Below are 144,179 nucleotides of genomic sequence, written 5' to 3'. Positions count from 1 at the left end.
AGAAATCGCAGGTATGCGTCTCATACAACAACGCCCCCTATAGTTCGTTGCGATCGCGAATACTAAATCCGTGATGCGACCAATAATTTCGAAATCTATTCTCTTTGATTTTACGTGCTTGTGCTCACCTGACATAAAGAAACTTGCGCGAATTGTAATTAAATATTAAAGTATATGTAATTTACTTTTCTAAATGAATAGAGCTATAAGATAGAAAATATCACTCTTGTTATCCTCAAGATATTTGAAAACTGAATCGTTTGTAGCAAAATTTAAGACAATGGCTAACTTTTAACCAATCAGAAAATTCCATTTCGATTTTCGCTCATACCGCTAGAACGGTTTGTCGCAGAATGTTCTAATGTCGACAGAAACCTTCCTCGTGCTTTGAACTATCTGTATGTTAAGTTTCATAGCTTTCTGTCGGATGGTTTAGGAGACTATAGAGGACAAACAAACAAACACACATTCACTTTTATATATATATAGATTGTATTACCGTAAACCGGGGCGAGTCTACCCATTTTTTCAGTTTGTCAACTTTCAAGTGGTCAAACTTTTGTAAATATTAAAGAAAAAAGGCTTTTAATAGGTGTTTCGGAATTGCCATTTATCCTTCTTTAAAGCTGTGAAATCGATTTTAAAGAATATTAACAGTTACGCTATTACTGCATATTTTTATAGAACTGCTGACAAATCTCTCGTATGGGGCGAGTCTACCCATTCTACTAAAATGAATGTTAACATTGTAAATAATCAAATTTTACTATTAAATTGTTATTTTAGCTACTATATAGGATATTTATGAAGTAAAATTCATAACTTTATTATATATTCCATTTTTTATTCATAAAATAACACAAATTGAGTATTTGATTGATTATCACATTTTGATCACAGTTTTGTTTTTATAATCATTAACATTATAAAATAACATTTTTTTCTGATTATTGTTGATAAAAATAAATTAAAATTAATATAAATTTGCAATTAAATAATTAATAAATAATAATAATTAAAGATTATTAACAAAATCGAAATTCAAACATTGGGAATCTTGAAAAATCCTTTTCCCATTCTTTTGGGAGGTGTGATTTTTCTTACAATGTTTTCTCGTTGAATGAGCTCTCGATCTGCATTAAACAAAAAAAGTTAATTTTGTAATATAAAAATTGAAAAAAATAGGTAAAATAAACATATTTTATATTTACATTTATATTTAACCAATAAATTTTCTTACTAATGATAAATTTATCAATGCAGAATTAAAATAATATACTCAAATTCATTTAAAATGACTTAATTTTAATATAAACAAAGATCTAAATTATATTATTATGCTTTATTAAAACTAAATACGAATGGGTAGACTCGCAACGCGAATTCTGGCTTTTTGCTTACAACAGCAAAACTTACATTCTTTTTGTTTTTTTTCATATAAAATTAATGTAATCTTAGTCTTAGATAAGTTTATCACTTAACCAAAGTGAAAATAGTAATAATAATAATATACTTACGGAGCACCAACTAAAAGTTTGCTGATTTTCAATACAAATCTCTCAAAAGACGTTTGAACAGGTCGGTTAAAAAGACACCAAATAAATAAAAACGGATCAAACTACTACAGCGCCATCTTCCTTAGAGTCTGAACTAAGTCCTCCGTCGGTAAAATTTTTTTATTTGCAATTTAAAATAGTGAAAATTAAATAAAACTAAAATGGGTAGACTCGTTCCGGTTTACGGTACGTTAGCCAGTATGATATAAATGAATAAAGTTTTCATCCCAATCATAAACATTACATATTATATTGGTCAATTTGTTAGAATTTCCCGAGTTTTACAATAAAAGACTAATGTATCCTATTTAGTGTAAATATATGAAGAGTAATTAAAACTATATAAAGACAATGATTTAATTCCCAACTGACGTCATGTTGTCTTTAATTTAGCATTTTTATTTGTGATTTATACACATAATTAAAAGTATAACAATTTACTGTATTAGGTTAATGTGATACTTTATTAAAAAAGAGAAAAGTTACTGTTTCATTTATTAAACTTACTGTGATGCCACAATTGGCATTACATATTTATTTTCTATCCTTTTAAAATATCTTTCATTACTTAAGCTTTTTTTTTATTAATAGCATTACATTTAAAATAAATCAAGGACTTAATCTTTTAAAACGAACATAAAATATTTATTTCTTCTCCTCTAGATCATTGTAACGGATATTTTTTATTTCATTATTATGCAGACTTATTAATTCACTGTCGCCTATAATCGAAAACAAAAATCTACTAATAACTTTTCAATTCTAAATTTTCTAACCGAAAATATGTTTCAGTTGCATGGTTGTAATAATTCTCATAAATTTGTTGGCGACTCGTCATCGCCAAGGTATTCTTTGTTTTGGCTATGATATATTATGATAAATTGCCAAATAATGGATCTCCTACCCATACTTTCTACGTCCGTTGGGAATAATTATATTCACTTGAAATTCAAAATTTGTGGTGACTAGGAGTCCCCTTTGGTCCTGTCCCAGTCATCCTAACGGTTCAAAAAGATATGCAATCGTAAAAAAATGCTAACAAAAACTTCTTGATGTGGAAGTTATATTTCCTTGATCCCTTCAAGGGATTTATTTTTGATAATTGGTAATTATCATGATGATTTGTATTGATGGCCATTCTCTATAATCTTCAAGAAATATTGCTTAATAAATTGGATTTTCATATTCACGATTCATATTAATTTCCTGGAGACTTTCATTTTGTTTCATCCTTTTACTTTTATTTATGGCCTAAATGAACAATCATGAATTCCACTATACGAATATTGGCGGCTAAGGACGGAGGACCAAACTTCCCCCACACTTACCTCAACTCCCACAAAAAATCGTCACCACCCTTTTTGAAAAATTCGAAATTCCACATTTTTTAAAATATTTTACAGACAGATTTAATTTCATTTTACCTCGTGTCTAGTATCATTCGAAACATGACGTCAACAGGAGCAGCGCGGATATTTTCTATTTATGTAAGAGTTTTTACTCCTTCCATCAAGCAATAGTTCTAATATGATTAGTTTAGAATTTTTTATAATTGTTTTTTTTTAGCGATCAAATTATGCACCCGACATGCTAGAAACTTGTTACCTTGCAGTAGGGAGTTGACTTATATACAGGGTGAGATACTTTAAAAAAAAGACTTATTAGTAGGGCAGTGTTAAATAGGAATTTAACATTTATTGTGACAACACTTTCGAAGAATAATATCGCACCTCTGCACAAGAACTCACAAATTATTTCTCACACATTTTAAAGACATTCTAGTTTCAGTTTCTAAACAGAACAACATCGAATGCAGTGTCTGAGGAGAGCTTATCATTCGGCCTACAATCATCTCTTATTGGACAATGAAACGGTGAAGGAGCCAATCAGATGAAGGAATGAGAGGCTTGGAATTCCGCTAAAGATGAGGCGAAATAGTGTCGGGCTGATAAGCCGAAGAAGTAATAAAAAGACTTTTCTTTTATAGTGGCATCAGGCTGATTTTACCGCGAGGATTGAAACTTTTTTTTGTGAGTTGATTGCTGGATTTGGTGAGGCTAGGGGGCTTCGGCCCCTAAGCTAATTTCTCTTTGGAGTGTACTCTTGAGAGTATTTTTTTGTGAGCATGGAAATTTTGCTAATGCATGTATATTTATGCATCTGAGTTTATAAATCTTAATGTTTTGCATTAATTGCAATTTTTATATATGGCGGCCAGGAGGTATACACTCTGGCAATTCTTTTTGTATTTTAGTTAATTAATAAGTATTTGTATCTTAAAGTAATTATAATTCCAAAGATAGTCAAGAAAATAAAATTTTTGTAAGTATACTTTTGTTCAATTGTCCTTGATATTTTCTGTTCTATTGATTTGTTTCATTTTAAGTTATTCTAAATTTCTTTTTTGACTCTAGAGAATTGAGCTTTACACACGTTTTGCACTACCTTACGATCTTAATGTAATTTCCAGCACGTGTTACCATTTTGAATGATTATATTAGCATAATGTTTAAGAGTATACTTTATTTACAGCTTTATTCGTGTAATATATGGATTCCACATGAGATCTAAATTTATTCTCAATTTTTACACGTGCTGATTTTGGATTAATTTGTTCGGCCAGTTAGTTTTGATCTGATATTCTTAATATTTAAATTTAATCATCCAGTTTACTGAGATGAATATTTGATACACCAAACAATGTTAATAGGCAGTTAGATTTTTAAATGTGAGCAACGTAACTTAATTTTTGCAAAGCCTTTTTAACTTTAATTATTACATTATTGCGGCTTTGTAAAATCTTCCTTGACGACCATAAAAACAAGCAATTATGCATTTGATAAATTTCTCCTTTTTGTAAAACCAACTTTATTGAAGAATGATTCGGCATTATTAAATATTTCGATCTTAGTTTTATTCATTGGAGTAATTGGGAAAACAACCACAGAGGCTAAAGCAAAGCGATAATGTTCCGGATCTTATAGCGTTTTTGAAATAAAGTTGCTAAAGGAAAATAAAAAGCTGAACAAAATTTCTTCAACTTAAGATATCAAGTCCTTTTACTCCATATCTTTTGTAAGAAATGCTTGGAACTAACAAAGTTTAATTACTACGAGCCTTATTATTTTGTGGTATTAATGTATTGGTCCATTTTATATCAAGATTCTGTTTATTAATTCCCCTGATTTGTGTATTCCTTTATTATAAAAAAAATTATTACAATGCAATTTATTTAAAACAAAACTGTTCCTCATTGGGTAAAGGCTATTAGGCCCTGCTACTTTAGTTTTTCCAAGCGAGGCTATAGAAAAAGTATTTTGAATCATTTTGACTAATAAACAAGTTTTAAAAAACATCGCTTTAATAATAACTGAGCTTGACATTAGCTTTGCAAAACTTTCTGTTTCGTGGTCATCTTTCATGATTTTGTGATCTAGGACCAAAAAATGCTAGTTTTTCTGGTTTTTTCATGAAGGAACCAATTTAAAAAATTCATTTCATGATCTGGAACCAGAGCCCGTTCATGTAACTCAACGTTCCTATTCATCTTTCAAATTAAATCTAAGACTTGAAAGAGCCTAAAAGAACTTTTATCACTAAACTTCAAAATGATTATCAAAAGAGCTTTAAAAAACTTTCCATTTTTTTAAACTTATAAATTCTCAAATCTACTGCTAATGTTTTTATGCTGCCAGAGCCAGAATCTGTATATGAAAATTCCCTTTCATCTCTCTATTGAAAATGAACACCAAAAAAAGCTTAAAGCAACTTTCCCTTTTATCTTTTACTTTAAAAATAAATTTCAGAATCATCTCCTAATGTTTATAGAGACAGAATTTGTATAAGAACTCAACTTTCCATTTCTTCTCTCAGTTTAAGAATCTTAAAGCAACTTTTCCTTTCATTTCTCAGCTAAAAAATAATGCTCTGTCAATTCGTGAGCAAAGATGATGAAATTGATGAGTTCAGCTCTTCATTTATCAAACTGTGAATCAAATGAATTAAATTAGTATTTCACCAAGTTAGAAGCATCAAGAGCAGTTTTTATTCCGAAGGAAAATCATGACTGATTAAAAGGAAAATTAATCTGCCTCCTGTAATGAACTGATAAATCGCACGACGAACAACAAACAAGGTGAAAGTAAGGTTTCTTATTCTTGCTGATGTCTAAATTAGGGTATTATATTAATAACATTCCTTCTACAATGTATAATTGCATAAGACAACCGCCTGTAGAGGATTATTGTTAGATGAACCGGAAATTTGATGATGTGGATAGCTCGCCCTAATTAGACTAATTAGGCAACTGCTGCATACCTTACGAGTGCATTATTTCATTAAAATCGGGTTAATAAATATCGGCGTAAAGAGTATTCGTACTACTACCCCTATGGACTCAGTGGAGTGAAAATGGTAGCTCAGAACTTAATCTTTTAATGCATTCTAACAAAAGAGAGTAAATTTGAAATCTGAAATATGCCATTCAGTCTAATGTTCTTTGTGTTGAATAAGAAACAAACGATGTTGTTATTTTAAGGGGTTACAGTACCTTTGCAACAATTTTTTTAAATAAAGGTATAATCATTCATATTGAGGATGCTTTACATGCTTATAATCAATAATTTGTCTTTAAAAAACAATTAAACTGTTTAAATTTTTTAAAATTTTAAAAAAAGTTGAAAAAATTCAAAATTTTTAAATCCCTTAGGATTTTTTATTTTAACTTATTTTTCAAAATTTTTTTTTCTTAGTGCTTACAATATTCTTCTTAACAATTTTGTATATTCATTTATCGATATATCAGTTAGAGTATTTTTTATAAAATATTTTGTAAAAAGTAGAAAAAAAGGGTAAAAATTCCTGTTAAGTATATTTAACATGCTGTAAAAATTGTAATACCTTATAAAATGCTTATTCCATGCACAGCTTAAATAAGTGTATTATACTTAAGATAAAAAAGTTTACTTCAAAGCTTTATCTTAAATAGAAAAATTCCTTAGGGATTTAATCAAGATCAAAACACAAAATTATCATTTATGAGAAAAAGCCCTTTAAAGTTTGTCTGCAGAGCAAGATTTTGTATTAGGACAATCTAAAATCATTCATAACTTTTTCAAAAATGTAGATAGAGACATGATTTTTTTTCAGTGCATTTGAAATAGTTTGAAGTTTTATTATAAGCAATAAAAAAAAATTAGTATTTTTGTCATTTTTTTGGGTACTGTGTCCCCTTAATAATGGTTTCTCAATTTATATTTTACCGTTCATGTCAGGTTTGATAATTAACTGTCATCAATATATCAATTTTAAGGTCATATCCTACTTTTTAATAATGATTTAATTTTCATGGTTCTTGGTAAAACAACAGAACCCTAATAATTTCCTTACTGAATATTAAAGTTAACTATTAAGACAAGCTCTGTGACTCAGCACTTTGCTGATTTATTCATTCTTTTAGTTGATTCAAACTTTCAAAAAATGCAAAATCAGCAATTTTTTATTTAGCTTTTCTCAAAACGGCATCGCCCTCCAAAAAACTAACTGTTCCATCTTGTAAGCATCTGCTTACACGTGGAAAAGAAAAATCAATCTTTAAAATGGGCTGAGGTCCCCTTGAGTTTTCTTTTCTACGTGTTAGTAGATATATTTACCTACAGGATGGTATACTAAGTTCTTCGAGCGATGATGACGTTTTGAAAAAAAGTTAAATATGTAAAAAGTCGCAGATTATGCATTTTTTGAAAGCTTGAATGGCTTTATCGGCTAAAAGTATTGATAAATCAGCGAAGTACTGAATCTCAGAACTTGTCTTAATAGTTAACTTTAATATTCAGTAAAAAAATGATTGGAGTGCTATTGTTTGACCAAGATTTTTATGGCAGAAAATCACCAGAAACCTGATTTTCCACAAACTTTGAGGAGCGTAACTCTGGAAAGCAACAATGCCCCATGGAAACAACCATGCGTGCCCATAACTAGGCAGCAATATACTTATAATATAACAAAACAAAAATTTAGAGTGTTGTTGCTTTCTTCAGATAAACCCCTCAAAGCATATTTATATTTCACTTGTAACGAAATGAACTTGAAATTTGAAATTTTCTACAGGCAAGGGAAAAAAAATTATTGCCTCAAACTTGCATTATTCATTCATTTTAAATAATCTACCTTAATATATATATATAAAAACCAATAAAAAATACTACTGTTACTCATTGTCTGAAGTTCAAAATGATTTTTCTTAACGAAAAAGTGAAAAATTTTATTAAGCTTAAAAAATAATTAAGTCCAAAGTAAATTATTTTAAAATTGTCTGGAATATTTTAGTTTTGCTCCTTTAACTGAAAGTTGTGTTTTTTCTATTTTTTATTTTGAAAAATTAATGTTTTTTCGTATTATTAAGGTAGATTTTAGATTATCTCAGTATATTTTTTTCCCATTAAAACAATATGATTCCTTTTTGGTCACTTAAATTCTAGTACTACGCAAAATAACTTTTATATTTTGTTTCAAAGCAGCAAGCCATGAATATTGCCTCTTAGTGCATCAAACTCCTACTATTAACTAAAAAATGATACGTCGATTAAAGAGTGTATTGCTTTTATTTCGCCCACCGAATAATGAATTTGGTGATTATGTTCATCTCACAGATTTAGCCTGAAATGAAGGCTTTTGTTACTACTAAAATAAACACATATTTCTTTCGTAATTACTTCTGAAAAAGAGAGCCATAAATCCTTATAGTTCCTTAATTGTTCATAAGTTTTCTTGTAGAAATAGATCCTGAATTTTATGAAGTAATATGTTCATATTGATGTGCCACTCACATCAAATAATGCATATACTTTCAACATATCTGACTGCGGAACGCCATCCTCATGAACTTGATACAAATCTTTACTTAATGGAATATTACTCTTGTTCATTAACTTCAAAGCTTCGGAATTGGCAGGAGGAATTACTACTGCAACACCTTTTCCCTGAGGAAATCCTTCCAGCAACGATTTCAACAACGCTTCTGCTATCTTTGAATCATCTGCGTAAAGTGGTCCGACTCGTTTGGCTCCCCAAACAGTTAACTTAACGGAACCAAATCCTACACAACGTTCATTTTTCAAAGCAATCAAAGTTTTGCAATGGGGTTCATTGAAACTTAAATCCAAAAATGCCCGCCGTTCACATCCAACTACTTGCAAATCGTAATCATAGATGAGTTCCAAGTGATTTGTTTCCAATGGATGGATAGTAGTATCTCCAGGAAGATTGTCAGAGAGAAGATTGGTGTGCATGCTTTCAGTGGAAACGTATTCTTGAACATTAAAACCTATTTCCGTTTTAGCACCTATTAGATGTGATGTCATATTTGTCCATTGTTTGAAGGTGAAACCTACTCCTCTGTTCTTGTGTCTGTGTCGTTCCATTCCCTTGCGAATAAGCTATAGATATGAAAATATTTCTTATCAGCAAAGCACTTTGTATATCTGAATTAAAAAAATCTGCAGTACCAAGAAAGAATCAGTTGTAAGTGTAGTGAGAATGACTTACTGATTTCAAAATTGAAAATCTCGGAAACAAAAGGAGTTAGAGAAATAAAACTAGCGGTATATTTATTATCAAAGCTGTGAAAAGTTTATTCAGAAATTTCGGAATTTATCAAAAAATACTAACAGGTGGCGCTGCAAACCATCGATGATTATTGCTATTAGTTCCAGCGTGAAAATGCAAAAGATGGTTGTTGTACCGAATTAGAAGGTTTAAACCAGGAATTCTACTCAACAACATACGCTTCTGGTGCAGGAATATCACAGATTATAATTCTACGGTAATTGCATTCTTTTCACGAAGTTCGTACATAATACTGCGCAATTTGTTGGCAACTTTCGTAACTAAATTGCTAAATTATGACAAGAAATTTTTGAAGCTTTCGCAATAGAATTCATTCCTCTGTTACCCTTTGTTTCATAGATTTGTAATTTAGAAATTAATAAATCTTTCTCAATAAATCATTCAGTAAGAATACAGGGCACGTTAAGGAATGTAAATGGTAAAAAAATCTAAGACCTATATTGCTCATGTGTGAGTCGAGCAGGTTCGTCTACATTAAGATGTTAACCCTGACCAAAAAGATTTATGAAGGTAATACTATATACCGATCTGGGCAGAGCATTGTACCGGTCGGTAGAGCAAAAATCCATGTATACACCAAATAGCATGCCCGTTTATATTTATGCCGGTTCTGAAGCAGATATGTTTAAAGGAAAGCTGGTAATTGTCTTTAAAGTAGCCCCTTTCCAAGAGATAATGCTTCAGCCATTATCTTGAATTACTTTCAAAGATATTAATTCAGCATAATAAGTCAAAGTTTTTATAAACTTTAGGGGTTTAAAAATAGGTAAACTTGAACTTTACTATAGTGACAAGTTATTTTTTTTGAAGTATTTATGCTGAACTGAATTGCATTAAAACCAAGTCGATAGAGTTAATAATTTAGAACATAAGAGATATAGTAAACATGAAGTATAAAAAAGTATAGTTTTTGATTGCACTGATGACTTTTGCTTTTTTGATACATATTGTCGGGTCTGAAATACCTATTGAAAGGAAAGAATTAATTTTCCAATTTTTCTTTTATGCTGAATAAAGTGAGACTAAAATGAAGTAAAAAGGCTAATAGATCAAAATTTAAGTAAGTTTTAGCTGTTAAAAACACCGTTTTGTATTTGATCCTACCAATCAACGAATTTGATATTACTATATTTAAAAAAAAATATTTTGAATCATATACATTGTGTTAACAGATCCTAGTGATATCAAAATCAAGTCGTTGGGACTAATAGTTTAGCCGAAATTCCAGTACTAAAAACACATTTTTCACTTACGCATTTTTACGTTAAGTTCCAATGTCATCGGACTAACGACGAGAGGTTTTCATGTACTGCAAATGAAAGTTTTACACAAATTGGTCACGAAGGATATTGGTTTTTAAAAATGCACCCTCTTCTTTTAATGATTTGTATTATAATTTGTATAATAATTTATATATTTACATGATTAAAAATGCGTCCACTTTTAATTTTTTTAATAAAAGATGAAGTCTAAGAAAAAGTGCATCCAGACCACTAAATGGCTCTATCTCTAACTTTTTCTCTAAATGCCTCATAATGCATCCAGTTCACTTTCAAAAAATACATCTTCTCATGACGTCAGAATGCTCTAAATTCGATACTCTGATTTTTTTTGTCATATGCCTGTTTAGGCAGTGGGGGTGCGACTGTTCCTGTTTTTCAGAGGCGCCATCTATAGCCAGGAATTCGATTTCTGCCACGCCATTCACACAACCACAACCCGTTTATAGGGCGGGTCACATTCACACACAAAGGAGAAAGGACATAGAACACACACAGAGAGAAAGAAACATCCATGTCTTGCCCGGGATTCGAACCCAGGACCTTTCTGATGCAAGGACAGTTCCCTGCCCCCTACCCCCTACACTACTCCGATGAGTTACTTTATAAAATATATTCTGTTTTATCCTCTTTTATACGGATGAAGATATTTGTTTTGTTATTTGCTGGGGGGAAAATTGTCGGTGTGAGCTTTTATTTCAAACATAATTCAAAATGCGTATTTTAAGAAAATTGGTATAATAAAAAATACTCATTTAAGGATTTTGAGGTATGTACCTAATCTACAACAGACATTTTGAGCTATATCTACTTTTTAAAATCAGCAATATTAGCAAAGTCCGTGTCGGCTTTCTTTAATCTCTAACAAGAGCTACTTCCACTTTCTTAAACACGCTTTTCGAGATATGTTCTTTTTTTAAACACACTTTTAGAGCTATGTCCAAAATAAAAAGCTCCTCAGGAACTTACATTTGGAGTTATGAAGATAGAAGAGAAATTGATGTAACAAAAAGGTTACAGCTATGTTCTCTCCTATGTCATAGAGTAGAACTACATTTCTAAGAATTTTCTATAACTCTGGATTTCAAAATGATAAGTTGCATTTTTATAATTTTTTTGCAAATTTAAGTAGTATTGTTTCAATATTTCACAATTATCTTCCAATGTAATGGCCACTGTCTAAGTATTCATATCGAACTGTTATAAGCAGACAACAGGAGTGACGAAATTTTCTTTTAATTAAAATACGTCAATTTTGCATAGAAAATATAATTATGTTATTTGCTGATAATATTAAAGGTAATAAACATAAAAATAACCTCAATTTTGAACATTGCATGAGTTTGAAAGGAGAATCTATTAATACTAGAATACGTAAATTACGCTGTTTCTTGATTTTTTAGAAAACCTGCATGCCGGGTGTTCCTTAATGACAACCCTTAATGTACATTTTCGAATTTTTGTCAAAAGGAATTCAAAAAAGTATGAACATTAAAGGCTACAAATTAATTTTAATATCAAGGGGAAAAATAAACCAATACAAGAACTTAACAAATAACATTTGATAAAGTTTGGGACTAGGATCATCAAAACCATGATTACAGTAAAAAAAGAAAGGGAATGTAATAAGATGATTATTGCATTTTCTAGGACGAAATTTCTATGTTGGATACGTCTGCTTTAACAGTTTATAATTTGATATTTATTAGATTTTATAATGAGGGTATTACGATACATAATGATATTGATCTATATTGATACACATAAATATATTATAATACAGTGTGTTTATAAAGTTCCGGACCCATTTTGATGTTTAATAACTCATAAAATAATAAAGATAGATTAAAATTAATAGCATAAATGGTTAGATAGACTCAAAAAGCTTCATGACCATTGTCAATGAACTTCCACGTGTGCCCCCTTCGTCGCACGGTAGCGGCAAGCATGTCGGCATTCACAGAGGCTATTGAGGTTGTAATTCTGGCTTTTAGGTCATCAATGTTCGACACGATCCTCCTGTAAACATTGTCCTTTATAAATCCCCAAAGAAAAAAGTCCAGCGGCGTTATATCAGGTGATCTGGGTGACCAAGGAATAGCCTCTGTGGATGCCGACATGCTTGCCGCTACCTGGCGTGAAACTGACTATCGACTTGATATTCTCCGTGAGACGAAGGGGGCACACGTGGAAGCTCATTGACAAGGGTCATGAAAGTTTGTGAGTCTATCTAACCATTTATGTTATTAATTTTTATCTATCTTTCTTATTTTATGAGTTATTAAACATCAAAATGGATCCGGGATTTTATAAACACCCTGTATAATGATGGCTTAATATTTTACTGCTTTTCTTTCTCTTCTAACAAAGAGCTACTGTCTAACCTGCCTAAAATCATAAACTCCAAAAAGAAAGCTTTGAACAGTTTTAAAAACAGTTTTTTAAAATAATTTTTATTGGAGAGGAAACTGTTGATAATTCGCATTAATATGAAATATGAGTTGTTATGCGGAACCTGACATTGCAGATCATGCGAGTGTATTTAGCTCCAGCGTTATTTGGTTGTAGAGTTGTTTGAACAAAGAGTAACCACTAGAACACTCTCCAAAGCGTAATATGTACCGAAAATGCTGATGATGAGTATTTGGAGGTTTAACGACAGATGTGATTCATTAAGATTTTATGAAAGCTGGCTCATCATTCACAATGGAAATATAATGCAACTAACTCGACATAATGATTCATAACTTTAAAGAAAAATAGTTTAGATTATTCAGAAAATCATTTCTGGTGTTACTGCATGACATTGTCAATGGCATTGACAACACGCTACGGAATTAACTTTGGCAAAACTACACGAGTTAGAATTTTTACTTTTTCATCATCTGGATGATGATGAAGAATTTCAGAAATTCATAAAGCCTAGCCAATTCGAGCAATATCTTTCTAAATTTTGCAGCATTTTAATAGAAAACAGTTTTATTTCGAAAATGCTGTAAAACTGATCTTTCAGAAATTTATTGACTCTCGCAGTCAGGATTAAACTTGCCAGAACAACCTGCTACATACATGGCAAAAGTGTAAGAAAAATATGGATTGATAATTACTTTGATGAATGAAGTAGTTCCTTATATCTACAACCGCTTTGTCTTTTATCCCCTACAAATTTCAGACTTGACAACCTACCTCGATCCAGTTTTGATGTTTCTCATCCCACCTTCCTTTTTTGCGATTTAACAGACTTCAACGTCATTTTCTTCACTCTTACTAAAATATTTATTTTCTGCTTATAATTTGCAAAGATTTTATTCCTTCATTCCTAACAAGGATTCTGAAAAACCAAATATTACCCTCATTTTTTTTTTTTGTCGTATGCCTGTTTAGGCAGTGGGGATGCGATTGTTCCTGTTTTTCAGTGGCGCCATCTATGGCCAGGAATTCGACTTCACCCACGCCATTCACGCAACCACAACCCGTTTTTAGGGCGGGTCACATTCACACACAAAGGAGAAAGGACATAGAACACAGAGAGAGAGAGCAAGAAACATCCATGCCTTGCCCGGGATTCGAACCCAGGACCTTTCTGATGCAAGGGCAGTATATTACCCTCATGAAACCCGTAATTTAAATAACGGCATGAAATGCAAGTTTTACTTAAATATGTAACTTAGAGAAAGAAAAAGCATTTAAAATTAGTTAACTTCATTAGTTATTTATTAAAGCAAAAAGACCAGGACTCTCTCTATCTCTCCCTGGTGACAGGCAAACCAACACCTGCCTATCCCGACTGGCCAGTGGACACCTGAAAAGTCTGACATTTTCTGCAAATCAAAAGATCTTTCCTCTTTGCCTTAAATGCCAATAAAACCAGGCATCACCTGAGCACATCTTGATCTGTTTAGGGCTGGACTGGAACGATATTCATTCCTCTCCCATTCTGGTTTCGGATTTTCTCAATATCAACGGATTCATTGATCTGGTCTGACCCCGTTAGACCAGATGGGAATTAGCAACAACAGCAACAGTTATTTATTTCTCAAAGAAATGATGAGTTTTAATTTTTAGGATATCTTGCATATTTTAGGATATGTCATTTCAGAATTTTTGGTCTTAAAACAAAATCCATTGGACTTAAAAAAAAGGTATTTATATATTAATGCGCCATAAAACTATAAAAAAAATTTCTTATAAATTTTTCATTGTAATTAAGAACGCTGAACAACGAAAATAAATCCAATTATATTTTTTCTTATTAGACACGTGCATTGTCGAGCACGCAAAGAGAAAAACAAATCTTAAATAAATATTTTTTTTAAATGATAGAATTTTATAACAAGCGACTAGGGGAAGGATGATTCCATAATGTTAAATACTTAGAGTTTCGTCGGAAGAGTGAAAATAGGGAAAGAGGGAAATTACACTGAGAATATTGGGGATTTTTTTGTTCGCTTCCTTGGCGTATTGGTTAAATTTCAAAGGTTTACCGTCACCGTTCGCATTTGTTTTTATGTTTATTTTCTGCGACGTTTGCTGTCATTTTCGAACACGTATAAAATATGTTATTTGTTGAATTTTTTCCTTATGTCTTTGCTTTTATTATTGTTATCTGTTTTGCTTTTGTTTTTAATTTTTTTTTTAACTTTAAAGTTAGTTAGATCTTTATATATGTATGTTGCCGGCATTGTATAGAATACTGGATGTTTTCAGGCAAAGTATGAAATGTAAGAATTATACCGGGCAATGGTACTTGACCTTAAAAAGCATCAGTGTAGGGTATATCGGGCAAATACATACCGGACAATGGCACTGAACTTTAAAAAAACATCAGTGTAGGGTATACCGGGCAGTGGCACTTGACCTTAAAAAAACATCAGTGTAGCGTATACCGGGCAAATGTATACCGGGCAATGGCACATGACCTTAAAAAAACATCAGTGTAGGGTATACCGGGCAGTGGCACATATACTAGGTCTAGTTGACTAGACTTTTGATAAATGTCTGAAATATATACAAGGTCTAGTTAAGTGCCACTGTCCGGTATACATTTGCCCGGTATACCCTACACTGATGTTTTTTTAAGGTCAAGTGCCACTGCCCGGTTTATACACGGAACTCTTTTCATGATCCCCCCCTCCACGCTCCTCCAACATGTACAGAATTGCTGGAACAGCGACCGATAATTGTCAACAGTACTGAGGTACGTACCTCTCTGCATAAAAAACGTTCTTTGAAGATAAAAAAAAATCAAATCTGACTGTCTTCTTTGTAAAGCCTAATAATCAATTCTTTCTTTTTTGATGACCCTATAGGGTCATCATAATTATAATTAACTATAACTATAGTTAAGTTTTTTTTGTTTTTGTTTCAGAAAATCCGGCCAAAACTTGACTTCCAATGTTGGCGCAAAATAAGGCGATATTTTGCTAAGCTAAAGCTCTCACCACAAACGCCCGCTATCGTTTTCCCGCTATCGAGCTCATTTTCCCCTTTCTAAATTTTCTAAGTCCGTTTGTATTATGGAATCGTCCTGTCCCTAGTCGCTTGTAATTTTATATCAATCCACCATAATAGACGCTGCATTCGTCCAACATATATTAGATGCTCTCAAGAGGTTAACGGGAATTCGCTGCAGAACATCTTATATATTAATCTTACCTGAAATGCAAGATTGCTTCCTCTGTAGTTGGGATGAACATACGTTAATCCGGATGTATAGAAGCCTTTTGCGAAAGTTAGCATGGAATGTGTTCCAATAATATTACCTGCAAAAGTATTTAATTAAAATGTCAGTCTAAAATCATCAACATTGCGTTTAAACAATTTTATGTAATTCGTACGTTTAGAAAAGATACAGAGACTGAGGAATAGTTGCACCAACCTTCCAGCGTCAAGCGCGCAATAAACGCAGCATATTTGTTACCTAGTTCTCCTTTCTTCTCAAGTATTATTAAAAAAGATTTTCATTGGGAAGAAAAAGTGATCAGTGTAAAAAGATGGCGACAATACATAATAAAATATACTATAGTTTATTAGACTTCTTCCGCATGGAAACACAGAAAGAAAAAGAGAAATATGACGAATCTCTGAGATTAATTCTGTATTCCCCTCTTTTGTTCTGTGTTTTCATACTGAAAAAGGTTCATAATGATAAAATCAAAACTACAGTATATCTATTTATGTGGCATATCTTAAAGACATTTCTTGTTGTTTAGCTTTATTCATATACTAGATGAATACCCGATTTTCGTACGGGTTCAAAAAAGTAAATCATATAAAACTCTGGATTGATCAACACTACGAAATTATGCCCAAAACTGAAACGCATATACAGAAGCAATTAATAAAGATTAGTTCCCATATTTTTTTATTATTTTATGTTGCTCTTTCGGTGGCTTTACTTCATTAGATTAATGAAAACATGTTTTTCTTTTAAAAATTTCATTCTGTCGAAATAACGATTAACTGTTCAGTCCTTTCATTTTAATTAATGCTTATTTATAAAATTAAGTAAGCATCAATAATGGTACATGGCGTACATACATACACTAGCGTAAAAAGTCTTTGGCCAAACTCGACATTAATGTTGATTCAAAATGGAGTAAAAAAATATATAATTCTTTTTCAAATTTTCTTAGTATGCTTATCGACAAGAAAGCAAGGTCCGCTTTAAATCAAATACAATTTTAATCTCAGTCAGGTATTAAATAGTGTTTTTCATTTTTAACTGTTTTCGTACATCAAAGTAAGTACTAAATCTATAACAATTTAGTCAAAATACAATTATTTAATTGTTTAGTTAAATACTTATAAGTATAGGCTTTGCTTCATTATTTACTGCGTTCCACTCGCTATTTTATGAGCATACTATTTTTTATATTGACATTTGTTCGTGCAGAATTTGCACTAAATTGTGCAAAATTGGTTCTTAGGCTCGAAATATACAGGGTGTTTACAAAGTCCCGGACCCATTTTGATGTTTAATAACTCATAAAATAATAAAGATTGATTAAAATTAATAACATAAATGGTTAGATAGACTCAAAAAGTTTCAATACCGTGAAACACAAAGGGATTCCCCAAAGGTTAATGTGTGGTGTGGACTAATGCACGACCGAGTCATTGGACCTTTCTTTTTTACAGAAAAGACGGTCTCATCAGTCGTATACTTAGACACGTTAGAAAACTTCGTATTTCCACAACTAGAAGAGCTTCAGCCACATGTCTTTTTGCAACAAGATGGTGCACCACCTCATTGGGGTATCATCGTTCGTAGTTCTTTGAATGACCATTTTCCAGGAAGATGGATTGGGCGAGGAGGTCCAATTCCTTGACCACCCAGATCACCTGATATAACGCCGCTGGAAATTTTTCTTTGGGGACTTATAAAGGACAATGTTTACAGGAGGATCGTGTCGAACATTGATGACCTAAAAGCCAGAATTACAACCGCAATAGCCTCTGTGGATGCCGCTACCTGGCGTGAAATTGACTATTAACTTAATATTCTCCGTGCGACGATGGGGGCACACGTGGAAGTTCATAAACGTCATGAAACTTTTTGAGTCTATCTAGCCATTTATGTAATAATTTTTATCTATCTTTATTATGAGTTATTAAACATCAAAATGGGTCCGGGACTTTATAAACACCCTGTATAAGAAAAGGAATAAACGTGCAAAGATTCAAATTTTAACGAAGGGCAATTTATGATTAAATAGCAAGAATGTTAAAACTTCCTTAATCAAGGGTGATATATATGTTGATTACAATGTTGATATGTCGATTATGAGCAATGATAGCACACTCGACCAAAAAAAAAAAAAAATTGCACAGGAAGGCCAAAATGTTTTTCACAGAGTAATCGAAAACTTTTACACGATAGTATATATACTTTTGTACTTTCAAAGTAAGTAAACCAATACCGTTTAGGGTACAAAACTTATTTTTGAATTTCATTTTACATTCATACAAATTTAATCGAGTATCATGGATGACAATAGTAGCATTACGATTTTTTACGATTCTCATAAGCACATTTTCTTTACTAATGCTCCTATTTAGTACGTATTTTACTTTCAATTATTACCTATTACTTAAATGATTTAATTAAGCATCATATGCGCCAATGATAGCATAACGATTTCTCACTCTTCGCCTAAATAATTAAGTTACGTTTCTCAGAAACTCCAAGCTTCAACTCCGAGTCTTGTAATTTTGAACCCTATCCAGAATACAAAGGAACTCCTGGATCAAGTATTGGGAGAAATTTGTCTACTTGGACGACTTTTTGATGGAGCTAACCCGCATTTGCGTCACATGGAGAGGAAGGCCACGAGAACCTCCCATGGGTAGCCTGACTGCAAGGGGACTCTAGCCCATGATCCTTCTACCACTGAGGATATTTTACGTCAGCTCTGTGGTTTATTCAAGCCGGATGCGGAATTCGTATAGACCAGCCATAGCAGGGATTCCAACCCGGTTCACCTCAAACAAATTTAAGGTTAGTCACCTGAACCATTAAGTTCTAGTACATGAAACTCCTATCATTAAATCACGATTTATGACTTGTTTGCTCACTGTACATTGGAGGTCATAAATAAATAACTATTTGAGAAAAAACGCAAAAAAATTATAAAAAACATTATAATGTGTTTAGAGTGCTCATTGGCTCTTGGCATTTCCGGCAAAATTAAATTCTTAGTGCACTTTAGCGTCCAAATAGAGTCTCGGTGCTGCCATCTAGTGTGGCAGAAACTAGACGTCCAAATTAGCATGACCAACGGTATCTCACCCATTGTGGTGGTCCTGAAAGAGTGGATACCACCTCTGGAGAACGCACTAGGTTTGCTCATCGGCAAGTCCGACTGTGCAGCTCATTGGAAATAAATAAATAAATTATTCTCTGTCATTGAAACTGGTTTTAATGTTTCTAATTCCACTTTCACCAACAGTGATTTAGATCTTTTCCTTTTTTTTTCGTCTTTAAAATACAAATTTATCACTCCTAAGGAGTATACAGTTTTGACCTCATTGTTTGACAAGGTTTTTGAAACCATAAGGTGTAAAAAATATATAAAGATGGGGATAATGAAGCCCTCTGTTCAATAGAGAATATTTTACCATATTCTCGATTGAAAATATACTGACTCTTTTCAAAGCTTTATTTAAAAAGGGATAATATTGCTTGCATTTTATTCCAAAACTTCTCAAGTATTTTTTTAAATCATTTTTTCTGGAATTCTCAACATAATCGGAATAGATTTCCTTCAGCAATTCATGTACTGTTTTGAAAAACAAATGTTTTAAAATTTTCAAATCAGCATTTAAGAAAATTGCTTTGAAAAAAATTTAGAATTGGTGAATAAACAACTAGAATCCTGACACTGGAAAAATTTTTTTACGAAGAAAGCAAAAATTCTTGAAACCATATTTTTCGCAAGAAAAATAGCTAATGTAATTAACTGTGTTATTTCATTTTTATTTAGAATCAGGTAAACCTTTACCATTATCATTTTCAGCTACAATAATCGCTTCTGGATCCAACTTATGAAAGGAATACAGGCTATATAAGCAATCGTGACAAGTTGGCGATTTTCGGATTTCAGCTATTTTCGGAATGTCGACCTCGGTGATGTTCCTTATTGTCCAATTACTACTTACTTCAGAATAATTTCGTCCTGCTTCATAAGTTTTACTTTCAACTGGAAAGAAAATTGAGAATTTTATTTCATTGTTTACTTAAAATTTACTATGTATTTTACAGATAATTTACCTGCTTTATCTTTTGAAAAAAAGTTTCATTCTTAAATAGAGCAAGAAATTTGAAAAAGAACGTCTTTTAAAATTTACTTTCTACGCGCGCTTCTCTTTTTCAAAACGCAATAGAAATGAAAAATAAAAGGTTTTGCACATTATTAAAGGAATGCTTAAGAAACATTTTGAAACAATGCTTTTAAAGCCATCAATTGTGCAATATTTATCTTTAACTCCTTAACGATCGGTTAATTTTCAAGAAAACAGTCATAAAAGTGCATATTTTTTTTTCTGACATCCAAACATCTTGTGCTGACACCTAGTTTAAAATAAACTAACTATGCATAATTACCTAAAAAATATCCTGTGTACTGCCATCTGGTGTGTAAAATGAGAAATGAAATGTTTTCCAATCAAAAGAAATGAATTAGTTTCATTCTTATTGGCGCGTTACTGTTGAACACTCCAGCCTGGAAATTTCACGGGAGCGAGAAATAGAGGGTGAAACCTCACCCCATCATTTTCACGGGAGCGAGAAGGAAGGAGTTAAAAGGGATTCTAGATTCATCTAAATAAGTGCTGGTAAAGATATGCAAGTGCACGGTGAACTCGTACATCTTCACCTATACTTGTTTAGAGCAATCTACTTTATTACGAGTGAATTTTATGGTATGATTCATGACTTAGCAATAGAATATCCTCCCAACCCCTTATTTATAGATCTATATGTGCACTACTTTTAAATGAAATTTCTTTAACTTTGCATTTTTGTTGGATATATGTTCGCTTATAAAAACAAAAATATTGGAGTCTCCGTTCTGGCGGTAGTTTTTGGAATGAAAATTTAGAACATGATTTCAGAACATTTCCATAAAAATATATTAATCACTTCACAAATTTAATAACCTAAAAATTTGAATTTTTTTAAAAATTTTGTTAAAAATTAATTAAATTTGAAATTATTGAAAAATTTTATTAGGTACAATTTGTTATGATGTCACTGCTAAAAAGTTTGTAAATTGATCTAATAATAATCTGAAAAACTCTGAGTAAAACTGTGAAGACTTTATCAGTTAATAATGTCGCTTTTAATATTTTTTTAGTAAAAGTTCTGAAGAGATTAATTTATATTAAGATGGTAATTAAAAAACAAGCGGTATGCAAAATTGAGAAAAATACAAATTTCAAAATAAAAGTCATTTTACTTGATCGAAAAAAAAAATCCTTTTTGTGTATGATAAATTTTTAAATATTTTTATTTCGTCCGTGCTAACAATGGGCCATTAAAATGAATAACGTATTCTAATGATAAATACGGACTAGACTTCATGACAAACAGGAAATAATTTATTTAAAATGCAACAAATAAAAAGTAATTCATTTTCCTTTACAACTCTATGGAAGAGGATCTGCCCAAATTTACTATCTTCCAAACTAAAACATCACTAACTGAGATAGTTAACTGCTCATGCGTTGTCAGTTTTCATTCCAGTTGTGATAAGGGGGGTATCACAGCACGAAGCATACTCGGAAACGAAACACTAGGGCTTCCGTGCTCGGCTGACCACTTAATCAGAAAACCCTAGAGCGTAAAGTCACGAAAACTAGCATGGGCACATTAGGCTTCGGATATCGATAAGCTTTCGCCCAACTGAGTATAGTTTAACTATCTGTTAATATCATAATTTTTTTTCCATACATTTAAAAGAAAACTATTAAAACATTTCTCCAATAAGAATGCAGAATACAAACGAAAGTATACCAATCCGAACGATCAACAGCACCATCACTTTCAATGATAACACTTGGGATCACAATGATAACACACTTCAATGATAACAATGATAACATCCTGTGCACTGTCACTCGTCCTCCTCGTTTGGCATTTTCAGGTGTTTCTTCTACGTCTAAGATATTAATATCGAACAATTATTTCTAGTACGATCGTCAGTGCTGCTTGTCTTAGAAAATCCCGTTATTGTTCGATTAATTAACTTTTGATATATAAATGTTAAATCGCCCTAAATATCTCAGATGGGTTCTTCTCTATTCTGATGCAAGGAAATAAATGTTCTACTGAGTCTAAAAAGTTTTGAAAAGTGTTGCTAATTATCTCCAACGATGTTATTTGAAATCGTCTGTCTCTGCCACGTTTACTTCACAACAGTCGATTTCAATTTTTTGCATTAGAGCTTGAGGCACGGACATAAAATAAATAGGGTAGTTAATATCTCTTTTAAATGAATTTTGTTGCTTTGTAAATAAATTCCGAACACCAAGCACAAAAAACAAAATTCAGTACATTTCCTTCACTCACATTAAACTTATCATAAAAAAAAAATATTGTTTGCAATGACATAGAAAACACTATGCTCAGTCGTTATGAAATCATAAGTGAGAGTTAACAGTAATTCCACAATTCAAGTTACTCAATGTTAAATCATTGTGGTCGTATTTGAACAAAGCGGGACTGTATTTGAAAGTTTGCATATTTTACAGATGAAAAGTATTTAATACAAAATGTTACGTTCGAAAATTTATTTTCTGAAAATCTGCAGTTTGGGGGAGGGAATGTGTTTTTGTAATCAAATTTTTATCGTGTCATTAATGGAATATCTTTGTTATCATATTAAGCACGCAATATTTTGTCTAAGCGAGATTTTGCCCATTCGAGATTTCGCCCACTCAAAGTTTTGACCGCACAAGATTTTGTCTTGCTATATTCTGCTCGATATATTTTGTCCTTATACCTGAAAGCACTTTTCGTTCAAAATGTTTGAAAATTATGAAATAATTCTGTGTAAATGTAAAAGTAATTGTGAAAAGCCCGATAAATTAATCAACAATGAAAAAGCGAATTACGAGATGCAATACTGGGAATTTAGTTCTTAGAATGAAAATATCAAAAAATGCTTTTAAAAAGTATACCATCTGGGAAATTCAAGTTTCACACATTTAAACCTTAGTCATTTTTTAAAATGCTATTTTTTAGGAAATAAACTAATGATTTGCTAGAGTTTAAAAACTTTATTCTCTTTCTCTATTAATAAATCTTTAAAATTTATTGAGGTTACCGATTTTTGAAACATATGTATCTAATTGCTAACATAAATAAACTGATGTATAATTACTCTTTTTTAAGCCTCCCACGGTTAGTCTGAGGGCAAGAGAACTCTAGCACATGATCCGTCTACAACTGATAATATTTTACGTCAGCAGGTCGGTGCGAGCCGGACGAGATATTCGTGTCGACAACACATTAACATTATATCTTCATGTTAACATTACAGCGTATCGACTCTCACATTAGAGGATTGTAGAAATTTTTGTACATTAAAGAAGAAAAAAGAGAAGATTTCAAATTATGAGTATATTTACCTATATTTCTAAAGAAGAAAATCCGCCTAACAAAGTTTGAATTCAACCTAGACATTTCTATAACAAGCTAAGCGTGAACTATGCGTTGTTTCAAACTATTAATCCTAGTTAATATAGAAAAGTAATTTTTTTTTAACTTTCTATATTAACCTAGTTAAAATAGAATTGTTAGTACACCTTGCTTTTTAAGTAAAATTTTATTAATGTCTCATAAAATGTCACCTTTATAGTTCAATTTAGCTATTGTGTAACGTTAAAATTTATTACTTTGCAATTTTTAAAGTGATAGAAGCAGTTGAATCAACATTTATAGGTATTAAAATGTAAACACATCAGAAAACCTCAAACGGGACATCAAAATGTATACTGACGGCAGCAATATTGGTTTTTTTTAGCAGAATTTTAATTGAAAACTGCAGAAGATACAATTTCTCTACGTCAACCCAGATTTCTATTTTGTTTTCAGAAGTGAACTTTTTGCAATAGATAGATATGGCTCGTTCACCAGGAGTTGGCACTTGACTCCGCCTTCATCACGTGGTATGCGACGATACTATTTCGTTATTTTGGAAACAAGGTGCTATTTGACGATCGAATGGCAAAAATATTAATTTTTCAAACTTTATCTGCTTATTTTTAAACATTGAATATTTCATAAATTTGTTGATATTTCACGCCATTTTTCATGGTACTTCTCTCTTTTGAATGAATAATTTGTCCTTTTTGAGACATTTTGCTGGGAAAACAGCAGTTTTTAAATTTAAAATATATTTAATTAGTTAGTGAAACGAAATACTGATGGTAATAGCAGATGATAAAGCGAAGTAAGTGACTGAAAAAGAAGTCATTATTTGTTTTTGGCGCGCATTAGGGTTGTCTCAATTTCAAGCGTGGAGATGCTTCTCTTCTCCCGCGCCGAAATGAAGTCTGCGTCCGAGGAGGTGGAGCCAAGTGCCAACTCCTGGTGAACGAACTATAAGTGTTTGGTGACTATTCTGAGAAAGCACAATTACGATAGCCTTTGGTCTGGATACAGACTGATAGCCACAGCTCAATGCATCTGGAACCTTTTAGGGGATAAGATGCATGAATTAAAATACATTTCCCTTCAGTACAATAAAAAAATCCAATGTATTCCTCCCCGCGTAAATTTACATGGAAATGACTGGTCAAGTCTTGGAGCAGGCTGTGGTCTCTTACAAGCTTCTTCTTCAAAGCTAACATATCTTAAACTTTTCTCTAAGAAGCAATCGAGTAATTAAGAAGGATTGGGTGATACCTGGTAACAGTAGTAGTAGACAAGGCCTAGACTTGACCCTGTCTTTCAATAGGAAAATATGTACCACCTTCTTTCGCCTTAGCAGCTGCCACTTAAAGAGTTTACGTTTTTATGAGGATATAGAAACATACCTAACTTGCCCCTAGTGCCACCAACACCAGGCTTTACCTGAACATATTTTGGACTGTTTGGAAATCATATGGGAAGAAATTCATTCATCTCCTCTTCTTGTACATATATGACTTTTTGAATTCCAGCGGATTCTTAGATCTGATCTGACTACGTCAGACAAAGTGGGAGATAAGAAACAACAATAACAAAATGTATCAATTAAAATTTCTTCACATTTTGCATGGGTTTGAGATTTAAAAATTCTAGATGTAGAATTTAATGTGAAGTGGAGAGGGACTAGTGTAGACTATTTTTACAAATTTCTCTCGCAACGATTTTTAATATTTTTTTCTCATGAAATACTTTTTTAACGATAATTTGGATATTTACCTGCATTTTGGTTTAGATCTAAAATTGAAAAGTTGTTTCATTTTTCCACTATACTTTTTAAAAGGTTGTTTTTGTCCACATTTACCCCATATCGCGGAGATAGTGTTTTCAAACTATAGAAACTATATATTATATCTCAGAAATGTATATCTATTGCGAAAATTTAATTAAATTCAATCTAAGCCTGGGTCAGGTTGAAGCTTGAAGCTCTTTCTAAGAATCGTACTTCAACTCCTCTCTATTTCCTATCATTAAAATTTCTTTTTATTATTATTTTAAATTTCCTTTTATCCTTTTTCAAAAATGATGTGTTATCATGATTAGCCTCTATATAAAGTAACTGATAAACAACAATGAATGATCACATTTTGTCAATGTTAAATTGAAAAGTAAATTAGAGATTAAATATACTCTCGAAACGATTTTTCAGATGATTATTTATTTATATGTTGGGCTTGATGTCGGTTTTTTTTTTCACTCATGGTCATGAAACACAAATCGTGCAAATACCATGGCTTAAAAGAACAAGATCAAAAGTCTGGATAAATTATCAATTCAGTTATTCAAATGCATGTTCCAAGATTATTATTAATATTTTAAGAACCTACTCGCCGCAATCGACGTTCGGCAGTTAACCAAAAGGTCGGTAGTTGGAGCCCACCTACTACATCACAGCCACTTAACAAAAGCACTTTTTACGCTACAAAGAGCATTAAAGTTTAAAAAAATTAAGAGAGATGACTTGTGTTTTGAGATTTAAAATTTTTTTTTGTTACCCGAAATCCTTGATCCAGAAGATCAATAACAATACGATATCCTAGTTGCATATTTAAAGCGATAGAGAAAAATCAGAACAGTAAAAAAATATGAAATCAAACACTGTAAAAATCTGAAAACTGCATATTAAAATCCTTTCTCTTATAACTCTGCGATAGGTCAGCAAAAGTATTATGTATCCAACATGTCGTGTGGCATTTTTAAATCTTTCATTTGGCCGATATAATCATAAATTTAATATTTTCTATGTTTTGTAGACTAATATGTTTTACATTAATTAAACATGTTGTTGTTGTTACATACGCTACTTGTCAATATCAGTAAGCCTGCTTGAAATCAACTGAATTTTTAAGGCAGAGGGAGCACTTCTTGTTTTCCAGTGCGCCATCTATGGCCAAGAATACGTTTTTGCCACACACACACATGCGCGCATCACGACACGTTTCACAGGAAGGATTCATTCACACAACTTTCATCCATCAGTAATTTTAACCTGAATCAGAGAATGTTGAAAATTGACATAGTAGCAGACGATTATTTTCAAAGACATAGTAGCAGACGATTATTTTCAAAGAGCATAATTTAAATTGCATTTGAAGTCAAATTTAACCAGGTTGGCAAAAAGCATGAAATTAAAAAAGGACATATTGTGTTGGCGATTCACGTTTTCTCTTTGTTTTTTAAGAGAATCAATAGAACATTCTTTTTTCTTCTTTTTAGTTGAACTTTCTTGTGTTTTTCTCACAAGGTGATATTTTTTCGTTAAATTAAGCATTAAAATTTTATTTGTTTTTGGTTCGCAATTTTTTTTGTGTGCTACATTTATGTTTTTAATTTAGTAGTTAAGAATGAAAGGTTTTTTTGGTAACTACAACAAAGAACGACCAATCTCCAATTTAGTTCCCAAAGAGTTATTGATTTGTTATGGGAACTTGGAGGAATTTGTGACCCCGACAAATTTAATGAGAACCAGTCACCTTTTAATACACGCGGATTCTTCAACCGGCTGGATTCGAACTCCCATTCTCACGTACTAGAGTCCAATGTCCTACCAAACAAGCTATCCCCCCCCGGAAACATATATTGTACGAAGGACTTTTTCTTTCAAATTTGTATTTAATTTCAGTGGAATTCGGGATTGATATTTATCGAATTTAAATTAAACTTCTTTTTTCATTTCTCATGACTTTTACAGAATTCATTACTGTTACGTGAACAAAGCTACCTTTTATATATTTTAAATAAACCTTATAATGCAATTAAAATCTCTCTATAATCAGGTTGAATAAATAATTGAATTCAAGCATTGTTCACCTCACCTTCACAAAGGGAAAGGTCGTTCGAAAATAAAAGGTGATCACACTCCAGTGCACTTTGTTTAAATATGTATATTTGATTAAGAATTTTTCTTTTAAAAGTATTTGGCAACAATTCAGAATCTAAAATTCAATTGAATTTATTTTTCTGTTCCGAAAATACTTTTCTCAACATCAGTACCAAAAACAAATTCAATTGTTTTATGGTAACACAGAAATAAATCCAAAAATGCATTGAATTCTATTTTTACAAGCATGAAAATAACGCAAAAAAAAAACTATTTCCATTTCAAATATTATTTTGACTTTTCCACTTGTACTTATTAATTTATGATTCACTTCGTTTGTTTTGATTTATTATTAATATTACCTACTATTAATTTAATTGCTTTTTATATCTATGGTGTCACAAATGAATATGTGAAAATGAGATTTAAGTATGTTTGTAGCTATATAACTCTTAGTTGGGTGTTGAAAAAGCGAACTTTGTCTGACATATAAATGAAAACAATCACAAATGCGCCTTCATATGCAAACATTCTATAGTTTTGGACTTGTAATGAAGATTTTTCAGCAGTGCTGCAACGAAAAATGAAGGAGGGAAACATATAAATGCAGAAGCAAATTACAAGCAAGTTTCAGCAAGGAGACCAATAGGGTAGTAAGAACAAACTTGAACAGGGAAATTAAATAAAAAAATAAGATCAGAAACTTGTGTGACAGGGATGGTTAAAAATTTAAGGTCTAAAAACATTTAGAAATTAAAATAAAATAGATTTTCAACCATTGTGAAAAATGTGAGATTTGAATGATAATTAACAGAATTATTAGAATATTTAAAAGCATGAAATGAAACCCAAAAATTTATAAAGTTCTTATACAAATTCATATAAAAAGTCGCAGCTAAATAAATTTCGCATACGCAAAAGAAACAACATTGTGTACAAAATCAATACAGGTCGGTATCATTAGAGCTTTCAGTTCAGGCTTTAGATGTATGAGCTTTTAAAATTGGACATAGGTCGAAATGCGCTCTTTTGAAAATGGGCATAGCTCGAAATGCGCATTTGCAAAAATGGACATGACTCAAAATGCGCGTTTGCGAAAATGGACATGACTCAAAGTGGGCTTTTACAATGTTAAGCAATGAGTTTTGACGCTTTACAAAATCCGTAACATAGCTAAAAAAAAGCTGTGAGTGAAGTTTTAATATACATAAATTGTCCTCCACAAGTTAAATACGAAATCTTTTGAATTTTAAGCATAATTATTGTACAATTCATGCGTCTTATAATTCAAATTTTTTTCTACTATTACTATATAAAATAATAAATATTAACTAAAATTATTTCTTGCAAGGAATAATTTTTGAATAAGCGAATTTGTATAAAAGGCATGCAAAGAAGTTAGTGAGTGTGTTAACTCATATGAGGAAACTTTTGGATTTTAAATACTTTTTATTACACCATCTCGATACAGCAAACAACTGAAAATAATTACTTATAATGCTCCTTCAAAAAAGTAGTACATCATCTTCGGACACAACAGCATAGTGAAATGACATCTGCTTTCAACAATGTATGTCTTATACAGATTCCGTAATGATATGCACGAATTGCGTTACTTACGTTATCTGGAAAAAAAAATCTGTTTCCAACACACGAATTATATCTTTAACTTGGTACAAGTGGTTTTAGATAAGGTTAAAAACCGAAAAAAAGAAAATCTCAAGCACTACTTCAACAAAAGAAAATATCATTAGCATAGACTACTTACCTCGTTTCAGAAAAACTGTTTTTGTCTTGCGTTAAAAATATTGATTGTGTTGAGACCAAAATGATTTTTTCGAATAGATCTAGTAGAGAATCTATAAAACTGAAACTGTTAGAAAACAATTTTTGTCTTCACAGTTTTGTTTCAGTTAATTCGTGCGTCGTTTCAAATGAATCAGCTGAAATATCAACTTAATTTTAATAATGCCTTTATTTGTTCTAAACTGTAATCCTTTAAGTTGATCTTGGAGTTGTAAATTAGTTTTATTTCGGGAAAACCGATGAAGTACAGGATTTACCTAAATAAATGACTGATTATCTAATAGATTTATCTAATTAACTGACTAAATAAATACTGATATGTTCACTATAAGTTCACTATATATTCAAGTAATATTTTCACTATAAATTGTTATTAAGAGACCCTCATCATCTTGTATTTTGGGTTAAATTTTCTAACTGTTGATGAGAGATTCATCAGCCTTACACATTTCAAAAAAGGTAGAATTGTTAGATTTGAAGAAATTGTGATTCATAACTTCTTTTAAAACTTCAAAGTAGTAACGCGATTTGAGACCGATTGAGATTGTCGAGTTTGAGATTGCCATTTTGAGACAATTTAAAACTACAAATTTTTCAATTTATGCATTTTTTAAAATCAAATTTTATTGCAGTTAAAAATGCAGAAACACGATTTGGAAGATGCTAACAGAGACTCGCGGCTGTTTCCGAAATATTGCCACATTAATCTTATAGCGTAAACAAGGATTAAAACAAAGATATTTTTCAAAAATCTAAAAACAGGTCCTAAAAATCTAAAATATCTAGGCATTCTCGAAAATGAACTATAGGGTTCTTTCTTTTTTTTGGATAGAAAATAGTCGCAAGCTTTAAAAGTTAATTTTTCAAGCGAAATTGGTAAAAAAAATTGAATCTAGTAAGAAATTAGACAAATAAATCATGAAAGGAGAGCCAGTGTTATATTTTAGGGAAATACGATTATCCATAATATCTTGTAACAATATAAAAATAATATGAATAACTTATGAGGTTTGGACGGAAAAAGACTGCAATGTTTGGTTCGAGCTCAAGGGTTCGTAATCTGCTAGAAATTTTTCAGAAAAATGTTTAATTAGCTTAATTGTTATTTTACCATATTCAAACAAAACAGTCTAATAACCATAAATAAGGTAGTATTTAAACTGTTAATTTTGATTCGAAAGAACGTTATTTAACTGCTTTTACTTAACACGGTTAAACAACCAGAATTTTATCGAGCCAACTAAGCTCAAGGGTACGCATTATATAAGAAAGGGCTAATCTGTCAATCTCATGACGGGGGCTCAAGTCTCAGCGTAGACACCATAATATTTCCTGCATTCCTCTCAACTCTTCTTGATTGTTTAAAAATTCGAATGTCAAGGGGAAAAAACAACGTTATTTAACACGCAATAAGCTTTTAGAATATATATATATATAAAAAAAGAAGTTTATTTGGCTTGGATTGATCTGAGGTGTGGAATGAGTTTGTTTGGAAAAATAAGTTCTTAATTCGGAGTTCTTTTGTTGGGTGTTTTCCATTAATAATAATATTTGAAATTTCTGTGAAAATATTATCCACTTTTAGGGATCTGGAGGACACTGTTCATACAACAATCACCATTAAATAACCATCATCTAGAGCAGTGTTTCTCAAACGTATGACTTTTATGTATCCTTTCTAAATTTTTCGTAACGCTGTGTACCACTAATAAAAAAATGAATGTATTTTTAAAGAAAATATGTTTACTTTTCTTTTTTAATACAAAGTTTTCGGTAAAAAATTCTTAAATTTTGGTAAAAACTTCCATGCTAAGGATAAAAATTATATTTTATTAAAATAATCAAAATAAGTAGAATTTATTACAAACCTTTACTACGAAAAAAAATTGCACAAAAGTTAAAAATCACCGCGTACCCTCGCTAAACTGTTCCTGTACCCCTCGGGGTACGCGTACCACACTTTGGGAAACACTGATCTAGAGCATTTGTAAAAAAAAAGAAATTCATTTAGACGCTGATTGGCAGATGAAAGTATTAAGTTTTTTTCTGCACTTTCATTTGGAACGTTCAAAAATATACACAATCTGGCCAAAAATGTCCAAACTCAGATCGACTTGAGGATTATATTAAGAAAGTTAATCCCTTCTTTGTATCGAGGACAGCCTGCACACGTCTGGAGAAACTTTCCACCAGTTATTGATAGGTGGAAGCAGGAATTAATTTCCAGGTGCCCATCATAGTAACATAAAATGCTGGCAGAGAGGGTCATTGATTTGGCCTGACTGCGTAATATATGTTCTAATTCATCCTCAAGGTATCCACTGGGATTTAGAACGATTTCAAGTCTTTGAGCACCCATTTCATCAAACCATGGTTGTGCAAGACTCGATGTTAAAGCGGAGTAGTCATTCCGTTGGCAAAGAACTATAGGCCTTCGCCGAAAAATTTTATAACCGTCGTTGAACAGCTGACTACTAATCTTCAACTCCTTATCCTTGTTATTTTGAACTCAATCCAGAATACAAGGAAACTCCTGGATCAAGTATTGAGAGAAATTGAACTAACCCGCAATTGCTCTACACGGAGAGGAAAACCACGAATACCTCCCACGGTCAGCCTGGTGGCAAGGGTCCGTTTACCACTGAGGATATTTTATGACCGCACTGTTGTCCGTCTGAGCCGGGGATTGAATTCGCATTGACCAGCCATCGGTGGGATTCGAACCCTGTTCGCCTCATTGGAAGGCGCACGCTCTATCCCCTGAGCCACCACGGCTGTCTCCGAAATATTGCCACAATATTGGTTTACCAGCTTTCTCAAGAAGTTCTACATCACAGAAGTCATACTTACAATCGCAGAAACTAAAAGATCAAGGCGAAATCATGAAAACAACCAGTTCCACTCTCTTAGGTGGGTTTCCAGATATTTTTGCTCAAACAGTTTATTTTCATAATTGCAAACAGGATATACGATATACATGATACACAGGACAATATGCAGGATAAATCCTCAGATGAGTCCGTGTAAGACAAAATTAACGATCGCCATTTTTCACAAGACGATTACATAACATATGGCGATTGTAAAATGATCAACCGATCACCAATTTTCTTCGCAAGAAACGTCCTCTTGTGCGTTTTGTTATTATTTTTTAATAAACGTGGAATCTCAACGAATAGCTTATAAAAAATTAATAAATAAATAGCTTAAAAATTATCTTTAAAATTATTTTATATCACCCTTGTTTCTTAAAATTTTACGTTATTTAAGAAATGAACCTTGCAATGTTTACCATATTTCGAGAAATATGGTAATTTTATGGTATTTTTAATCATTTAATCATTTTGATTTTTAATCATTTGAATTTTGAAATTTTGAAAAAGTGGTGACATGTTTTAAGAAGTGGTCATTTTTAAAAAGGCTATTACAGGCCACTAGCGATATTTTTTAACTTTGCCCTAAATGAGTCAAAAATTTAAGCATCGATTTCTAACCTACGAATTATATCAAATAAATAGTAATAAAAAAAAGTTATAAATAAAAACAAAGCTTGAAACCGATGCACAGCAACTCGGAATAATGTATTTCACTTTGGATTAAAAACTACAAAGTTCGTTTTTTATGGTGAAATGCAGTAAAAGCTACCTCATTTTTTAATAATTTGTATTGTTTTAAAGCATTTAAAAATTTTATGTTTTGAAAATATTTTATAATATGAAACATTTTAAACCTTTTGAAGCATAAAATGACAAATATATGGAATATTTTGTTATGAAAAATGAAATTGTTTTTAAATAATGGTTATAAAACATATGAATGCTTATAAATTGTTAAATTTGTTAAAAAATAACATATTCTGATTTTTGAACAAGCAAAAGTTTATGTATTCTATAAACGTTTTTCTGATAATATATAACTCTAAAGTTCAATTATTTTTTTTAAAAAAGTGAGAATTTACTTTCACATGAAACTGGTAATTAAATTTTATGTTTAACTTTACCAAAAAAATAAAATCGTTTTGAAGCATGGTACCAGGCACTTAGAAACTTATAAGAAAAAAAAAGTACTTCCCTTCATTAAAAAATAAATAAATAAAGTAATATTTTTACAGGTCTATCTTGCGAATTGTTGTAAAGTCCAGCAACACGGCTATAACTGATTGCTTTAATTAAATAAACGTTTTAAAACTTTTTTTAAGGACGCGTACATTTATCTTTCGTTCGGGAAAACTTTTTAACGCTTTCTTCATTATTTTTTAATTATTTTTTCAAGAACTTGTTCAAATACGCAACATTCCTTCAACCTATAAAACAGCGGCAAAGATGAAGGAGAAAAAAATTTTTTTTTTCCAAAAATTCCTCGAATATTTTCTTTAGTCAAAATAATTGAATTTTCTCATTTTAGCGCACATACAAGGAAAAAAAAACATATTTATTGAAAGAGGAAGAAGATACTATATCGTAGCCATGGTAACGGCAAAAATTCCGACTAGTTCTAGAAATATCTAAAAGTAGTCTTTTCGAAAGAAAAAAAAATAGATGAAGTAAATGATCTGAATTTCGCTAAAATATTATTTTTAATGGACAATAACATCAGAGGCTTAACTCCAAGACGACGGCAAAACTTTTTCCATTTTCATCTTCCTAACCTCAAAGAAAAAAAAGAAAAGAAAAAAAAATTAGTTTCTCCTATAAAAGTTGAAAAAAAACGAAAAAAAATGTATTTAAATAAAAAAGGGAGTTTTAAAGAGCTCAAAAATAAGGAAAAAGCAAAAAGAAAAGTGTATTATTGAAGAAAAAAAAAATTCTTAATGACAGCTCAGCAATTTACTCTCCATTAGCGAAATTGGAATAAGAAACTTCACGACTTAGTAATTACTACTTCCACTACCTCGAATTTTTTTAACGTCTCATTTATGGTGCTTTTTTCTTTCGTTAGTTTTCAAGCTATTAAAAAATCAACTAACCCAGGATATAAAAAAAAGTAAGCAAGGAAATAACATTCGGGCGCAGTAATACATATTTTCACAGAAAAAAACAACTATCCTCAGACTAGTTAAAATTTAGATACTAAATAGGATAACAAATGCTTTCTGTTTTGTCTAAATAACTCCAACATTTACCTAGTTAGTAAATTGTTATGAATAACCTATTTTTAACATGTGAGAAATTATCTTCAGAAGAACACAAAAAAAAAATTTAATTTCGAATATTTAACAAACAAGCTCACAATAGCTACTTTCACTTTTTAAGTTTTAAATTAGTAATCAGCAACAGATTGCACAGACAAAAATGGAAAACCTTTTTAACTTTTGATCTAGTGATTGGATTTTCAAAAACAAGTACTTTTCCGATTTTACATTATTCAAGTACAACAGTTTATAGAGAACACAAATAAAAGAGACAAGAAACGGAAATATATTTTATAACTCAAGCTATTTGATCTAGTTAGTCATCGGGTGTCCACGTACAGAGTTTATTTTTTAAAAAGCCAATTAATTAGCGAAAAATATTCAGACACAAAAGCATAGGTGTCGGAATACTGTTTTTTTTCAGAAAAAATTGGATTCTACAAATCTTCACTCTCAAAATAAAGGAAAATAAGATCAATGGTTTGATTTGGAGAGCAATCAAAAGTTTAGTTTTTGTAATATTAATTGCACTTTTTGAGTATTTCTGCATACTTTTAAACTGAAGCGAATCAAACCCTTTTTGGACAAAATTCATTTATCTTAATATAATTCCACACAAAACAAAAAAAAATATTTAATTTTCACTATTTAAATTAATATTGTTCGAACAATGTTTGAACTATAAAATGTACAAAATTTTGCATCATTTAAACAGTGTAACTTAATTAATAGTTAACGACAATTAAAGAGCGCATTTGACATTTTCGCAATTATGAAGACTAATTTTATAATACCAGAACCTCTTAAGATAAACCATATTTCTTTTTCAAATTCAGAAAGAAACCTTTTCGGTTAAAAGCACCACAATTTTCCCTCAGGTTATAAGACTGTTCTGAGAACTATGTTTCCACCTAGTAAAAATTCCAGATAATTTGTTAAGTCCACATCTAGAAGCAAAACTAAGGTGCAGTTAGACGCAAGAATGTCTCTTACAGGAAACGTTTGACTCTTCATTATATTGCAACAAGAACTTCAATATTATATATGATTTCAAGCACTGCATCACAACTTGTATTTTTGTGATTTAAAAATTCCACACTTTCACGATAATTATAAATTACTCATCGCTATTCATATTCACAATGTTAAAGAATGAAGCAACGCTATTCGCATTCAAACGATTTTAGAAAATACACGCCACCCTAGCCCCATTTTTCAGTACTTGAACATTTATGATCTTGGCTAACACGTGCTGTCAGTACGGCTATCAAACGATTTGAACACGAAGAAAAAAAAAGTTATTAAAAACCTTCTCAAGTTCATAGGGGGTGAGCGAATTATACGGAGAATGTCAAATACTCAAAAAATGCACATCAAAGTATATAAAAGTATAATTGTGAAATTTTTTCAAAGGAGACATTCAATGCAAGCGAATTTCCAAATTCGACTTTAACCTCATTCCCTATGATGGGCAACTTCGAAACTTTAAATATAAAACACAATTTTTCATTTTCCAGAAAGAAGTACACCTATTTTACTAATAGGATTTTGATTGCATTTGGTTGGGCGTTGTAATCATAAATTGCAATATTATTAGAAAAGAAGAGTTTTATTTTTATTAACAAAATTTTAAAAACGAAAATATTTCGTGTCCGCTTTATCTGTCTTGTGAAAAATGCGGACATACTTTTCTAACCAGCAAAAGATGTGGCATTATCCATTCCTATCCCTTAGGGAGTTAGTTTAGAATTGAAGGACTAACTGATAAAGGAAATATGCCTTTTAAGCAAAACTTTCGTCATCTTTCGTAAAAATTTTATTTAATAACTCAACTTGCAACGGAATACTAAAAAATAAATAATAACCTTTTATGTTCTGAACAAAATGCTCAACTGAAATATCGAGTAAAATTAAGCAAAAAAGTGAGCATTTTATTAAAAAGAAGAAACATTTTATGGTGTAAAAGCAATAAAACCAATAATGAGAGCTAAATAAATTTTCTCCAACTCAATAATTTTAATTCTTAGAATATCAAATCTTTTATTACATGCTGTATTAAAAATAGTGTTTCAAAGAAAATTAAAAACTGTACCGTGTGAAGTGCGCCATAAAATAGTAATAATAACCTTCAAACGTTAAGAAAAAACTAATAAGTACTTAAAGAAAGGTTACAGTTGTTTGAGCTCTAAATTCCTCACGTTAAGCTGATGATTTGAGACGAAAAGTAATCAACTTCAGCACAGAAAGTGTCCCTTCTTAATCATAAAAATAGATTGTTTAAGAATATTTTACGAGTTTCTTCGAAACATAAGAATTAATTGCAATTTCCCACTCTAGTTAAATTGCTGAAATAGAAAATGACTTTATAATAAATAACTCAAGGGTTGTTTTATTGTTAAAACAAGAAAATATTCATACAAAAAATATTTATTTCTACAAGTGTTATTATATATTTTCAATGTATTTATAGCATTTATTTTCAAAAGAAATCATTATATCTTGAAGATGAATTTGCTACAATACCATTTAAAAGTAATGTGTGTAAGAAATAGCCACAAACATTAATTAAAATTTAATCAAAAGGTAAATGTAAGGCTTTACTTTGAAAACATAATTCATTTTTCAGCGATCGTCGATTTTTAGTGTGCTGCCATTAAAAGGATAATCTTGTTGTTTTTAAAACATCATAATATTTTTTTGAACAAAAAAAATTTCATTTCATTACCTATTGAAAAAGGGATTTAGTTCATTTATTCAGAAAAAACATGAATTTCTCTCGATCTTCCAACAAGAGTACCAGTGCGCATGACCAAAGTTGTGTTGCCAAGAAAGCAGCGCATGCGCAACATTTGTTTCAGGTAATTTGAAAAACGTCTTAAATTGTTAACGTGTGTGATACAAGCTTCGTCTACTTGATTAATAGAAGAATTCTATGCTTATATATGAATAGAAGCAGAATAACAAATTATAAAGCTTATAGTGGCGCTGGTATTATATATTATCTATGACTCAACACAAAACCGAAAACAACAAGTAAAAAGCAATGGAGCTCAATCGTACATACAATTAAAAGTTAATTTAATAAATTAAATAGTTTGGTTTCGTAATTTATTTTTATTTCAGGTACCTAATGGATGAATACTCTTCAATCGTGACCATTTTAACCTTCTTTTGAGAGGGATTAAGAATAAAAAGTGAAATAGCGTCTAAATTACAATAGCTATAGCAGCTTCACCATTTAGGATTATAAAGGAAAGTTAAACTAGTGATCCACAAACTGCGTTTAACTGATTAATTAATTCAATTAAGAGCATTTAAAGTGAATGCAAATTTGATGCTAAAAAGGATGCACCCATAAGAGAAAACCCTGAATACTGCAAAAAAAATAATTTCAAGACAATGCCATACAGGAAAAGGCATACCGGTCATCTGTGTTGAACTTCTGAATTTTTTCCGTTAATTATTTATTTTATATAATTCATGAATAAATTTGATTGATTAGATATTTCTGACTCAGGGTTTAGGATAGTGACAAGTTTTTGTAGCATTTGCCAACATTAATGCTAATTCTACTGGAAAACTATTAATTATACAGTGATCGCCATTTGATTGAGAAAGGTAATATTATTTTTTAACAATGTTGAAGGAAAACTTAAAAGTCCGTGGGAAATGTGCTCTTTGAGTGATTAATTTAAGCTCAATAATTTATGCTCAATAATGAAATTCATCTTAAAATTCATGTAAAACAATTGAAAAGTAAAAATCTCTTTGCGAATGCGTTTAACTGCAATGAACAAAATTTACCTTTTGTGGTCGTATTTTGTTGTTTCTCAATAGGAATTGATGACTAAGTGTTGAAATACTGAAAATTTTCCTCAAAAGTCTGAAACATAAATAATATTTTTTTCCCAGTATTTTACGGTAAAAAATATGATGCTATGGAGATTATTCACCAAGATTGTTTACAGTCGTAAAAGTAAATTCCATTTCAAAAATTTTTAGTAAAAACTTAGATTAATAGTTCAACATTTTATTTAAAATATAAATAAATGTGTTTTAAGGAGAAAATTTTATGCGTGTAACTTTTTTCGTCATGATTTTTGTTTTAGCCAAAATCTTAAAGAGATTTCCAGACAATGAATGTATACCTTATAATGTAATTTATTCACTCCTTCAAAAGTAACTACCACAAACAAGCATTAATGAATAATAGAAAACTTCATGCATATCTAACTCCCTATTCAGAGTGAACTGTATATGCGCAACCAAAACAAGAAACGAAACAACATTAAGATATCTAATAAAACCACGCTGTTTGTGAAAAAGGGAAAAAATTTTTGAAAGAGAATCTAAATAATGAATAGTAGATTATAAAGGCAAAATATAGAGAAAGAACAACCAATATTGTAAGAAAATTAGAGAACAAAACTGACTTCTCAACTTAGTAATTACGTTACTAATACGAACAACAAAAATCTGGAAAAAATATCAATTTCCTTTAGCGTAAGTTTATTGTAAAGAAAAAGATTACGCTAAAAGATAATTGTGGAATACAACACGGTAAACAAGTATATGATAATCTTCTTTCAGAAGAGATTCAAAACATCTTCTTTTTTCGTTTTTTTTCTCTACCTTATCCATGGCACCCTCGAGTTTAAAATCGAAGTTAAAATCTTAAAAAAGTTAGAAGACGAAGGTTAATATTTAATACATTTTTAGCCACTTTGTTTTTTAAATCAAATATATCTGTATGAAACTCAGTCCCACCTAAGAATCTAAATCCTAAAGCAGTATCTAAAAAGGAAGAGAAATTCCAATTAACTTCAACGTCAATTTACTAACACTATTAAAGTTTTAAGGCTAGTGAGAATCCTTTAATTGAGCGTTAAGTGTTCCTTTGTTATCACACAACAATTGTTAAATGCTTTTCTCATTCTTTTTATAACATTTATCGGAAATCGCATCTGTTACTATGTTGTTGATATACGGATAATTCCCATCAAAAACTACAATTTCTTGTAACAACCACAGAAATTTAAAATCATACAATAAAATGATGACATTCTGCAAAAATTTAATTAATGCCATTATTGTTAGCCTTTCAGAATGATTTTACACAGGTTTTAAAAGTTATATACATTTAAAAACATGTTTAAACACATTTAAAAACATGTATATTTAAAAACACATTTAAAAACATGACATGTTGAGTTCCTAAATGTCATTTTCCTGATGTGTCACATTTGATATTTTCAATAATTGCTTGCTTTAAGACTAAATATAAATTTCTCCCTGTCTAATTTGTACTTATAAGCAGTTAAAAGCATTTCTGTAGTATGTACAAAAGGAATTATTTTCAAAATATTTTTCTAACATCAAAATGTTTTAGTCAATACTTTGAAAGTCAATCGAAAGTGATTTTATTGGCCACTTAGTTTCCTATCTTTATAGCCTATATAAATGGGGAAAGAGTTAATTATTTTAGTTTAAATGTATTATTATTAATCAATTTCGTTAAAATAAATCATACTTTGAGAACAGAGAATGCAGTTTCTGAAAAAAATCCGTTTAAAGTTATTTTAACTGTCATTTTCCTGCCTTTTCTAAATAATTAGTAGCATTAACTTTAATATTCAGACTGTGCTTAACTGCATTATCCTTGTAATTTTCCTGGTATTGGAATAGGAGATAATGGCAAACTACATAATGTTTGTTAACAGCATTGCTGTTTATTTGGTATAAATAAGAGTTATTTAATTATAAATAAATATTTTTTCATGAAAAATATTCTAAAGATTTTGAAGAAAGAAATCTGATCTCTGAGGATTTAAAAGAAAGAAATTTTCTTGAGAATTACCCACATTTCTTTTGTATGACAATAAATGCTCTATATACTTTTTCTTTCTTGTTCAACAATAAATTCTCAATATGCTTTTTTATGTTGATCCACAACATTTGTCTGTTTTATATGCTTCTCTCTGTTCTCTTATAATATTCATCTGATATGTTCTTCACCTTTTTCCAACAGTTATTTTCCGATATGCTTTATCTTTGATGCCTTACAATATTTGACCAATATGCTGCTATTACAAATGTTATCTATATTGCATACATGCCTTTATTGTTCCTCACTTTATCCCGCAATATATTTCTCCATTGCCTTACAATAATTGTCTGACATGCTTATCTGTCATCCCATGTAATTACCTGTAGCAAATAATCATACAAAATTGTTAAAAAAAAATTAAAATAAAACTGAACTGAACTTAAGAATTCAAAATCAAGTAAAATTTCCAGCCTATATTTTTCAATTCCAAGATATACCATCCGTTCAATACAAATCGATAGTCTCGCCCAAAAGTCGAGGATGGAAAAAAGAAAGTAGCAAAGTGTAAGCATTCTTCTTCTGCATCTATGCTAGACTTTTTATTGCCAATGGCTCTTTGCCAACGCCATTTTTTAACAGTTCCATGGTTTCAGTATCTACTTCAGACCAGGGAGTTCTGCGTCATATGCATGAGACACTAACTTTTGTGTAAAAAATTTCACAATTTTTCCGGATATTCTCTTATCACCTGTATTAAATAGATATCTTCAGTTTGCGTTTCCAAATAAAGTTCCCTACCGTAAGTTGTTTGTAGATTTTTATTTTATGTGTTGTAGCATTATGGAACAAAATCCCGAAGATCATATGTTGTTATCATTCAATAGAATAATTTTATCTGGGGAAGTTTGCGGAAAACTTAGGCTAGGTAAAAGAACAAAAACTATAATCTCTTGATAAAGAGTTTTGCAATTTTCAATAAATTAAAAAGTTTTTCTTAGTTAATGATTTAGGGCATTGTTTTCAGTTTCCATTAATGATAAAATAAAATATTCTTTTTTAAAACAAAACTTTGTTTTGATATTTTATATGCGAATTTTTCTTTATTTTTCAAAATTAATAAAATAATTCATTCCTTTACAATAAATCATTCATTCCTACAATTTATTCCTCATAGCCTCTTTAAATATTTAAATATTTTCTTAAGAAAAGTGGTGAATAAAAATTCTATACAAACTGCAAGAAATGGATGAAGCATTGAATTTTTAATTTTAACCGTTTTCATCTATATTTTTTTCCCACGGATTCGTATAAATTGTGCATTGGTAAGAAAAGTAGTCCAAGTCTTAGAGCGAATTGAAAAATTTGTGCACTGAAATATAAAATTTGTTTATCTTTAGATAATCATATACAAAAATTAGTTTTTAAAAATTATTTATGATTTTTTATTATTTCATTTCATTATAGACAAAAAAAATTTGAATTGCAAGGTATGAAACTTTTTACATCATTTTAAAGAACGTAACTTCATACGGCAAATTACAAAATTTGAATGTAATCGGTCTAATAGTTGCTGAGAATTCGATTTTTAAAATTCTGACTCTTTTATAATACGATTTCACAGAAACTATTCGACCGATTTGGTTACAATTTTGTATTTTGCCATATAAAATTACATTCTTTAAAATGATGCAAAAAATTTTTACTTTGCAATTAACATTTTTACCATGACTATTACTAAAAATAATAAAAAAATATAAAACTTTTCACAAATTAATTTTCGCAATGGATTTTATTTGGAAAATGAATCTTATAATTGTATTCAGAAATTTTTAAATTCACTTAAAAAATTCATCAGAAATAGAGAAATACGCAAAAAATAAAATTAGCATTTAGTAGTCTAAACTTTAGATCGCTCTCCTGATCCAAATTATTGGGACCATATTTCCTAACTGCTAACCGGTATAAAATATGGTTTTAATCGGCTTCCTCCTATATTTTGGGAGTCAAGAATCATAATCCATCGGAAAAAAGTTGTGTTCATTCAGAGAAAGTACTGAGTCTGATTTCATAACTTAAAAGATCATCTGCCTTAACTAACTAGTACGTATGCAGTTAAACCTTCATACCAGAAAATCTGATCATACGACTGAAAGTTATTCAAAGTGTTTAGTTTTTTTTCTATTTTTTTATTTATTTATCCGTTTATTTGTTATTTTTTGCACATTGTACAGCGCTTACTTTATTATAAGATTCAATTTCAAAATAATGTAAACTCACAAATATTGGGGCTTTCAAATTAAAATTTAAGTATGGCGAAACCAGATTTTTATCGAAATCTGACAAATCATTATAAAAGAAGAAACGTGTAAAAATCATTGGAACTTGTTCTTTCATCATTTGAAGCGTGAAGGTGTTTCTAGTAATCGTTTCTCTTAACTCCTCAGGGTTTTCAGCATAATAAAACCAAAAAACTTGGTAAAAAATGAATGTATCATCTGTATTCAAACCGTTAGATTCTTAAAAAAGTAATTAATTAAATAAATAAATAAGCGAAGAAATGTTGTTAGACTCTTGACGGCACTGTCAATGGACCCTAGGTTCGAATTTCAGAGATGGCTGGTTGACAGTAATTTTGCTCCCGGCTCGCACCGACCATCGCACTGATGCAACATGTTCTTAGCGTATCATGACAATCTCTCTTCCGTTCTTACCGCGGGAGACCATGGTTTACCTCTCCAAGTAACGCAAATGAGGATTAGATTCATCAAAAAAGTCTCCATGAGGACTAGTTTGTCTTAATGATTAATACATTAGTTCCCTTGTTTTCTGCGTTGAGTTAACAATTACAAGGCAACAGTTCTAATTAAAAAATGAGTCGGCTGCTTAATTCCGGTAAAATAAAGCCATGTTCGAAAAAATTACTAAACTTTGAATAATTTTTTTGCGTTTGTGAGTTTAACAAAATGCTATTTATGTCCGAGTGAAAGTAACAAAAAATAGCAGCGTATCTTCCAATAAAAATATTGACTTATGAAGATTAATTGATTGTCATTTTGAAAGGAATTCCCGCGGGGATTTAATTGATGGTGATCGGGAAAATCCCGACCAAAAAACTGTCATCAATTGGAAGTGGGTGACAACTTTTGGGATGCTTCATTTCCCTCATGAAACTCACTTGGAACTTGGTACTTTTTTCTCACCAGCAACTAACAGAACTTTCTCATTTCCGAAATTGATAAGCTCACTCTAAAACTTTTTTAGGAAGTATTTACAATCATTTATTGGGATACCAGCTGTCGCAAATGTTTATCGCGAACAATTTAAATTTTGGCAGATATCCATTCGGCTATTTATCCGAGAGGAAAAGAAATATATATATATATATATATATATATATATATATATATATATATATATATATATATATATATATATATATATATATATATATATATATATATATATATATATATATATATATATATATATATATATATATATATATATATATATATATATATATATGTCACGGCGAAAGACCGAAATCGGTGGTTGTTGACTTTCACCGGTGAATGTCGACAAACACCAAATACGTCGGTGAAAGATCGAATATTTCATTACATTCTTGTACATTCGGTCCCTCACCAGTGCATGTCGACAATCACAGATATGCTTTGGTGAATGTCCGAAATATTTATTACATTCGATTTGATATGAATTTATTCGTGGATATAATTACATTTATTCGATATTTTAACCCTACACTGATGTTTTTTTAAGGTTAAGTGCCACTGCCCGGTATACATTTGCCCGGTATACCCTTCACTGATGTTTTTTTAAGGTTAAGTGCCACTGCCCGGTATACCCTACACTGATGTTTTTTTTAGGTTAAGTGCCACTGCCCGGTATACATTTGCCGGTATACCCTACACTGATGTTTTTTTTAACGTTAAGTGCCAATGCCCGATATACATTTGCCCTGTATACAATACACTGATGTTTTTTTAAGGTCAAGTTCCATTGCTCGGTATATATTTGCACGATACTCCAAACACTGATGTTTCTTCTAATCTATCGTCAGTAAGTATTAAAATATAGAGTAAATATAAATATATAAAATAAATATAATAATATTAGCGAATAAATTAATATAAAATTGGATATAACAAATATTTCGAACATTCACCAAAGCGACTATGTGATTGTTGACATTCACCGGTGAGAGTCAGAAATAAAGGTATTTAGCAAATATTTCGGACATACACCAAGCGACTACGTGAATGTTGACATTCACCGGTGAATGTCGACATTCTCCAGATTTCGGTGTTTCACCGTAACACATATATGCGTGTGTGTGAGTTTATATTGGAATAAAGGGCTTAAAAAAGCGCTGTCTCTAAATAATGAAATCGAAATTGTGCATATAGGTATATTCTAAGAATAATTTGATCTAAATTTATTTTGCAAGTAGTATTGCAATGTCTATAAAACTAATCCAAATGCAATGGATACATATTGGACGTACTGTATAGAAATCAAACTATTAAGTATAAAATGGATGTAAATTAAAAGTTCCCTTTATATTTTCAAAAAATGTGTTTCTATTCATATAAAGCAAAATATATTTCATGTAAATATACTTTTATATCCAGTGAGCGAGAACTGTTACCGGAACAGAACAAGAGTTGGAACTTTCTAGTTGAAATTTGAGTTGCTTAATGAAATTCTATTCAGGAAAACTGGATTGGGAAATCAAGGATAATATTTTTATGCTTTTAATGTGGCATCCTTTGGTGTGCTATGGAATTCTTAAAATAAATGCATATTTAGAAGCATGCGGTTTATTTTAATCGTAATTTACAGAATATCTACTTTAGTTTGAGTATTGCTAGATAAATAGAAGAACGCAAATACCTATTTACGTCGTCATTAAATTATTCCCTCTATGTGAGGATTAGACAAAAATATATTCTTTTAATATGCATCAAGGACTAATTTTATTTAATTAAACTATTTTTACTTTTATCGCCTTGAACTTGATACAAAATTATAGCGAAATATTTTCATGAATGTTGAAGATCGAAAAAAAGCTTATTTCACATAACAGAAAATTTTGAGTTTATCGCCAATTAAATTTACAAATGTCTCACAAGTAATGGATAGATGTTAGAATTTTAAGTTTCCAGCTGGGATTTAATTTGGTTTCGCACGACATGTTTTGATTAGTATGCATAAAGAGTGTCTATTTTAAGATCAGATATTTCTCAACTGCAACTTTAGCGGAAGGAGCTGAAATATTTCCAGCCAAATTAAGAATTCCGAATTTGCTGCATCAAAAAGTAGGTTGCCCAGCTGAGAGATGGAAACATTACCATCTCACTTGTTCCAATTACCATATCTAAAGACTAAAAGTATTTATGGAAAGAATTTCCCCTTCCAAATAAAGTTTAAAGTTCTCTTTGGTTGGACAAATAAAGCAACCTGCATGGCCGGCGGAATTCCTCCCGAAAGATTTTTTCAAAAGTTTTGCTCGTTTAATATGCATGAGGAAACTATAGTCATACACTGGATTCCTTCTTTGGATATTTTTTTTACTACTTTTCCTGTGAATAGGAAGTTTTATCATTCTCTAGAGTTTGAGGAGAAAAAAAAGATATAAAAGTTAAAAGAGGTTTTCTTTGAGTTTCTTTGGAGAAACATTTTTATTAATATTGAAGTCTATTAAAATGAACCGATTTCTATCAAATAGGGAAAGGTTAAAGTTTTATGGAATACGAGATGGCTTTAGTGTAAAAGTGGAATTCGATTCGATTTAGTTTAGGATATTTTAGAATTCAGAGCTTCATGTCAATCCCAATCATGGATAACTTATCGCATCCATATATTTTTTTGGTATTGTTTTTTATTATTAAATTATTTAAAATCTTTTACTGTTACTTTGAAATGTATTTTTTTCCCCTCAATATTTCATGAAAGGAAGTATGGAGGAAAAAGTTATTTTAGTAAAGTCAAACATTTTGATCGCAATCGCTTTATTAAAGTTACATTTATTGATGTGTTTTTCCAGAAATTTTCATTGTTTTCTTTATTTTATTTCAGTGAAATCATATTTTGCAGTTAATTTTTTCATTTCCAAAAATCTATTATTTAATAAAAATCTGTATTCTAGATTTGACTTTAATGATTAAAATTGTGGTGATAGACTAATGACTAAGTAAGTACAACAATACTAGGCGAGGCTAGACCAGTCTAGAGCATTTCTTGACGAGTCTGGAGTATTTCTCGTCCAGTCTGGAGCATGACTTTGTCTAGAGTCTTTTCATCTAGTCTAAAGTATAGCTTAAGAAGTCTAGAGTATCTCTTGTCCATTGTGAGACATTTCTTGAACATTATGAAAAACATTGCTTAGTTAGTCTAGAGTATTAATTAAGCTGTCTGATTAATCTCTTGACAAGGCTAAAGTCGCAGAAGCTAGCTTATTGTTTTCTGATTCTATTGTCTCAAGCGTGCAACTTAATTAAGGTAAGCTTAGTTTATTACTTGTTACTAAGCCTTAAAATGTGAATGGTAATGTAACTTTACTTATTTTTGTCAATATACGGGCATCTAAGAAAATTTTTGTGAAACATCAATAAAATGAAGTGTGAAGTTGAGAAAAAATAGCGTTTTCAAAGCCTCCTTTCATTATGAGAAAAGTGAGACAAAATTCGCAAGAAAAAACATTCAAAAATGCAACATAATTTTAAAACCAATTGGAATTTCAATTTAAAAAAAATCTCGTAAGTTCATAAATTATAATGGCCCTATGAGCCCGTCTAATTTGCATTCTTGCGGTCTGTAGCGCAACTCTGTAAGGTATATTTTACAACAAGTTCAATATTTAATAATTAACGAACTAATTTTTTTTTATTTCATCGCACTCTCTGTACACATTTCTGCACACTAATTCTAAATGTAACTTTAAGTTAAACAATATATAACGTATAGGCCGGGATGCCATGGTCGGTAGGGCGCTGGGCCCATGTCTGAGAGTTCGTGGGTTCGAACCCCGCCGGCTGAAGTCTCCCCGTGTAGTAAAGTGACGTTAAATCTGTCGAGTCGCAAAAATCCTCCATGTTCCCATAACAAATCAATACCTCTGGGGGCAATGGATTGGAGATCGATCATTCTCTGATTCAGGTCAAAATTACGATCAGTGGATGAATGAATGGATGGATGTATGAATGGGTCCGCCCTATAAACGGGTGTGACGTATGGTGTGGCAGAAGTTGAATTCTTGGCCGTAGATGGCGCCTCTTAAAAACAAGAAACGCACATTCTGCCTTAAATTCGCTTGGTTTCACCCAACAGGCTTGCCCGTGTGGCACGTGGCATTAGAAACAACAACATATATAACGTTAAGTTAAATACCCAAAAATGCGGTGTAAGCGGTGCTGACGATTTCTTACAATGGAGAGAAATAAGTTATATTTATTTTCACAACTGTTAACTTTTATGTAAGTTATGTATAATTGAGAAGCATCTGCAACTAAAATATTTATTACAAAACAAGTATTTAAAATTTCAAATAATTTCTAAGGATTAACCTTTTGTACTATCGTTAAGCAATCTCTCCGGCAAAAAATATGTAAAAAGTTCTAGTGGCAATTAAAAATTAAGTAAAAATTAGTAGCTCCATGTTGAATGTCATACTTTTAGAGCCTACGGTTTACCCATCATCCGGTATACAGACTCGCACACAAATTCCTTATTTTATTATGCATATAGATAAATTACGCCTGTCAACATCTCTGCACATTTATAAAATAAAACTAAAAAAAACTTTATTTTCTTTCTCAATCTGTCTTTCTTAACTATATATCTTTCTTCTTCTTTTTTTTAGTTCGACCCAATATAGTTGAGATTGACCGAAAAGAAAAGAGTTGATCGATAGCATTACACATATACTTCCAGGCAGAAACTGTTTGTGCGAAATGGATTTTAAATCCCTCACTCATCTATATGTATGCAGAGAAAAAAAATTTCAAAAACGCTATATTTGCATTTTTTTTTATTTTATTTGATCGAAAGCGGTAAAGCTGTCACTAGTATTTGATGCAAAAGTGCTCTCATCTTATCCCGAGTGCTGCCTCTACTAAATCTCGTATATTTTCCCCAACTCATCCGACTTTAAAAGATGGATGGAGCAACAAAACAAAAATATCTGATTAAATTTCCCTTAATTTTCTATTTATTTACAAACCGGAAATTTGTATTTAGGAGGGTTCTTCCAAGCATTTTTGCTCGGAAAAATATCAATTCGTCAAGAAAGAAATTTGTAGTTTTGATTGAGGAGATTTCATTATCGACTATGTCAACCTTCATCTATCAAAAGGTACCGCTTGATAAAATCAAGTTAACATGTCTTATATACTAGTGAATTTGTATTTAATATTTACAGTGGTAGTTACGCCACATTACTCCTCTTCCAGAATTTTATCTGTGATAGAATTCGATGAACGAATACCACTAGTTGATTCATGCTGTTTATTTATTTAAGTCAATTTTTGCTCATCATATTTTTTCTTCATAGCATTTCGCTCATTTTTGCTTATTAACCTGGAGACTTTTATTACTTCACCGGATTTTTTTTTCTTCAAGCAGTATATTTTTAAGCAAATCAACTGTTTAATGTGGATTCATCCATCAATATTAGCAATTTCTTACCACGTCCGCAGGTCACCAATGAGGGGATTTAATTATCAACTATGTCAACCTTCATCTATCAAAAGGTACCTCTAGATAGAATCAAGTTAACGTGTCTTATATACTAGTGATTCGGTATTTAATATTTATAGTGGTAGTTACACTACTTGATATGTCTATACTGAAATATAGCTTATTGTTTGACATTGATTTATCATTTACCAATTTTTTTTCCTTTTGTTTAAGAGTTACATGTCTTACACCTGCTTGATAAAATCCTTGCAAGCTCAAAAACCATTAAAAAACTTTTTTTTTAAAATTTTATTTTACGGAAAAGGTAAAAGTTGGAAATTTACTCTATTATGTAGTATACGTACGTGGAACAATGATATTGTAGACCACACGGATTATTAATAGTGATTGGTTCTAGTGTTAGTTGGTTTTAGTATTGGTTGAACAAGGATGAATCAACAGAACATCACTGACCGAAAAAAAAAATTTGATGGTGAGTCTTTGGGAAGCTAGCAGATGTTAGATAAATTATGATTTTATGAAACATGGTCTCATCGGTCAAAATAAAAAACAAAAATCCTTATAATCAAACGAAATGATGCAAAACCTTAAAGAAGACTAGACAAGATTGGTCAACAGATTTTCTCCTGTCATATTCATTTTGCCATATTCATTTAGGAAGTGTGCACATGGTAATGCCAAATCGCACACTTCATAAACAAGTTTGGCAAAATTACAGGAAATGGAATGGTACTTCATAATTTGCCTCATTTCTCATTAGACCTATCCCCCACTTCCTAAACTACGACAACTTTTAAATTTCAAACAAATTTAATTCTAAAAATGCTGTATAACTGGCTTCCCAGGAATTCACAGATTTTCCTCTGCCAGGCTTTCACTCACCTGAACAACCTTCAAAAAACAAGTGTCAACCTTCAAAAGTGTGGAAAAAATATGGGTGCATGCTTTGATGGATGAAATTATATCTATAAGCTATCAACCCGTTTCAACTGTTTTTCTCTTCTACGAATTTCATACTTGATCTTAAAAAAAGCTAGTTTGTGTGTTTTAAACTCAAAGTAAATCTTCAATTTTGTAAATAGTATTTTATACAAGGCGTCCAAACAGTATATTCTAGTTCGCCATCAGTTTTATAAAATTTACAGGTAAAATTTGTCGTCATTCTATTGTAAAATATAATTTATTGTTAATTATATGTTGATAATAAAATGCTACGTAATAAGGTATAAGGTAATATTATAGTATTGCTGTATAAAAATCAACTTTAGTTTCAAGCTATTAGTTTGGGATAATAATCAATCAAGAAAAGCAATGACTGCAGTGGATATTAAGAAGGGATTATAAATAGATATTACAGACAAATATCTACACTGAGAAAAAAAGTTTGGAAAAAACTACCAGAGTATGCTAAAATTAATCATGTTTCTGGCATTTTATCAATTTGATGAATGTGTTTAAATCTCGTAATTTTATCATAATATCAGAGCATGGCATAAAAACCATTTCTTTGGTTACGTTTTTACTTTTCAGTTTTGCTTTTTTTACTGAATGTAATGAGAACTATAATTTTAAAAATCAGAATTTACGGAAAACCTTTGCCATATGAACAAACAAATTACCAAATGAATGGTTTAAATACTGTATATTTTGATTTTTGTTTCCAGAATCAAGGTTTTTTTTCTCCTTTTTTCCAGAAATGTCATTATCATGCAATGCGATAATTTTACTAGATTTTTTTCCTCCGTGTATGGATTCTACAAATATCTTGCAAATAAACAATACTCTCTCATTAATTTTATGCTTATGACAACCAAAGAAATTCGGATCTTCATGGATGGAAACTGGATCGTACTATATGTGATCTAGTTGTCCAACGCGAATGTGCAGACCAGTTATTATTTATCTTTGTTTTGTATACACGTAGATCAATTGCCATTTTTGAATTAACAACTTAAATTCACATAAATGTTGCAACAAACTTCGAGGAAAATTAAGACAGATAATCAGGAATAAAACTGTATAAAAACTTGTGCACAGAAATATCGTCATACGTCTTTAGGGGCGTTACCCTATTCTGAACTGTTTTCTCGTGCGCTTCGGAACAATTCCTAATATGAAAGCGCCCTTAGCCGCCTACAATGACATTTCTGGACATAGGTTTCTACGCAATTTTAATCCTGACTATATGCCCTTACTCCCCTAATAGTTTGTTGAAACATTTACGTGACTTCTTGTTATATATATAACGTTTTTAAACTAGTACATTTTGACAAAAGAATACAATAAGAAATGTCTTTAAAAAAATCTGATATTCTAGGAGCAAAAATAATTTCAGATTTAAAATCCCTACACCTGAATTAAGCAAGCTCAAGTATTTGTATAAATGCAACAAATTTGTATAAATGCAACAAGTTTGTAAATTTGTACACAGTGTAAATTCTTACAAAATTGAGAAATAGTAGACTTTTACTCACAAGTAAGTTTAATTGGTTTTAAAGTCACCTATTTTCCATTTCTGCCCTACTTGCGTTCAGAGCAAACGAACGATTTCAGACTATCGTTTTCCTTAAACAACTCTAAAATAGCAGATCTTTTACTGGACATTGTAAAAAGGCTAAAAAAATATGTAAATTACGAGATATATAGTAGTGTATTTTATTAGTTATTATATAATATTTATTTATTGAAGTGGTAGACGGAAAGAAATAAGCACATAAATTAAAAAGAAATTTGTTTCCTTCTATTCTATGATACAACAACTTTGTCCGCCTATTTTTTCAGCATCCTGTAATGAAATTTCAAATTAACTTTTATTTATGTGCCCAGTCCTTACTTTGCTAAATGATATATTTAAAAACCAATTGAGGTAATTCATTTTCATTGAACAGATTCCAAATCTGCTTTAAATGATAATGGGATGCACAAATTGATTTTCGCTAGAATAACAATTCCAGAGTAAATATGTGTTCTTCAGTTAATAATAGATGATTAGAACACCGTAAATTAAGATAAATTAGCGTCATTGTGCTTAGTGGAGATATTTATGGCATGCCTCACGAAATGACCCTTTTACTGTAATTGAGAGAGCATGAGTAAGCGACATCAAAGTAATCGATTCTTTAGAAACACAGTATATTAGGTCTTTTTAAAAGAAAAAACCCACTACTATTAAAAAATAAATAAATAAGAAAAAGTAAAGCAAATATCACTACTATTAGGAAAAATTCACAGTAAAAAGTAAAGCAAATAACACTACGATTAAAAAAATAAATAATAAAAAGTAAAGCAAATACCACTACGATTAAAATAAATAAATAGTAAAAAGTAAAGCAAATAACACTATGATTGAAATAAATGAATAATAAAAAGTAAAGCGAATACCACTACGATTAAAATAAATAAATAGTAAAAAGTAAAGCAAATACCACGACGATTGAAATAAATAAATAGTAAAAAGTAAAGCAAATACCACTATGATTAAAATAAATAAATAGTAAAAAGTTAAGCAAATACCACTACGATTAAAATAAATAAATAGTAAAAAATAAAGCAAATACCACTATGATAAAAATAAATTAACAGTCAAAAGTAAAGCAAATACCACCACGATTAAAAAAATTAAATAATAAAAAGTAAGGCAAATACCACCACGATTAAAAAAAATAAATAATAAAAAGTAAAGCAAATACCACTACGATTAAAATGAATAAATAGTAAAAAGTAAAGCAAATACCACTACGATTAAAATAAATAAGCAATAAAAAGTAAAGTAAATACCGTTACGATTCAAAAAAATATTAAAAAGTAAAGCAAATACTACTACGATTTAAAAACAATAGTAAAAAGTAAAGCAAATGCTACTGCGATTTAAAAAAATAGAAAGTAAGGCAAATACCACTGCGATTAAAAAAATAGAAAGTAAGGCAAATATCACTGCGATTAAAAAAATTTACAGTAAAAAGTAAAGCAAATATCACTACTATTAGAAAAAATTCACAGTAAAAAGTAAAGCAAATAACACTACGATTAAAAAAATAAATAATAAGAAGTAAAGCAAATACCACTGCGATTAAAATAAATAAATGGTAAAAAGTAAAGCAAATAACACTACGATTAAAATAAATAAATAATAAAAAGTAAAGCGAATACCACTACGATTAAAATAAATAAATAGTAAAAAGTAAAGCAAATACCACTATGATTAAAAAAATTAAATAATAAAATGTAAAGCAAATACCACCACGATTAAAAAAAAATAAATAATAAAAAGTAAAGCAAATACCACTACGATTAAAATGAATAAATAGTAAAAAGTAAAGCAAATACCACTACGATTAAAAAAAAATAAATAATAAAAAGTAAAGCAAATACCACTACGATTAAAATAAATAAACAGTAAAAAGTAAAGCAAATACCACTACGATTAAGAAAATAAATATTAAAAGTAAAGCAAATACTACTAAGATTTAAAAAAATAGTAAAAAGTAAAGTAAATACCACTATGATTAAAAAAAATAAAAAATAAAAAGTAAAGCAAATACCACTACGATTAAAATAAATAAATAGTAAAAAATGAAGCAAATACCACTATGATAAAAATAAATTAACAGTCAAAAGTAAAGCAAATACCACTACGATAAAAATAAATTAACAGTCAAAAGTAAAGCAAATACCACCACGATCAAAAAAATTAAATAATAAGAAGTAAAGCAAATACCACTACGATTAAAATAAATAAGTAATAAAAAGTAAAGTAAATACCGTTACGATTTAAAAAAAATATTAAGAAGTAAAGCAAATACTTAAAAAAAATAGTAAAAAGTAACGCAAATGCCACTGCGATTAAAAAAAATAGTAAAAAGTAAAGTAAATACCACTGTGATTAAAAAAAATTAATAGTAAAAAGAAAAGAAAATATCACTACGATTAAAAATAGATAGACACTACCCTACGATAATGGAACAAACACTTTCAGTTTTTGGCATTTTTTTAAATTTCTCAAGAAATACTTAGAGGATTAGTTTGTAACTCTAGAACTGTTTAGTTCATACTGTTTTTCATACTCAGTCATGAGGTTTTCAGCTTTTAGAGATTTGAGGGACCTACAATAAATTACGAAAGAAAACAAGTATTTTTGAACACCCTATGTCATAAAATCAAGCAATAAGCATGTAACTTATATCGATTACTTTAGTTGTTATTTGAAATAACTGCGTAAGTTTTCTTACACCTAGCTGAAATATATATAAAGATATGGACATTTTCTAAAAAAAAAAAACTAATTTTTTCCCCTTATGCATTTTTGCTATAACTTTAAAAATATTCATTAAAACTTAACAAAACATTTCAAAATTATTGTTTTAAAAATGAAAAAAATTCGTTAAAAACTGTGTTAGGCATAAATTTTTAAAATAGTTCTTTTATAATGCGCACGCGAAGAAAAAAAATTAATTCTTATTTTCATAATTTTGCAGTGAATCTTATTTGGGAACTAATGAAAAAAGTTTGATTTGAATATCTTAAAAATTAAAAGAGTTTCAAGCATTTTTTAACTAGTTTTTGTACTTTTTAAATGGAAGCTCTAAGCAGATAAGGGGTTTTCCACAAATTTCTTTTTGTATTGTTAAACAAGACAATAAGAATGATACCGGCATTACGACGGAATATCCCCCATAAAAGCATGTTTTTCTCACATATTTCCTTTTTTATTACCAACACAGTTTGGTGTCTGAACAATTATTGTAAGGTATTTTCATTTGTTATAAAATTTTATCTTATGACACAAAATGAAATGGATGTAAGACCCCATATCATTTTGAGCTGCCATTTAAAAAGTACACAAACTACCTAGGAAATTGCTTATAACTTCTTAAATATTTTAAAATATTTAAATCAGTTATCTTTTTTAAATGCCAAATACGAATTACTACAAAATTATATATTAAAAAAAAAGTTTTAAATTTTTTCCGCAGATGCGCAGTAATTTAGAAACACAATATATAATCATATCTTGCGCAGTTTTTAACGATTTTTTTTTTCAAATTTTAAATTTACTTAAAATTAATTTTAAATTGCTCCAAAAAGTTTGATTAAATTGTAAAAAAAAACCTTATGCACATTTTTTGAAGTTATACTTCTTATGCGACTTCCAACAAGGTTGCGTTAAACGTTTAACACTAAATTTTTATTGGCCGGGAAATCACGTGGTAGGATCCAGTTTTCCCTCATTCATTTCCATATTGTTTTGGTTCTCACTAGCATAAAAATAATAAAAGTATTGTTTTTCTACAAATATTTTTTCAGTTTGTTTTGATACACATATAATTTAATAGGGTAGTATTTTTTATTTTCAAATTTAGTGGATAACAATTGTAAAAATTTTGTGAAAACAATCCCACGGACAATGCGACGAATTTATAAGGTTATGTCAAGGTACGTCTCTTGTGAATATCAATTGATTGTTAGGTTTTCTCTTCTGAAATTACATTATTCACATACATTATTAATGCGAGTACATTTTTCAGGGCGAGACGATGAGGCAACCACAAGCACTTCCACTGGTTCAAGAGGTCCAAGAGGGAAAAATGCACAATATTACCGTGATTACAGAGCACGGAAGCGAGCGGAGCACGAAAAAGAGTCGTTGAATAGAACTAGTGATCCTTCTACGACTGCTGATTCTTCTATAATTAACGTCGCAGGTTGCGAAGTTTAACTTCTTCCGCGCGGGGGGACTCCACGCACTAATTTTATTTTTTATTTATCTGTAACTTACAAATGCTAATTTCGCAACGCTAGAGTTTATTCGAGAGCTACGAATCAGGTTTATATGAAATTAAGAAAAATGTAATCATTATTTCGAAAAAAAAATACGAACATGTGTTTTTTTTAAAAATAAAATTGTCCATATTTCCCTAAATATATGGAAATATGGGCAACTACGAAAGGTAGCTAGGCTAGGTTTATGAAATTTTATGCAGTTATTGCAAGTAACAGCCAAAGTAACAGATGCAAGTGACAAGCTTATTGCTTGCATTTTTAACATAGGATGTTCAAATATACTTATTTTCTTTAGTAATTTAGTGTCTGTTCTTCAAATATCGGACAGCTTTAAATCTTATAACTAAGAACGAAAAATTACATGATCTAAACTCTTCTAAAGTTATTAAATAATCGTTTAAGTATTTCTTAAGAAATTTGTCAAAAGTGTCGAAAACTGAAAGTGTCTCTTCCATTATTGTAGTGTATTTTGAGTTATTTGCAACGTTGCACTAATCAATCAAAAATTAATCTCATCGCGCGCTTGCATGAATTATTTATCTCTGCTTTTCTATGTTAGGTTATCACCAATTAAATCAACATTGTTAACTTTGTGAGGCATGGTAATGATTCCATCGAATTTGTATTGTATTTTAAAAGGTATATGAAAAAACGTGCTTTTTATATTGATGCTTACGTTTGAGTTTCGTTGAGTATCTCTCTCTCTCTCTCTCTCTCTCTCTCTCTCTATATATATATATATATATATATATATATATATATATATATATATATATATATATATATAAGAGGAAATTTAAAATTTTGAGATTTATTAAGTTTTACAGAAGTACAGAGTACAAACAAAACAAGGAAGAAAAAAAATAAAAATTATTAAAATTGAAATGTAAATGTCTGCCATTGTTTTTAATGTAGGAAAAATGTATTTTTAAAATCTAATAGATATACTAAAACCATTGGCCAAATAATTAAATAAAACCGAATAGTTTGTTGATTACTAACATTAACATTTATAATCAATTCAATTGATATATTTCAAATAATAGAGCAATTAAATTTTATGTGTAAAAAATAATTAGTAGTTTTAAATATTGTTAACTATATTGTATAATTTTGTCTTTAATGTTAAATACAAATTACTTTTTGATTTAATTAAATTGTATTAAATTTATAAATGAATATAAATTTAATAAGCCTTTGATTTTTTAATTAAGGGATGGCGATATACAAAAAAAAATTATAAGAAATGAGTGCTATTTAAAGTTTTAATTAAATTAAATTAAACTGATTCAATTAAAAACTGAACCCTCTGGCTCAAGGAGAAATAGGAAATTTTTTTCGAAAAATGTATTTTTTCCAGATAGAATTTGAAAATAGCGAAAAAAAAACATTGCTTAATTAGCCAAAGATAATTAACATATAATGCTGTATGTGTTCTTTCATTTTATTAATAAATTTTCTTTTTATTAAAAATCAATTATACTCTTCTATTAAAACTACGCACAAAATGTTTTAATTTAAAACACTAATAAAGCTGTTCAAATTATTATTTCTAAAAGCATCTTTAAAAACAAATATAGTATTACAGATAACCACCTGCAAACTAAAACTCACAAGTTAGTGAATATCACTAACGGTGGGAATGGATTATATAAAATAATTCTAAGCTTTTTTTGATAAAATATTTTAACAATTAAAACCTGGATATTTTTGTTACGTTTAAAAAAAAAATACGATTCACCACAAAATGAAGAAAATTGTGATCACCTCAAAGCGATCACAGGTTACACATTGGCGAAATGGTTGTTGTTTAATTTGTTTTTTGTTTTTTTTGGAAAAGAAACTTTATTGGGTTTTCATCTTGGTAGTATTTAACTGTTAATCCTAAACTGCTCAGCACACAATTTCGGAGATATATTTGAATGCAGCTCAGACACATTCTGTGTCAATTATTTTGATGACTGAATAGACATTGAAAAACTAATCGAGATCAATATTGACATTTTCAGAGTGGTACAATGGTGTTTGATGGAGATTGTGAGCTGCATCATACACCCGTTTCGGATTCACAAGTTCATACATGAAATATGATTTGAAAGATAGGCTTTTTTTCAATTTTACATGATTAATGAATGAATCATTTATATTGCGTGGAAGACTGTCTACGGTCTTGTGCAAGTCATTGGGTGCGTTGACTATGAATCCTTTTATCCCTAACTGGTGATCAACACCCAGTTCTCGTATTTGCATGAAAGGGGTTCGGAGAGTCACCATTCACTCTTCGGTAGGATTCAATTCTCTCAACCACTTTGGTACTTTTGTACACTGGGGCATAATTACGTCTCAACTGGGTAACCATGTGACAAAGATGTGATTTATTCAGGTATCAGCAGAGTCACGATGTGACGAAATTGCGACATTTACGATTCAATAGGGTCCCCGTGTAACAAAGCTGAGATGTGAATGTGTCATATTCTTGTCACACGGTGACGTCACTGCTACAGTTATATGTCTCATTGTGGTATCATGTTGACGTTTGAAGGAAGTCAAAATGCGACGTCTCCAAAGGTGGACATAGTAACTTTCAAAAACCGTCGCATCGACGTCGCAGAAGTCACATGTGACTTCACAAATGAGTATCCGTGACAGTCGCATTTTTGTTCCCATCTGGTATCGGTGTTAACTGAGTTCGTGCCAAATGAAACAAACTGTAATTAACTTTTATTTTGATGGGGTTTATTTTATTTTTTATGTTGTCTTATAAAAACATGTTTTGATTAATCATATAACACAAAGCAACCGGGATGGGCAACATATAATAACGTAAATAATTTTTTTAGCTTAATTAATTGTGTCGATATCTGTCTATCAGTTTTTTGTATGATTTCGCAGATGCTGATTAATTCCGATTTATCCACACCGTACAAAAAAAGGGATATTCAGCTAATCAATTATGAAATTGAAAAATATCCCCTTAATGATTAAATAAAAGAAAGAAAAAAATACAAAGATAAATGAAACAAAACAAGTGCACGATTGATAAATAAGATCACATGCTGTAGACATTTGCTAATGACAAACATTCGCTTTATTAAAATTTAAATTAAATTAAATAAATTAAATAAATTAATTGTATTAATGACTGTAACTGCATTTTTTTTGTCTGGACATAGTTTTACACAAAGCTTGTTATAAAAACTAGTGGGCTGTGCCTCCTGCTCGCTAACGCTCACCAACCCCCGAAAATTGCTACTCAATCTTATATGATTTGCTTCGCAAACCAAACTCGCTTCGCTCGCTACTAACTTAGGTACATTGCAAATACACAAAATTCTAAGAATTCAAAACAATCATTCAAATCCATATAACAACATTTTTTTAAAACAAATTACATCTTTTTAGTAAATACTAAGTCATTAAAATAAATTTGAATTCAAATAAATGACATGTAATTCGTTAAACCTATTAGAAATGTGCTAAAGTATAAAATCTTAAAGCGTAACAGCACGACTGAGACTCATTTTTCAATGAATAACTAATAACAATAACAACCAATAATCTTAACCAAGGAAAACAGATTTCTCTCCCGAATTCTAAGGACTGTGTACTAAGACAATTGTAGATCAGTATTAATTAATCGTTATTATTAAGTATGCAATTTTTTTATATAAAAAATACTGGAATTATCTTTATACATTTATATTTGGAGCTCAAGCAGTTTAATACAAATCATATTTGCAAAATGTTTTTGATAAAAACAATAATTATTTGCATGAGTTAGAGTGCGGAAAACAGTCAAATGGCCTATTGCTTATTTTTTATATTTGCTTACTTTTCTAAATTTAACGACATATATCTATAATTCAATTAAAATTCATAAGTTAATTAAACAGTTTATTGAAAGTAACTTAATTTTTCCATGAAGAAGTCTGAATATCATCCAGCATGCACTATACCAATCCATGTATATATGATTAAATGTATAGATGCAGGATGTGCATATGGAGAAAGTATGACATGCATACATTCATGTCTTTTATAACAATTAACAGCCAACAACTTTATAACTATTAACAACTTTCTTCGTCTCGTGCTTGATTGTTAACTATCTACCGTTGTCATTCCAAACATACGTCAAAACTGGGGAAAATAATTTATGAATGGAGCAAATTTATCTGAGCTTGGTGTAAGATTTTTCAATTATTGATATTTAAATTTAAGTACACTCTTTAAAGTGCGTATGTGTATGTACAGTCCGCAAAAAAAAAAACGAATCACCCTGAATAACTTTCGTTCTAATATGATCGGATTTTCACGAACTAAGTGTCAATCTTAATGGTTCCTAGGGGTGACCTCAAATATGCTAATTAATTAGTGCTAACTATTAATTAAGTTACGAAATCAGACACAAAAACGTACTTTCTCTGAATAAACATGCATTTTTTTTACATATTTGGATTTCTTATCCTCAAAATATAGGGGGTAGCCGCAATCTGGGAAATGTGGTCCCCATAGTTTGGTCAGGAGAGCGATTCAAAGTTCGTACCCCTTAATGTTAATTTCGCTTTTTGCGTTTTCAGTCATATTTTCAAAACTAATGAAGCAATTCAAAAAAAATTGCACCCACTCATAAAACTCATTTACCCAAAGATAATTTCATGCAAAAAATAATTTTTAATAATTATTTATTATTTTTTATTATTTAATTAAAGTGAGGATGAAAAAATATTGAATTATAAGGTATGAATTTTTTTATACCATATTAATCTACATATTTTTCAATTGAAAAATCTAAAGTTTCAACTGTTTTTATTTATTAGAAGCTGAGAAAAATTAAAATTAATTATTTTTAAAAAAATAATTTGGCGACAATGAAGAAATAACTAATTGGGGCGATTAATATTAAAATGTGATAAACTTGGGAGGAACTTGACTTCGCGCGCGTAGCGTAAAATTTCATTCATAATTTTTTCGCTAATAATCGTTTGCTAATCTTTTTATTTTTATTTCTTTCACACTATAAAATACGATGTTTCTTTTTTAGTCATTTAATAATTTATTTGCAATTTAGTAAAGAATTTTGAATAAAAAACACTTTATTCAACAAATGTCTAGTTTTAAAAAAGCGTGCTTCTGATAGAATACACCAGATTGTGCTTATTTAATGTGATTATTTTTTATTTTTCTTATTTTGTTTTTCAATAACTGATACAATTTCAATAATATACATACGTATGCATAGATTTGGAATAATATATTTATCAATTTCTTGAATATATATTTTATAAATATTAATAAAAATACGTAGTCAACATTTTTAAACAACTCTCACAACATCGCAAATTTCTCAACATCTTATAGGGTAAACTAAACAATGAAGGAACACTTAAACTTAGCTTGCCTTTAAAAAAAATTCCTAAAAATTTCAAAATTTGTAATTTTAGCTAAATGATGGTGTCGACATATTTGTTATTAAATGCAAATTATGTAAAAAAAGTTAGATAACTTACATAATATTGTTTTAAGCTTTTGGTGGTTTAAATAATAAGTAGTAAGATGACCAAGTGAAGGAACAGTTCTTACCAGTGAATAAACACTAAATTTTCCAGAGAATGAACACTTAATTTTGATAATGTTTGATGCTCGTTAGGAATCCATAGGCCACACAAATGTCTAAAAACAAGATTTTTCATGGAATTACGGCATATAACCATAGTTAATGTGGAAAATGTTACTTTTTTTTCAGTCATGGAATGGAAAGTAAAATATGTTTGAATACATAATTTTAAAAAAATGTTTTTCATTTTTTTCTCACAGTTTAATAGTCCGTTCTAAATTATGAATGTTTATCATTGTGTAATCTGATGATGTTTTTATTATTATTATAATTCGATCATTTTTTTTTGTTTAATCTTTTCCTCATATTTTTTAAGCTTTTTTTAAAATCTTTTTAAGTATTTTTTTTCTCTTCGTCATGAGTAATTCATTTCTTTTTCTTTTGATTTAACCTTCCTCTTTTTTCCAAATTTTTGGCCAATGTAAATGTATCTTCGAAATTTCTTTTGATTTTCCAGTTCCATTTCCAGAATTCCTCACTGGATAATAAATGAGAAAAAGGAGTTTCGAAGTTTGAGTAAAACCCATCTCTCATTGACTAATATCTAGTAGTTACTTATGAAACCAATTGTTTTTGCAACTAACAATGCCTCAAGAGGACTTATCTCAAAACCAGTTTTCAAGATACTTTCATTATTAATGTTAGTTGTCTCAGCTTCAGAGTCAAAATTTGATTATACAATTGTTCTTTTTGAAATAAATTCCTCAATATTGAGAAAAGCACAGGCTATTGGATATTTGGGAGATTAAACTTTTCTGTCAATGTTCCTTTAAAAATTTGCAACATAACTTGTGAGATTTCCTTCTCAAGCTTCTGAAGAAATAGCGCATCGTTACTCTCGAAGCATGTGTTTTGTTGAAAAGTTGTCTTGCTCATTAACTCTTGGTGTCTGTTTTGCATGCATTTGTTACAGTCAACGTTTTCTACATCGAATGAAAAAATATCGCTATTTGCAGAATGAAATCTGTTTGATCGAAACATATTATTCCTTGAAAATTACACGAGGGAAAAATTAACTTTTATTATTTATCTAAGCTTATTCCATTTATTTAATGATAGCGGTATTAAGGTTAAGGATATGCGTCGGAAGCTCCGTTTATTATTATACTATAAATGCATTAAATCATGTAGCTTGAATAATTTATTTTAAGTAAATTATTTAATAATTTTAAGCAAATAAGGGTGTGAAAATAAACTCGATCGAAATACTCCGAAAGTATACCCTGAAATATATGTAGAATAAACTTTGGAATCGATATATAAAAAATACCTTTTCAAACAACTTCGAGTATGACGGAAACGCTAACTTGTTTAAAAAAGTTGTCCTTGTTACTATTTAATTTCGATTCCTGGTACTAGGGGACATTCCATTTTCACATTCGACTTTTGAGATTTCAATTGTAAACGGAATTTTTTTATGACCTTAAACTAAAATGTTAAGGCTTGCAGCAAGAAAAAAAAATTTTTTTTTTACTGCATTAATTTTTTTACAAAGTAGTGAATTATTATTTTTTCAATCTAAGAACCTGTGCCTATAACATATGTAAAACTTATTTTAATATCGAGTGAAATAATTTAATATGTTGTGTAACTAAATGGATAATCCCAAGAAACTGAATCGAAAATATAAAAACTTCATTGATTTAAAAAAAAAATAATAGATGATAATAAAAATAGACATGTTTTGAGCGTCCAATAATAAAAGTCACAAGTTATCCAAGCCTGACAAGTCTTGAGAATGGGCGATTATATTTGAAAACTCGAAACATGTCGACTTCTACTTCCCTCTTCATATGTTTTGAAGCCAGTTGAGTTTTTATCGTCAATTATACTGTTTTACATTTGGGTCTTGATCATTATTTTGATAAGGATTTTACACTAGTTAAAGTAAACATATGCATTTTAATATTTTATCAGGATTCATATGGTCTTTAAAAATGTAAGAACATCAATATTGTAAAAGTTATATTTAACTTAAAAATTAACATTTTGACACCAGATATTTTGAGTTAATGAAATTTAATATTTTATCTCTTAAGTTTCTGTGCCCCCATTTCAGTATCTTAAGGATCTTACGAGCTCTGTTGAAAAAGAGATCATCAGATATATATAAGAAAGCAAAAATAACCATAGTAGCAGTATTTGGAGGTAAATGTAGCTTATCGTAATTGAAGAATATGCTGTACGACATTTTATGGTGAATTTGCGAACGTATAAGTTTCAGAATGTATCGAAACATGAGGATGCTATTTGCTAATCATCTTTATCCAAAGGAAACTATGTAACCTAAATATCTAGTAGAATGAAGCGATTTTTTAAAAAATGAATCCTACAATTTGCAACATATTATTTCAATATCTTATTCTTAAACATAACATATTTCAATCTTTTTAAAATGCCACTAAACATTCAGCAATTCCTTGAGTTATAGAAAAAAGAAATATCGTAAATTATAGAAAGCCTTGTGAATGTGCATTAGAATTATTATACAATCTCTATTTTATTTTTCAAGCACTTTTTTTTCCTTCAAACTTTCTTGCCTAGAAGACTCGATTAAAACTGTAAAAATGATTATCCCTAAAATTTTGTATATAGCTATAATAAGTTATGCTCATTTTATTTTAGTATAAAATCCTCGAATAAATATAGTAAAAACAGTGTAATCTAAATAATATCAGATAAAAAGTTAACGTATTTAAATTCTAAAAACTATCATAAATAATTTATAAATCGATTCAAATTTACTTTTCAAAGGAGATTAAAATAATATTTTTTTTGCTTTTTGGACAGAAATCCCCTAAAAAAATTGTTTATGGCCTGGAAACTTCGAGATATTTTCTATTAACAATAAATTAAGCCCCTCCGAGCAATCACTGAACATTATTTCAATTTTTTTACTATCAGAGTTTGGTTGCGTAGCAACCTAGTAAAATTAAGCACTCCTCTTTTGAATTAGTCAATGGGTTATCTTAAAATATTTATTTGCGCAGGCGACTTTTTTTGGCGGTTTTCTGGACTATCGCCAAATATATAAACCTTTATTGCGGCCCAATTTACCACCCAATTTTTTTAAAATTTTGTCTACCCCCCCTAATTCAAGGGTCTAGATTCCAAATATGTAAAAAAAATTATATGTTTATTCAGAGAAAGTACGTTTTTGTGTCTGATTTCGTAACTTAATTAATAGTTAGCACTAATTAATTAACATATTTGAGGTCACCCCCAGGAACCATTAAGATTGGCACTTAGTTCGTGAAAATCCGATCATTAGAACGAAAGTTATTCAGGGTGATTCGTTTTTTTTTTTGCGGACTGTACCTGATTTAAAAGCTTTTTTCGGCATTAAATTGAATTGTTCATTCACACAATTGTTTGATGTTTTCAACGCCAAACAAATAAGTATTACAACGCTGTTTTGAAGGTGATGATGTTCCGATTAAATAAGATTTATTTTTTAGCAAATTACTTTGAGAACTTCTGCAGAGGACACGACAGGAATTTTAAAAGAAGATGACCATTCACAATTTATAAACACCAAATCATTAAATCTATCACTGAGACCTGTCGGGGCTCACCTCCCAATGAAGTAACCCAGATTCGAATCCCAGTGTTGGTCTGTAGATACGAATTTTTCTCCGTGCTCGCTTCGACCACAGTACTAATATTAAATATCCTTATTGGTAGATGGATCATGGGGTAGAATTTCTTTGCCGTTTGGCCAACCATATGAGTTTTTCTTCTGTGTGTAACGCCTCCAAATACGGGTTAGTTTAATCAAAAAATCTTTTACGAAGAGTAGTTTGTCTCAATCCCAGATCCAAGAGTTCCCCTGTCTTCTGGGTTTTATTCAAAATTACAAGACTACGAAGTTGAGCAATGGCAGTCGTAAATTCAAAATTGGGTCGGTTATTCAATGCCAGTTATAAAATCTATTACAGATGAACATTAAATTAAAAAATAAAATGTCTTCCTTCATGTTTTTATCACATTATTTTATTACCTAACAGTTTAAGAACGTATTTGCATCGGGAGAATTTAATATTGTCTATATGTGCCATTTTATATATATAAAAAAAATCAAAATTGAAATACAACACTTTTAGAATAAAATAAAAAGGCATAATATTAGAACCCTTGTAAACGTTTAGGTCAGAGACTGCTGCAAAAATTTACATCAAAGCAAAAACAATTTTTTTTAGTACTTAAGGAATAAATGTTTGTGGGTTTTATTAACATGGTAACATAACTGGGGTAATCTTTATTTCAAAAATTTCCAGAAGACGAGCTTGTTTGAACTCATCTTCTATACTGTAAGACGATTTTTCTTGGTTTTCTTGAATTTTTTATTACTATTTTCTGTCGCTGGCTTTGAATACCCGATCAAAATCGGAATTGCGGCTATACCAATGTTCAGTGTTGTTCCAACCCAGAAGACAAAATATTAATCAAAGTATTAATCGCGTTTGTTCTATCGCAATATGCCAAAAATCAAAATTATGAGGTTTCGAAGTTGACCATCAATGACTGAATAACAAGAAAACTTAGACTGATCTTCTTTGAAAGCAGCCGGAATTTTTTTAGAATAAGAGTTTTGTTATAACAAATTGAAAACTTAGTGTATAAAGCAATTATTTATTTTTTAAAACTCTCTTTCTGTAATATAATTGGCTGTTATATACGTATTTCACGTAAAAGTATAGACTATACGGTTAAAATTTAATTGAGTTATCTAGATGAAAATAAAGGATGAAGTAAAAAGATCAGTATTCATATCATATTCCCCCAATAGCATTTTACTAAAACCATTATCTGGGCATCAAAAGTTTTTTCCTGTTTTTGACGTTCAAAATATCAATGATAGATTGAAAATGTCGAAAAAACGAAACTAATATTCGTTTCGCGCAACCATTTCGTGTAATAGAGTCATTTCTTAAAACATTTACCGGATAAAAAGAGGAAAAAATCTAATTTCCTGGATTAAAGTAAACCTAAAGGACTGCGCGGAAACGGGAGACGTTACACGTGTCGACTCTATAAGGATTCCGGGAAAGTTTTATTAAGAAACTCTTTCTAAACTTTTTGCTTTTAAAAATCTGGTCTAAACATTTCAACTGAAACTTTATCCATTTTCTTTTTCTTTTTTTGGTATAAGAAAGTTGAGTGAATACTTTTGACTTACCTTAAATAATATAATTCAGTCCATGCTTGTCTATATTTTGTTATTCTTGATACAATGTTCAAAATTGAGCATTTAGGTGTCCTAAAGTAACAATAATATCTTTGCTTTCCAATTTAAAATAGAAAGTAACATCTCCTTCCGAATTGCTTTCTTAACAATTGTTGCTTTTGTTGTTGTTGTTAATTTACGTCGCACTAGAGCTGCACAATGAGCTATTGGCGACGGTCTGGGAAACATCCCGGATGATGATCCGAAGACTTGCCATCACAATGTTGATCCTCTGCGGAGGGGATGGCACATGGCACCCGCGCTTCGGTAGCCCGACGACCTGCGCGCGAAGTCGAGCACTTTACGGTATAGCTCGTTCACCAGGAGTTGGCACTTGGCTCCGCCTTCATCACGTGGTATGCGACGATACTATTTCGCTATTTTTGGGAGAAGGTTGTGAGCAATCCTGAACAATGTTGCTATTTGGCGATCGTTTGGCAAAAATATTTATTTCGCAAACTTTATGTTTTAACAATGAATATTTCATAAATTTGATGATATTTTAAACTATTTTTTATGATATTTCTTTCTTTTGAGTGAATAGTTTGTCCTTTATGAGACATTTCGCTGGGAGAACGACAGTTTTTAAATTTAAACTATATTTAATTAGCTAGTGTAACAAAAGGTATATTAGCAGATGATAAAGCGAAGTAAGTGAAAAAGAATTCACTTTCTGTGTTTGGCGCAAATTAAGGGTTGTCTCAATTTCAACAACGGAGATGTTTTTCCTCTTACTCCCCCGCGCTGAAATGAACTCTGCGTCCGAGGAGGTGGAGCCAAGTCTCAACTCCTGGTGAACGAACTATAGAACACTTTAACGAGGACCAATACCGCACACCCTCGGTCCCTACGCAAACTGATCCAAGTGGTCACCCACCCGCACACTGACCGTAGCCAGTGATGCTTGACTTCGGTGATCTGCTGGGAACCGTGTCTTAACGATCAGTCCACTGCGGGACGATTGTTGCTTTTGAATTGATTTATTATACAATATAAAAGCCACGTACACTTTAATACAGTCGGACTTCTATTTAACGAACTTCCATTTTGCGAATTTCTCTATTTTACGAATTTTTTCTAGGAACCAAGAACATTTTGGAAATTTCTTCGTAAAATAACTTCCAAATAGCGAAGTGAATTTTCTATTTAACGGAATTTTCTTTGAAATCCACTTTCCCTATTTTCTCAAAATATTTCAGAACATTTCAAACTTATTAGCGCCTTTTATAGAGGAAATGACCTTGAATTGATTTTCGAAGCCCCCTTAACTTTTAGAGAAATCAGTAAAATCCCTTTCCCATTTTGTTTGCATTTCAAATGATTGTTATTGTTATAGTTGTTAATTTACGACGCACTAGAGCTGCACAATGGGCTATAGGCGACGGTCTGGGAAACATCCCGGAGGATGATCCGAAGACATGCCATCATAATTTTGATCCTCCGCGGAGGGGATGGCACTCCCGCTTGCGTATTGACAAAACATACCGTAGATTGTAAACGTGGCGATTGCAGGTGGAGTTGGCGATGGATTACGCGTAAATGTGGTGGGAGAACGAAATTACATTAACCTAAGCAGTGTAATTCGATATTTTCTTCTCCTCGACTAGCCATTATGAATAAAAATAACTCATTAATTCCTTTTAGTAGAGAAAATAAAAAAGAAAATAACACCTTTTTATTGTCAGGATCACTTTACAAATGCACTGTATTTATATTTTATTAAGCTCTATAATTTATATTTTATAAAACGATCTAGTTTTTTGATAAAGCAGATTCAATTTTTTAATTTTTTAACAAGAATTGTGTTTGCGAAGAAATAAAAATAATTTATTAATGAACCAATCACAAAAAATAACGTAACATTTTAATACTATGTTTTATTGAAACGCTATTTTGAAGAATTAATTCTATTTAACTTTTATTGTAAGAAAACATAACCTGTTTTATTTTAGTGATATTTTCTATGAAATCAATATTCTCTATAAAAGAATAATGTAAGCTTTTTTATCAAGATTATTTTTTTAGAAATTAACAAAGACATATTATTTACTAGAAAAAAATAGAGTATTCAAAAATGCTATCACGCTTTAAAGTAATAGTTTCTTGTAAACGAAATAATCAATATTTTTAAAATAAAGTTTGAAAGCGTTTGTTTCATTGCTAGAAGCATTCATTATAAAAAAATATATATTAAATTACTTTTTTGCATAATTTTATGAAATGACTTTTTTTTGGATGAGATGAGATTTTAAACTTTGTGAAAAATTGATTCAATTTCTTAATATATATAAAAGTCGGTAAATACTTCATTCATTATGGAGGTCATAGATAACTTGATACCTTTTCAATATAAGAATAATAAATGCAATTAATAGAAAATGCACAATTTTAAAAATATATTTTATTTACACATATTGCGTACAGGTTATAATGCAACTATCATACGTAACATAAATTTATAGATTCCTAAATACTGTTATATGAGTTTGGTAATAAAAATATAATTAAAAAATAACATAATTTAAAAAAATTTCAACCTTCAATTAAAAACTTCCTGTTGTCATATATTAATAATAATTATAATTTTTAGCAACTTTTTTGGGCACAAATTTTTAATTCTCGAACTTAATACCATTCTTCATATGAAAATATCAGAAAATTTATAAAAGAAAGACTATATTTTAAAATTGAGACATTGGCGACAACAGAGGTTAGATGTATATGCTGAGTTTAAATAAATTATATGTTATAAAACTCACATTTGAGATTTAGATCAATTTATTATCAGGTCATAAGAGTGTTTTTTAATAAATAAATGTAATGATTGTTTGATTTACAATTGTAAGGTCCTGGATGTTTAATGTTAAGTTATACATTTCTTTAGAAATAATATTTGAAATATGCAAAGCAGGGCGGCATTCATTTCAACTTAAAAATCATCAACTTAACTTTCAATAACTATAGATAAATAAAAAAACAAAAGTTTGATAAAAACTTTAAAAGAAATACTTTTAGAAAAATTCTTTCTAAATAATATTTAAATAAAACACAATCACTTTGCCTGAGTGATTCTGTAAGAAATTCTAAACTTTACAATTTTACAAGTTAGGTGAAAAGTAAATATATACAATAGTGGTAGGGAATTAAGGAAATTCTAAATCTAAAGTTTGAGTCCTAGAACGTAAACATCTGATCATTTGATCAAAAGTTAGTTTTAGATTTTTCGTTTAATGCTCACTGTACACTAAAAGGTGATTTTTTTCTTCTTTTGAAATTTTGATTTTAATGCCCTTACTTCAACCTCCTTCGAGTTATGCTTACTTTATAAACTTAATCTCAACTTTATTTTTCTTTTCACTTTTAAACTGTAAAAGACTTTTTCTCCATTTGTAAATTATGAAAAAAGTTATTAATCTGATTGCGTAAACAGTTAATTTATTAAAATTGAACATTCTCAATTAATTCCTTTTATTAGTCATTTATATTATTAATAATAATTATTTGCACAAAATTATAATAGAGGAAAGTTTGATTAGAAATTTAAAAGTTCTTGCTACAATAATTAGGGAATTTCTATTGACAAATTCAAGTAATTTTTTTTCCGGAGCAAAATGCATTTTTATTTAAAATGGAACAGTACTGACTTAACATTTATACGATAAAACACTCTCTAATCGCTAACACCGATGACAGGGAAAAAATTTCGTTTTTTTTTTCTTTTCCACAAAAAGTTTAGAACTTAAAGTGTTGTTCTTTCATTATAAAGCAATAGCATAATATTCTCGTATCATGTAAAACTTTATAACGAAGTTACTTATCTACCGTTTTACAATTATAAAATGAAATGATTATTGAATTCTACTTGCACTTTAAAATGTCAATGTCTCCATCGTTCAATGAATTTTACGATTATTTTTATAAAACTGTGTATAATGAACATTTCAACTAAAATAATTAGTACAAAATAGCTGCTAATAATTCTCTTAACATTTATAAATATTATACATTTATAAATTTCAGCTTTTCGCATTACTGCTAAATAATCTCTACGTCGAAAAATATTTAAGTAATTCCATAATAACTGAAAATTAAATAAAATTTAAAAAAAATTGTAAATGTTTATCGAGCAGAACCAGTAAGTTTAATTAATGAATATAGAATTAGTAACAAAGTCACTGCTGAACAATAATTTTTTTTAAATCTTTTAAGTAAACGAACTTTATTGTAATAATCATTTCATTATTAAGGATTAGAGGTTATTGTGAAATTATTAATTTTAATTAGTGGATGAGTAGGTAAAGAAGTGCACTACTCGAAATACGCGTATACATTTAATGAAAGTTATGAAAATACAGAAGGGGGCTATGGAGGTAATAATATATAATTTTTTTTATCTTAGTTTTATTACGATCTTCTAAAAAACGCTAATAAACACAATTATGTTAACAAATACAAACGATTATGTCGGAGCTATAACAAAAAAATACGCTTTATATTTCATTTAATGCAGAAGAATCTAATGAAGATCAGCTTATTTGAAACTCTGAAATGTCACACCCATATATAACTTGGTGAATGATAGATACGTGATACCGAAAAAAAAAAAAAAAAAAAAACATAAGCACACAGCTGTTTGGCGATTTGCGAGACGCTCCTTCAACGCCGATAGATATTTTCGCCAACCCCTTTACAATCTACGGTATGTTTTGTCAATACGCCTCCCGCTTCGGTAGCCTGACGACCTGCGCGCGAAGTCAAGCAATTTACGGTAGCACAGTTTAACGAGGACCAATACCGCACACCCTCGGTCCCTACGCAGACTGATCCAAGTGGTCACCCACCCGCACACTGACCGCACCCAGTGATGATTGACTTCGGTGATCTGCTGGGAACCGTGTCTTAACGATCAGTCCACTGCGGGACGCATTTCAAATGAAAAACTCAGACGGAATTAATGGATTTTATCAGTAATAATTAAACTTAAGAGCGCATGTGGTAATGTATGTTTAAAATTACTTTGCAGTTATAATTTTATTCAGCAAATAAATACAGTTATAATTTTATGCATAAATTTTGCTTCTTTTAGTTGAAAATGTATGTAACATGATAGTGTAACACTGGATAATGTTTTGCTCTATTCTTGCTTTCCATGCAGATTTCTCTTATAGCTAAGATTTATAAAATAAATAGTAGATACTAATTTACAAGATAAAGGTGTATCAATTTGCTATTTTAATTATGCCCAGCGTTTATGAATTTAGAATCTGTTTTGTGTTTAAGTATGACAAAAGGTGATTATCTATTTAACGAATTTTCCATATAACGAACTTATTATCGAGATTTATCAACTTCGCTAAATAGAGATCCAACTGTAGTTTAAAAGCCAGTTTTTTTAAGAGTCAGGCAAGGTTGAATACTTTGCATTTTTTATTTTCCTGAAATTTTCAGGATATGTTCTTTATGTAAAACTATTATACGCGTGTTTTTTTGTGAAAAAATGTCTTTCAATCTTTTTTTTGGGGGGGAGGGGGAGGGGGGAGGGATAAAAGCTGAAGATCCTATAAATTTTGAAGAAAAAAAAATACACACGCACTTAAATTTACAAGTTGCAATACTCCTTGTAAAACGAGTGAATCACGGTGTCAGACAACGAATTTGAAGGAACGAGGTTCGAGTAAGAAGAATGGAGAGTCTGAAATCACTAGTTCGAAAAACCACCGGAAGAGGGAGAAAGATGAAAATGATTCAGAAGGGAAAGTTTAAGTTTTAAACAGGGGGACTAATATAGAATACCTTTATATCTATGGTTTTTAAGTTCTGTGAAAAGTTGTGTCTTTTCTTTCTTTTCTGGATTGCTTATTGATTCATTTTTCAAAGTTTATTTCGGACATTTAATTTGTTCGATTAGTATATTTGTTACGATTTTTTTTTTACTCTTTTTATGCAAGCGTTTCTGTTTGGATATTAGATGTTTGCCTGTTTAAGACAGATTGAGACTGGATTTGTATAGAAAAGAATATGGAACGACTATAGCTGTATTTTTTTTTTTGTATTGAGTAGAATACTCTCGTTCATTACGTTTTCCAGGAAGCTATATGATGTTTAAGTTATTTTATTCCTTGCTAACTAAAAGTTTTTGTAAGTTCAAAGATGAGTTTTCAATTCCAGTAAGCGACACTAACTGTTATTTTGTGTTCTAAATATCAAGACATAAATACTCTCATTGGACCTTTGTATCACAGGTGAAAAGTGATTCGAAAATTCTCGAAAAATGGCTATTGTCTTTGACTTTGATCACCAAAATCTACTAGCACCATCAGTGAACCACAAAGGTACGTATTTCTGCAAATATTTATTTAAAGTATCTAAAAATAATAAAAGTAATACCTGAAGAAAGTAAACAGACGTAGGGTGTATATTTTTCATGACCTTAAAGTTTCGAAAAACTCAAATTTTGCACAACTTTCTTGTTCATTAACTGCCTTCGAAAAAGCTAGACAAGTATGAAATTTTCTGAAAAGGAAGCCTTAAATGTAGAGAAAACAAAATCAATTCAAAGACCTATGGGTCCCGCAGTGGACTGATCGTTAAGACACTGTTCCCAGCAGATCACCGAAGTCGAGCATCACTGGCTGTGGTCAGTGTGCGGGTGGGTGTCCACTTAGATCAGTCTGCGTAGGGGCCGAGGATGTGCGGTATTGATCCTCGTTAAACCGTTCTACCGTAAAATGCTAGGCTTCGCGTGCAGTTCGTTGGGCTACCGAAGCGGGGGTGTCATCCCCTCTGTAGAGGATCAAAATTGTGATGGCATGTCTTCGGATCAATATCAGGGGTGTTTCCCAGACCGTCGCCAATAGCCCATTGAGCAGCTCTAGTGCGACGTAAATGAACTACAACAACAACAACATTTCATTCAAGGCAGACAATACTTCAAGAGAATTACAATAACTTAGGAGATTAAATAGCAATTTCGGAAACGTAAGCAGGTATAATTCAAAATTTATGCTGTTTTAAACAAAATTTAAATTACTTCTAAACCGTTCGCCCAATAGGGCCATGTCTTAATTCAATATAGTGTAAAATAAAAAAAGTGGAAAGTTAATATTCGAAATAAGGTATTAAATGTTTCTGGAAGTATTAATAATAAATTTGCTTTGCTCTCATTTTAACTCGGTTTTAACTCATTTGATTAATCCTAAATAAATGCATGGGATCTAAAGCTTTCTTTCTCTGCATAGTCATGAACATTAAAACTTTTATAAGCTTTGATCTATTAGTTGTATAACTTAAGTGAGGTTTTTTCTGTACTTAAGTACGGGTCACAAAATTTAAGGCCATATTATTAAAAAAAAGGTTGATTCAGTAACATAGCTCTGTGAATTGATTTTGTTTCGGTTGTACTTCCTTTCTGGCAAATTTCTTACTTGTTTATTTTGGAGAAGGTAGTTAATCACCTTGAAAGTTGTGTGAAGATTGAGCTTCTTGCCACTTTAAGACAAATATTGTAAATTGTCAAATCAATGCTTTTTTTCTCAAAATTCCATAATATCTTAATTTTGACTCTTTAAAACGTAAAGAAATTTTTTTTCTCCCCAAAATAAACATGTGTTTAATAGGTTTACATGAAGAACATATCCTTTAAAGTTCAAAAAATTACAAAATGTAAAGTATCCGAATCATACTGATTTTTCCGAGTTTTATTGAAAATTGGCTTTTAAATATGCCTTTACATTTCACTATCTGTAAATTTAAATGCATAGTTTCTGAAATCTGTATTTCTGTCAGTTTATTTGAAATGTATACAGTGTTCGGAAAAGAACGGATTACTTTACCTGAGTAACTCTTGTGCTGATAATTGGATTTTCCCGTACTAAAATTTAACCTTAATGGTTTGAGAGAATTACCTCAAATATTGTAATCAAGTAATGCAGACTATAAGTTACAAAATCTGATGCGAAAACGTTCTTTTTCTGAATAAACATACCTTCTTTCGACGGATTTGAATTTTTGGCTATTTATTTCGTAACTTAATATAGTTTGCTCCAATTAATTAGCGTATTTGAGATCCCCCTCTAACCACTGAAATTGATTTTCAATAAGAGAAAATCCAATCATCAGATTAAAAGTTATTCAGAAAGTTTCTTTTTTCTTTTTTTTTACTTGCGCCCTGTATATTTTCATCAGTGGGATGGGAATGTACTTTTCCTTCAATTTTTATGTTAGTTTCAATTCCCAGTTATTAAACTGCATATTTTCATCAGCGAGAATAAAGTAAATTCAAGTATAAATCAAAATTTATATATATTTTTTTTGCTGCTCTTGAAATGCATGTCTTTATTTGGTGATTACAAATATTTAAATCTGAAACTAACGCAACTAAATTCATCTAAATCCAATCTAAACTGTTATTCAAATTAAAAAGAATTTATGGATTCGATTAATTATTTCCAAAACTACTGGGAAGATTTTAATGAAATTTTGTCAAACAAAGACTGATGCAATACAAGAAAAAAATAATTAAATTGTTCGTAATTTCGCGACTCAAAGCAAAGATTTACTTACAGCCATTCAATCTTTAAGAAATCAAACATGAAAGAGAAAATTTGAGCAAAAAAAAAATAGTTTTTATGTTTGTAATTTCTCATAAAAAGACTTTTAATCTTCAATCGGAAATTGTATGAAAACTTAGCATGAACAAGGTTCAAAATTATGGTATAAGTTTTACAGACATGCGATCTATCGAAAAATGTGTTTGAAAAATCTGAATTTTCGTTCTTTTACCTATTGAATATAGAAAACGCTGAGAACAGAAAACGCAACCATATTCAAGAGAAGGAAAGATATTCTAGATTGGTTTCCAAAGGTTTTAGATTCTATTTTCAGAATATCAAGAGTTTAGTAAAAATTTCATTTTATGTTCGGGTACTTAAACAAATCCATTTTTATTGCTCAGCGAATGAGAAAGGTTGATTTAAATTAAACCATTAATGCAACTTAATTTTTTTACCCCATTTATTCTAAAAACAAAGATATTCAATCGAAAATAATGCGGAAATCTCTTCAGTTTCAAACTTTCAATCGCATATTTTGCTTAAAATGATTAATAGGTAAAAAGCTCATTCTGTGCCGTGTTCTGATAGATTATCTCAATACTCATCTATTATTATAAAATTTTTACGACAAGAAAAAGCAATTTTCTCTTTGATATGGAAGAACAACCATTCATATTATCTACTTATAATAACTATCTTTTGTTTGAAGAATGTTATTTCGAACCCTCTAAACTCCTCTATTTCCAGATTGTAGGCAAATGTAATAGAATTTCTCGAAATTACAATTCTTGCTAAATCTAATCGAAAATTCGGAACAAAGAATCAGTTGGGTCGTTGCGAAACATCTTGGGGGCAAAGTCAAACGATAATAAGAGCGTTTTCACAATCCACAGTGCGTGAAATTAACTTCAGTATTTGGCCAAACACAATTTAACTGCTTGAATTGTTCCGCAAAATCAATGTAATTTTCCACATTCTGATAGTTTTGCAAAACGCCCCTAGACAAAACGGGGATTAGAACTGTTCGAAATTGACTCTCTCTGTGTACAGGTTTGTTTATATAAATATAAAAAGCGCATGATTGAATTCCTTTTCGACATTTTTCCTAAAGAATAAACTATTTTAGATAGGGGAATTTGGATTTTTTTTTCATTCTTGAAATTAGTTCTTCATTTCAGAAATTTCAGATAAAATCTTTTTTTCCAAAACAAAATCAAATTTCAGTTAAGTAAAATTTTGTCTTGCTTTAATAGATTATTTTTGAGATGAAATTATTATTTTTTAAATTAAACATAATTTTTTCTTAAATTGTGAAGATGGGTTTCAATAATATTTAAACTTTCCTTACATATAAGAAGAATATAATACACACATTTTAGCATTCGTGCAGAACTTAGTGACAAGAATTGGATATAATATAGCCTACGTCACAGGTTGTGTTGTTCCTACTAAATTTAACCCATGAACGGCATTTTCTGCGAGCCTAACTTCAAGCCACAAATAAACAAACGAAGTGTTCGATCGTTTAAATAGCTGCTCGCCAGATTTTATTGCATTATAAAGAAAAGTTATTGAAACTAAATACAACTAAATAAACAACAACAACTAAAACAAATAACAACAACTACTAATAACAATAACTAAATAAACAACAACTGAATTCCATTCGTTTAGCATTGCGTCATATGTTGTTCCTACTAAATCGAAGTAGTTGTGTTTTTTCATATTATACCCAATTGAAATTAAGAAAATATTTTAAAGTTAATTTTTATTTGCATAATAATTTTATATAGACAAACTTTTTTTTTAATATTTAGGTCATATTTATATTTACCTCATATTGTTTTCAAATTTTAATCTCATATTTAGCATAGTATAAATTATATTTTTTCATATGTAAGCATGAAGCTTATTAGTTAGGCCCTATAAATTGTGCAAAGATGCAAAAAGCCGCGTAGTTTACCAATATCCGTATAATCACTGAACATCTGCATATTTGTTACTTTTCAGAAAAATTTATTTACCAGAAAAACTTTGTCTTTAGGGTTTTCCCCATTGTCTTTTTCAATTCTAATAATGCTTTTGCAATTTGTCCCCTGAGTTGCAACATCTCTTTTTTTTCATCTTTAGGTTTTTTTTCTTTCAAGTATAGCAACTTATCGATTGGAGGATCCAGTTCAGAAGTTTTGATACAGAATAATTGCCTCCAGCTTAAATATCGTTGGCAACTGTGCATTCATAAATATTCTGGGATCGATACATAAAACTTAAGGATTGTTGCACTCAAAGAATATATTAAAGAAAATTCTATCCTAGACTTAATCAAATTCTGGGTTCAGATTAATCAGTTTGAGAGGTAGTCTTAGGGATATTTTAGAAACGTACTAAAACAAGGCTCTCTTAACTGCCTGTTTCAGAAGATTGTAAAAGAGCCAAATTCTGTTACGGCCAAATTTCTATGGAATGTCAGCATAAAGAGGGATGTTACGCTACCGAACTAATTTATCTTCACTTCCAATAAACTTTAATTTCAGTAATGTTTAATAGTTTCAGTAATGTTAATATATACATGATGTATAACATTAGTAAAATTTTTTACTGTAATAATTAGAACATTGTAATAGAAACAAGAAAGGTATTTAATTTTTTTCCAAGACGTCCACGACCTGTCTGAATAATTTCAACAAAAAAAAAATGCCATATCCTCATTACATAATTTTGAAAATATTTCCTCCTAATTTATAGGTTCTTGCATATTTGTAAACATAAAAATTCTTCGATGAAATTAAAGCTTGAACTTCAGATATAAATATGAAATTACTTTTTATTTTTGCCTTCGACAAAACATATAGCAGCTTAAACAAGACAAATGAATTAAGCGCGTCCCATTTCAACGAATTAATTTCTAATCATGTATTTAAGGAGTATTCCCATTATTTAGAACTCAAATATTTTCAAGACAAGTGGCAGCTTGCGGAAGAATTGCATAAATTGTATCAAACTTTTTACTTTTTTATGTATTTCTATTTGAGAAGAATGATGTTTTGTCTCTTTGCAGTTGCACGGAGGGGGGGGGGGCGCACAAGCTTCCCTCTCAAAAATTTATTAAACTTTCAGAAATTTTTCATCGTTATTCTTTTTCAAAACATAATTTTATTTATGTTTTAATAATAAACATTTTTTATTTATAATGTTTATAAAATGTTTATTTAATCAGGAATTAATATGTCTTTATATAATATATTATTTAAATAATATCTTCATTATAGTTTAAAAAAATGAATAATTTGAAAAATTTCTGTGAAACGGTATATTTTTTGAAGAAAAAACTGCTAACATTTTAGTTTTCATATTAGTGACGATACCTTAAAATGCAAGTTATATCTATTCAATGATTTATTAAATCCTCTTAACTTTGTTACAATCAGAAGACCATCATTTAAAGAAACAAAAATATAGAAATAATTGTACCGATTGGTTTAATAGTGTGCAGTCAACTGGGGTTACTTTGAACAGTTTTAAATAAGGAATAGCTGCTTCTCTTAAGTGTAAATTTGAAAAATTGTTTGGAGAAGTGACAACAGTGCTTGGAAGATTTCGCCGTCAACGCAGAAAAAGATACCGTTGTTTCTGCTGTATTTCCCAACTACAATCATTGAAACATTAATAAAATAAAAATTCCCCATATTTTGACCTAAATTAATACAAAATAATGAAAAATATATAACAAATATCATTAATAAAAAATTTGTGTCAAAGGGTTAAATGCATTCAAGCTTCTTTTTCTTCAAAGAGCCTTCAAAAATCTTCGAAAGCACCCATTATTTAATTTATAATTAATTTTATGCAAGTTGTTTTAATTAAAATTTTTAATTACGAACGCTCAATATGGTATGGAATTTAAGTGCTTTCAATCGAAGCAGTAAAGAAATAAAAGATATTTTCAAATTTTTAAACCTGAAATACCAACTCCGAGACATCGGAAGAACAGCGTTACTCAAAAGCATTGAGCTTTGTTTAGGAAAAAAAATTGAATCAACATCAGTTCACGCAGTGGATAAAAAAGTAAAGAGAAAGATTAATTAAAATGCAAGTAGTATTCTTTGAATTTTCAATGCCTCATTACGCCTGGAAGTCTTTCCCTGGAGCAATTTCGACGATTTTTTTCGATCATTATTATTCGAGAGCTGTGATTAATTCATTTGTATGCAAAGCATACTTCTAAGAAAAAGGGCTTTCGCGCTAGAAATATAGACAGAAAGATACGCTACAAATAGATTTTTCCTCAATAATTACTGCGGAGACTATGTAATATTTTTGTCCCAAGATGTGAATAACTTAAAAGCATTTATAGATTATTTTTGGGTGATTATTAATTACGTTGCAGAAAATTTCTAAACATGCATATGTTACTCGCATAAATAATGGGTTTTCATTTAATTTCATATAGGTTTTATAGAGTAATATTTCCTCGTAGTATGTATACAATCAGACAGAAAACCTCGTTCTTATCTGAAAGATTTATTTTTGTTTCTTTTTCAGTTTAGAATTTTTTTTCCTCTTCATTTTTGCGTAATATGATGTAAAATGCTTATAAAATTATATGCTCAATTTTACAACAGGAAAATTTAAGTTTTTGGACAAACTTTGGCAAACCATTTGTAGCCCATAGGTTGGGAACCCCGAGATATCAGAAAATATTTGTATTTAAAAGTGCTGTAGGCTACCCTTAATTAAGAAAGCAAATGTACTTTTGTGGAATGTAATAAGAGAAAATGAATTTTTAATACAATGCTACTTGTGTCTGTATCTTGGAACGAAACATAGTCTAAGAAATGATTTATATACAGTGATGATTTACGTTCAGAAATAATTTATGCACAAAAAAACAGACCATCCTGAATAACTTTTGATCTAATTATCGGATTTTCATTTTTTAGGACTCTATCTTAATACATGGAGGGGATGACCTCAGAGATGCTAATTAGTGCATACAACATTTTGAGTTACGAAATCAGGCACAAAAATCAACTTTCTCTGAATAAACATACCTTTTTTTCCACGGATTCGGATTTCCAACAGTTTGGTCAAAAGAGCGGATGAAAGTTTGGACTCCTTACTGTTAATTTTACTTTTTGCGCATTTCGCCATATCTAGAGAGATTTTTAAACAAATTTTTAAAAAAATGCTTATAATAATAAAATTTGCTTATCCAAAGAAAACCCCATGAAAAAACTATTTTAGTAAATATTTATTATTTTTTGTTTTACTTATAATAGTCGAAAAATTTCTGAATTTTAAGGTATACAGTTTTTTTACATTATTTTAAAGATTATACTTTCGCAAAATGCAAAGTTTTAGCAAAATCGGTCGAATAGTTCCTGCGAAAATCGAATTTTCAATGCGACTTTTTGAAATTCAATTTCTCAGGAACAATTCAACCGATTTTGCTCAAAGTTTGCATTTTGCCGTGTTAAATTATATTCTTTAAAATTACGCTAAAAATTGTATACCTTACAATTCGCTGTTTTTAAATCTCAGTTAGAATTCTCATTCTAAAATTACTTTAAAATTAATCTGTCCATCCAATTAACCGTAAAATTTGAGCTTCGGAGCATTTATTTACTTTTACGGGTGTGAAACCGTTTACAACTGGTATGGATAAAAAGTCATGAATACAAAATTATACGGTTTTGGAACATTTACAAATAGCATTGTTTCAAACCATGAAAATTAGATTTAACTGGACATATGAGTTAGGTTAAGTGGGGCGTTTCGTTAAGTAATGGACATTTGAGTTAAATTGAGTTTTATAAATTGAATTAATCTGTTCATCCAATTAACCGTAAAATTTGAGCTTCAGAGCATTTATTTACTTTTACGGGTGTGAAACCGTTTACAACTGGTTAGGATAAAAAGCCATGAATGCAAAACTGGTTAGGATAAAAAGCCATGAATACAAAGCTATACGGTTTTGTAACATTTTCAAATAGCATTGTTTCAAACCATGAGAATTAAATTTAACTGGGAATTTGAGTTAGGTAAGTGGGGCGTTTCGTTAAGTAATGCACATTTGAGTTAAATTGAATTTTATAAATTGAATTAATCTGTTCATCCAATTAACCGTAAAATTTGAGCTTCAGAGCATTTATTTACTTTTACGGGTGTGAAACCGTTTACAACTGGTTAGGATAAAAAGCCATGAATGCAAAACTGGTTAGGATAAAAAGCCATGAATACAAAGCTATACGGTTTTGTAACATTTTCAAATAGCATTGTTTCAAACCATGAGAATTAAATTTAACTGGGAATTTGAGTTAGGTAAGTGGGGCGTTTCGTTAAGTAATGGACATTTGAGTTAAATTGAATTTTATAAATTGAATTAATCTGTTCATCCAATTAACCGTAAAATTTGAGCTTCAGAGCATTTATTTACTTTTACGGGTGTGAAACCGTTTACAACTGGTTAGGATAAAAAGCCATGAATGCAAAACTGGTTAGGATAAAAAGCCATGAATACAAAGCTATACGGTTTTGTAACATTTTCAAATAGCATTGTTTCAAACCATGAGAATTAAATTTAACTGGGAATTTGAGTTAGGTAAGTGGGGCGTTTCGTTAAGTAATGGACATTTGAGTTAAATTGAATTTTATAAATTGAATTAATCTGTTCATCCAATTAACCGTAAAATTTGAGCTTCAGAGCATTTATTTACTTTTACGGGTGTGAAACCGTTTACAACTGGTTAGGATAAAAAGCCATGAATGCAAAACTGGTTAGGATAAAAAGCCATGAATACAAAGCTATACGGTTTTGTAACATTTTCAAATAGCATTGTTTCAAACCATGAGAATTAAATTTAACTGGGAATTTGAGTTAGGTAAGTGGGGCGTTTCGTTAAGTAATGGACATTTGAGTTAAATTGAATTTTATAAATTGAATTAATCTGTTCATCCAATTAACCGTAAAATTTGAGCTTCAGAGCATTTATTTACTTTTACGGGTGTGAAACCGTTTACAACTGGTTAGGATAAAAAGCCATGAATGCAAAACTGGTTAGGATAAAAAGCCATGAATACAAAGCTATACGGTTTTGTAACATTTTCAAATAGCATTGTTTCAAACCATGAGAATTAAATTTAACTGGGAATTTGAGTTAGGTAAGTGGGGCGTTTCGTTAAGTAATGGACATTTGAGTTAAATTGAATTTTATAAATTGAATTAATCTGTTCATCCAATTAACCGTAAAATTTGAGCTTCAGAGCATTTATTTACTTTTACGGGTGTGAAACCGTTTACAACTGGTTAGGATAAAAAGCCATGAATGCAAAACTGGTTAGGATAAAAAGCCATGAATACAAAGCTATACGGTTTTGTAACATTTTCAAATAGCATTGTTTCAAACCATGAGAATTAAATTTAACTGGGAATTTGAGTTAGGTAAGTGGGGCGTTTCGTTAAGTAATGGACATTTGAGTTAAATTGAATTTTATAAATTGAATTAATCTGTTCATCCAATTAACCGTAAAATTTGAGCTTCAGAGCATTTATTTACTTTTACGGGTGTGAAACCGTTTACAACTGGTTAGGATAAAAAGCCATGAATGCAAAACTGGTTAGGATAAAAAGCCATGAATACAAAGCTATACGGTTTTGTAACATTTTCAAATAGCATTGTTTCAAACCATGAGAATTAAATTTAACTGGGAATTTGAGTTAGGTAAGTGGGGCGTTTCGTTAAGTAATGGACATTTGAGTTAAATTGAGTTTTATAAATTGAATTAATCTGTTCATCCAATTAACCGTAAAATTTGAGCTTCAGAGCATTTATTTACTTTTACGGGTGTGAAACCGTTTACAACTGGTTAGGATAAAAAGCCATGAATGCAAAACTGGTTAGGATAAAAAGCCATGAATACAAAGCTATACGGTTTTGTAACATTTTCAAATAGCATTGTTTCAAACCATGAGAATTAAATTTAACTGGGAATTTGAGTTAGGTAAGTGGCGTTTCGTTAAGTAATGCACATTTGAGTTAAATTGAGTTTTATAAATTGAATTAATCTGTTCATCCAATTAACCGTAAAATTTGAGCTTCAGAGCATTTATTTACTTTTACGGGTGTGAAACCGTTTACAACTGGTTAGGATAAAAAGCCATGAATGCAAAACTGGTTAGGATAAAAAGCCATGAATACAAAGCTATACGGTTTTGTAACATTTTCAAATAGCATTGTTTCAAACCATGAGAATTAAATTTAACTGGGAATTTGAGTTAGGTAAGTGGGGCGTTTCGTTAAGTAATGGACATTTGAGTTAAATTGAGTTTTATAAATTGAATTAATCTGTTCATCCAATTAACCGTAAAATTTGAGCTTCAGAGCATTTATTTACTTTTACGGGTGTGAAACCGTTTACAACTGGTTAGGATAAAAAGCCATGAATGCAAAACTGGTTAGGATAAAAAGCCATGAATACAAAGCTATACGGTTTTGTAACATTTTCAAATAGCATTGTTTCAAACCATGAGAATTAAATTTAACTGGGAATTTGAGTTAGGTAAGTGGGGCGTTTCGTTAAGTAATGCACATTTGAGTTAAATTGAATTTTATAAATTAAACCGCAGAATGTGCGACGTCTCTATAACGTCAATTTTTTTTTTACCCGATCAATTTAAATGAAAAGCTCGCTAAGACAAAACTGCGCTGAATATATTTAATTAACACAACTGTCTACCGTAAGACTTTCCCTGCATACTTTTTCAAGTATAATTACAAAAAAAAATTTACACAAAAAATTTCATAGAACAACGCTATAGTGAAAAAGTTTGTTCTAAAATGTTGCGAAATTTACTTTCAACAAATTAGATGAAAAGAAACAGTAAGTGATGTAATATTTCTTACATTAATATTTTTAGATGATTTTTATGAGCCTAACGCCCCAACTGCTCATATAATTTTATAGCTAATAATTTTTATGATGTCTGCATTTTTTATACTGTCTGCGACATTATGATAAGTAATAGCCTAATTATAAACTGTTATCTTCGCTTAAGGTATGGAATTATCTGAAGGGTTTATTCACATCTTATCTTTTAATGTAATTCATTATTTGGTTGAAATCTTGTTGTGAAAAGGCTAAAAGCTTAGATCTGCTATAAAAACTGGAAACAGGATTCAAAATTCTTCTTATTCATAGGAATAGCTGAAATAAATGTAGAATATTTTTATTTGTTTAAAAAGAAACCATAAAACCTACATACAGTCGATAATACAACACATAAAAGAAACATAATTCGATAAATTAAATTTTGAAACATGAAATTTCTAGACAAATCTCACCACACATAGCTTTATCTAACACACATTACATTAGAATATGTTAATTTTTGAAAGTCGGTTTCTAAGGAATATAACGTTATCATAATTTATAGAAAACGCAAGTTTAGTTTTTGATTATTAGTAAAATTGTAACAGATAAAGGTTAAAGATGAAAAGATTTTTTTTTATGAATAGTAAAAACTAATAACATAACTAAGAGCAAGAGACTCAGGGAATTTAAAATATATTTGAAAGTTCAAAATATTTTATTTTAGAAAAGTAAAGTTCTCACCAGGATTAAATACAATATTTTTTTTATTTGGTATTTATGTAACCATTTATTGATTTAACATTTGTTTTTAGTCGTAAAAATGCGTTAATAATGCTAGTGTCTAGTGACGTAAATATTTCTGTTATTAATAATTGCCATATTTAGAGAAAAGTCACTATTAAACTTAGAATTTTAATATTTCCCTTTCAATTTTCGACAAAAAACATATGGAATAAATTTATTTTTAAATTGTTCGGAGATTTATTAGTCAGATAAAGATCGAAATTCACGAAAATATCGAGGCGAAAATTGTGACAACTAAGACGAAATAAAATACACAATAGTTCCACAATGTCCTGCCCTAAAACAGAACAGGAAAGATTCTGGAATAACACTATCTTGTAATCAGCATTTTCAGAAAGGTGGTTTGTTATTACACATTTGTTTATTTTCAGAGTTTGGAAAAATAAAAGAATTTTTTTGCATCAACTTTACCAGCCTTCCCTAATTTTAAAATATTAAATTTAAAATCTAACAAGTAGCAATAAATATATTGTATTAAAACTACCGAGTCAAAGATTTTAATTGCTTTATTTTATTGCTTCATATACTATCCCCGAAAAAACTGCTGAATTTCTAAAAGTTATGAAGTTTTCAGCAAAGAGAAACTATTATTTTCCATCTTTTGCTAAGGGCTCAGTACTGTCAAATAATATTCTATCATTAGATGTTCCGTTAAGTTTTAATAAAATTGAAAAAAAAAGCACAATTTTATCTTAAATTCCGAGATGGAGACATTTAAGATAATATCTCTGAGAAATAGTTTGAAAAAAACATGCATGTTTTTTTCGAATGCTAGTGTTTTAAGAAGTATAATTTCCGCAAAATTACACATAAATCATTGACGGATAGACAATTTTTTTAAACATTTTTCTAAATTAAAGGGGTTAAAACATTTTTTATATTAACTGCCCCTTCAGAAAGGAGAAGGTTTTTCGTCAAATTGAGCCTGTGTATCATTTCTCGATAGGTGCTTTACAAGTGCCATGACTTTAAAATATATGACAGCATAATACTCTAAATAGTCTTATTGAATTTATCAAAAGAAATTACCTGACTAATTTGAAGAAGTTGCTTATCATTATATTTTAGTATAATGATAAGCATTCATTATAAGCATATCATTATATTTTAGTGTTAATATAATTATAGCTTTTTAATTAGTAAAAAACCTTAAAAATTTTTGAAAAAGAATTTAAAAACATATTATGCGGCATTCTTGAGCCCTACCTTTCTTTTCATCAAAGTTAGCATTTCAAACTGTACCATGCAGCGCTAAGAGCAATTTAAATTTTCATCCCTAACTAGCCTCATTTCTTTTTAAGTTTTGGAAAGTTCGATGAAGAAATCAATACTTTTAATTTCACCAAAACCTCGCGTAAAATTTCAAAGCGAAAGTTTTCTTTTAAATCAAAAGCTAAGTCGAAACACCTGCTTCCAAACCGTTCGATATTAAAATCGATACCCCCAGGTGGAACGTCTGGCTGAGGAATTTCTCAGAGTAATTTTATTTCAATAAAACGGAGATCCCCGATTCTCCAGGGAAAATTCTCATTGAAGCGAGGCGAGGTTCTATTTCAACATCTTTAGTTTAACAGCCACGGTATTAATTCCTTAACTTTTTTCTTCTTCTTTTGACAAGGGGAGAGAAGAGATTTACAATTATTGTTTAAAGGCGTTAGATTTGAAATGGGAGTTACTTATTTTTTTTCTCCAGTTATTCTCTAGCAAAATCCGGTAAATGAATTAATCGGAATGAAAAAATTCTTTTGTGAATAGAAGAGATTTCATTAGTGGAGGCGCGGAGTTTTGTATTTCATTAGGGTTTCGGAATTCATTAATATTAGTAAAGATCGCAAACAGATGTTTACTAATGATTGCTTTGAACAATGTACACAGTGGGCTAGAATAACATTCAACATCATTAATTTCAATATCTTAAGGCGACATCTTACAGTAAGAATTAGCCAATCTTAGAAAATATTATGGTTTTATATAGTCATAGTTACCGTATTTTTGCGATTTTTTTTACACAATTTTTAAGGATTTTTCACTCTGATATCTATGCGTTAAATTCCAAGAAATATATATAATATGTATATATACAGTGGTGGCCAAAAGTGTGGATATTTTTTGAAAAGTTTCATGTTTTTCAACTTTGTGTGCCTGTAGAATTTATAAATTTTCACTTAAATTGAATATTAAATTATACTTAGTTTATATATTAAATTGAAGGCAATATAATGTAAAATTTAATAACAAAACAGAATTAAAATATTTGTATTACAAAAAAAGTTAAACTCATTTTAGTAGAGCAAACAAACACAAATCGTTTTGAATGAGGACGTGTTTTGTAATAAAAGCGTACTAGCCAATCACAAACACTGTTCTTAGGACCAATCAAATGTCTGTAACTATAGTTCAGGCTATTTGGATGGTAAAAGAGTTATTGTTGTGGAAATATTTTGCGGAATGATGCATACTAGTACAATTAAATAGAGTATTACTGTTTTTAAATATTTAAAGTTCTTTTTTTTAATTAAACTAATTTTAAACAATGTCACCAACAAGAAGAACTAATTGGACATCTACAAAAAGAAGCCGAATTGTCATATTGAGAGAAAATGACCTCGCTTATGCTGAAATTGCAAGACAAGTTGGTGGTTCAGTGACTTGTTCTGGTGTACGGAGGTTCTGTTTACGTTATGAAAAAACGAAATCAGTGGAAAATAAAGCCAAATGAGGCCGAAAAAAATGCACAAGTGCTACTGCCGATAGAAAAATTAAACGGCTATGCCTTCAAGATAGAAAAAATTTCATCAGATGCCATTAGATGTGAAATGAATGCAGCGGGTATTGCAGTAAGTTCAAGAACAATAAGAAGAAATTTATCAGGATTTAGACAAGCTAGAATTCCAAGAAAAAAACCATATTTAAATCAAAAGCAACGCGAAAAACGAGTTAAGTGAGCAAAAGAACACATTAAATGGTCAGAAAATCAATGGAAGCAAGTTATCTGGAGCGATGAGAGTATAATATCGCTCTTTGGTAGTGATGGTAGAAAATAGGTGAGACGTAGAGTAGGTGAAGCACTTCATCCTGATTGCATTGGAGCAACTACAAAAAACCCAACAAATGTCATGATTTGGGCATGTACGTCTGCAGATGGTGTGGGCCGAATTCAAGTGATTGATGGCATCCTGAATGTCAAAAAATACATCGAAACTGTCCTGAAACCAAAATTAATACCTTCCATCAGGGATCTCTTCCCCAACAACGCACCATTTATTTTTCAGCAGAATTCAGCTTCATGCCACACAGCAAAAGTATGCAAAGCATGGCTTCAAAATGAAGGCATAGATACATTACCATGGCCAGGAAACAGCCCTAATCTCAATCTAATTGAAAATTTGTGGCGACGTTTGAAAATTCCTGTACGAAAAAAACGTCCATCCAATAAAAGACTATAATTGAGACTATTATTGAAGCTATAATTGATTCCTGGCACGATTAATCAGCGTTCTTGAAATTGGCTGAAACAATTGAATAGAAATTATATATTTAATGACATACTGATTTAAGTTAATTATGAATTGTTTTGTGACAATGAATACAATTTGTTATTTAGAAGTGCTTTTTAAAAAATTGAAATAACTTTTGATTTTTAAATTAATACAAACAACCAGTAAATATTCAAAACGTTTTAAACCTATGCATATATAAATTTAGATAAAAAACTATTTGTGAAGACTGAAGTACAAATACAGTAGAAAACAATTCTTCAAACAAGTTTTTTTCAGAAATAGTAGACCAATTCTAGTTCTTTCTGACTTTCAACATTCCTTTAAAATTTTTTATTTGTTTATTTTCTGCCTTGCGGGTCTTAGATTTTCCAATACTTTGCTTGTTAGGAAAAAAGTATTATTTTGCTAAACAAAATTTTGGGGTCTTGAGATAAAATGCCAGCCAAATTTCACTTTACTTCGATAAGGTTGTAGGAAGAATATATGCAAACTCTTATTTGTTTAAAAAATAAAATTTGGAACCTGGCTTTATATATATATATATATATATATATATATATATATATATATATATATATATATATATATATATATATATATATATATATATATATATATATATATATATATATATATATATATATATATTACAAATTTTCAAAAAAAATATTACTTTCAGTTTGATAAAAATTACGTATTACTTCTGATTTTAAAAGGAACTTTTTATCAAATGCATGAACGTTAAGTTTCAAACTACTATATTTGCTGTCTTACACAACTTGTCAACTGACAAGCCTATTTTAAGGCATAAGAGGTGCGTTTTCCACTGGTGCCGTCCATGGTCAAGAATTTGACGCATACGTCGTATCCCGTTTTACTGGGAGGATGTATTCACACAGCATTCATTCATCCATCAACAGATCGTAAATTTGACCTGAAGCAGGCCACGGTAAATCTCCAATCCAGTACCCTCAGAGGTATTGATTTGTTATACGACCTTGGAGGACTTTGTGACCTCCAGTGATTTAGCGTGCACCAGTCACCATTTTGTACACGGGGAGTCTTCTGTCAGCGGGGATCGAACTCGCGACCTCTTGTATTTGGGTTGGGATAAACCTACCAGGCAATCCCGGTCTTAGTATTTTCGTTGTAAGTAGAATAGGAGTTTAAGTTTACGCGATTTTTCAACTCTACCCTAACTTTACCATTTCCACGAATTTGGAAATTTTACTTCATTTTACCATGGTAGAACCAGTACGTTTCAGTAAGATGTCGATATATTTTGGCTTGAGAAAAAGGGGCATGATTTTCCCGAACCATAGTAATGGAGAGGGGGGTGAAGTGTTGTTTCATCGCTTTAATACAAGACATCTTATTCAGAAGGTTAGTAAGTAAGTATTTATTCATCGTTGCTGTTCTATCTTTTTCCTGTAGCTGTTGCCATCCAACATATAATAAAATATTTATAATCATCTCATTAATCGATTCAAGAATCGATTAATAATAATACTACAGAGTATCCCCCCAGTGTCAGAGAATTATACTCTGAAACGACATAATATTTTACATAAAATTTTGAATATTACTCTATTTACATCATTGAAAATAATATTTTATACTAACAACCTTGCTTAGCTAATAATGTTAATAACTAACATAAGTTGCCAGTTTTGCTGGAAAGTGTACATGTCTTCCAGACCTAGTCACAATTTTGTCGGATTCCTTGGGAGAATGATTTTTTTCTGTATGTAAAGATTTGGAAATTCCAGGTTTTACAACCCGTAAGTTTGATTCAACCTTCTCTGTAGTAGGAATCAAATATGCTGGCTTTACACGGTTTATGGACACAGTAGATTGCCTGCCATTTAGTTGAATTGTAAGGTTTTTAGCTGATCGCTTCAAAACCTTATGTGGACCTGTATAGGGTTTACATAAGGGAGGTTTTACACAATCCACTCTTAAAAACACGTGAGAACAAGTGCTTAGTGAGGGATAAACGTAAAATGTAGTTCGTCCATGAGCAGATGTTGCAATTGGATTCAATTCAATTGGATTCAATTGGATTGTTCCGTATACCAGTTCCGCACACGATGCGTTGATATCCTCCTTTACAGCAGTACGGATTCCTAAAAGGACTACTGGAAGTACTTCTGTCCACTGTGAGTTTTCATGCGCATGGACGAACTACATTCCCCCAAGGAACCCGACAAAATTGTGACTAGGTCTGGAAGACATGTACACTTTCCAGCAAAACTGGCAACTTATGTTAGTTATTAACATTATTAGCTAAGCAAGGTTGTTAGTATAAAATATTATTTTCAATGATGTAAATAGAGTAATATTCAAAATTTTATGTAAAATATTATGTCGTTTCAGAGTATAATTCTCTGACACTGGGGGGATACTCTGTAGTATTATTATTAATCGATTCTTGAATCGATTAATGAGATGATTATAAATATTTTATTATATGTTGGATGGCAATAGCTACAGGAAAAAAGATAGAACAGCAACGATGAATAAATACTTACTTACTAACCTTCTGAATAAGATGTCTTGTATTAAAGCGATCGGGTAGAGGTTCGATTCCTAATTCTGTTAATTTAAAGCCTAAGAAATTTAAAGAATTTTTACTGAATGCACATTTTTCAACATTGATACAAAGACCATATTGTTCTAATCTTGCAAATAAATTCTTAAGGTTTTGTATATGTTCACTATGATTTTTAGACGCGATTAATATGTCGTCGACAAATGCATAAATATTAGGTAAATCTCTAGTGACTTCGTCAATAAATCTTTGGAATGTAGCTGCTGCGTTGCACAGTCCGAACTGCATGCGTGTACTTTCGAATAGTCCAAAAGGTGTACAAATGGCCGTTTTATGAATGTCATCAGGGTTAATTGGAATCTGGTGATAGGCCTTTACTAAGTCAATGTGACTGAAAATTTTGGCGCCATGCAGTTCAGATGTGAAATCAGCTACACAAGGAATGGGATATTTTTCCTTCACTGTTTGTGCATTTAGTGCCCTAAAATCACCAACTGGCCTCCACTCCAGTGTTCCCTTTTTTGGGACCATGTGAAGTGGGGATGCATAATTACTTCTAGATGGTCTTATGTGCCCTAATTCCATCATTATTTTAAATTCTGATTTTGCAATTTTTAGTCTATCCGGAGCTAATCTGCGAGGTCTTGCTACTACTGGAGGACCTACGGTATTTATAAAATGAAGGGTGTTATGTTTTACGGGTTGATTGGGATCCGGTAATTTAGTAATTGAGGGAAATTCTGCTAAAAGTGAATGAATCACGGAATCACCTGATATTGTTTTAACTGAATGCAAAATTGTTTCCTTAACATGACCTTTTGTTTTAAATTTAGTCGTCAAATCTCTTAGACATTTATTGCGTAAATCTGGCACTAAAGCAAAAGAGTGAAGGAAATCGGCACCTAAAATTGGCGTCGTAATATTAGCAATAAAAAATGACCAAGAAAAAATTCGTCTTAATCCGAAATCTAAAGAAAGTGTTTTTTGTCCATAAACATTAATTGGTGTAGAATTAGCAGCGAAAACTGTTTGCAGAGGATTATTTCTTTTTTGAATATAATTTGCCGGGAGAATGGACACGTCGGATCTAGTATCGACCAGAAATGATAAGTTTGTTGTCCGGTCTCGAATGAACAGGCGACGCGATGTTTGTGGCAAAGAACATGTCGCGTTTATTCTTCGCCAACTCCGTTTTCCCGAAACTTACATGGCATAACGCATTTTCCTGGTTTACATTTGTTTCCAAAATTGCGATGGTACCAGCAAACAGATGAATCTCGTTTTTTAACACTATTACTTCTGTTCCTGCGATAAGGAGAACGAGAGCGAGAAATTTCAAGTTTGTCAATTCTTTCATTTAATTTTTTTATTTGGCGAAGTAATTTCTCTTCCATTGAATTTGAATCGTTTTCAGTTATAGAGTGGGTTTCCATGGGAACTGGCGTGACTTCTAATATCTTATCGGAAATGTCGGCTGCTTTTTCTAAAGTTAAATCTGAAACAGCTGCTAAAATCGTTTGTACTGATGTTGGCAAACGCTGCAAAAATAATTCTAACATAAGCTTTTCAGGGACTTTTAATGTTTCTGCACGACGTTTCATAATCCTTAATAGTTCGGAAGGCTTCCTGTTACCCAGTTCTTCACCAGACAAAAGTTGGCGAATTTCTTGTTGCGATGACTCGCCTGATCTAACAATTAATTCTGTTTTTAAATTATTGTAAGGATCTGTAGCATCAGGATTCATTAAAATATCTCGTACAATCGATGCAATCTCTGGCGGTAATTGAGAAACAATGTAATTATATTTGGTTATAGATTCTGTTATAGGTTTGGGAGATGCCAATCTAAACGTGCTTTCACACATAATAAACCAAAGAGCAGGATCTGATCTGTTATATAGTGGTATTTGTACAGCACTTACCTCAGACATGGCGAAAGAAGTCTGAATGGCGTCACCAGATTTTTTTTTTCAAACTGAGATCAGAATCAAACTAAACAAAATTCTTGATGGGTATAATTAATATCAATTCAAATCGTCCGCATAGTCACCATTGAAGTGTTGTTTCATCGCTTTAATACAAGACATCTTATTCAGAAGGTTAGTAAGTAAGTATTTATTCATCGTTGCTGTTCTATCTTTTTCCTGTAGCTGTTGCCATCCAACATATAATAAAATATTTATAATCATCTCATTAATCGATTCAAGAATCGATTAATAATAATACTACAGGGGAATTGTGAATAATGGGAAAATCATGTGAAGTTGTGTCACGTTTACTACTTACAAAGAACGTGACGAATTTAGAAAATAAGAACTTAAACTGGGGATAACCAATGTGCAACTCCATGTTGCACCTTTAATTGATTTACCTCAATTCAAAAAAAAAAAAGAATTATTTTGCAGTACAACAATAATCAAGCACGATAAGACTTAATTATAATGCGCTTCTCTCTAAACTGAACTAATACTCTCTGCATTTGAAAAAATATTAAATGAAAAATAAAAAATGGTCCGCTAAAATACAACTCTCCCCCCTTATGCTGCAATTTCTTAACCATTTTTTCCAATCAAAAAACAATTTTAAGTATTTATTTTCTATTTCAGAGTTTTCAAATTGTAAAACAAAATTGTAACATCTATTATATATAATTCTCTTACGTGGCTCCCAAATTTTGGCTGTATTTCTTTTCCGCCGGTGGCAACGTTTGCTTTGTTTCGAAAACACCAAAGCATTCTGCCTTTTAATGATGTGTTTCTGATCTAATATATATAATTCTCTTACGTGGCTCCCAAATTTTGTCTGAAGTACTTTGTACAACTAAATAAGATTCTTTTCACAACAGTTAAATATTTACTTTATTTTCTTCATTCATAGAGAAAACAGTCGGCAAAGAATTCTATTAGGTTAAGAAATATTTCGCTAAAAAAATAACGAGTTCTAAAAGAAATAAAAATAAACAACTTAAAAAATAAAAATGCTGTTGCCAGCCATAGAATTTTTTGAAAGTTAACTTAGCAACATAAATCAAAATGACATAGAAGCGCAACTAGATCAAAATTATGATACCTGAGCGCTTGACGTAACAAATCCTTCAATTCTAAAAGTGTTGTATCGCCAAATGCCCAAATTAACAATTGTGTTCTTAAAGAAATTCTATAAAAAGTTTTAAATAAACAACCTACTTCTACAACTGCTTCTTGAAGAACTTGGCTCATTGATTAAAAATATAGTTTTAATTTTACAGTACTAACTTTACTTCTACTTTCATTATTGCTATGACCCTCTTTCATTACATTTTACAATTTCATGCTAAATTTGAGGACCTTAAGTTGTTTTGCGGTTGAATACTGACATTTAGAAATGTGTACATAAAAAAAATAATATTTAGAGGTTAAGAGTTGCCTCAGAAAAATTTGAATTGTTGACATTGAACTAAACGATGGAAACAATCGTTTTTGTGAAAAATTGAATTGTATTGTTGACATCAAAACTAAAAATATTGTGTTTCAACTTAACAATACTACCTTAATTTATACTTTGGAATTGCCTCGGAGAAACTTAAATTGTTAGCAATGACTTAAACAAAAAGTTTTATTTTAACTGACAAATACTATATTATAATTTTAACTTTTTCTATGACTATACTCATTTTCTTACTCTTATTTTTTTGTTTTTTATACATTTTATATTTTTGTGATAAAATAAAAAACTTATAGTTGTTCTGCTTCTGAACACTGATGAAAACACAAAATGATGGGCTTCATCAACAATCAAACATATATACATTTATTTTACAAAATCCATATTATTAAGGTGGCGCCCTTCAGAGAATTAAAAATACAAAATTATCTTCATCAAAGCCGATGCTTTACATCCGGCGTTCAGTGGCAGACTACTATTTCATATTGTTTTACAACACATGGCTTTAGCCCTCTGGTGGGAAAGACTTTAAAGCATAACTTACAACAGTTACTTTTCTCAACAACTGAAATTTTGAATAGTGTGATTAAGAAAAATATGTGAACTGTTTGAAATTTCAAATTAATATAGAAATGTACAGGTTTAGAATTTTCTACTGTGAAAAGTTTTCGGAACTTCAGTATTCAAAAAAGTATACAAAAGCTAGACGTTACGAACGTATCCAATGAGCGAGCAAAGCGAGCATTGGATTGCGAAGCAATCCGAAATGAACTGCGAAAGCAGTTCCGGGGGTTGGTGAGCGCCAGCGAGCAGGGGGAGAAGCCTCCTAGTATTTTGAATTTGAAATAATTTTCCCAATACGTTTGATTTTAGCGAGCATTCTTGTTATTTTCAACCAGTGGTTGCAATAAATTTCATTTTAAACGAAAAATTCCTTTTTTTTTTTAATCGATAATTACTTTTAATGTAACCCACGATTGTTTTTAAACATTTAAATAAAATGTGTTTTGAAGTATATCTATTAGATAATCAAGTAATTTCTGAAAAAATGGCTAAGAACTCAACGAGGACCGGATTGAGTCAAACGCATAAAACAGGGGGGGGGGGCAACCTGCCGCTCGCGAGCTACTTGCGGCTCTTTGAAAGATTATTTGTGGCTCTCGATAAATGTACCCGAGTTCCCTTTTCATTTCTGTCCTATTATATTTCAAAAAGTGCAGAAAATCCTCAGCGGCCATGTCGTATGATTATGCGGCATGTAAAAGATCCCTGGAGTGCCTCATTGGCTCTTGGCATTTCCGGCAAAATTGAATTCCTAGTGCACTTTAGCATCCAAATAGAGTCTCGGTGCTGCCACCTAGTGTAGCAGAAACTAGACGTCCAAATTAACATGACCAACGGTATCTCACCCATTGTGGTGGTCCTGAAAGAGTGGATACCACCTCTGGAGAACGCACTAGGTCTGCTCATCGGCAAGACCGATTGTGCAGCTCATTGGAAATAAAAAAAATAAAAAAAAATATTTCAAAAAGTTATTATACTGAATTAAAACGAGGCTGCTTGTCGAATTATTTCAATATTCGGAACAACGTCTGATGTGAATCATTTTATTCCACTCTAAAATTCATGAAATCCAAACTCCGATCAGTATAAACAAACCAGCATCTCGAAGAATTACTGAGAAGTGCTGTCACCAATTATTCACCAAATTTTAAAGAATTATCAAGAGAATTGAAATGAATGTGTTCAATTTTTAATATTTAAGTTCAATACACATATTTTGTACTTTTATTTATATGTTTTCAATGAATATAATTTCCGTAAAAAAAAATTTAATACTTTTTCTGCATACCTTTTAAATGCGTATTTAATTGCGACTCGCAAAAAAAATTTCAAATTTTGAAAAATGGCTCGACTATCAAGGAACTTGACTATCCCTGGCCTAAAATATTTAAAAAACATCCAAAGATATGATTACACATTGTAATATTTAATTCTTAAAGTTTTAATGGCATGTCAAATCTAAGAATTATACGATTAAATTATATAGAAGCAATGTGATGGATGTGAAATTCTTCTAAATATTCCAGATAAAAGTGAAAAACCTTTGAAATTTCTTGTCGTTTTGGTTGCTCAGAGCAAAGCGATCAATCACTTCACTAATAAGCATAGCCTTATACATATAATTGTATGTACATACAATTTTGCTATACATATATTTTTATTATATATTAGTTTATAATAGAGTACATGTGTTTGTTTGAATTCTGATGCGAGCTCTACTTTTAGTCCAATAGTGAGAAAGGCGCTCGTTTCCATTTTCAACGTTATTCAATTTAAAAAGAAATATGATATCTCTGATAATTCTAAAAGAAATATGTTACCGAGATACAGAATAAAAAGAAACTGTTTAACATTTTAGTAGTACATACGAGATCTGCCTATTTTTTTTCTGAAATTTGATTTTGATAATACGATTTTGAGCCCTAATGCCTCGAGTCTCCAGAAAGTAGTTTAAAATTATTTCCGATGAAATAGATATTCTGATTAACTCTTTTTAAAACACGAAAAATTTATCTGAATTTTAAAGATGTATTTATCTACGTTACTACTGTTTCTCATTCAGTATTTTAATTGAAAGAAAATAACATGTGTGCCTCAAAATGTAGATTATATTTGCTTTTTTAAAAATAAGCTAAAGAGAAAAAAAGCAGTCTTCTTAAAAAAAAAGAAAAAAAAAGGCTTTGTGCTTTCTTCTCCAATTTTTATTATTTTATTTCCTTTATTCTCATTTTTGTTTTACGATTTTAAATATAATATTTAACTTTTTTCACACTTAAAAAACGATACTTGATAGAGGACTATTATTTTGAAGTTCACATGACATTTCAGATAAGCTAGATGAATATTTGAAATCTTGGAAGATATTATGTAATTTTCTCCTTTTCAATTAATAGAACAACTAAAATAAGCTAAAACTAAAGAGGAAACAATCGTGGAATAACAAATAAAGTTACAATAAAACATGAATTAGTTTCATCGTGCATTATATTGATTTTTCCTTTTACACTAGACTTGCCTCATACAAGAGTTTTTTGTGGTGAATTCATCGTTATTCGTTTATCCACCATATGGTGCCCTAAGCAAAAGTTGCTCTAATGAGATTCCATTTCCTATATTCCATTCCTCCAAATGGGCTGAATTATTAGGGAGAAAAATGAACACTCAGAGTTCCATCTGCAGTTGCAATTTTTCTTTTTTGTTGTTGCCAGATTCGCGAAGAACCGTCACATATAACTTCTTTTCTGGAGAAAAGGGAACATAGCCCGATGGATATTTAACGAGCAAAAACAAAATAGAATAGATGCACTCAGAAAGGATTGAAGTTGAAGTGAAGTGATTTTTTTTTCGAATCCTTGTCAAACTGGATGCTTTGATAAATTTGGAATATTTTCGTGTTTTTTCTATTGAAATCTGCATCTAAACTGTGATTATTTTTTCTAGGGTGTGTTTCACTTTAGGCGCATATTCACAATTTTGTGAAATTCAATAACTTGTTTTGAAAACATATACTAAAATACAACATTAAAAAAAATTTAAAATGTAAAAAGGATAAATTAGAACAGCGATGGCTCAGGGGATAGAGCGCTCCCCTTCCAATGAGGTGAACCGGGATCGAATCCTCAGCGATGGCTGGTCGAAGCGAATCCGCATCCGGCTTGCACCGACCACAGTTTTTACGTGAAAGATCCTCAGTGGTAGACAGATCATGGGTTAGAGTCCCCTTGCCGTCAGGTTAACCATGGGAAGTTCTCGTGTAACGCAATCCGTGTAACGCAACCTCTCTGTGTAACGCAAATACGTGTTAGCTCTTTCAAAAAGTCCTCTACGAAGGTGATTTCTCCCAATACTCGATCCAAGAGTTCCCTTGTCTTCTGGACTGGGTTTAAAATTACACGGCTACGGAGTTGAACGTTAGTAGTCGTAAACCCATGAAATTGGGTTGGCTGTTCAACGACGGTTTTACTATAATATGAAGGATCAATTAGTTTATGAATAAATTTTACGTTTGGAAAACTTTTCGAATAACTGGAGGAACAAAAAAATTCCACTGGGTGATTTTAAAGACAAACACATAAAACTTCAACTGGTCAAAAAATTCGGCGAAAAGGACTTGAACTTCAATTTCTTTTAGATAGTTTTTTATGTCTTTAAAACTCCGCAAAGTGATATTGTGTTAGGAGCTTTTGTAAAGCGTTTGTTACTTAAAACAGTGCCATATTGTTATGCCAGAAACAGAGAATATTCATGTCAATGTGTGTTATTTTTCAGGAAACAAATTAATGCAGCAGTATTCAATAACTCCATGGTGACATGATTCGTTCATTATTTCAGATCAGTAGTTGACAAAAAAAAACTTGTTTGCCTTTTATTTTGGACGATAAAAAACTGAGGGTAGTAAAAATGAAGTGTCTGCTTTCACCAAAAAAACGAGCTTGAAAAATAGCAACAGGTTTAATCAAGAGCACCTTCATCGTATCTCTTAAACTTTGTCTTCTAAAATCTGATTAAACAAGCACGTTTCGGTATTTGCAAAAGAGGACATAATTTGGTGCAGTAGCTGTAACATCTAAAGTTTAGTAGTTGAAAATTTAGACCAATATTTCAAATAATCTCTGGAATGCTTGGATTTAACTTTAATTTGCAATCTGGAATTTTACTGACCGTTAAACTTAGATGTATGTGACTTTAAACTCGATTTTTTTTTACGGACTTAAGGAGCACAATAGATATGACTGTCATCACGAATACGAGAAATGATCACTTGCTGCATATTGTTAGAATCTTGTGCATAATTTCAATTTCGACAATGCCAACACTATTTCCACCCCAGTCACATCACCTCATCTTGATGCCCTGGAATGAATCTTTTTTCTTTTTTTTAATGGCGGGCACTTGGAGCTATTGTCCATTGGCCACAGAAAGTGCCAGAACTGCTAATTCTCTTTTCGTTACCCAGTGGGCACCTGTGCCGAAGCCACGGCGGTGGAACAGCGTCGCCCACGTCACACTACCACAACCCGTTTATAGGGCGGGTCACATTCACACATTCACACACAAAGGAGAAAGGACATAGAACACAGATAGAGGGAAAGAAACATCCATGCCTTGCCCGGGATTCGAACCCAGAATCTTTCTGATGCAAGGACAGTTCCCTGCCCCCTACACAGACTGGTCGGCCCTGGAATGAATCTTGTTTTATTCATACGAATGCTGAATTCCTTGTTAATGATATTAGTTTCTCAAAAGCACGTGCAAACGCATTTTACCCTGATTTGCCCCTCCCGGTCATCGTGGTTTTTCTTGTTTTTGTTGTTTTTTTTTTTTAAATCTTTTTTTTTTTTCTTTCGGCCATTGTGATTTTTCTAGTTTTGTTTTTCACTTATATTTTTCTATTTTTCTTTGTCAACTTTATATTTCATATTTCAAATGACTTTTGCTTCTTCTCATTCACGTCTGGCAAGTCTTGAAAATGGGCACTTGTCTTTGAGCGCTTGAAGCATGTAGACTGTTATTTCCAATTTGTATAATTTTGAATGGTTCCAACAGTTCGTTTAGATAAGCCATCGAAAGTTTGTACCCTTTAACGTCAACTTTGCGTATTTCGTCATATTTAAAAAACGTTCTAAGTAAATCGAAAAATTTTTTCCCGCAGTTGTAAAATTCTTTGATCCAAAAATAATTCCATGCAAAAAATAATTTTTAATAATGATTTATTATTTTTTCTTACTTTATATAATACCGTATATCCCAGTGTATAAGTCGACCGCTAAAAAATATTTATGAAATATTCTTAATACTTTGAATTATTCTGAGTTATATTTTTTAAAATGCTCTTGAGCTAATTACATTAACTTTTTTAATTCATAACTTTTTCTGAACATAATTTGATGTAATGTTTCTGAAAATACCTCTGTATGTAAAGATAATATGATGAGAGAAAAAGCAAAATTAATTGCTTATAATACATTAAAAATAATTTTTGAAAGGAGTAAATTGACACAGTTGTTCATATCTACATCAATATTCTATTCCCTTCATATTTCCCGATCAATTAAATCCCAGATTTTTTATAGGTATACAAGTTGACCCCGTGATTTTTGTTATACAGTCGAACTCGTTTATAACGAGCTCGGATTTAACGATAACTCGGATTTACCGAGGGAAACGAGAATATTTGGTTGGATCAATGTTAAGTCTATGGAACAGAAGTCGCTTTTAACGAGCAAGACTCTGTTTTAGCGAGCAATATTTTTCTGTCTTGCAATCTTTTTTTTCAAAATGATAAAAAATGCGCGAAATCAAAAAAAAAAAAAAAAAAAAAAAAAAGCAAACTGAAACTTCAAAGTAAGCTAACAAACTACTATTTGAAATATTAAAATTAATGAAAAAAATGAACGTTTTGGTAAGAATCTTTTCCTTTATTTTTTCTTCCGTTTATTGCTTCTTTCCTTTAAGACTGTAGCGCAACTAGAAATTTTTTGCTGGTTGGGGGGGGGATAGTTGTCATTAAATTAAGAAAAGTATTTAATTGAATTAATTAAAGTAAGTATTAATTAAATTTTATGTAAACTCAATAATTTGACCTCCCAACCCAATTCCCTCTTCTGGTTGCACGCCTGCGTTAAGGACCCGTTTATTACGAGCACTCGGATTTAACGAGTACATGTTACGGTCCCTTTGTGCTCGTTATAAACGAGTTCGACTGTATTTAATATTTTGGTGGTTTGAGAAATATGTTTATACACTATGATATACAGTCAAGAGTATTTTGTATTGTGAGGTATACAATGTTTTATATAACACAAAATTTGAGCTCAACCTGTCAACTTGTTTTATAATTATTAATTTTTTTTTAAAAAAAGTGGTAGATTTAAAGTTTCTCTAGAACAATTCCACCAATTACGTTCCTATTTCGCTTTTTCTCCTACACGAGTACGTGATAATCCATTCATTCGTTCAAAAGCTGTCCAGATTGTTCGGTTTTTTCCCCACTGCACATAAAAATAATAACCTTAAATGAGTGAGATATAAAAAGAGTAAAGTCTGTTTTCGTTGATTATACAGATGCACAGAATCTAACCACATACTTTTCGGCAACACTGTAATATCAGCATATTGCATATTCATATATGAAGAACATGAATTCGAAATAAATAAATTAACCAAAGCATCTATTTCTGACAAAGGTACTCATTTTTTTCTTGTTTGCAAAGACCACCTTAGAACCGTAATTGGAGTGAAGGACCTTTCATCAGAAGGTACTTGTTTTTTTTTTTACTCGAAATGACTATAATTATTTCCGTATTTACTAGGAAATGCGTATGTTCATGGTCAAAATTATCCATCCATCCATCATTGCGTATGGTCATAGGAATGCCATTTTTTCTTGGTGGATGCAGTGGTCCTGTCTAGGGTCTTCCAGACATTCTATGAGAAAATGTCTGATGGTGATGAAAATTCGAGCAATCAGGCAAAATAAATTATAGAAGCTCAAGAAGGAGACAAAAGATTATTGTCGTTATCCTTATCCAAATTAAAATATAGTAAAATACATTAAAGTTCGAAGAAGTTCTTTGCTCTCTGGCTTTGTAATAATTGGTTATTTGCTCAGGAAATGATTTCTGTTGTAATTGTGATTTCAGAGCCCCATTGAAAATCATTCGAATCTGGGAACACTTAAAAACATTCTTCTGGTGAAAGCTTTCGAGGAAATCGATTTCATGACAAGTGACGAAAACTGTAATGAACTTTATGAAAAGAATGATGTCACTCATAAGCAATTCAGGAAGTAATTACGTCTCATAATGGACAAGTCATTAACAAGTTTTGATTTATTTTGCAAGTATTTTCCGTTCTATTGAGAATTCTTCTTCAATAACAATTAAGCCTTTCATTTTAAATTGCCTTGTTTAAAATTTAATATTGACTTTCAAGCTTTATGCTACGAAAAAGACAAATAGCTTTATTAATTCTTCATTTGGATGAAATTGTTCTACGAATCAAACTGGCAGAGCTGTATAATCTTAGTGTTAAAACAGTATCTAAAATAGCAGGATTGCATTAACTTTTTAATTTTTTTTCTAAATACTTCAATAAAATTTTTTCAACACTTTTAAGATCGTTGACTGAAAATAGAGTAAATACTGAATATAATAGTCGTATCGTATACTAAAAATAGAGTAAAGGAGAAAAAAAAGTCTGAAGTGAGCGGGGAGTATTAAAGCCTTCGAAATGCTAGGCGGAGAATTATTTTGCAGGTGAGCTTGTCCCCTGTCCACACTTACCGATGAAGAAAATATAAATAAATTCATTTCCGTCTAATCTGAATTTTAATACAATGTAATAAAATAACAAATTAATGCAGTGGGAAAAATGAATTTTTATGATATAACTATGACATATATAATAACTTTTGAACTAATGATCGTATTTTCACGCACTAGGACTTAATCTTAATGAATTATGCTAATTAGTCCGAGCCAACGATATTTTATGTCATGAAATCAGACCCAGTCTTATATACTAGTGAATTGATGTTTAATAATCATAGTGGTAGTTAAGCTACAAGCGATTTATTTTTTATGTAGCAAGATTTGTTCGAAAATTCGTAGATATCTGGGATTAAATTAAATTTTTGTGTCAGACTTGTTAACTTTATTTTGTGCAATTATTTGTTATCGAAATTTTACAGAAAAAAAAAATTTAAATTAATTTAGTATTCTTATTCGACACATAAAGAACGTAAGTCTTTGTACAAAAAAGGGAAAGAACATATTTGTTTTCAAAAGTAATTCTTTCAATTGAACGATTTAATAATTGAGCAATATTTGTTGTTTTTAAGATCTCTTAATTCATGTTATTCTAAAATAAGAAAACTATTTACAGATTATCAATCTTATTGTTTCAACTAAATATGAAAAAGAAAAACACATAATGCAATACATTTTAACATAAAATAAATTCTTTTAATTGAAATGAGCGAACTTTCGCAGAGTATCTTAATTTAAAAAATAAATAAATCCACTTGATATTTAAGATTACATATTTTCATATTGTACAGTCCGCAAAAAAAAAACGAATCACCCTGAATAACTTTCGTTCTAATGATCGGATTTTCACGAACTAAGTGTCAATCTTAATGGTTCCTGGGGGTGACCTCAAATATGCTAATTAATTAGTGCTATAACTATTAATTAAGTTACGAAATCAGACACAAAAACGTACTTTCTCTGAATAAACATGCATTTTTTTTTACATATTTGGATTTCTTATCTTCAAAATATAGGGGGTAGCCGCAATCTGGGAAATGTGGTCCCCATAGTTTGGTCAGGAGAGCGATTCAAAGTTCGTACCCCTTAATGTTAATTTCGCTTTTTGCGTTTTCAGTCATATTTTCAAAACTAATGAAGCAATTAAAAAAAAATTGCACCCACTCATAAAACTCATTTACCCAAAGATAATTTCATGAAAAAAATAATTTTTAATAATTATTTATTATTTTTTATTATTTAATTAAAGTGAGGATGAAAAAATATTGAATTTTAAGGTATGAATTTTTTTATACCATATTAATCTACATATTTTTCAATTGAAAAATCTAAAGTTTCAACTGTTTTTATTTATTAGAAGCTGAAAAAAATTAAAATTAATTATTCTAAAAAAAATAATTTGGCGACAATAAAGAAATAACTAATTGGGGCGATTAATATTAAAATGTGATAAACTTGGGAGGAACTTGTCTTCGCGCGCGTAGCGTAAAATTTCATTCATATTTTTTTCGCTAATAATCGTTTGCTAATCTTTTTATTTTTATTTCTTTCACACTATAAAATACGATGTTTCTTTTTTAGTCATTTAATAATTTATTTGCAATTTAGTAAAGAATTTTGAATAAAAAACACTTTATTCAACAAATGTCTAGTTTTAAAAAAGCGTGCTTCTGATAGAATACACCAGATTGTGCTTATTTAATGTGATTATTTTTTATTTTTTTTATTTTGTTTTTCAATAACTGATACAGTTTCAATAATATACATACGTATGCATAGATTTGGAATAATATATTTATCAATTTCTTGAATTTATATTTTATAAATATTAATAAAAATACGTAGTCAACATTTTTAAACATCTCTCACAACATCGCAAATTTCTCAACATCTTATAGGGTAAACTAAACAATGAAGAAACACTTAAGCTTAGCTTGCCTTTAAAAAAAATTCATAAAAATTTCAAAATTTGTAATTTTAGCTAAATGATGGTTTCGACATATTTGTTATTAAATGCAAATTATGTAAAAAAAGTTAGATAACTTACATAATATTGTTTTAAGCTTTTGGTGGTTTAAATAATAAGTAGTAAGATGACCAAGTGAAGGAACAGTTCTTACCAGTGAATAAACACTAAATTTTCCAGAGAATGAACACTTAATTTTGATAATGTTTGATGCTCGTTAGGAATCCATAGGCCACACAAATGTCTAAAAACAAGATTTTTCTTGGAATTACGACATATAACCATAGTTAATGTGGAAAATTTTACTTTTTTTTCAGTCATGGAATGGAAAGTAAAATATGTTTGAATACATAATTTTAAAAAAATGTTTTTCATTTTTTTCTCACAGTTTAATAGTCCGTTCTAAATTATGCATGTTTATCATTGTGTAATCTGATGATGTTTTTATTATTATTATAATTCGATCATTTTTTTGTTCAATCTTTTCCTCATATTTTTTAAGCTTTTTTTTAAAATCTTTTTAAGTATTTTTTTTTATTTTCGTCATGAGTAATTTATTTCTTTTTCTTTTGATTTAACCTTCCTCTTTTTCCAAATTTTTGGCCAATGTAAATGTATCTTCGAAATTTCTTTTGATTTTCCAGTTCCATTTCCAGAATTCCTCACTGGATAATAAATGAGAAAAAGGAGTTTCGAAGTTTGAGTAAAACCCATCTCTCATTGACTTATATCTAGTAGTTATTTATGAAGCCAATCGTTTTTGCAACTAACAATGCCTCAAGAGGACTTACCTCAAAATCGGTTTTCAAGATACTTTCATTATTAATGTTAGTTGTCTCAGCTTCAGAGCCAAAATTTGATTATACAATTGTTCTTTTTGAAATAAATTCTTCAATATTGAGAAAAGCGCAGGCTATTGGATATTTGGGAGATCAAACTTTTCTGTCAATGTTCCTTTAAAAATTTGCAACATAACTTGTGAGATTTCCTTCTCAAGCTTCTGAAGAAATAGCGCATCGTTACTCTCGAAGCATGTGTTTTGTTGATAAGTTGTCTTGCTCATTAACTCTTGGTGTCTGTTTTGCATGCATTTGTTACAGTCAACGTTTTCTACATCGAATGAAAAAATATCGCATTTCATAAAAGCATTTTAACTTCATCAGTTGATGCCTCAAATCTTATTTAAAAATGGATGTAAAATTTTCTAGACATATTGTTTTACAATTCTTTTGTTTTCAAGATCTAACGAGATTTCCAAGAATTACGTAGGAAACTAAACCAGAAAATTTGTTTTGAGGAACAAAACTTGCTCAGTTTCAAATTGATATGAGATTTATACCTATCCAGAAGAAGCAAAATTAGGAATTTGATTACATTTTTAATTAGCCATGGGTAGAAACATTTGCAATATATTTGTAAAATGTTGCTGCGGTCATCGTTTCATTTCATGAATAGCTTTTTCCAATGAAATATGTAGCAGGGACTGATTCTGTAATATCTCTACGAATTCTTCTGTAAGGAAAAACTACCAATGGAGGTACTTTTCTTTCCTAGGTACTTTAGAATATAAATCCTTATAATTTTTAAGGCCGCAGATTTTTCCCGTTTAAGGGCAGTATTCAACTCTTGTTTCATTCGCATTGTAAATGCAATCACTCTATAAAAGGATGCCAGTTCTACTTCCCTCCTAAAGATTCTCTGAAGTTCTTAAAACCAGTATTTCGAATATTATTCTCTAAGGGAAGTTTTGCCTTTTGAAATTATCTTCGCATTGCACTGAGTTATCGGTGGATGTCACCTTAAAAAAACTTCACCCATTTTTCACCTAGATAATTGTCTTTAAATGGATTTTTCCTACCAGTTCCCGCTAGGACATTAAAGACGGCAATAGGATAATAATTTAGCTAATTATTGGCACAAAATCCTGCAAAGATTCCATTCAAGCTTTTATTATTATATTTAGTTGTTATATTTAGCTAATAAACATAGTTTATTAAGGAGTCTAAGGTATGATGTAATAACTAATCACTACATTTATAAAGATAAATAATAAATTAATTATTATTATAATTCTTTAAATAAATTTAGCAATTGAATTTGCATATTTAAATGAAATAGTTATAGGAACTATTCATACAACATTTAACTGAATTTTAGGAGTCCTCCATGTCACCGAACTACTAATTATCCAAGTAAAATCATATTTCACACATACTATTCATTAACTGGGAAATCTATTCTCAGTGAAGGAACATGCCTGTTCCCTCACTGGTTAGAAGTTGTTTTTTTTTATTTTTAACATAATTTTGATTTATAATATGACAAAAGGTACAAGAAATTTAAAATTTTTATTTTATTTTCATTAACTTGAAAAAATCCCAGTAAAGGAACACTTGTTTATACATTGGTTTTTCATCGTTCTGTAATCCAGTTAATAAACACCCCCTAATCTCAGTACTTGCTTATGTTATGATGCTTAAAATAAATAAAACGTAACTTCAATGACCATATTTTGAATTCTTTTTTTCACAATGAAAAGAAAAAGCATTATTATATGCAATTAATTGTAGTTTAAACGGATAACAACAAACACTGACCTTATAATTTTGTCAAAGAAACAAGGCGTTGGACAGATACTAACAAATTCAAAACTTTTTCCAGAGAAGACTCAAAGACCAGATAACTAAATGCATTGTTAAAGGACTTTCTATTGTTAGGTAGTAAGCTACTCTTACCAATCAATCTAAATTAAAATGTTTAAAATCTAATTTCTAAGAAATATCTATGAAATGCTCCTTCATTTGTTGGTTTACCCTATATCATCCTAATCTTAAAAGAAATTTCTGGAAGTGTATCGCAGAACTATTTTACCAACAATTTAATAAAATTTTAGCATTTTAAAATTCTTATTCTTTTCCATTTTACGTTTATTATTTCTTCATTAATATACTAATAATTTTTTTAGAACTTTAATTTAGATTTTCTTTAATTTAGGTTTCCTTTTCAAATTATAGTCAAGTTTTTTTTAAAGAATTATTGTCTGCTAGCTAAGAATAAAACCTTGTTAAGAAATTAAAAACATTCAGCTGTTTAAAATTATTTAATACAAAACAGCTGATTATTTACTTAGCATACTATTTTTTTGAAAAAAGAATATAAATTATTGATTGTCTTCTTTTTTTTTGTTTCTTGTGACTTCAACTTAGATTATCTAAAATAGTGTTGATGTTTTATAAGTCACTACAAAGTTGATAAAGATACCGAACATAAAAAGCTGTGGAATACGTAACCAATTTTTTTAGTGTCTTAAAATATCTCAGTATCTTAAATGTCGTCCTACTATCTTAGTTGTGAAATTAAATTTTTAATTATCTGACCACGTGTGATTCACTAATTATTTCATTATATCTTTTACTCTTTATGATACCAAGTAGATTTTTTTTCTGATAATATACTAAACTATTTTGTTTAATTTTTTGCTTTAGCATGTTTTCCAAGATATTATTGTAGTATAATTTGTTATCAGGAAAATGCCTTATTTTGTTAATCAGGAAATTCTAAAAATTGAAATTTGTAAGAATTCCGAAGCTGTGCACACAATACACAATTTCCGACCTTATTTTAATAAAAATTTTTTTTAAAAAAAACGTGGCAAGTAGGCTAACATACTTTTTACAGAAACTGTGAAAACTAATTTTTCCTATATTTCGTCAAAAGAGGATAAGAATGATATTGCTCCAAGGGACCTACTCAATAATTTCGCTATTTCCAGAATGAAATCTGTTTGATCGAAACATATTATTCCTTGAAAATTACACGAGGGAAAAATTAACTTTTATTATTTATCTAAGCTTATTCCATTTATTTAATGATAGCGGTATTAAGGTTAAGGATATGCGTCGGAAGCTCCGTTTATTATTATACTATATATGCATTAAATCATGTAGCTTGAATAATTTATTTTAAGTAAATTATTTAATAATTTTAAGCAAATAAGGGTGTAAAAATAAACTCGATCGAAATACTCCGAAAGTATACCCTGAAATATATGTAGAATAAACTTTGGAATCGATATATAAAAAATACCTTTTCAAACAACTTCGAGTAGGACGGAAACGCTAACTTGTTTAAAAAAGTTGTCCTTGTTACTATTTAATTTCGATTCCTGGTACTAGGGGACATTCCATTTTCACATTCGACTTTTGAAATTTCAATTGTAAACGGAATTTTTTTATGACCTTAAGCTAAAATGTTAAGGCTTGCAGCAAAAAAAAGATTTTTTTTTTTTACTGCATTAATTTTTTTACAAAGTAGTGAATTATTATTTTTTCAATCTAAGAACCTGTGCCTATAACATATGTAAAACTTATTTTAATATCGAGTGAAATAATTCAATATGTTGTGTAACTAAATGGATAATCCCAAGAAACTGAATCGAAAATATAAAAACTTCATTGATTTAAAAAAATAATAGATGATAATAAAAATAGACATGTTTTGAGCGTCCAATAATAAAAGTCACAAGTTATCCAAGCCTGACAAGTCTTGAGAATGGGCGATTATATTTGAAAACTCGAAACATGTCGACTTTTACTTCCCTCTTCAGTTTTGAAGCCAGTTGAGTTTTTATCGTCAATTATACACTGTTATACATTTGGTATATCAATTATATACTGTTTTACATTTGGGTCTTGATCATTATTTTGATAAGGATTTTACACTAGTTAAAGTAAACATATGCATTTTAATATTTTATCAGGATTCATATGGTCTTTAAAAATGTAAGAACATCAATATTGTAAAAGTTATATTTAACTTAAAAATTAACATTTTGACACCAGATATTTTGAGTTAATGAAATTAAATATTTTATCTCTTAAGTTTTTGTGTCCCCATTTCAGTATCTTAAGGATCTTACGAGTTCTGTTTAAAAAGAGATCATCAGATATAAGAAAGCAAAGATAACCATATTAGCAGTATTTGGTGGTAAATGTAGCTTATCGTAATTGAAGAATATGCTGTGCGACATTTTATGGTGAATTTGCGAACGTATAAGTTTCAGAATGTATCGAAACATGAGGATGTTATTTGCTAATCATCTTTATCCAAAGGAAACGATGTAACCTAAATATCTAGTAGAATGAAGCGATTTTTTAAGCAATGAATCCTACAATTTGCAACATATTATTTCAATATCTTATTCTTAAACATAACATATTTCAATCTTTTTAAAATGCTACTAAACATTCAGCAATTCCTTGAGTTATAGAAAAAAGAAATATCGTAAATTATATAAAGCTTTGTGAATGTGCATTAGAATTATTATACAATCTACATTTTATTTTTCAAGCACTTTTTTTTCTTCAAATTTTCTTGCCTAGAAGACTCGATTAAAACTGTAAAAATGATTATCCCTAAAATTTTGTATATAGCTATAATAAGTTATGCTCATTTTATTTTAGTATAAAATCCTCGAATAAATATAGTAAAAACAGTGTAATCTAAACAATATCAGATAAAAAGTTCATGTATTTAAATTCTAAAAACTATCATAAATAATTTATAAATCGATTCAAATTTACTTTTCAAAGGAGATTAAAATAATATTTTTTTTTGCTTTTTGGACAGAAATCCCCTAAAAAAATTGTTTATGGCCTGGAAACTTCGAGATATTTTCTATTAACAATAAATTAAGCCCCTCCGAGCAATCACTGAACATTATTTCAATTTTTTTACTATCAGAGTTTGGTTGCGTAGCAACCTAGTAAAATTAAGCACTCCTCTTTTGAATTAGTCAATAGGTTGTCTTAAAATATTTATTTGCGCAGGCGACTTTTTTTGGCGGTTTTCTGGACTATCGCCAAATATATAAACATTTATTGCGGCCCAATTTACCACCCAATTTTTTTAAAATTTTGTCTACCCCCACTAATTCAAGGGTCTAGATTCCAAATATGTAAAAAAATTATATGTTTATTCAGAGAAAGTGCGTTTTTGTGTCTGATTTCGTATTTTAATTAATAGTTAGCACTAATTAATTAACATATTTGAGGTCACCCCCAGGAACCATTAAGATTGACACTTAGTTCGTGAAAATCCGATCATTAGAACGAAAGTTATTCAGGGTGATTCGTTTTTTTTTTTGCGGACTGTACATATTTATATATTGTAGATTAAATATTATCCACAATTTATATTTCAGGGGAAAAAATTTCTTATCCCAAATAATTGGTTGAACTTCTACAATAATAAAGATTTTTCGAAAACGTAAGCACGCATTCTTAATAAACTATATAGTTTGATTGCGGATGTTTTTTTCTCGCAATTATACTGTACAAGTTTTTGTACATTTGAATACTAAAAATGCAAATACAACTACTTTTTACGAAAGTGGTGTGGCACTAAGTGTTCGACCATACCAAAGGAATTTAAGGGGATATATTTATCAACTATGTCAACCTTCATCTATCAAAAGGTAACTCGAAGATAAAGTCAATTTAGCTTATCTTATATATTAGTGCATTAATATTTATAGTGGTAGTTATGCCACATTACTCCTTTTCCAGAATTTTATGTGGGATAGAATTCAATGAACAAATACCACTTGTTGATTCATGCTGATTATACATTTATGATTTTTTTTTCACTCATTGTTTTTTTTCTTTATTTAATTATTTATTGACTGAGAGAATTTTATTTACTTCACCGGATTTATGAGCGTTATTTTGTGAGAAAATCAACTGTTGAATGTGGACCATCCATATATGTTGGCGAGTTCATTTTCTGTCCAGAGATCACCGATATGGAGATATAATATGGAAATATCGACTATGTCAAACTTTATCTATCAAAAGGTACCTCACGTTAAAATCAAGTTGCCTATGCCTGTGTGACTTATTTATCTAAGTTTCTGCCCCGTCAGGGGCCCCAACTCATTCATCTCAGTGTAGATATGGTACAAAAGCCGTGGCTCCAATCAGAGGGGTGTAAAATTTAATATGCAAGCAAATGGGAAAAGACAATATAATACATGATAATGAGTACAAAAAGGATAGAATAAGATATATACAAGTATCTACAGAATAATTACAGATAATCTCGGTCACCTGCTTGCCTCGCCTTCCCCCTTGCCGGCTTCACGGGTGCACAGACAGGGACTTTGATTTGAGGGGAAGGAGTTATTTACTAGTTAAATCTTTTAGATAAAACTGTGTCTGATAGATAAAAAACAGTTGCCGGACTGTATAGGCTGTTTTCCCTAATGAGCTCGAAGTCAAAAGTTTGGTTGTAGTTACACGTAGTGCATTTACGTGCTTCATTGAAAAAAGTGATACAGAGTTTAACAATGTTTACCTCGAAGGAGTCAATGTTCAGGTCTTTTCTAACGTCTCTCATTCTTAGCCTACGGGGGGCTCCCGTAATTCTCCTTATCATTTTATTTTGAGCCGTCACTAGTTCTTGCTTCTGGGAGTTCGAGAGGGCACTCAAGCTGGGGCAGCGTAACTCAAGATCGCCCTAATGCATTTTATTTTATTTTATAACCGTCGTTGAACAGCCGACCCAATTTCATGGGTTTACGACTACTTACGTTCAACTCCATAGCCTTGTAATTTTGAACCAATCCAGAAGACAAGGAAACTCCGGGATCAGTACCCCCAGAGGTATTGATTTGTTATGGGAACATGGAGGACTTTGAGACTCGACAGATTTAACGTGCATCAGTCACGCCCTAATGCATTGTAGAAATAATTGGTACTCAGTTCTCTTGGTCCTCAGGGCTAATTTTGAGGTGTGGTTTAAAATGGGTTTTAGTGCGTAAAACGCGCCCTTGACTTTGGCAGAGATACTAGAAATATGGGAGTTCCACTTCAGGTTGTGCGTGATAGTTAGCCCAAGACTGACTACTGGGATAGCTTCCTTAAAGAGGAGAGTGTTGCTATTTCTAATCTTTTTCTTGCGAGATTTTCTCATAATGAGAAGCGAAGATTTACTTGCGTTTATAGAAATTTTCCATTTGGCACACCAATATTCAATAATGGGGATGATATGCCTGATATTGTTAATAGCATTGTTTGGGTTTAGCTACCTACTCAGGATAGCCGTATCGTCAGCGTAAAAAGCCGTGCTAATATTATTTTGCTCCCTGAGATTGGGAAAGTCAGCCGAATAAATTAGGTACAAGGTCGGGCCCAAAATTGAGCCTTGTGGGACACCAGCATTAATTGGTCCTGAAATTACAAATAATTTAGAGTTTTAATTTAATTATATTTGTAATTTAGGAACTGTTTAGAAAAATCCTTATCTGAATTTATATTATTAAATAATCAAACATATTTTGTGTGTACATATTTGTAAGTAAAAAATTCTTGAACTATGATATGCAAAACAATTTTTCAATAAGAAAATTGTAGCAGAATTAAAAGACTCGTATTAAAATATAAATATATTTACCCTAATAATATGTACTTCGAACTTATATTTAATGTTTAAGTCATGATTTAATTATTAGAAGTTATTAAACTTTGCTCAAAATATTCTAATATTTTCCCCAACTTGTTAAATGCTACTGATAAAATATACGAATGAAAGCTAAATAATCAATGTTGGAAATATTCATTCCGTTTTTAAGTTGAAAAAAAAAATTTATTTTGTCATTAAGGGTTGTCAACGCGTGTCTTAAATTTCACCACTATGAGGAAAATGCGAAATTCCAGGTACCCTCTTCAAAAGCATCTTATGACATCGTGAAAATACATTTTTCTACCAACTATTATCGCTAAATACAGGTAAAAGTACATTGCTCACCGTTTCTCTTTTTTCGCCATGTGTTGAGGGGATTATTCAGACTGTTAAGTTCCAAGTCAGTGTGATTTTACCTAGCGAGAGTAGTCAAATTAGCCTATGATCGTATATCATTTTCGAGCAATGATACTCGAAAAAGGCAAGCTCCACCACCAATAATTGGTACGACAGTATTCGTCACCATAGCATCGTTTATGTTTAAAACTCTTACAGCCATTTTTGAAAGGATCAAACTTAAATATAAATAATTACTTTAGTAACTAAGTTTTTATTCCTATAAAAATAAAAAATTATTCTAAATAAATACTCAATTGAAACCAACGATTCAATACTACTTAAATTATTACTTAACCTAAAAAAATGAATCTAAGTAAAAATTTAACGTATAACTAATATTTGACTCGAATTAAAGTGCAAGTTTTTACTTGTACCTATTTACTCACCTGATAAATTTATCTAAACAAGTGATGCAAAGTGTTTCCCCTGCTTATTTTTTACGTTAAATTGAATGAAACTATGCACGAGTCAATAGAACGAATAGTTCTAAAGTTTGAAAGCAATTTCGTGTATAAAAAGTACTATTTTTGACATAAATTATGTACGCTTTTTACTTTGCTATATAAGAGCTATCTGAACATGTGAGGTAAGCTTTCCTATAAAATGTTTTGTACTGAATCTAATGAGATAAGATTCGAGTTGTTAGGATTACTAAGTTTTAAGTTATTAGGTTTTTTTTCATAATAAGTTCAGTCAAAATAAGTACAATTAATACAATTTATACAAAAAAAACTTTAAAATTTTCGAAATATTAGGTTTATTGATTTCGTTTCATTCAACTAATCGAGAAAACATTCATCAGAAATTATGCACATTTGCCTGTATAAATGAATTTCATCCCATTCCTTCCCCCTCTAAAAAAGATGAAGCGTGTAATTATAAGTAGCGGAGATTTCAGCCAAAGTTTTGTCCATTTTCAGCCAGCACCCACTACGCTAATTATGAAAATAGCGCAAAATCTCGCTATAAAGAAAATGTATTATCATTGTGAAAGTGAAAATAATTTCTAATCATGTTTTTTTACATAATTTAAAAGTTATTCCAACGCTGCATTTCTCGGACTAAAAAAATATAAAAAAAATTAAAAATTATTCGTTGATTTAATTCCAGGTTGAAAAATCTCGCCAAATTGGCGATATTTAAGAAGGTTAAATAATTTCAAATGCTTAAAATAGTTTCTATTTTAAGGCTTAGTCAATTCTGTTCAGCAAAATAATATATGTGATGTAAAATTAAAACTCTACTCCGAATTTTAGACACTAAAATTGTGCTTTTCTTTGAGAAAAGAGCTTTGAAAAAACCCTTTTTACTTACTTCTCAAATTTAAAGTATCATCATTTAGTTTTGTTTATTTTATTATTACACCATATTAAGTGTTTAGAAAAGACTTACATCCCAAGAAAGAAAAGTTGCAAGGAGAAAAAATAAAAGGAATAAATAGAGCATTCGAATATAAATATCTCTTATGACCCCGCCGCCCAATTATTTATTCAATCTATATATTATCCATCATTGTCAATGGTGAAATGCTTTTGACATATCAATTGCAATGAATATCCAATTCACTTCTTCAGATGAAGAATTGCCGCCTGTTGTTTATCCACAAAGACACCCATGATTGTCATATATCGGTCAACGATCTTAAGGCGTTTACTAATTGTTCATAGTGTGCGCATCCTCCCGTAACCGTTTATTGCGTGCTCTGCCCTCTCAATATCCTCATTCCTTTTCATTGTTGTTCCGGAACACTAACGTATAACTGTCAACAAACATCACATCTATCGAGATAATACTTATATATTGTTTGGTGATAAAAGAATAAGCCTAACTGTTTTGTTTTTTTTTAATTTATTTACTGTTAGTTATATTTATAAGTTTTGACATCAAAGGGAAAAAAAGGATCTTCTAATATAGTAAATTTAATGACATTTTCAAACGACGTTATAAAAATTTTTTCTTAGATGATTTTAATAAATAAGTTCTTCCGTATGAGTTTGTAAATAAACTTTTCAAACGATTTTATTAAATTAGTATTCCGGTAAACTAACGTATAACTGTCAACAAACATCACATCTATCGGGATAATGCTTATACTATATTGTTTGGAGATAAAAGAATAGGCCTAACTGTTTTTTTTTTTTTTAAATTTTATTTACTATTAGTTATATTTATAAGTGCTTTTGACATCAAAGGGAGAAAAAAGATAATCTAATATAGTAAATTTAATGACCTTTTTAAACGACGTTATAAATCATTTTTCTTAAATGATTTTAATAAATAAGTTCTTCCCTATGAGTTTGTAAATAAACTTTTCAAACGATTTTATTAAATTAGTATTCCGGAAAACTAGCGTATAACTGTCAACAAACATCACATCTATAGAGATAATGCTTATATATTGTTTGGAGATAAAAGAATAGGCCTAACTGTTTTGTTTTTTTTTAAATTTTATCTACTGTTAGTTATATTTATAAGTGCTTTTCACATCAAAGGGAGAAAAAAAGATCTTCTAATATAGTAAATTTAATGACATTTTTAAACGACGTTATAAATCATTTTTCCTAAATGATTTTAATAACTGAGTTCTTCCCTATGAGTTTGTAAATAAACTTTTCAAACGATTTTGTTAAATTAGTATTCCGGTAAACTAACGTATAACTGTCAACAAACATCACATCTATCGAGATAATGCTTATATATTATTTGGAGATAAAAGAATAAGCCTAACTGCTTTTTTTTTTAAATTTTATTTATTGCTAGTTATATTTATAAGTGCTTTTCACATCAAAGGGAGAAAAAAGGATCTTCTAATATAGTAAATTTAATGACATTTTTTAAACGACGTTATAAATCATTTTTCTTAAATGATTTTAATAAATAAGTTTTTCCCTATGAGTTTGTAAATCAATTTTTCAAACGATTTTATCAAATCAGATTTTTCAAGCTATTCCATTTATAAGTGTTCTTAAATAATTTTGCAAATCTGTTGGGTTTTTTTTCACGTGATTTTGTAAGTCAACTTTTTAAATCATTCAATAACTCGTTTTTCCGATGATTTTAAGCATCAAATTTCGCACGATTATAAAAAGTAATTTTCGGATGTTTTGATAAATCAAGAAATTTTTTTTAAAATGACTTTATGAATTTGTTCTTATTATTCCTGTGATTTTATAAATAGCGTTATTAAATTAAAAGCATTGTTTTATATTGTTTTATGTTTCATATTGAAGAATTGGATATTTTATTCTAAGTCATTTCAAATTTAACTTAAAATTACTTAATAAAAAAATACTGTTTCAATGTTTTGTTTGAATCACTTACTTTTTTTAGAATATTTCAGACAGCATTTTTAAACTGTTTCAAATATTTGACTTTCTTTGAATTTAAATGTGAACAGCATTTTCTTCAGAAATTGACTTTAATCAAATAAAAAACAAATGAAAAACACCAATAAAATAAAAATATTAGAAGATAAATGAAAATATCAATGTCTGAAAAATTCAATATTTATATTAAAAATTCAATATTTTCAATTTATTTATTTAAATAAAATTTTTTTAAGAAATTTCAATCTTGACACCAATATATTAATGAATTGAAAAAATTAAAATTTTTGTTTCCCACTAATAAGAGATATAATAATAAGTTATTTTAAAGAATCTTTTAGAAATTTAAATGAAGTTGGAAAGTAAGTTTTAAGTTTTGAATAAAAGTTGAATTTAATTTCAGGTGATTTGGAAGAAAAAAATGACCTTAATTATAGTTTCGTTCTTTTTGTATATATTAGAAAGTTTAGTTTATTTAGCTAAATAGTTTTGCTTTTATGCCATTTATATTGCTGAATAAAAATAATTCATTGTTCATCTATTACCAATTTTATACTGTCAAAAAACAGGTTGAATCAGAAAAGCATAAAAAAAAAAGCTTTAAAGCTGTTTAAAAACAACTGTATTAGCTTTGAAAATGTTTTACGGAGCACTTAAAACATTGAAAATTGGTAACTAAAACACGTTAAATACATTTCAGAGAATAAAGGTAGCAAAAAGTACTTAAAAATACAACACAGTGAATTATTAAACAGGGATGTAGCGTTTATATAATTCTTCACGGGTTAGTATGAGAAATGGCTTAATTCGAATCAAACACCAACCCTAAATAAAGGAACAACGCTGTTGAAGGAACAACGTGAGGCAGTCTGAAGACGCAACTTACGGAAACGTCTGTGCAGTGCAAATACTATTTTAATTGGAATGATCTGATATACATTGAAAAATATTTTATTATTATTATTGTCACTAGCGCCCTCTGCTGATAAACTTTTAACTAATTCTGAAGTAAAATTAAAATTTAGGTTTTTTAAACAGAACGCAGTAAATCTACTCTGTTTTCTTCCGCTTTTCTTTTATTGATATTTCAAATGGTTGGTCAGTTTTCTGAGCATCCGGTAGAAGACAAAACATTTCGTGTGAAAGAATTAAAAGGAGCAGGAGGAAAAGAATAAATTTTCTTTGTTTATTTAACAAGATAATGATGGGTATTGAACGCATCATTTCATTCGCATTCATGAATTCTTTGTGTTCCCCCCATAACCAAATTTACTTTTTAGTTGTTAAATACAGTCATGCACAAGAACTGTAAGGTTAAGAGGCCGTTACCAACGTAGTGACCGAGATACGTCAGTTTCAGTTGGAAAGTTACGTCCGCAAGTGCAGGGGCGGAACTGGAAAACGGAACATTTGTCTTCAATATCTTTTGTAACTTATCGATGGCGGTAGAAGAAAAAAAATATAGCTGTCACATCAGTCAAGCCGCATTGAATAACCGACAAATAGCTCGACAAAATAGAGAATATGCCAGGATGGGAAATAACGAATGCCACATGTAATTTGTATTTCCTAGGAATGGGTTACTTTATTTAGAGAATATTATACAATGGTTACTCTTTACCTTGTCAGTGTAACAGATAATTTTAATTATATAAATTGATTTCACGCTTTGTTGCAACATGAGATTTGTTTATTTTATTGTCATTTGCATCTAACATGTTCTTAAAAAATTACAATTCCTAAAATTTGTGCTAAGCTTTTAATTTAAGGATTCATTTTTCTTTTTTAAGTATGTTAGGATGTTTCACCTTTTGTTCGTTCTACTTATTAACACTCATAATTGCTTCAAAATCTTCATTGTTTTTTTCCTCTTGAAAGTTTCCTCCACAAGTTTGAAATTTTCCTCCACAAATAAAGAAAATGTCGCTAATAAAATATATAATTGTTGTAATCCTATGTAACAACAATTTTTCAATAATCTTTACGAAACTAACGATTTACTGGATTTGAAAATTAATCAACTGTACTTTTAAAAAAATATATATAAACTTAGGAAATCAGAATACGTAATAATATACGAAGAAATCAAAGATAAATAATTTTACTCACTAGCGATATATAGATAACTTTATGCCAACATATTAGTTCAAATGGGGAAAAGTTTTTAATGTTCATATTTCATATTTCATATAATGTCCATATTTTTAAAAATGCCAATATAGATGTTAAGATGAAAAAGCTCACAACTCTCGATCTCTCTCTTTTTTTAGCACAAGCATATAAAATAAAGATCTCTAAAAATTAAAATTAAAATAAAATTTCCTTCAAAGAAAAGGGCTAAATAATTATGAAAGCAAAAAAAAAGCGAGAAAAAAAATCACTAAAAAGTACTTAAGATTGCAGGGACAATCAATTAAATTAGAATTTCAAAGAAAAAAAAATTGTGTTAAATTTATTAATAAAAACTGCCCTTTAAGTTTGTCAAACTTCACACTTTATAGTTGCATTTCTGCAATCCCTGTCAGTTATTATTTTACTAGAAGTAAAAAAAAAAATAATTCTCGAATTTTATTATTCTTTAAAATTTCAACGCATTTCCTGTTCATTTTTCTACATTCCTTCAAAATTTCAAATCTTATAGTTTTTTTGCAGCAAAACAAATTGTTCGTAAAATTAATTAAAGCAAAAAGAAAGAACAAATTTGCAAAAAATTAGTTCCAAAAATTACTATAACTTTCGAACAAATTGGAATTTAGAAATGAAGCGCGTGCTTTGTCTACAAATGAAATAACATCAAGTCAAACTTCAAGTATTAAGTCTCATTTCTGCAGGTGGCAGAATAGACCGACTGGCATTTAATTTACAAGTGTTTTTTTTCTAATGTCGCTTGCCAATCCCGCAAATCTACTTGGTGAAACAAGTCGAATTTAAAGCAGAGGGTGCATTTTTTGTTTTTCAATGACGCTATCTATGGCTAAGAATACGACTTCAGCCGCACTCAGTTCACAGCCCGTTTATAGGGCGGATCCATTCATAAATCCATTCATTCATCCACAGATTAAAATTTTGATCTGAACCGGAGAATGATCAATCTCCAATTCAGTAAGATCCCAGAGATATGATTTGTTATGGGAACATGGAGAACTTTGCGATCTGACAGATTTAACCTGCACCAGTCATTAAGTATTGAGAAAAACTTTCCTTCGTGGAGGACTTATCAATTACACTTGTAGTACAAACATATATGGGTGATTCTCACGAAACATGAAATTCACTGTCCCTTGCTCCAAAATCTAATACTATAATACTAAAAGAACTTTTTTTTAAAAACAAATTAATGAATAACATTGCTGTTAGTATTTTAAAATGACTTTGCACTAGCATTGACTGTTTTGTATACTTAAAATTTTTTTTATTGAATATCAAAATGTCTTTTTCCGGGCATGTCCCAAACAATATTTCCAATAATAACTAGCTTCAAAACTTCCCATACATTTTTCAAAATAAAATTTTTTTTTTATCTTATCCTATGTAAGCATTTCTGGAATATACGCAGAGGGTATTGTTTACTAAAACTTCGTTTAAAATAATTTTTTTCTGTCAATAATTTGTTTGTCCCATGAAATCTGTCATTTTCCTGGCTACTTTTATTTAGTGATTTATAACCAAAATAGATAGCGCCAGGAATCAATATCTTATGTCAATAGATTGATTAGATACCCTCCTATCTGAACATGTCTTGTTGCATGAATAAAGAGCCAATTTTCTGGTTCAAAATCTATTTCAAAAATTTTTCCAAGGAGAGTAGGTTTTTATGCTGTCATTTTCCTGGCTTCTTGAAATCTTTAATTACAAAAACTACATAGATTTATCTGAGTTATTTAAAGAAATACTGTTATTTTCTGCAGAATATAAACGTCTTCGGCCAAAATATTAAAGTAAAGTTATATGCTATAAAATAGCGAATTTGTCATTATCCTGGCTGTCATTTTCCTGGCTTATGAATGCCAGGACATTGAAGTGTTACCAGAAATTCTTTTTAACTGCTAATACTGTAAAGAGGGAAAGCAAATATTAACCTAATACCAAGTTTATGTATGATTGTAATATGCTTGGATATAATCAAAGTTATTTATTTATTTAATGATTGATCACAATTTTATTCTGTACATATCAGCAACAAAATTTTTGTTGTTTCCTTCTACAGGGATTAAAAGAATTAATTTAAGCAATTTATGGTCCATCTAACATAAAGGCGTAAGTTGAGTTACTTACCATTAACTTAAAAGGACTTTTTTTTAAACTTCTAAGCTAATATGCCATTTTCCTGGTGACATTTAGTGTTTGGTGAATTTTCATTTTTTTTCTCGAGCAAATGTCAATAAACTACACTGCTGTCTATAAGATATTAATAAGTGTAGCTAAAGAAGTATACAAAAAAGTTTTTAGATTGTTTTGAAGACTTCAAATTTGAAGACATTTTTTGGTCCGAATTGTCATGTTTCGTGAGAATCACACATATATCAACCAGGTTATATCGGCCAATATATATGTTTGTGTCACAAATATAATAAGTCCTCCACGAAGGCATATTTCTCCCAATACTAGATCCAGGAGATACCTTGTTTTCTGGATTTTGTTCGAAGTTATAAGGATACGCAGTTGAACATTAGTAGTCATGAACATAAGACTTGGGTCGATTGTTCAACGATGGTTTTAAAATAAAAAGTATAATTGATAAAAACAAATCTTTATTTTTTTTCCATCGTACTCCCTATACAAATTTCTAAGTATTTTTGTTATTTCAAGTTTCTAAGTCTTAAAGTTTTTATTTTATTTTATTTTATTCTACTTGCAATTCGTTCCCCCATTCAAAATTTTTAGTGTACTTTATTATTTTACTTGCAATTTGTTTTCCTACCAACTTAATTTAATTATCCTACTTGCAATTTGTTTTTCTTGCTGCTGTGCACTTAATTTTAATCATACTCTCAATTTTCTTTAACCTTTCTAGATTTAGTAGCGCATTTTATTATCCTACTTACAATTTATTTCCCTACTTACATTTTGCTATTCAGTGCACAAAAAAATAAACGGACCAACCTGAACTACTTTTTATCCAATCAATGGATCTCCACGTTCTAATGGTTCAACAACATGTTATTAACTATATGCGAATTATTTAATGCAAGCGATATTTCAAGTTACGAAATCAGACGCAAAAACGTACTTTCTTTGAATAAACATATCATTTTTTTTTGATGGATTCGAATTTTTATCCCCAAGATATAGGGATGAACCCCAATCTGGGAAATACAGTCCCCATAGTTTGGCCAGGAAAGTTATACAAAGTTCACATCCTAAAGGATGTTAATTTTACTTTTTGCGGATTTATTAAAATGTCGAGAAATGTTTTATTGAGTGGAATTTTTTTTACACGCAATTAAAAAACTAATTCATCCAGAGATAATTCAACTCTAAAAATAATTTTTATTAAATAATTATTTTCTTCATTATTTTATTTAATAGAGTAGAATCAATTTAAAATTGTACGCCATACAATTTTTTGCATCATTTTAAAGAAGGCAATTTTACATTGGAAATTGCAGAATTTGAGCGAAATCGGTTGAATAGTTCCTGAGAAATCAAATTTTAAATGCACGACTTTTTGAAATTCGATTTCTCGGAAACTATTCGATCAATTTCGTTCGAATTTTGTAATTTATCATTAAACATTGCATTCTTTAAAATTATGTCAAAAATTGTAAACCCTAAAATTCAATATTTTTGATAATTATTAAATAAAAATAATAAAACATAATAAATATTTATTTAAAGTTATTTTTTTGCATTGCATGAAATTATCTTTTGATAAATTAATTTATAATTGGGTGCAAAAATTATTCAATTCGCGGAAGAAGTTCTCGAGATATGGTGAAAAGCACAAAAAGTAAAATTAACATTAAGGGGACCAAACTTTGGACCGCACTCCTGACGAAACTATTGGGACCACAGTAGGAGTCAGAACTCCGAAACTCTAGGGAAAAAAAAAGATATGCATATTCAGAGAAAGTACGTTTGCACTAATTAGCATATTTAAGATCAATCGCTTGAACAATTAAGAATAAGTCCTAAAACGTGAATATTCAACCATTCGATCAAAAGTTATTCATGGTGGTTTGTTTTTATTTTGTGCACTGTACTCTTCAATGTCCAACTCGATAGAAGTTTCTCTGCTTAAATTTGGCCGGGCACTTTCTTATCCTATTTGAACTAGTTGGAAAAATTCATTACTTTGTAATTTGAATTCATACTTGGATTTTGTCTTTAATTTTATTAGACTGTATTGTTTTTTATTCTTTTTGAATATTTTCGTATTTAGAAATATAAATAAGACTTAATGTAGAAAAATGTTTCAGAGAAAAATAACTAATAGAAAAAAAGTCATTAAACTTTCTTATTCTCCAAAAAATATTAATTGCTAAAAGATATAGTAGTAAGAGTTAATATGAAATCTGATAGCTAGTTTTTAGTTTATCTTCAATTTGCCACCACTTTTAATTTTTTTAAGTTTCATTAAGTAAATCAACGTAAATTAATCACAAAAAACTGTACCTTCACGTTGTATTGTTTACACACACACGCACACACACACACACACACACACACACACACACACGCGCACACACACACACACACACTACACACACACACACACACACACACACACAAATAGATTAATAGGAATATAGAAAAAGACGGATATATATATTCGTCTTTTTCTATATTCCTATTAATCTATTTTCAATTTAAAATTTTTTTTAAAGTATTCGAGACACTCTTTACAATTTTTTTCTGTTTTTTTCATTTCTTCGAAATTTATTCCAAGATTTCCAAATGGTTTTCATAAAATAAATGACCGAAGATGCAAAGCTTGAGAGCTAAAAATGAATTTCTGTGAATTATAAATGTATATAAATGAATAAATAAAACTTATAAATAAAAACACTGACAGATCTAGTTCTAAAGTTTTTTAAATTTGAATTTATTTGAATAACACTACATTGTTAGAAGACTGTAGAGTGTACAGTTTGAAATGCAGCAGTAAATAAAAGAAAACAAAAACTTTTTAGATTTTCTTACATTAGTTCTTGAAACAGTTCTCGGTTTCAAATTATGTTTGATACATTAAAGGAATGAAATTCTGCATAACTATCTTGTTTAAACACCATCAAAGAACACAAAATTCTGAAATGTTAAGCCTATTATAATGTTTTCTCTGAAAATAAAGAGTACAACAGACTAAGAAAGTTTTTATTTTCCTATATTTAAAATAACTTGTACGTACATTATTATCTAGGGACTTATAAATAATTTATAATTACTCATATATTTAGCTTAAAAATGATTTGCTTATTTCTTCAATGGATTTCCCTTTTGTTTCAGGTAGATAAAGCACACCAAAAATAGTACCTGCAAACGAAAAAAATCCAAAAGTCCAGTATAATCCATAATACCCAATATAAGTTACTAAAATATCAAAACTCTTTGTGACAATGAATCCAAAAATTGATAAAGATACGATACTCATAGTCAATACAGCACTTCTGTAATGAATCGGCACTAATTCCGGTGGCATCACGATTCCACAAGGGCCGAAACCAAACGAGAAAGCTGTAATATAGAGCAATAATCCAGCCAACGGAATCCATTCTACAGCACTTACATCGTACTCACGCTTCTGGAAAAGTTTAAAAGCTCCTAGAATTACCAACGATAGAGTCATCATGCTCCCAGACGATATGAATAACACACGCCGACCTAATTTATCTATAAACACAGTGCTAAAAATCGTGGCAGCAACTTGAACAGCAGCAAAAATTGTTGCTGATGTTTGTGGATCCATGGATCCTCCTGAGTTTTTAAAGATTTCGACAGTGTACGAGGTTACTGCGTTGATTCCTGAAAATTGCTGGAAGAAAAAAATGGCTATAGCAATCGCCGTCGGCTTATAAAGAGTTGGATCTTTAAAACTAGCAATTGAGATCCCTAACTGAGATTGTTCCTGCTGGTTCTTGGACAAGTTAAGAAACTCTGCTTTAAAATCAGAGTTTCTTCCCCTGAGGAACTTTAAACTTCTTATAGCTTCTTTTTCGTTTGAGTTTCTAATTAACCACTGAGGAGATTCTGGCATGAAGAACATTAAGCAAGTAGATATGGTTAGTAAAATGGCAGATATCATGGCCATCCACGACCATCGGAGTCCAAAGCCAAAACAAGCCATGATAAGTACACCAATGACATAAGCCAGTTGGAACCCAGCTGCTATGATTCCACGATTTTCCACCGTAGCGATTTCAACACAATATGCTGGAATAACGACTGAGGCCATTCCGTAACTGAATCCTGTAAGTAATCGACCACAATATACCCATGCTAATGTAGGGGCATAGACTACCATTAACCAGCTGATAAGGTATGGAGTAGAGAGGCATATGATGACAGATTTTCGACCATACTTATGGGATAAGAAACCTATAAAAACAAGAATTTTATGAGGATCAAATAAAGTTAAAAAACAACGACTAAAAATACAAAAATAATGCAATTGATATAGACAGTTAGTCGGTTTTGCGCTGTAACAAGCACCATCATCAGTGTTAAAATCCTGATTCTGTAATGTATTTCTTGTAGTACCGAAAAAATTCCGTTATCTATATTTTTGACGCATTGCACGCATTTTTCTTTTTTATTTATAACTATAGCACAAATATACTCTTTTTTTTCTGGGGATTTTGTAAGAAGTTTTATTATTTGCAATATTTAATTGTACAGAATATAAAGGATTCCAAGATTTGGATTATTTAATTTGTAATTAAAATATTTCTTTAAATATAATGTGTGATGGTCTAATATCTGATGGTTAGTAAGGATACGGACATAAAGTGATAAAACCAAAGTATAAACTATGCTTTGATTTGCCATCATATTGGAAACTCCTTATCTCGAAAACTCTTTGACACATAATAAGATTTTATGGATTTATCATTTAGAGCATACGAAAAAAATTGAGAAATGAATGATAAACTATTATACAAAATTAACAACTTATTAGTATAACGTTACTATTATTAACTGTGGATCTACAATTGCTCAGTATCTTTAATGATATATACAATTGAATGAAAAGTAATTGATTTTTATTCCTTAAGCCTTGGTCCAAGACCAAATTTTCTAAACTTTATTTAATGATTCAGACAGAGATCTTTTTTGGATTGCTTTATACCAAACTACGCCCATTAATAATAAACGGAAACAATAAACCTTGATTTTATATAAATGCGTATTTTTTGTAACATTCATACTTATGTTTTTTGAGAAATATCTTTATTTTTAAAATAACTATTTTAGTTTTATGTGAATAAATGCTTAATAAAAGATAAAAACTAAAACAGGTAAAAAAAAAAAATGAGGGAAAAAGATTTATTAAAAAAAAATAGTGCGTGGAGTCCCTCCGCGCGGAAGAAGTTAAACTTCGCAACCTGCGACGTTAATTGCAGAAGAATCAGCAGTCGTAGAGGGATCACTAGTTCTATTCAACGACTCTTTTTCCTGCTCCGCTCGCTTCCGTGCTCTGTAATCACGGTAATATTGTGCATTTTTCCCTCGTGGATTTCTTGAACCAGTGGAAGTGCTTGTGGTTGCCTTATCGTCAAGTCCTGGAAAATGTATTTGTATTAATAATGTATGTGAATGCGTCATAATGTAATTTCAGAAGAGAAACAAATCATTTGATATTCACAAGAGACGTACCTTGACATAACCTTAAATCCGTCGCATTGTCCGTGGGATTGTTTTCACTCATTTTTTACAATTGTTATCCACTAAGTTTGAAAGTAAAAAATACTATCCTAATAAATTGTATGTGTATCAAAACAAACTAAAAAAATATTTATAGAAAAACAATACTTTTATTATTTTTATGCTAGTGAGAACCAAAACAATCTGGAAATGAATGCGGGAAAACTGGATCCTACCACGTGATTTCCCGGCCAATAAAAATGTAGCGTTAAACGTTTAACGCAACCTTGTTGGAAGTCGCATAAGAAGTATAACTTCAAAAACTTGTATTACTAAATATTTAGAGCCTCGTTATTGTTATATCTTTAATAAAATACCTGCTTATGTTTTAACTTTGTCGTAAAACTATTATGAATTTTAAATGCAAAACTTTATTGGTTTATACAATTTATGAATTGCATAAATTATTGATTTATGCAAATTATTTATACATAATTTTAAAACAAACAATGATTTGTGGGATTTCAATTGATATTAATCTAATATTCAAAGTTAAAATTCCAGTAAAAAAATTCACTTATGCAATTATTTTATATGCATTAAGTTCCAATATCTCTTAGAATCGTAGATTTCGGCCAATTTAATATGTTTTAGAAAATTTCGGACTATTAGTCTGAGACAGTTTTGGACCCTAAATCCCATATGTCCAGTCCAAAATCAGTTTAAGAGGTCTGAAACCTAAACCCTGATCACAATTTAAACAAGTTTAAAGATCAAATACAGTAGTGAACAAAGAGTGTAACGATTTCTCTTCATTTTATGCGATTTAAATGTTAAGCTGGAAAAGTTAAATATCTAAAAATGCCTTTATTTTAAAATAAAAAGGTATGTAAATCAAAATAATTATTTTCCCTATGTAAACGTAGCAAAAAATAGACCTTTAATCCAGAAATATTTTTGCGACTTCGCTTAAAACAGCATATTTATTTATTTTAGCATTATTCAAAAAATATCTCGACAGCATTAAAAAAAAAGAAAATTCTAGTTTACTTCAATAAAAAGAACTTTTTAATTACTGTGAATTTTTTGTAAACCTTTCAAAAGAATTATGGAGGATTTTTGGAGGATTATCAGGTCTTAGGTACATTGCCTTACAGAAGGTTAAAAGGTGCACAAAAGGAGAACAAAAGTATTTAGTTCATAAAGCAGAGCAAAAAAAGTGAATACTTTAAAAATTTTTGATTCGTCAGACCCCATTAGTTCAGACAAAAAGTGGTTAAAAGTTTTGACCCGTAGATGATAATTAAATTTTTGCATATTTCACATTTTTTCTGATCCTGTTTATCCAAAAATAATTCCATACTAAGAAAATATTCTTTTTTTAAATTATTTACTATTTTTTATTATTTACTATATTAGTGATAGAAAAGTTTTTTGAATTGGCAAGTATACCAATAAGTACATAAACTCAATGCACGTAATTTTGAATGACAAAATACAAAAGTTTAGGAAAATCTCTGAAAATATAAAAATTTAAGAATGAGTCTTCTTCGAGATGGCAACATACGCAAAACGTGAAATTAACATTAAAACATTATTATAACGTTCGACTGCTCTCCCGACTTAATTAATTGGACCCTATTTTCCAGGTTGCAGCTCCCCTCCATTATTTAAAGAATCCGAATACGACAAAGAACAGTTACGTTTATTCATAGAAAGCACATTTCAGTATACAAGAAAGGAACAACTATTGCCCAAGCATCTCGTTGCTCCATCTCTCTGCACTCATTTAAATTGCTGGTCGGAAACCAATTCCGGAACATGCTTTCAGAGAATTTCCGTAAAAGAAATATACATAAAACCTGGTTCAACCATATTTTAACTATGCAAGCTTTGTCGCCTTGGGGAGGACATGGACCTGCCCCATATTTCCGTCTGTCCTGCGCTCATCTCCACTACTGTGCGTGGACGCCATTGGGAGGCTAGGGCCCGTATGGGCTAAGCATGTCACTATGCACTCAATTCTATTTATCTCTTTTGGTCTTGTTTTTCTTGTTATTTTATCCTTTTTGTTCTTTTAAATTGGCCTGACATTTGAAAAAAAAATTTTCAGTATCTTATTTTGTAATTTAAAATATTTATGATCACATCATATTTAAGGTTGTGCCTTCGAACTAATAAAATTGTATGTTAGTACGTGAAAACTCAATCGTTAGGTCAAAAATTAATAAAATATTCCGTTTTTTTTCTAATATTTTTCACTCTACAGTGTGCAAAATAAAAAACAGACCACTCTGAATAACTTTTGCTCTAATGATTGATCACGTTCTAGGACTCAATTTCAATGGTTCAAGAGGGAAACTCTGAATACTCTTCTTTTTTTCGACGGATTCGCATTTCTGACCACCAAAATATGAATGATAGCCTTAATCTGGGAAATATAGTCCTAATAACTTGGTCAAGAGAGCAGTCCAAAGTTTGGACCTCTTAATGTTAATTTTACTTTTTGCATATTTCGCAATACCTCTGGAACTTTTAAAATGGATTGAAAAATTTTCACTCACAATTATAAAAATCATTTACCCAAAGATAATTTCAAGTAAACAAATTATTTTTTGTAAATATTTAATGCTGACTATTTTATTTAATAATGGTCTAAAAAGTTTTGAATTGTAAGGTATACATTTTAAATAATTTAATTTTATATTTCAAAATACGAAATTTGAGCGATATTGGTCGAATAGTTTCTGAGAAATAAAATTTTAAAAATACGTCTTCTTTGAAATTCGATTTCTCAGGAACTATTCGTTCGATTTCGCCCAAATTTTGTATTTTACTGTTTAAAATTACATTCTTTGAAATGATGTAAGTTGCACATGTTACAATTCAAATTTTTTTAGACAAATAATTAATAAAATGATAAAAAAATGATAAATATTGATTGAAAAAAATATTTTTTGCATGGAATTATCTTTGGATATGCGAATTTAATTATAAAATGGTGAGCAAAATTTTTAAATTCGCTTTAAAATGTCTCAAAATATGATGAAATACGCAAAAAGTAAGATTAACATCAATGGATACAAACTTCAAATTGCTCACCTGATCAAACTATTGGGCCTATAAATCCCATGTTTTGGTTGTCAGAAATCCGAATCCGTCGGTTAACAATGCGTTTAATCTGACAAAGTACATTTTTGCGTAAGATTTCGTAATTTAAAATATCCCCTGCACTCATAAATTAGCATATTAGATAGCAACCCCTCAAACCTTTACGATTGAGTCCCAGAACGTGAAGATCCGATCATTAGATCAAAAGTTATTTTTAATATTCCTAATATTCATCAGCGTCACTAACTATATATATATATATATTTCTCTTACACGGCGACGAAAAAAAGCCTCATTACAACTCCCCGAATGGCAACGATAGAAAAACGACCAATGATTGCCGCTAAAAATGTCACATGCCAAATCTAGATAAGATGGCTCAACATATAGCGCTTTTAAAAACGGAAACTGAAAGAACCAGAGAGAACATAAGCTAGGCAGAAGTGAGTAGTCTTTGTCGACAGTTCCCTATTTTAGTATTTAGTCGAAAGCGCTTTTTTCACAAATTTATATATTACGAACTTATTTGGCGATTTTTGATTTATATTACGAATTTATTTGTTTATGCAGGTTTTTCCATTGTAATTCACTTATTTCAATTTTTAATATACTTAATTATAGCCGAAATTTTAACCTTTTTAAAGAGATATCAGTTTTAGAAATTTTATCTTAAGTTTTTATACTATAGCGCATTTCTAATAGGTTTAACGAATCACATGACATTTATTTGAATTCAAGTTTATTTTAATGACTTAGTATTTACTAAAAAGATGTAATTTTTTTTTTTGAAAAAAAGTTGTCATATGGATTTGAAAGATTGTTTTGAATTCTTAGGTACATTGCAAATGCACAAAATTCTAAGTTAGTAGCGAGCGAAGCAAACCATATAAGATTACGTAGCAATTTTCGGGGGTTGGCGAGCGTTAGCGAGCAGGGGGAGCAGCCCACTGGTATATTTTATTACAGTCATTAGTATATTTATAGAATCCTGCAAATGTATTTTATAATTATTCGTCTTTATGCTAATTTAAGTATCATTTTTACAACAGACATCAATGAAAATTCCAAATCAGTTACGTAATCTTTCTTTTTCATTGATTGAGTGCTATTTTTAGTAGAAACTAATGGACTTGATTTCCTAATCCTTTTCCGATAACTTTTACCAGCGAAAATTGTAATAGTTGGGTTATGGCCGTATTCTCTTATAATTAACATTATCTAAAATACGCCGTTTAGTGATACATTTACTTCCCTCCCTTTTAACTCGTAAGACATTTATTGTGAAAACGTAGAAAGTAATTTGAAATTCATAGAGTTTGTGCTGTTGGCAAGTGTACCGAAATTACTAGTTAAATCTGTACTTTGAGATGGAACCTTTACATTTAAATTTTCTATGAGCAGGTTTGTTTTATAGTACATTTTACTTAACTATTGATATCTATAGGTCTGTTTAGATTTTTAAGAAAATGTTGATGTTTGTTGATGTAAGTTAAAGATGTTTTCGAAGATGTTGTAGATGATCTGAGGATTGTTTACTAAATTGCTTCTGTATGCATTGAAAAATTCAGAATTAATAGCTTTAAAGACTTAAATAACTTTCTAAAACCCAGCGTATAATATGCATGGCAACATTTAGTTTAATGTTAGTACAATGACAACATTTAATTAAAAAAAACAAGATTAATTAAGATTAAGAAAAAATTAAGATTTAAGATTAAAAAAGAGCGGGAAAAGTACTTATGCTTTTAGGCAGTAAAATCTGAAAATTGATTGTTACAAAATGGTTATCTATGTTGATATATACTTCAATTTAACTTCATTGGTCAGTATTTTGAATTAAAATGAGTGATTATAAGAAAGTTAAGATACGGAAGTTAAAAATTACAATTAACCATTTGCAAAGATTTTAGGCGTTTAAAATTCTTATTATTTGAGTCTAGTGGATTTTTCCTTGTGGCAAAATCCACTAAAAAATGCTAAAACTTAAAATGTATCAAAATTTTTATGGAATTATTGAAAGCAGCTAAAATAAAGTTTAGTCGCTGAATTTTTTTAACAGAAAAATATTTCAACGGATTTATGAGTTTAAGTTTTCTTTCTTTTAAACTGTATATTAGTAAAAAAACGCTTTTTCTACCAATATTTAAAGGGTCGGGTCTCATGAGTTTATCCCTTTGACACAAATGGGACCTCTTATATATTTTTTTCTGTCTCTCTAATTACAAGTAGAAATATATTTTGGTACATTTAATTATAAGTCTAGTAGTTACTAAAAAAATCTGTTAGATTATTGGAATTATATTTATACTTAAATATAAAATCCAAAAAGAGTAAGACTTTTTTTTTCATTTATGTTCAAAAATTTATCAGTAATTAATTTTATAAATTAAAGAAATTTCAATGATGTATAACTGTTTCTCTGAGTTCCAAATGACTGTAAATAAGTTCAAATTTGAAAAATTATTGTTCGGAAGTAAGCCGTGTTAAGAAGATCTTACTTTTAACGTAGAAAAAGACACAAGTGTTTCGTGCTATTTTTCATAACCAAAAATTATTAAAAGGTTAAACATGTTATTTTTCACTTATTTCTATCAATACAAAATAATGAAAAAAATATTAAAAATATGTTTAATGAAAATTCTATGGCAAAGAGTTAAAGCCTACTGCATGTAAGTTCTTTAGTATGACTCATCTTTTTACTAAAATGGTTTTTAAATTGCTCATTAAGCAATCTTTTAGGATTTTAGGTATTTTCATATTTAGTGTATAATTCCAATATAGTACTATTTGGATTCTGAAACCGTTTGCTCGATGTGCATTTATCCAATATATATATGTATTTTTATTATATTTCATTATATACTACTATTCCTTTGTTCTGCAAACATATTTATTCATTTCTATGTATTTATTCTACATCCAATTATTCTATATTGAAGTATTATTTTTTTGTTTCGAAATACATTTCAAATTTTTTTTGATTGACCAATTTTCCACAATTTTCAGCTTCTGAATTTTAAACATTGTATTTATCTACGCTATCCTATATTTACTAAGTTTCAAGTCTGTGTGGAGAATCAGTTTTTAATTAAGGAACTTTCAAAAGTTAAATATGATATTAAAAAAATGCAATACAAATAAACAAATAAATAAATAAAATCAAATGGATCAATTACAAAATAAACATTATTTATGTTTTCAGGTTGTATCATTTTCCTTTTTTAATCAAGTTGAAATCAATATATTAGTTAAAAATTAAATATTTTTATTTATTGTCATGTACAAAATATTCTCATATTTTATTACAAGTATTAGAGTTAAATAGATTTTATTGTTCCGGAAGTTAGTTGAAACACTGTAAAAAATTTTTAAAGGTTTATTTTATTCTATATTTATTTAAAAAAATTTCATTTTTAATGAATTTCTAATAAAGAAAGAGAAATTAAAGATACGGATCCCTTTTAATTAAGTTTATTACTAGCTGAATACCCGTTCTTAGTACGGGTTGTAGAAAAATTTTTTTCAGTAAAGTAGTACTGAACAACACTACAAAATCATACATGGAACTGAAAAAAAAAGGCAGACACAATTAATAAAGCTTAAAATAATTTTCAATCATTTATTTAAATTATTATCATTTGTTGCCCTTCTAGGTGGTTTTACGTTATTAAATCGTAGATAAAACGTTTTTTGTAGTTCATCTCATCAGAATATAGATTTACTGAACTCCAGTCTCATTTGTCATGATGTGCACTGCTCGCGACCTACTCAGCCAAATTTACCACTATCAAGTAATTTTTTCCAGTACCTTTCCTTTGAGTGAGGCCGTAAGACACCCCTCAGTAGCGGTATTACAGCTGCTCAGTAATTTCATTAATTACCAAATATATCAGTATAATAATTTTATCGGTGGTTGCAAACTGAAGCCGAAACTTTAAAAACTAATAGATTTCTGATAAGATGTTAACTTGGTTTTTAGAGCATGACCAGTGGTGGAGAAAATTTATTTTAATTCTCATTCATTAAAATATTAATACACTATCTTTTATATCCCTGGAAAATATATTTTCAGAAACTACGTAAAATCCGTTGTGGAATTCTTATTAAAACTACACCAATTACTTAAATACCAGTAGTATGTATTACCGAAATTAATTAAGCGTTAACTGCGTATGATGAATTTTTCTTCTTCTTAAGCAATAAGCACTTTTTAATACATAAGTTATTCTTTTATCTCAATTAATAAATTTACTGATATTAATTAATCAATTGTGTCAATAATAGTACCTTTACTCAATAAATTTTTCGTTTTAGTCAATAGCTTATTTCCTTTATTTAATATGCCTATGTTACCGAAGTAAGTTGAGCATCATTGGCGTAAATAATAGTGCGGCGATTTTGTGTAATTCTCCTAAACGAATTAGCACCACTTTGCTATTAATTTTGCCTTTCAATGCTAGTTACATACTATTGCAATAACTATATTTTTTCCTTTCAATTTTCGTTGATTTTTAACTATTTACTTTTATCCCAACATATTTAAAAGATATACTATGAACAAAATAAAAACGTGGTATCAGATATCCTTAGAAATATCAATTTGGTAAGGTAAACCATACATGCTACCACGTTAAATTTAATCACTGAATTTATCCGGCATAAAAAAATAATTAAATATTAAAGTAAGTATTAAAAATTTTTTGATTGTATAGAGCTGCAAGCAAGCAAATATCAGTGATGTTATAATTAAAATATTTATAAAAAAAACAGAATCGTCTATAGTGTAATTTAAAACAATAGCTAAAGCGTAACAAATCAGAAAAATCCATTTCGTTTTCTGCTCTAATCGTCCGAACGGTTTGCAGTAGAATATTCTAATTTCAGCAGTAACCTTCTCCCTGCTTCGAGCTATCAGTATGCCAAATTTCCTTGCTCTCAGTCGGATAATTTGGGAGTCTATATTGGCCACACAGACAAAAAATACATTATTTTTTTAATATTTTTGGATAATAAGTTTAACTATTGTAACTTTATCAAATATGATTAAAGAAATGAATGATTTACATAATTTTCAAATTCTAAACACAAAAAGTGTAAATCATGCAATGTAATCTGTCATTGGTTCCACGAAAACTGCATTCTTTGGTATCTGTTTACGCAATTGGTACTAATAAGAATTTCTGAATTGTTTTAGTGCAGGATTGTTTACTTTAATTTTGTTTTGTTACAGTAAAGTGCAATTTAACATCGCTTATCTTTATTAATTGTTTGTGAGGCCACTTTCTAGATTAGATATCGTTGAAAGTAACTGGTTTATTCGATATTTATCGATAGGTATCTTTTATAATGAATGAAATTATGTAATTTCTACAAACTATTAAAATAGCAGATAACATTTCACGTTTTCCTGACATAGTTGTTCCCTTTACCACCAAGAGTTAGTTTAGAGTGACTAGCAATTTTAAAGTAAGATTTATGGGAGCTAGAAAATAAAGGAGAAAATTTCATCAGAAAAAAAAGTTTTTATTATTTCATTTATTTAATTTTTCTTTTATTTTTCTATTCTTCCTTATTGGTGTTAAAAATTGCGATGGTGCTTTGAACTTCTAGTCATGTTCTAATCAATGGTATGCTTAGTTAATCTGAACAATTAACCGTATACACTTTTACAGGTTATGTTTTTGTTTTTAACGCCTTTTTTTATTTTCCGAAGCTGTAAGTGCACATCTTAAGCTGAGAAGTCTATCAAAGAAATTGTATTTATAAAGTTTTTTCCAAAACCAAATGATTTCTAAAACTTTTTATCAGCAAGATAATGACCGTGCGCATATAGATTTCTTTTTCTTGTAGAGGAGTGTTTTTGCTTTGACAATGTGTCTCGTGGGCGATATATCCCTCCATGCAAACTACATCTTTGGGTGCACGACATTTTAGAAATCAGATTCCAAAATTTGATTGTTATAAAAACCCGAGTCTTGTGTAAACACATTGGATGCAAATTAAAGGTTTTCGGTCAAAAGGTACAGATACACAAATTTCAACTTGTCATAACAGGCGTTAAAAATTAAGTCACATATGCCGCTTTATATTATAAGACTTATCATTTTTATATTTCATTTAACTTAGTATTTCCAAAAATCCCGCTTAAATTAGATTTTTTTTTAAAAATTTATGAGCATCAGCACAATATATTTGTTAAAATTTCTGATTTGTTAAAACAAATTACAAATCGGGGAATATGAACTAGAATAAATTTTCTCTTGATTGGTAATTTTAAAATATCGATTTTGAACAAGATGAATGTTCGTGCAAAATATCCTTAGGAAACAGTAATACGAACATTAATTAAACAAACATGATTCTTTTTTTACTGAACGTGAGATCCACTAGACGGTAAAAGTATAAATTTTCAGTAAGTGACTCTGTTTTTGTTGTTGTTTCTAAAGCCACTTGATAACACCAGCAAGGCTGCTCGGTGAAACCAAGCGAATTTTAGGCAGATGGTGCGCTTCTTGTTTTCCAGTAGCGCCATCTATGACAAAGAATATGTCTTTAGCCACACACACGTCACAGCCCGTTTTTAGGGAGGACAAATTGATACATCCATTTATTCGTGCACGGACCGCAATTTTCACCTGAACTGGAGAACAATCAATCTCCAATTAGTCAAACCCCAGAGGTATTGATCTGTTATGGGAACATGAAGGGCTTTGTGCCCCATCAAATTTAACGTGTACCAGTCGCCATTTACTACACGAAGAGTCTTCGGAAGGTAGGGATCAAACTCACGACCTCACGTTCATGGGACGAACACCCTAGCAACCAGGCTATCAATCCCCTGTAAATGACTCTTGATTGAATATGTGCTATGGAATAAAAAGGAGTTCGTTTAATATCCCTACCGTTCGGTGGGTCAAGGCCCTCGTATAGAATATCACTAATGAACGAATTTAAATGCTAGAATTAAGAAGTTTTTATCAAATCTTCTAATGTAACATAAATGAGTCCTGATGGCTCAGGGCATAGACTATTCGCCTTCCAATAAGGTGAGTCGGGTTCGAATCCCATCGATGGCTGGTTGAAACATATACCGCATCTGGTTTGCACCGACCACAGTGCTGACGTTAAATATCTTCAGTGGTAGACGTATCATGTGTAAGAGTTCCCTTGCCGTTAAGCTAATCGTGTGAGTTTTTCGTTTTTTCCTCTCCATGTAACGCAAATGCCGGTTAGTTCCATCAAAAGTTCTCTGCGAAGGCAAATTTATCCCAATACTTGATCTAGGAGATCCCTTGTCTTCTGGAACGGGTTCAAAATTTCAGGGCTATGGATTTGAACATTAGTAGTCGTAAACTCAAAGTCAACGACGGTTATAAAATAAAATAAAATGTAACATAAATGTGGGTTAAATTCACTCAAAGTCAAAGAATTTTTAAAAAAGACATAATCTTAAAGCAAAATTTTGACTCGAGGTTTCCTTTTTCTTCTAATAATATTCAAAATTACTAAGCAAACAAAGAAGATATCTGAGTATTCCATGCGAATCGGTCATAATTTATATTACAAGTCGTTTTCTAAGATATAAAAATGGAAACTTTTTTTATTTATTTAGAAGTAATTATTGAGTTATAAATTCCAAAAACTGAAATTTGGCTCCTTGAGTGAGTTTTATTTATTCTGCCGAGTTCTTTTCCTTCTCTTAAATCAAGACTTACTACCTTAATTGAAAACCTTTGCATTTACGTTTTGAAGGGCAAAAATTAAAAGATTAAAGTATTCAAAAATGGAAATTTTTTAAAAGTAACATCTGTCATCCGCGCCAGATGGTTCATACGTAATTCAAATATCCATAATGATCTCAAAATTCCGCTTCTATCCGAATATATACACAAACGCAGACTTCTACGACAAGGCCATAAAATGCAGCACAGCCAACTTCAATCAGATTTTTAATTTCGAGAACTATAAAAAAGACGATAAACTAAGACCAATAGCCGCTCATTTCACCTCCCACGCCTCATACCACAACTATCAGCACAAATAATAGTCTTCAATTCCAGCATCTATAGTCTACATCAATAATCCAAAGTATCAATAGTCCACAGCATCAAACACTTTACCAATACTGAAATCCTGACCTATGTTACTTCACGTTGACAATCAAACTACAGCCATTCACAGATTACAGCAAGTTGCTCTTATTATTTTCATTTTCTTTCAGTTATGCAAGCAAGGTGCTTGTCTCCCTGTAACAGCCACCCCATAGACTGCTGAACTCAAACTATCTTTTATTTTAACTTTTTATACTATTTCATGATGTATGGGATATGGGCCTTCTGCGCGGCCCAGGTGCCCAATTTTTTATAAATAAATAAAGAAAGAAAAGTAACATCTGCAGTTACTGCATAATTCTGCATGTTAAGAGTATCTTTTTACAAAATATAACTATCCTTACTGAATTAGAGTTTTAACGAAAATTTATTTGAAAAGTATTGCATTTTAAGTATCTAAGAAATGATTCTTACAACCATTATTTATACATTTCCCCTAACTCACATTTTTTGTGTTCAATGTGTATTAACCAAAAAAAAATTGTGAGTAAAAATTCGAGTATCTTCCTTACAATATGGAAGAGTTAAGGCAGAGTCCCTACACACTAAAAATCCTTAAAAAAATTTACATTTCAAAATAGATATCTAAATTATTTACTTACCAGACAATATATTACCAAAACTACTCGTGACTGTGGGCAGACTTGCAATCCACGTGATTTGAGAAAGAGTTATCCCATAGAATCGACTTCCATATCTTTGCATATCCACAGACGCCGGAGCTGTAAAGGACGCGGCTAAGCCTAAGACTACACAATACATTAATGCTGAAACAGCTGCAAAATATGTAAACTTCAGATTCCGAGGCGGACAGTTCTTGATGTTTTTAGTTTCAGAATAAGGAAAATCCATTTCTTTTTCTTCAGATACAACACATTTCAGTGGAGTAGACATTAAATTGCTAAAATTGCTTGCAGAAGCATTGAAGAAGGATTTTGACTGGGACAGCATTTGCATTTAATGATCATCGTCCTCTAAAAGATATTTCACCTATTTAGTTTAAACAATTGATTTCGTAAAAACGATTTAAATCCTAGTTTTTATGAAATAAAGAAGTTCAATAAATTCAATAAAATTAAACTTTTTCATAGAGAAAGTTTGGCTTGGCAGAAAGGAAATAACATAAATCTTGTGATTTTTTATCGTCACCTCGCGTTCATCAGTTATATAAAAATGACAGAATAGTAAAAATACCGAAACTGGAATTTTTTTTTTTGAATTGATAAGAAATGCTTTTAAAAAGAAACAATATGTGTTGTTATCAAAGCAAATGCGCGATAAGCTTTAGGTGACGCATTATCAAAATGGAATTACAAAACAAATCTTTATTTCTGGAAAGGATTCTATTTGTAAATAGAACAAAGCTCAGACCCGTGGAACTTAGAAAAATAAACATTCCTACAAATGGGATAAAACAGCTTTGCTTAAGGGATGTTTTGCCTTTTATTGCGAATGCCAAATGCAAGATTCTAAGATTAATAAGATTTCTTTAGAAAAATTGAAAAATTGATTTTTTTTTCATGATAAGTTCTCTACGTTTTGCTTTGATCCAAGATAAGAAATAACTAAAATTCGAAATATATCTCAAATTTAATAACAGAAATTTTTTGAAAAAGAAATATAGTTGCAATGCTACGTTGCCATATACGATGCTTTTTAAGATAAATCGAAAATTGTTTGTTTTAAACGCATAGCCAAATTTGACTGTTAGTGCTTTTTCTTCCTTATAACACGCCTCTTCCTTTTCCTCCTGCCTCAAAAAATTGCTGTACAAAAACTATTTGTGAGTTGAGTAAAACTACAAAATAAAGTTTAAATATAAGGAACTTGTTGCTTTTAAAATAAATTTTCAATCTAACTTTGATTTCAAAACTAATTTTTTCTTTAAAAAATCTCCAGAAGTTTTATTTATATTTGAATGTATTAATTCAATATTCGAAAAATTCCAACAATAATAATAAACCTACTTTTTAAAATTTATTCTACATATATTCTTTAAAAAATTTCTACTACCAGCATCAAATTTTTAATTTAATTTGTTTCAAAACGCTTAATAAAGATGAATAAATAATAAACCTTTTTCGAAAATATTATTTATTTATGATAACATAAATAATATTTAAGATTTTACATGTTTAGCATATCAATTATTTCCCTTCAACTTATTTTCTTTCTCATATATTTAAAAATAAATAAATTAAATTGAAATTAAAATAAAAGTTTGTTTTTTTGTGTTGAAACTTTGCTTCATAAAAATGACAATGAAGTAATTAAAAGCAACTTAATAAGCGCACAACTTTTGAGAAAAGAAAGACAAATTTTAATAAGAACGATCTTTTCGGGAATGACTAAAATTTAAAACAAGTTATGAACGAGCGTATAAAACAAATACTGAAAAAAAGAGCATAAAAATTATTATTTCAATTAACACGTTTTTTAAATAGCTGGTGGCAATTCCTTTATATTTTAATAAGTAACGACCGTAACTTGTAAAGGCGAAAATACTTTGAGTTCGCATTAATTAAAACTAAAAGTGTAGCTGAAATAAAATGTAAAAACATTGAGATGCAAGTTTTTACAAATTAATTAATTTGATTAAAGTCCCTTTGGCTCCAAGAATGAAGTGTTATTTTGCTGACTTGATTCGAAAATTGAAATACTGTAGACTAATTTAAGGACTTCGTAAATTAAATACGAAGCCTAACCCAGCTATAACTATCAAAGAAGGAAAAGTTTTTAAAAGATAATTATTCTACAAATGAAACAAGACTTTCAAAAACTTTTATAAATAAAAAATTTACTATGGATAGGGTGAATAAAAATACTAATAAAATTTCAGTTTGTTATCGCAGATATATAAAAAAAACAGTCATTAATAAGACCATAAAAATTCTCTGATAACCCTGGGGTACAATTTTTCTTTCTTTCATTCTTTCTTTCCTTTTTTTTTTTTTTTTTTTTTTTTTTTGCTTTCTGTTGCATGAGATTTTTTTAAACAGGTCAAAGATACTCTTTAGCGACATTTTTTAAATGACATTTTCAGTCCATTTTTGTCAAAATTTACAAATTTAAGAACGTTATATATAATAGGGAGTAGCACAAATGTTGCGACAGACTTCTAGTAAACTTAATGCGCAGCATCAAGATTAAATTTGTATACGAAACCATGCTCAGAAATGTCGTCATACGCCGCTAAGGGTGCTTCCCCTCTTATGAACTGTTTATTCTTGTGCTTTTGAACAAATAATGGGGATAAATAAAGGGTATAATGATAACAGGTCATATTAATGAGGTAATAATAATCATAGGTCATAGTAGGAAAGCACTCCTACCCACGTACGACAGTATTTTTGGGAATGGTTTCCCAGGCAATTTTAATCTTGATGATGTACCTAAGGTCCTTTAGAAGTTTATTGCAATATTTGCGTAGTTCCTGTCATATGTAACGTTTTTAAACATTTAGCCTTAACATATATTTTAACATTTCGTCAAAAAATTGTCTAAAAATGTCTTTTTAAAAACTCTGTTGCTTTGATCAAAAAACTAATTTCAAATTTGCAATCCCCTCACCTGAATTAGGCAAGATCTATTTTTTGTATAAATGCATCAAAAAATTTGCTCCCTAGTGTAATTAACGCAATAATTTTTTCCCAGCACAAAAACAAGTTGTTGTGTAATTTCACCAACCATTTTAAATTCAACTATTTTGACAGTGTTTCCAACCAAATGTTTCAAAAATCAAATTCGCTGTTATTTTTGAAGGGATAGGAAATTAAGACACCGAATTACTTCATGAATATAAAAACCATTTCCCAGCCTCAAATTGACAAAAGGATGAAATTTGTATTATGGTATTACACTTAAAGTGATGTCATAATTATCCTTAGACATTACCTGAGAGATTAATGTATTGAATTTGCATTTATCAACGTTTTTCTGCTTTTTAAATGCAGTAGAACGCATATCATCGAAACATTAAGTGTAATTATAACGCTTCTGAACGTATTACTGTGCAATTTATATTGATGAACCAGATCATCATGATCGTTAAACGATACACTTTATCGAATGATTTTCCGTCTCATCGCTGTAAGCTTTGTTTTGTATTAAAATAAAAATTTATAAGCCAATTAAACATATAAAGACAATTCATTATATTTTTTAATTCTTATTCAAAATTATAAGAAATTAAGGAATGTGAAATCATAGAAATTTTGTAGAAAATAGTCATTAGTGTAGGGGAGAGTGGGGTGAATTGTAACAGGGTACGATTGTAACAGAGCAAAAATTTCGAGTGTCGGGTTCTAGATTTGGTTCCTAGGTGGCGCACAAGGTGTATTTAATAAATCTACATCTACACCCCTGCTGGCAACCATTTTTATGTACTTTTGAAAGAGTTACATCACAAAAGATATTTTCACGCTACGTAAGTACTTTTTTTGGTAGTATTAGAATATTATATTGTAACAAAGTAATTTTGTTTAAACAAATAAAAATTATTAACCGAATATGTAAATGGACACCTTAATTAACTTTTCAAAGTAAAAAAAGATTAGTTTTGTTAATTAACTAGCATTGTTTTTAACAAATGAAGCTGAAACGGCGTCTTGGGGACGATTGTAACAATAAGTAAAGTGACGATTGTAACAGCTGAAAATAAATAATCTTATGTTTACAAACCATTACTTAACTCTTTAAGAACCACCAATAGTTTCCTATATCATTCATATTATGTTGCATGTGCATTATTTTACTTGTCACCTTTCACAGCATAAATTAAAATTTTTAGCCCCTTAAAGTTAAAAGTTTAACCCTTTAGGTCTCTGCTCATTATTATTTTTATTACTAAAGTATCACTACTATTTTGATCAATAAAAAATATATCACAACTATGATAATATGTATAACTAACTATGTTTTAGTTGAATTTATGAACTGCTGCAATGGACCCCGTAAATGGGGACAATTGTAACAAGTGCACGACTGTCAAAAATTGTTAATAACTAATATAATAACATTTAAAATAAGGTTTTTTTTTTCTAGTAGAGGATAGTCTACTTTACTCGTCTGTCAATTAATGCTAATAATATATTGAATTTTTTGTTAGTTAAAAATAGTTAAGTAAAAAATGTTACAATTGACCCCACTCTCCCCTATAATTATGCATCGCACGCAAACGTATATGAAGATTTCAGTGGAAGAAGATTCTAAATGTTCTTTAGACAAAACTGAGATTCCTTGGCAGAAAATTTAATTGTGCATTTTACAAATTTCACAGATGAAGGTATTAGCAGACAGTTCTCGGGCAAAAATCAAAAAATTCATCCTTAGAAAGCCTCTTTTTTGGCAGCATATTAAGACGCTAGGAGTTCAAACACCGAGAACGGTTTAAATATGTGTTAGAGATTTTAAATATGACCACTTGGTGGCTTTTGGGCAAAAAATCCATGCAAGGCCTACTCTTTATAATTTGATTTTTTTCCCTTTTTTTACTAATATTAAACATGAAATTATTTAAACATTTTTATAATATTAAACATCTTACAATGTTCTATGCTCACAAGGGGAAGTAAATTAATGTTCGCAGAATAAAACAGAAAGAAAAAGTATGTTTTTGTGTCCAATTTTAAATCAAAAGTTTGCGTAATGCTAAATAATAGACTTATATGTAGAAGAATCGTACTAAGTATATAATGTGTTCACTTTACGTATATAAATCTGATCAAAAATTATTCAGGTAATTCTATTTTTTCTTTACCAACTACAGACTTAGCATCTTTCATTCAAAAAGTGTTTGAGTTAAACGTCGAAAGCAGAAGGTATGCTTAGGCTATAAGCAAAAAAAAAAGATAAAATAACATTGAAAATCTTCCTATATTTTATAAAGCTAAATAAATTACAAAAAATATAACGGACCAACCTCAATAACTTTTGATCTAATGATCGGATCTTCAGGTTTTAGGACTCAATGTTAATGGTTTGAGGGGTTGACCTCAAATATGCTCATTATTTAATTTAAACGATATCTTACGTTACGAAATCAGACAAAAAAATTTACTTTCTCTGAATAGATATACTTTTTTTTGTTGTTGATGGATTCAAATTTCTGACTCCCAAAATGTAAGGCTTTGCGGCAATCTGGGAAATACGATCTTAATAGTTTGTTCACGTGAGCCACCACTTGATGTTAATTTTATTTCTTATGTACTTCGCCATATCTCGAGAACTTTTTAAGTAAGTTGAAAAATTTTTGCACACAATTATAAGATTCGTTTATCTAAAAGTAATTCCATGCAAAATATAGAACTTTTAGTAAATATTTATCACTTTAATTATAGTCGAAAAATTTCGAATTATGCGGAATACACAGTTTTTTACATAATTTTAAAGA

At 30.1% G+C, this 144,179-nt stretch overlaps 3 protein-coding genes and 1 long non-coding RNA gene across 11 annotated transcripts; 1 reads left to right on the top strand and 3 right to left on the bottom strand.

The window, feature by feature from the left end:
- Positions 1-8,139: 8,139 nt before the first annotated feature.
- On the bottom strand, positions 8,140-23,750 carry LOC107443523 (uncharacterized). Its single transcript, XM_016057433.3, has 4 exons — positions 23,594-23,750; positions 19,966-20,163; positions 16,118-16,224; positions 8,140-8,992 (listed from the first exon to the last, which is right to left on the bottom strand). The coding sequence occupies exons 1-4, from the start codon at positions 23,646-23,648 to the stop codon at positions 8,363-8,365; spliced, it is 990 nt and encodes a 329-aa protein (XP_015912919.1). The 5' UTR covers positions 23,649-23,750; the 3' UTR covers positions 8,140-8,362.
- Positions 23,751-72,211: 48,461 nt separating this feature from the next.
- LOC139426072 (uncharacterized) lies at positions 72,212-124,350 on the top strand. Of its 8 annotated transcripts, none has more exons than XR_015435417.1 (3): positions 72,324-72,718; positions 72,823-72,912; positions 77,263-78,133. It is a non-coding gene; the product is annotated as an uncharacterized LOC139426072 (long non-coding RNA). The 8 variants fall into 8 exon arrangements; XR_015435416.1 differs by having other exon boundaries at positions 72,325-72,747; XR_015435418.1 differs by lacking the exon at positions 77,263-78,133 and adding exons at positions 75,375-75,443; positions 124,212-124,336 and having other exon boundaries at positions 72,330-72,912.
- LOC147806971 (uncharacterized) lies at positions 92,021-93,107 on the bottom strand. The gene has a single exon (XM_087167564.1). It carries the CDS (start codon positions 92,787-92,789, stop codon positions 92,031-92,033), a length of 759 nt encoding a protein of 252 aa, XP_087023690.1. The 5' UTR covers positions 92,790-93,107; the 3' UTR covers positions 92,021-92,030.
- On the bottom strand, positions 124,061-139,012 carry LOC107444310 (facilitated trehalose transporter Tret1). The gene is made up of 2 exons (XM_016058418.5): positions 138,391-139,012; positions 124,061-125,300 (listed from the first exon to the last, which is right to left on the bottom strand). Exons 1-2 carry the CDS (start codon positions 138,743-138,745, stop codon positions 124,159-124,161), a joined length of 1,497 nt encoding a protein of 498 aa, XP_015913904.3. The 5' UTR covers positions 138,746-139,012; the 3' UTR covers positions 124,061-124,158.
- Between the last annotated feature and the right edge of the window lie 5,167 nt (positions 139,013-144,179).

Source organism: Parasteatoda tepidariorum, chromosome 7 (assembly GCF_982258835.1).
Source record: "Parasteatoda tepidariorum strain Cologne lab strain chromosome 7, Ptep-v5.0, whole genome shotgun sequence".
Taxonomy (NCBI): domain Eukaryota; kingdom Metazoa; phylum Arthropoda; class Arachnida; order Araneae; family Theridiidae; genus Parasteatoda; species Parasteatoda tepidariorum.
Note: the sequence above shows the minus strand (reverse complement) of the source record. Positions and strands in the feature narration are given on the sequence as shown.

Coding starts and splice junctions, on each gene's coding strand:
- LOC107443523 (XM_016057433.3), bottom strand. CDS start 23,648: ATGTCTAGGTTGAATTCAAACTTTGTTAGGCGGATTTTCTTCTTTAGA. Junction 20,164..23,593: donor TTTCTTCTTTAGAAATATAG/GTAAATATACTC, acceptor TTTTCTTTCCAG/TTGAAAGTAAAACTTATGAA. Junction 16,225..19,965: donor TGTAGCTGAAAATGATAATG/GTAAAGGTTTAC, acceptor ATACTTTTGCAG/GTAATATTATTGGAACACAT.
- LOC147806971 (XM_087167564.1), bottom strand. CDS start 92,789: ATGTCTGAGGTAAGTGCTGTACAAATACCACTATATAACAGATCAGAT.
- LOC107444310 (XM_016058418.5), bottom strand. CDS start 138,745: ATGCAAATGCTGTCCCAGTCAAAATCCTTCTTCAATGCTTCTGCAAGC. Junction 125,301..138,390: donor TTTTGGTAATATATTGTCTG/GTAAGTAAATAA, acceptor TTGTTTTTATAG/GTTTCTTATCCCATAAGTAT.